Below are 144,179 nucleotides of genomic sequence, written 5' to 3' on the forward strand. Positions count from 1 at the left end.
GCTTCGTCGGGGTGTGTAGCTTCCTATCCCCTAGAAAGGCGATGGGAACGGGAGGGGAAAGATCCCCCGCTCCGCAAGGAGTGATAGAAATCCAGAGGAACGTTTTGCCCCTCCAGGTGCACTCAGGAAAATATAGCCAGTAGGTAACCTGAGACTCCAGCTACCGCTATTGCAACACATAAAGGCATGGATTTTCTGGAATTAAATTGTATCTCAGACATGGTCATACAATTCTGAAGTAACATTAGATTCTGCAGCTAGGGCAGCTACCAAGGACAAGATCTCCTGGGGAAGTTCTTCTCCGCATGGCCCATTGAAGTGAATGGCACCCGCGGAAGAGTATGCGTACTTTCTGACTGTTACCTGGCTGCAGACACAGAAATCATGTGGATTTAAACAAAAACAAAAACACGCCCAGTAATAATCCAGATACAGCTATGGAATCTGGTTCTGGAGATAGTCACTTGGATGGCCGGAGCTCTAACTAATTCTTCTCCCTCCCCACCCCTCCCCCGTGGTTACTGTAGATCAGAGGAAGAGCAGCTGGGCTCATACGTATCTATTTCCCCATCCACAACTCCAGGAGACACGCGTGGCTTTAGGTCAGCTCATTGACTTCAGAATCGCATCCTAAACTTCGTAGGGTCCAGGGACGCTGATCTCAGTGGAAATCATCCACTTGCAAGGAAAACAACAACCGAAAACACGAACACTGCCTGATCGCAGCCTTAACAGCTGCAGCCCTACTCCTGTGCTTATTCAGAATTAAATTCCACCTCGTCCCTTGAGACCTACTCTGTAGTAAGTGTACTTATGATTACTGTCTGAATCATACATTCCAGTGCTTTAATATATTGGGTTTGTGAATTGGACTGATAGGCCCTCCCTCCCCTTGGGGGGGGGGGGATATCTTTAACAGAGGCACGGGGCGGGCGGGACAAAGGCGCTTCCCGGGAGGTCAAGAGACCGAGGCAAAAAGACATCTCTGCTATGGGGCAAAGAGGACTGCCTGCTTTGATCCTTGCAGAAGAAACACGAAGACATTAACGCTGACAAGTCTAATGCAATTCTGCCGGATAAACACAGTGTCCAGCCTTCGAATCTCAGTTCTCCCCCCTCCCCATTCCGATGAGAGGCAGCCAGAAAACCAACTTGCACGTTCAGCTACGCGCTTTCCCCCCTTTTTCTTTTGTCAAACTTTGCCTCGGGCTCAGCCAGGGAAGGGCACCAAGTCCGGAGACCTAACATGTTGCTGACTTCGGCTGCAGTCCTATACACACTTCCCCGGGAGTAAGTCCTAGAGACATGCAGCATGGCGCACACACTTTCTTTGTAAAGCCCTTCGGAGCTCACAGTTGCTATTCAACCCAGAGTCTAGACCTCCTACAGCGCAGCCCTCTACGAGTCTACTCAGAAGTAAGCCCCATTGGGTTCAATGGGGTTTACTCCCAGGGAAGTGGGTATAGGTTTTCAGCCTCTCTCCCGGATCCCATTTGCCCCAAACTCCTCATTAGGAATCCGTTAGGACTGGATATGTAATTTAGCGCCTTCCGAATGGAAGCGACGCGATCCCGGTCAGAGGTCAGGACAGAGATGGAAGAGAGCTCAGGGGTAGGCCCATGCTGGCTGAGGCTGATAGTCCAAAACATCTGGAGGACACCAAGTTGGGGCAGAGGAGCGCTGGGGCATTTCTAGATCGCAGGTTTAACCTAGTTCGATCGGCCTTTTCCGCCCCTGGGAACTGTGGTTAGTTCTATCAGAAGGGCTTAAGGACATCGCCTGAACAGGGAATTCTCAGAACCTTTCTCAAGCTGAAGTTCCCAGGGATCTTTAGGGCATCCTTCCCTAAACTGGAGCCCTGCAGACAACTCCCAGTATCCTCCAGGCGAGCATGGGTGTAACACATGCCCTCCAGACATGTTGGACTACAAACCCCAGCATTCCCAGAACCAGCATGGGCATAGTCTAACACAAGCCCTCCAGATGTGTTGGACTACAACTCCCAGTATCCCCCACGGCTGGCTGAAGGACAGCAGATTGGGGAAGGCTGCTCTAGGGCAAGTCAAAAACGGTATAAAATACTCGGGATATAAGTGCGTAGCAGGTGCAGACGGGCCTTCTGAAGATGCTGGAAGTCTTTGCTCACGAAATTGGTTCTCCTAGAGAAGACTCGCGTAGGTGCATGACTAGAGAGGAGGAAGCCGTTCCAGACTTCGGGGAGGACGGAGGGCGCATATGAGAAGGCACAGACACCCGTCCCCACGAGCAAGAGGGCTTTGATAGAGAAGCGTGGTACGGGGGCGTCAGGAGCAGAGGAGGACCAATAGGTATATCGCCTACGCAACCCCTTTAAGGGCGCCATGTTTAGAAAGAACAAAGTTCTGCAACTCCCACCATTCCCCAGCCAGCTCATCTCTACAGAAACCTCACCCTTCCTTACAGCGGTCATGAAAGGTGAGTAGGTGTTATACCCGTGTGTGTGTTAAAGGTATCAAGCCTGGGAAATCGTGGTTAGCCTAAAGCAGTCTTTCCCCGACCAAGCCTCCTCCAGATGTGCTGGAATGCAACTCCCATCATCCGCAGCCAGCATGGGCCATCTGGAAGGCGCGAGGTTGGGAAAGCTGTCCTAAAGGCACAATTTGAAAGGGACACTTCCTCACAGCGGCTAGTGCAACCCTGTGCATGTCTACTCAGAAGTAAGTCCCGTTGAGTTGCAATGGCTTGTATCCAATGCTGATCCTACTTAGCATAGACCCATTGTAATGAATGGGAATTAAGTTAGACTAACATTGGATAGAATCCATTGGATACAACCCACAGGCTACAATCCTATATCGGCTTGCCTGGGAGTCGGCCCATTGAACTCAATAGGACTTACTTGTGAGTAGACATGCAGCGAAGGTGGCGCTGTTCATCTCTTCGGCACTGCAGCGTGTTTGCTAGCCAGTCTGAACGGCTAGTGCACTAGATTGCATTCCTATTGAAACCAAGGGGGACCAAAACCTGGAAGTCGGTTTGCTGTTGTAAAGAGAACTTGAGCAGACCCGGGGGGTGGGTTGGAGCTTCCCATTTGATCAAGGATGGTACATACATACAACCCCCCACCCGCCTCGCCCCTGCTCAGTGTGTCCACCTCTTGATTACTCTTTATATACTACCAGTCCAATAAACGAAGCCACCGCTGGGTTTACCCCGCATTGTTCTCCCCAGGACTTCAGCATAGCCAGACAAGGCTATACTGGTTACTCAATGATAGTCATCATTTCTACTGCCGAGCAGGGCGGCGATCTGCTTGTTTGTATACTGTGGGTCGAGGCCACGATAGGGTTGAAAGCGATTAAGGAACCACGCAGGACAGTGTCAGTTAGGCCAGGCAGGTCAAAGGTCTCCTCCTTGCGACGCAGGGCAGTTGGGTAGAACAACAGCGAGAAGAATGAAGGGAATGGTTGAGGGAGCAAATAGACATAGGCTGTAATCTCATACAAGTCCCATTGAACTCAATGAAGCTTACTTCTGAATAGACATGTATAGGATTGTACTGGTAATGGCTGTTTATTTTTGTTTGTTTATTGTTACATTTATAGCCCGCCTTTTTTCCTCTTGCAAGGAACCCAAGGCAGCTTACGGGGTCCTCCTCTTTTCCATTTTATCCTTACAACAACCCTGTGAGGGAGGTTAGGCTGACAGCCAGTAACTGCTTCAAAGTCACCCCGTTGAGCGTCATGTCCAAATGGGAACTTGAACCCCATGTCCCCGGTCACAGTCCAACATTCGAGCCACTACACCGTAATGGTTCTCACTGGTGGTGGTTGTTTCATTCAAGGCAGGACACGGAGGGAGCAGAAAGCGAGCATTTACGCGAGAAAAATACAGTTGTTTACACCACCCTTTCAGACACCCTTTCATTACATTACACTTGGAAGTAATGCTCAGTGATTTCGATGGAACTCTTATGCACTCCGTGTTTAGGAGTGACTCTCAAAAGAGTGACACGAATTTTCAATCCTATCTACAGTCAAATTAAAGCACATTTGGATTTAACTCGCTTTAATTCCATTGAGATTCCATGGACCATACCTCATTCCCTGAACATTAAAAAAACAACAACAACACACACTTGGAAGGGAGTATATTGGAGTTGAATGGGATTTCAACAAGTAAGGTTGTCAGGACTGCAATCTAAAAATGCAGTCCCACTTCTTTCAGTGTAAATCCAATAGAACTCAGTGCTATTTGCTCCTGGGTAAACGTAGGAGCGGACTGCAGAGTTGACAACCTGTGTTCACTTGCTTGGGATTAAGGTTGCAGCCCTAAACAAACTTATTAGGGGGTAAATCCCACTGGACATAATGGAACTTACTTCTGAGTAAGCATGTGTAGGGTTGCCTTGTATGCCTATATTGGAAGTGGTATAGTTCTTGCAAGTAAACAAGGATTGCCTTCCACCTGGAAACCTATGTCCTCACTGTGGGAGGCTGTGTGGATCCAAAATTGGCCTTTACAGCCACCTGCAGACCCACTGCTAAGACTCTACCCCTGGAAGACAATCTTACTCCTACTTGGTTAGGAGTGATCGCCATGATCTGATCTGAGTTCTGGGCTGCAAGGTTGTTAACCTAAACACACAGGTCCCACTTGTAACCCTGGTTACTCTTTTATTACCAACTCCTTTATTACGGAGTAAGTCCCTCCGTATCACTGGGACTTACCTCCAGGTATGGATCCTTCCTTACTTCGAAACCAATTCAAATGAAAACAATAGATTTATTGTCAAGTACATGAGTTGGGGGACTAGGGGTGTGTAGCATTGCCCGGACAATGTCACTAAGTGTCTTGTCACTAAGTGCAAATTTGATAGAAAAAATGACATGTGGATTGGGATTGGGCAGTGATTATAATTGCACTATTCACCACTCTGGCCTACGAGTTGAAATCTGCTACTGTAGTTAATTTTCAGGGAAGGGGGTTGTAATTGATTAGATATTGCCGATTCATAGCTCATTTAAATATGAGGACTTGGCTTTAAACCGACTGAAGTATGGTGATCCAATTGGCATCTCTAGGAGCTAAACCGTTTCAGTCCAAGTACATCAATTTAATTGGGTTTGTGGTGGATCCCACTTGGTGGCAGTTGTGTGAAATGTATCTTAGGCAAAGCGGGATAATCCGATTGTGTCCATCGACTCAGAATCAAGTCTAGGTGAGTTCAAGGGGAGATATTACGTAGGCTTTCCACCTAAAATTCCGATCAGAGAATAGTTAACCCTGGTTTAAGCCCATTTTGTCTTTTTGACTTTAACGAGTGTCAGATCGGTTTAATCCAAGTATGTTTCCTGTTTTTAATTGTTCTCTAAAGGTGAATGATGAGGCTGTTTAACCTGTGTGTGTGTGTGGGGGGGGGGGGGTTCTTACTAACGCCATTGATGGGGGTGGTGGAGCAAAGTGAGGTTTAGCGATCAGTTCGAAGGCTGTAAATTCGTCCTAGTTCATGGATTTTCCACGGTTTCAGTCCACCAGGATGGAATATTGAAATCTAGGTCTGTATATCTCCGTACCAAAAGAGGCATTTAGCAAGGTAAATATTATGCCCTTAGAATACTTAGGAATTACTGAGTTTTAAAAGTCAGTTTGCACGCTTGTGAATTTAAATTGGATTGTTAAAGACTGGACACATGTTTCTCTTGAATGTCTAGTTTTTTGCGGGGGGGGGGGAAGTCTCTGATTAGATCTGTCTTTCTAGGAATATAGAAAGACTATGCGCAATGTACACACAGTTCCCGTGAAAGTACCAATGTAATCAAACGTTCACATAAATTATATCCATATTGTTCTATGACAATTACTAGCCATAAATACAATACAATTCAGAGCACGTGGTCTTCCCTTGTCCATGCCCGAAGTTTGGAATTCTTGTACATAACACCAACAGTTTTTGCCATGGTAAAACTCCAGCACGTGTATAATGTGTTTCAGCAAACATGCAGTTTTACATGCTGTAAATTTAATATCAAATGAAAAGATCTCCCTCTATTTGTGTATGGAATTCCTTAGTCGTGTGCACTTAGGTCTTGTCACTATCTAGCTAAATTCCTTGGCATTCACTGAGTTTGCTCTTGTTTACTTTTTAAAAATCCATAACCATGTAAAGGTTGTTTATTACAGTTCAAGTTCAGCCAAAGTTATATTCTTTACCAATATACCTTCCATTAAGCTCAGAATGTTAAATTGTAGAAGACCTGAAATCGTCCATTTGTCTGTAGAAATAACAACGGCAACAGTGAGAAATCCTACAAGCAGAAATGTAACCATAACAGACAATTGGGGCTGGGAAAGGCAAAGGAAATATAATATTGGCTTCACCTTGTGTTTCTGATGCCTGACGCGGGACACGATCCTAACAGTGCAATCCGACCCATGTGTACTCAAAAGTAAGTCTCCTTGTTTTTCATGGAGCTTACCCCTAGATAAATATGTTTAGGATTGCAGCCTACGTGTACTTACTCGGAAAGAAGTCCCACTGAATTCAATGAGATTTACCTCCCAAGTAACTGTGCATGGGATCGGAGACATGCACCGATTTGGGCTGGATGTCATGGCTGCATTAAACAAAAATAATCTTGCTTTCGGCGGGAGAGAGACGGTGTCCGTGCTGGAGGGGAATGGAAGTCCTCCCTCGGTCATCGCGTGTTGCCTCCGCCGCTGCAGAACCCTCCAGAAGCCCCCCAGACCTTTGGCATCTCCTCCCTTTCCTTCCAGCTTTTAATCCCCTCCCCGGCCAGCGAGTGGGCGTGCTCCGGAGTTCAGATGAACTGCGCTTCGGAAGTCAATCAATAGCCAGCCTACGGCCATGCAAACGTTCCACGCCTCGGCTCTCCTTCCAGGAGCGCGGCTAGCGCTTGGGAGCCGCACGCGCACGCGCACGGCGACGCGCCGCCCGCCGAGGCCTCCCTCTGGCCCCTTAAAGGGGAAAGCACCCGGCCCGAGAGAGCCAGCGGGGGCAGGCGGCGGCCCAGGGGAGCGCGTAGCGTGGGACTCTGCCTGGAGCGACGCCGGGGAGGGGAGTCGGGCCGCCTGGATTCCTTTGTGGATTGCGACGTGGATTCCCAGCCAGACGCGCCTTGCCTGTTCTCGCACGCCTTGCCTGAGCGCTCGGATTTTGCTGGCGCGCATGAGTAGGCTCCTCAGGAGGGCAGCCGCAGGACCGCCGGGCGCGTCGCGGGTGGCCTTTTGGTTCGGGCCTGGAGCGTTGAAAGCAGAGGTTTCCGTCGCCGGGAGCCCGCTCTCTCTAGCCCCCTGCCGCACCCGGCACCCGCGGGCTTTCCTTTCCTTTCCTTTCCTTTCCTTTCCTTTCCCCTCTCCAAAGCGCGACCTGCTCCCAGCGTCGATCGACGAAGAAGCGACGCCAGCGCGCGCACCCACACGCACACCCCGACCGCGAAAGACCCACATGGGATGTATTACGAACTCAAAACATCGTGCCGGTCATATCTATTCACACACACAAATGTGCCCGGAAAAGATGCGGCCCCTCCTCGCTTCCCCACGGGCTCCATTATCTTAGACGGGACAGACGGAAAGGGGGAAGAAATTCCGCTCCCTTTTGGGGAGGGGTTGAATTTAGAAACTCTCCGGGAAAGGCATGGGGGCGGGGGCTCCCCCCTCCCCGCGCTTATTCTGCCGGAGCTGAGGGATCAAGGAACGCCAGAGACTCCTGGGAGCTGTCTCCTGGGGTGATTGTGAGGAGAGAATGCATTGCTGTGTCGAAGCATGGATGTTTCATGAAGTGCGACATGGGGGGGGGGGGATCTCAGGGAAATTGTGGCTCCTGCGATTCTGTACCTACTTACCTGGGAGTAAGCCCCATTGAACTCAATGGGACTTCCTTCTGTGATGTATAGGATCGCTCTTGAAGGCTGCAGCCCTATGAACACTTAATTAGGAGTTAGCCCCAGTTATTTATAAGTAATTTACTTCCAAGTAAGGCTGCTTGTAAACTCCAGAGGGGACAAGATCAACGTCTTAGGGATGGGTGGAGAAGGACAGAAATGTCAATAATGAAATAAATTTGGATGAATAGAACAGAACGCGCTAAAAGGGAAAATCCCCCCCCCCCCAAGTTGTCTTTGTTTTCTTTTTTAAGTGCTGGCTTTGGTTGAGAACAATTGGATTAATTATTACCAATAATTTAAACACACGCACGCACAAGAATAACCCTCATAAATACCGTTCCAGGGTCCTCACTCCCTGGTCTAACGTGTTGACATGAGGGAGACAATCGATAGAAAAACCTGGCGATGGGCAGGGTGGAATGCCAGACCTCCCCCCCCCCCATCCCTGCCACATCTCGAGCAAAGAAAGCTGAAAGCAGCGACCGCCTCTTTTCCCCAGGGGCGCCAGGCAAGGTTGGAACAGGGACGAAAGGAGAATTCCATTTAGGAAATTCTCTATTTTCCGGGACTCATCGGTGTTTCCTCTTTCACCATCCCTCCCACTTCCCAATAAGCCATGAGATCAATCTGAATCAAGCATAGAATTCAGGACGGATCCAGCCTGTGTTGAGGTCTCCGTATTTAACCTTTTCCTTTTATTAGGTTAGCAGAAAACAACATAAATATTTACAGTGCAATCCCGTGCATGTTTACTCAGAAGTAAATTCCGTTTTCTTAAATGTTGATTACTCCCAAGTAAATGTGTTTAGGATTGCTCCTTAAAATCCAGTTTTCTTTTCGGAAATTATTTGAATCCAAAGAGTATATGGTATAGTCTGCGGATGAGATCATGTGCATGGGTTGTTGGGTCTGCGTATTTTTCTAGATCCTTCTTTGTGCTTGTAGCACCTTATCCTAATCTGGATTATGGTATATTAATGGGGGGGGGGCATACATCCTCTGTAAGGGCCTACCACCTTCTCGAGGGTTAGAATTCTACCCCTGCTCTGTATCTATTTCCCACCGAATTGGAGGGGCGGGGGGTGCCTTACTAGTATGCCAGTCCAAATGAGAGCGGCTGAAGGATGACAGATTTTCTTGGAACATAACACCTACGTATTCTTAGAATCGCCGTTTATTTATCAGGTGCCCAAGCCCTTCCGGTCCTTCTGCTGAATCCCCCCTCTTCCCCCCTTCCGTCTCCATCGAGGTAAAGGGATGTATGTGCTTAGTGGATCTAGTCAGCTGCTGGTCCAAAAGAGAAAAGAAAAGAAAAAAAAGGGGGGGGGAGTGGAGAGAGAGAAAAGTTAACGTGCAGGCCTGGCCCTCATAAACAGGATGCATTATCTGAGATCTCCTTTTTAAGGAGCAGTGATGCAGGGTAGAACAAAGGCAAGGTTGTGTGCTCTGCCTATTAGCAAAGTTACAACAGATAAACACACACACCCAAACCTGGGGGTCGGGCGGGAGAGAGGGGGAGGGAGAAAAAGAAAGACGGATGGGGACTTTCCAGTTTTAGCTCTTCAGCACTTTACCTATTCCTGGTGTACACCTAGCCTTCCCCCTTTTCTTTCCTTCCTCGTTTTTTAAAACAGTCTTTAAAAACCAATCTCTCTCTCTCTCTCCAGGTTATCCGATGCCAGCTGCTGGGAGGGCGGGAGGTGTAATTCATCTTGATTTACTTCATCCTCCCGCAGACATGCAAACTTTAATCCGGCATGATTTCGTGAACAAGCAGCTTGAGAATGAATGGGTCAATATCTCTGCGCGCCAAACACAGAGAGCGCGACCTTTCCACTCCGCTACAGATTGCAGGACAAGCCTTCCGAAAGGAGAGGCTCAATACCCCCCTCCCCCCGCGCTCGACAGGGGTTAGAGGTGCTTTTGGAAACGGCCCGCTGTTGTTTCTTGGTCTCTGCAGAGTCTGATCTGAAGAAAAGAGTGAGATTTATCTCAGTTTAATGGAAGAATCCCTGGTTTAAAAAAGAAAAAGGGCGAGGGAGAGAGAAAAGACAGTGCGGAGAGATTGTATGAGATAAGCAATTGGACAATTTATTGATTCAGTTAAGATTATGATTATTAGGCACAGTCTAGCCAAAATTCAATACACAAAAGTCCCAACGTTTCAGAGTAAAACAGGCATGCAAGCCTTACTCCCAGCTAAGGGTTTATACTAAGGATTGCAGTCTTACAGTGCAATCCTATGCACAACTACTCAGAAGTAAGCCCCACAGAATTCAACGAGACTTATTCCTACCTTAGTGTGTCTAGGCCTGCAGTCGTAAGCATTTGTTTAAATCTCTCCGGGAGAAGTCAGGGGGACTGTACAGTGCTGAATTAGATGGATCGTGCCCATTATGAGGTTTATTAGTGCAGTCACTGACACCAGAAGTCGCACCTCACTCCTTCAGGAGGGGAATGTCTATCGGTGGCCTTTCTTCTTTTCTTTCTTTCTTTCTTTCTTTCTCTCTCTCTCTCTCTCTCTCTTTCTTTCTCTTTTGTGCTTGTTTCTATGGCTGCACCATTGACATATTTAGAATAAAACTTTAGGGCATCGGATTTGACTTTTCTACTTGCAAGTGACTTTTGTTGCTGTACAGATTTTTCCCAAAGAGCGGGCCTTGGGTATCATCTTTCAGTCAAACAGTAGGGATATTCCCTGGTGCAATTAAACTCATTAAAAAAAAAATACAGACCAAACTGTATGCAGTATATTTTACTCCCATGAAAGAAAACACATTTTTTTCCAATGCTGTCTGAAAAGGAAAAACACTAATATTATACGAAATGTTATACACAGGGTATGTTTTACATTGCAGTTTCAGAGTCACCATTGCATCCACCAGAGGTACTATTCTAAAACTGATATTCACACAATGGGACCTTTTCTTTTAATAATAATATTAATAATAATATGTTAGAAACATACAGTGTCGCATTTAGTATATACATTCCCTTGCTCGCAAGCGGAAGAAAAGAAAAGAAATCCCTAATCTCTTGTGTAACATGCTTTATTTTAAAGCCTAACTTTTAAAAACACTGTGGAGATATTACTAACAACTGCTTTTATAAAATTAATTTGACATTTCGATATATATATACATCCTTTCCTGTCATTTTTTTCTTTTAATGTTAACAATGCTAAACATAAAAAATAACAAGCTTATAGGAACATTAAAATGTCATACCATATCCAGTCAAATGTTTGTCCGTATTTTTATATATATATATTTATAATATATGTCCTTGTACTGTTGGAAATACTTTTTTTTTTAAGTGAAAGGTAACAGGAGCCGAGAAGATCCTTTGAAAACAAGGGAACTCAGTAATTTCAGTGGTTTCCCTTGTCCCCCCCCCCCGTCCCCTTCCCTCTCTTGTTTATACTTTGACTTAATTCCGTTGTCTAGTTGCTGTTTGTTTGTTTTTCTCCCCTCCCGCCCCCCAATAGTGCCCAATTACTTTGGATTCGAACGTTCAAGTCCTTGGATTGCGGAAGCGAGGTTTCCCTCGTCCATTCAGAAATTTGCCTGCCCCCCCCCCTATTTTTTATTTCTGAATGGGACAACAACAAGAACGACGACAAGAACAACGACAGGAGGAGCGACAGGCAGGGGACGCCCTCCCCTCTCACACGGGCCTGTCCACGGCATATTGGCAGGCGCTCAGGTTGGAGGCCGGGTTCTGCACGCTGGCGTAGCCGAAGCTGGAGTGCTGCTTGGCTTTGAGTCTCAGGCTGGCCAGGCTAGAGTTACACGTGTCCCGGTAAACGTAAGGAGGGGTCGGCGGCGCGTACGGGCAGGCGGGCGTGGGCACGGCCGAGTTGAGGGAGGGGTTGCTCAGGTTGTTCAAGTTGTTCAGGCCGTTGAGGCCCGAGCCCGGCACGCCGGTGACCGCCGACGGCACCATGCTGGAAGACATGCTCATGGACGAGATGGAGTTGGGCGGCGAGAACATGCTCTGCGAGGACAGCGGGTTGACGTTCATGGAGTTGAAGAAGGGGAAGCTCTTGGTGGAGAGCGACGCCGACGTGAGGCCCTTGGCCGCCCAGTTGTTGTACGAGTAGCCCGGGTACATGTCGTCGTAGGGCTGCATCAGCCCGTTGAACTGCGGCCCGAAGCCGTTCTTGCACAGCTCGGCCTGCTGGTTCCGCTCCCGCTTCCGCCACTTGGCCCGGCGGTTCTTGAACCAAACCTTCGAAGGGGATGAAGGGGGGGGGGGGAGAGAACAAAACAAGGAGAAGCCGGTCACTGGGGCGGGAGGCCCAAGGAAAAGCCAAGCAGAGCGCCCCCGCCCCCGCCCCCACCGCGAGGCGACCCGGCAAGGACCTGGAGCTGCCCGGAGTCCAGTCCCCGACAGGCGAATCGGGGGGCGGGGGGAGAAGCGGGGACCAAGCGCCCCCGAAGACAAGTAGCTTGTTGTCCTCCCCCACCACCTCCTCCACTATTCGACCTGGGGTGACTTGACTCGGGGTGACTTTTTGCAGGCGATTAGAGCTGGGTCGTAAACGGGACATTGTCAGTAAAGCCCCCCAAGCCGCCTTATTTGAAAGTTAACGCCACCAAAAAAAAAAAAAAAAATCAGTTACGGTTTCTTCGGAGAAAATAGGTTTAGGATGGGAGCGTCCATGCTGAAATATACCGTTATTTGCTTAACAGGTGAGGCAAAACTCTCCCCCACCCCCTGAAATGCTCTTTGCTCGCTCGCTCTCTTTCCCTCCCTCCCCCAGAGATATTTCTGGTGCCGCCACTGCAAATCCTTACGAGTCTGAGTCTTCCTTACTCTTACTTGGGAGGGACTTCAGTTGAGCTCACTGGGATTGACTTGCAAGTAAACATCCATAGAAGGGGGTCTCGCGGCTATACGCCTCCCTGTCTTTACTCGGAAGTAAGCTTCACTGAACGCAGTGGAACATCAGATCGCGCTCCCGGCTGGAATTCTAAACACCGATCTAAGGCCTAAACCTCATTGAACTGACTGGGACTTCGACCCACGAAACGGGCACAGGATCCGGCTGAACGCATGTTTGCTTGATTTCCTACTTAAGTCAGCGGGACTGACTTCTAAGTAAATCTGTTTCGGCTGGAGTACAGCAAACTTCACACATGCTAAACTATGGTGCGCTCAGACTATTGTCTCTCCGACTGTATTAACATATTTATAGCCAGGTAAACAAGCCGGTTTACGCTTGGATTTACATTGGGATAATAAAACACATTTTGATCTCACTTCCCCTGCATGCAAGGAATAGGTTTCTCGATGGAGTGTGCCAACCTCGTTCACCTCAAAGTGACAAAAATGCCTAACGGAGTTGTGGACGAGACTGATTTGGCCTTATCTACCTATATAGGCCCAAATAGCTCTAATAGTCCAAGTGTTCGGATAATTCATAGCAAGCTTTGTCACATCGCCAAGAAAACATCCTATATATCTACCCTTGGTTTCCACCCTGATTTGGTGCTACCCCTTTCATTTTCTTCGCACTCCATTCATTTTGTTGTTAGTAGAGATCGTGAACAAAAGGGACAGGCTACTTCCCCCCTCCCTCCACCGCAAGGCTCCCCGCCTCAAAAATAAAATAAAATAAAATCCCAAGAGGCACTAATGTACAAAAGAGAACCCATCTTTATCCACTTAGTCTTCTCTCCCATTTTCTAAAGAGTCAGTATTTTTTAATCGTCCCCCAACCCCACTAGGAATAGATTGCAATTAAAACCCAGCAGTATTTTCTTCCCACAAACAAGAACACGAAATAATAATAATAATAATAATAATAATAATAATAGGTGGGGAACCCCTAATAAATCTTTACCTCAACAGCTTGTTAAAGGGGCTAGTTTCTTTCATGTGCTAATCATCAGTAAAAGCCAAACACGTCCACCCCAACTTGTCCTCCTGCGCTTTTGGCAAAGTTTGTCCTTTCGCGACGTGCTAAGAACGAGAGCCGCCTCCGCCGACCAGACAATGGCGAAGGCGTGTGTCCCTCTCCAATCCACATCCCGCCGTCTGATTTGCCCGCCGGCCGCCTGCAAAGTTATTATGTGGATTCGCACCGTCGTGGGACTCCGCTTTTGTTTACCCAGCCCGTGCTTTACGTTTCAAATCTCTCTTTTTAACTGGACCCTCCGTCCCTTACGCCCGCCATGCTACATACACCTACAAAAACCAATATCCCAGCCGGCTCGCGAGGATTAATTTCCATATATATTCACCAAACACATATATGGCCGCTTCGGATTTCAAACGAGGGGAAAAGAAACCTGAAAATTAGGGCCTGCACAATCCAGAGTTGAAGACAAACTGTTTGAGGCTTGAGACAAACACACGACTAGCTTCTTAAGGAAATGGAGTCAGCCTTTTAAACACAAACCGGCAACCTCATTTTCAGCTGAACTCTTCCAGTTCATTGCTTCAGTCTGAACTAAGTCTGATTCACGAACTCATTAAGTCGACGTGCCTGGATTTTAGGCATTCGGGGCTGTTATCCCACGCATCTTACTTGGGACTAAACCTCATTGAATTCAGCCTGACTTACTTTTGAGTAAAAAACCCAAACAAACAAACCATGAGCAGACAACTGCAAATCCCACTAACTCCAATTGCATTCCTCTCTTAGTTTCCAATACACTTAGTATATTTTAAACGTGTGTGTGTACCCCCCACCCACACACACACTGAAGGTAGCTCTGTTGGTCCATTTAAAAACAACAACCAAGCCACAGAAGGCAATACCTTTTAAGACCAACCAAAATGTCATAAAATCCTGAGTAAGCTTCCTTACTTACAAGTAAGGTACATACAGAAGTTCATGACAGAATTAATTAGTTAGTCTTTACAGTACCACAAAAATCTTTGTTGTTGCTGTTTGTTGTCTAAACATTTCATTATTTTCACTGGGAATTGCAATCTATTCCTCTGTATTTAGGACTGTAACCTAAGAATGCAGACCTATGTACACTTACACAGGAGTAAGTCCCACTGACAACAGCAGGACTTGCTTCTGAGTAACCCTGCACCGGATCGTGCTGCAGATCAGCTCAAATCCAAGCTTTTCGGTTTAAATGAGTTGTGGAACAGGCAGTCAGTGTGAATTGAGTCAACAGCTAATATGACCAGGTTCCTCTGTGTGTCTTTAGATTTTTTTTTTAATTACTCATTGTTTATTTCCACTAAACAGCTGAGCCCAAGCCCCCATATTTTTAATTAAAATCCTTGGGATCTGTTTACTTCCAGATCACTGTAGCAAACCTGATTCCTCAAAACAAAGGCAACATATGCATTTCACACTGATTTAATCCAATGAACTCTTTGCACTGCAATTTCAATATTGTTAAGGCATTTTTCTTTCTTGCTATATATTTTCCACTTGTATGCCTAAGTCCTAAAAGCACTTGCTTGGAAGTAAGAAACACAGATTTGAGTGGAACCTTCATCCAAGTGCTTATCTACTGAGGTTTTAATTATGCTAGGATCCCATTCACACTTCTTGGGGAGTGAATCTCATTGCTTTGCACAACATTTGTCTGGGGGTTCTCCCTCACTTTCTTCCAAACATCCTCATGGCTTAAAATTGAAGAAGAAGAAGAAGGAGGAGGAGGAGGAGGCAGAGCATCAGCAGCATGTCTCTTCTCTTCTGTTTTTCTTTTTTAAAACACACACAAAGAAACAGACACTCTGATCACCATTCCCCCATGTCACTGATTTCACTGAAGTGTCTTCCAAGTAAGTGCTTAGAATTGCAGCCCAAGGCCTCAGTTCTCCCAGCTTCCTGACTTCGGACTAATTAAGTACATAGCATTTCTTTCTAGAGAAGGGATAGGCAACTTGGGCCTTCCAGATATTTTGAGCAGTTCCCATAATCCCTGACAATCGGATGTGCAGGTTGGGGCTTATGGGAGTTGTAGTCTAAAAGGTCTGGAAGGGGTACCAGGTTTCCTACCCCTGCTCTAGAGTAACAAAGCCATGAATTGCAGCCTAACGCCCCATCCTAAAGATATTTGGTAGTCCGATTTTTAAACCACGTGCCTCTGAAAGTTTAAGGCCCCCGGCCTTCTGTGGTAGGGACAGGGTTTAGAACAGCAGCCCTCCTGAAAAGTGAGCTCCATTCATTTTCATAGGACTTCCTTGTTGGGGATCTGCACGCCCTCGTTTTCCGAGAGGGGTTTGCACGATCCTGCAGCATTTTAGCACTTGGAGGGAGCCATAAATCTAAGGTGAGAAGGGGGTGGGCGGTGGCAAGGAAGCCACCGTAGTTGTGAAAGCCGGGGGGGGGGGGCGAAGAATGCAGGGCAGAGCACGTCCTGGGTGCTTGGGACGGAGTTAGAGGCCTCGTGCACTGTGCATCTGCGGCTGAGCGCACGTCGGAGCTTGCCCTGCGCTCGCCTTCTTGGCGACTCTCCCCTCTGCTCGTTCGCATCTCGTTCAGAACACGCTGCACAGCCGAGGCCATCCATCATATCCCGAGGAGCTGGCAATCTGCCTCTGCCTGACAGCGAGGCGCTGCGCCGGGGCCAAGGCCCGCCTCGCAGGAGGCGAAACCGAAAGCGGCCGCAGTGCGCCAGCCAAGCGAGGTCCTCGCTCCTCCTCGCCTGCCCGCCCGCCGCTGCCACTGCAGTTTACCTCCCGAACTCCCTTCCCGCCCAGGCGGCGGCCCCCAAAAGCACGTCTCTCGGGGCTTACCCTGACTCTGGCCTCCGTGAGGTTGGTCCAGACGGCGATCTCCTCCCGCGTCGACATGTCCGGGTAGCGGTTCCTTTGGAAAGTGGCCTCCAGCTCCTGCAGCTGCTGGCTGGTGAAATGAGTCCGCTGCCGCCGCTGCCGCTTCTTCTTGGACGGATCCTCGGGGCCCGTGTCCTCATTCTTGCTCGGCTGGCTTTTGTCTTTTTCTGCAAAGGAAAGGAGGCTCCGATCAACAGCCTGTCGCGGGTGGGGTGGGGTGGGGTGGGGTGGGGTGGGAGGGCAACAGAAAAGGAGAGTGATCCAAACCGCTTGGCCTCCTCGCTTCACGAGTCAAGTGCCCGTGTCCGCGCCATTCGCAACTATGTTGAGCCGCAGGGGATGCGAGGCGAGCCAATGGAAACAGCCGCCATGCTAAGGTTCCCTTACTTCGAAGTCATCCCGTTCCATCGAAATCAAGAGAAATCACTTTTGAAAAAAGACGGAAAGTATACAAGCCCCGTCCAGAGGCTGCGATCCTAAACAGGCGAGGGAAGAAATTCCTTGGAAATACCGAGTGGGGGCGTGGGGGGGAGGGCTGCGTCAAAATCAACGCGTTTTGGATTCGCATGAAACAAACAAACTCAATAGGAAATCCTATTGATATCAGCTGACAAGTAAACGTCCTTCGGACTCGAGAATCGAGGTTGTGTCCCAAAGCGCTATTGAAATCAATGGCACGTAGTTCCCAGTAGATGTAGACGACATTGAGAATGTACATCAGTTTCAATCCAGAGTGCTTCCTTTTAACGTTGTCCACTCTTCTTCCTTTTAATAGTGTGTATGTACCAATAGGAGACGAATACCACAAATCTTAAAGCAGCTTCCTCAAGTATGTGGACGTTCCCTTACTTTCGGGAAAGTTTTTTTTGAGAAGAATGGGCTTAAATCAGAGAAATAGAATCAGCTCTTTTTATGTTGCTCCCCCAAAAGTGCTTAAGATATATAATTTTTTATTTCATATGTTAGTATGACTGTGACATGGATTCAAGATTGCAATGAAAATATAGCGGGGGGGGGGCAATTAAACATTTACATCCAAATAGTACATAAGTTGTTATTCCTGACAGATACAACTCTGTACTGACAGAACTTCTGTAATGTGGGATATACGGTATAGGATACACTATCTAGCCACAGACTTTGCAACAGGAATGATCTATACTGCATTTGTATGGTATAGCTATGCCTACATGCAAACCTTTAAAACCTCCCACAGCTCTGCATTCATTGAGAAGATCATCAGAAGTGCATATCAAGATTTCAACGAGAATGGTAATTATACCGCACACTCTTGCATATCTAGACACGTCCGCCTTTGTGCTGATACAGGGATAGGGCATCCAGAAGTTACCTAAATACTATATACTAAACTGGTGGGTTGGTCTTCCTTCCACTAGCACTGGTACAATCCCATTGAAGTTAATACGTGCCTGAATGGCCTGGTAAAATCTCTTCGGATGCAGAGTACATTCTCAGAAGTTGAGATGTCACACCTTAATTGCAATGGACATTCTACCTCACACAGCACATGCATTCTAGCTCTAGTAGATAGATCTATAGGCCCCTTTAGCACATAAAGACAGCAATTCCTGAGCATATTTACTTAAAAGCAAATGTAATTTATTTAAATCAGGCCTATCTACTTCCGACTAGGATTGGACTGAATGAGAAATTGTCCTTCCTATCACATGCCAGATGTAGTGAAAGCCTATCCATGTCTACTTAGAAGTAAGCCCACTGGACTTATTCCCAGCCTTAAGCCCAAATACTTCGGTTGAAGCCGATATGCTGCTGACTGTAGACATGTTTCCTGGGAAGTAAGCCCGATGCTACCTATGCAACTCAGAAGAAATTCCCGCTGTGTTCAGTGGGGTTTATTGGAAGGAAACTGAGCATAGGATTAGTGTCTTGGAAACCTAGGAGGTTCAACCGGTTTAAATCCCATAGATTCCGTGCAGCAAGAGCCTGTTTGTTCTTAAACAGATTTCTGAGTAAGGAGTCCGTTTACGCCGCTGTTTCTACCGAGACGGTCAGGCTAAATCCCTGTAGCAATTGTCACCCTGGCTGCCTTTCACGAACGCCCCCGCCCCCGCCTTCGCTTCCAGGCGGCAGTCTCTCTGTGGCAAACACTCGCATCGTCCCTGGAGGTAGGACACGGGGTCTGCGCTCTCTTTCTCTCTCGATATCAAAGGCGCAATCAAATGCCTCCCAGAATCTGGCTCGAAAGCGGTGCCATCTGTAACCACTGGTGGGGGTGGGGTGGGGTGGGGAGCTGATACATGTTCTGGCTTCCCTTCCCACGCCAGCACAGGATCGGGGCCCTAGCCCACTCTCCCAGTTGCTGCCTTCAGAAGAATCACGCGGGGAAAGGGACACCCGGGGTGATAGCTGGCGCACGGGCAGAAGCGGTGTAGCCGGCAGAGAGTCTTACCTGCGGCCTCCGGGCTGGAGGTGTCGGAGATGGTATGTACCTCCAGCCGGTGTTTGGCAGACTCCAAGGCCGATCGCGGTTGCCCGGGGGTCAGGGCTGAAGCCATGATCAGAGCCGGCTGCTGGTGGTGGTGGTGGTGGTGGTGGTGGCAAGAGGAGGAGGAGGAAGAGGAGGCGGAAGAGGGGGAGGTGGAGCACAGTTTATTCCCGGCTCCCAGTCGCTCCAAGCTCAGCGGCTCTTTCAGGCAGTTCATCGGGCGACGAGAGCCAGCCCGAACTGCCGGGCGCTGCACGCTGGCGGAGAACCCAGGGGCTGCGGGTGGGAGTGCGTTTGGGTGTGCGCGGGTGGGGTGGGGGGTGGTACGGAGGAGACAGCCGCAGTCCGTGGCAGAGGGGTCGCCGAAGCGGCAGCCGGAGAAGGTCGCTGGTCAGTTTCACCTGGTCAGTTTCACCTGGTCAGTTTCACCGCGCGCGCGGCCGCCAGTCCGGTCCGAGGGATCAGGGCAACAGCGCCCCCCGCCCGCCCCCCGCCAAGTCCCCCGACGGGCTGCCCTGCATGAGCCCCCGCGAGCGAAAAGAGCGGCCGACGAAGAAAACCGGAGGGACCCTCCGTGATATACTCCCAAGGCGGTCTCCTCCGACCATGAATAACCCCCAGGCTGTCCAAGGAGTCGCGGGCTGGGCCAGAATGACAGGCGCAGGTAGACCGGATTAGATCCAAGGCGGCGGCGGCGGCAGCAAGACCAAAAGCCAGACCCCAGTCAGCGGCGCATCCCGACGCAAGCCCCTCTCTCGGCGGCTCTCCGTCTCCTCCTGCCCAGATCTGCGCCCAGGCGAGCGGTAGACCCGAGCAGCGCCTCTCCAGCTTCCCCGTTTGCCTAGGATCTTAAACCCAGAGGCGGCCTTCCCCGGGCAGTGATATCACCCGGCCCCCGGCTCTCCCCTCCCTCCTGCCTCCGCCGCGTTCTAGACTCGCCGCCGAGGCCAAGAGTGACGCGGCTCGTGGCCAATCAGGAAGCGCTACGCCCGAGCGAAGGCTATAATAAGACCAACCTATCAGTAATGCAGGGCAGGGCTAAATTAAACGGCCCTCCCTCTCCCCCCCCACCCCCGGCAGTCGGGTCCTCTTATCGTAAAATGCAGGCTTTGCAAGGGAGCCAAGAAAAAAATTTCGAAAACAGGGGTAGGAGAAAGACAACCAAGGCCGAAACAAGTTTCTTGTTGCTCTTATTCTTATCTAACTTTCAACCTGCACAGCGCTTCAAAATGCCTTTATTTAGAAAGTATCTACATGTGTCCTCCAAAAACCTATGGCAGCCCCTGCATATCCCAATAGAAGGTTCCCAGATCACTCCCCCTGAGTGACGATTTTCGACTACATTAAAAGGTGGGAGGTATACTTAAAGAGAAGAAATACAGCCAAGAGAATCTCTCGCCGCCATCTCAGAAACCTTATTTAAATGACTCAGAAGAGACAACTTACTTTAAGGAGACAAAGTAAAAAACCCAAACCAACGGCAAGCCTTAAAAGGAGATTACCATTTGAAGGAGTGAGAAAACCTTGCCTCTTAAGACCACAAATGTTTAAACGGCTCTTAATCACGAGGTGGTTGTTTGTTTGCTTTTTCATTTTAAAACTGCTTTAAAAGTATACCAGATTGACAACACGCAAGCATGATAATTTAAAATGGCCTTTTTAGAAAATTCGACTTTCTACTTGTTGAAAATACGTTATATTGACAGACGACCATAATATAAATGTAAAAATGTTTTTATGTACCCAGTCTTTTTCTGTTTTTAAACAGACAAACTTTTAAACTATCTATTTATTTCATATTTCTCCTGTTTGTTTGTTTGTTTGTTTTTTTATAGTTTAGGGTTTGACATCCCAATCCTAAATATATTCATTTGTGAAGTTAGAGTGTGGGGCATTAGAAGGAACAGTGCAATCCTATACATGTCTATTCAAAAGTAAATGGGTATATGATTTCAGCCTAGGGCCCAATACACTGGAAAGATTTACTTCCAAATAAACATGTATAACATCTGGCTGTCAGTCCCATAATTTTTCATTATTAATTAAAGCCAAAAATTAACATCCCATCCACCTAAACTGAAAGTCCAATGTGTATCTCTTAAGTTTTTTTTTAATCTCCAAAAGGTATTTGTCAGAAATATTTACAACTATGTAATTTATCTGCACAATCCTACTCAGTCTGTTCAGAAGTAAGTGTCTCCTTGGCTTACTCCCAGGTAAGTGTATCTAGGATTGTAGCCTATATTAAGTAAAATCAGAACAAGATAAATGGAAAATCCATAGAAATAGACAAAATGATCAAGATGGTATGTTTAACTTGATACTTGTTTAATTTGATACTTACAACCAGATCAGTGTTATTTAAATCAATAGCACTCACATATCCAAATAAATGGTTCTAGAATTTATTATTTACTGAGCCATCTGCTAAGGAAAACTTTAGTTCCATTTTTTCCTCTTGGAATTATCCCTAGCCCACCCCAAGTCACAATTTTGATATGAGGACAATAAGACTTATCTTTTTATACCATAAGAATTTGAGCTACACATGCACACAGTTATTCGATTAATACACTTCAGTCCAACCAATGCTGCTGTTACTTAATATTTCTATCAGGCTCTGCATACGTGATTTGTTAAGGTTCTTTGGTGTTCATTTTTAACATGTGGTATTCTATTACAAACTTTAGGGTAATGAAAATAGAATCCTTTGCAGAATTTTTCCAGCAAGTGTTCTACCCTGTTTAGGGATCATTTGCCTGACCAGAATGTCCCTTCAGAGTCCCCAACGAGAGGAAGTGGCTCCTCTATCGATGGAGGATTAAAATAAGAGCCCCTCATGTCTCCCCTAAACCAAATGGATAGAAAATACATCAGATCCAATGGATTCCATAGGATCCCATAATGTTGAACGTTCACACTGGCGAGATCCAGTCTAGACAGCGGAAGGACCATATACATGAGATCGTAGTCATGTATTCTCAAGTTAGTTAATTCGGAATAACCACCTCTCCTATCCATATAGACAATTATCAAGTAATTATGAAGTCTAATTACTTCCGAGCAGAAGCATCTCCTGGCCATGATGTCACCATCCTGACTACCACAGTGAAGCTGAAGATTCGTTAAGACATAACTAACACGTGTTAATTTACCTTTGGAATGCATTTATATCTAGGCTTAGTTGATCCAAATGATCACCTTGATTACAATTTATGGGGAAATCATTCAGCATGTCTGAGGGTACTCCTCTTAAACCAAAGCCCAATTCCCACCACCCTCTTTCTGAGTGGGGACGGTCCCTCGCTAGGTTGTTCTGTCTGTACCTTTTCTCTCCCAATCTCACTTACTTATCGCTAAACTCTACATATTATTTTAGCCGTCTGTTGGTAAAGAAGGTCAAATTAATTTACATTCTGCTCATTATCCGGTGTTTAAATGACGTGGTTTATCCCTGAGATTTGGCAAAGACTCTGTCTCCGCGTGCACGCACACACACACACACACACGCGCGCGCGCGCGCACACCCACACACACACACACACACACTCCACTCCTTAGACCCCACAGCGTTTGGATGGAGACAATACGGTTACATTTGTAGTGGATTTTAATCTGATAAGACTCTAATTTGCTTAAGTCTTTTAAATAGGGGTTTTTAAACGATTCTAGCAGTTTTCTTATTGAATTTCCTCTAATTCCCCCAAGATCATAAAGTATATGTGTAAAGTAAATAGTTTCTCCCTCAGCACCAGCAGCAGATGACCTATAAGTAAGTCAATAAGAATCCAGCGCCTTTCTGCACAATTTGTTTACTGATCATATCCCAGTTTCTTCTTAACCTCCCGGGGCTACTAAGGGGGTTCACACTCCATGTAAATCCCCCGAAGTCCTTCTTAATCAATGGCCGCCGTTAAAGGAAGAAACCAGCCAACCAGCCACTCCAAGCCCAGCGAAGGGACGGGGGGATCCAAGACTCCCCCGCATTCCCAAGTTCTAAGGTGGAGGTTTTCTCCACTTTCAACAAAGCAACCTTAGAAAGAAGAGGGGGAAAGCTGGAGAGATAGAATTCTCTATTGCCAGATAAACAAGCTCTTTGAACCCGCATTATGTAATCCGCAATAACTACTCTCCCCTCTTCGGTCACTAATGAGGATGAAAACCTTTCAACCCATAAAGATGCATTTCAACTCCTTTTTAATACTGAGCATATTATAAAGCGGCTACAACGTGTTGAGGGGTAACTAATCTGCCTTTTAAGTAAGCCTAAATATGACCTATCCCTTTACTACAAAAATCATAAGGAGGTAAAAGATATGAGGGAGACAGATTGGCTAATGACCTCAGTAGTCACAAGAAGGCGATTATAATATTCTTAAACAGTCAGGGGGAGGGAGAGGGAAGGATTAAGGAATCATTTTATCTGTTGCATTTGGGTACCACCCTAGACACCTTTACCTAGCAGGGAGACCAACCTCCACGTAAGTGCCATGCTATATACTCCTATACATGTCTACTCTGAAGTAAGGCAAGGGGGCATATTCCCATGTAAGTGTGTATAGGATTGTGAGCTCAAAGGTAAGACAAAGAGAAGCGCATGTACACATTTTTGTGTAAAGTAGGAGAAAATGATAATTTTCTTTTGTTTGAAGTAAAAACCAAACCAAAACAAAACATTTTCCCTGCCCTTAAGTAGGATTGTTGGGAAGCAAATCCCGTTGATTTCTATGCAACTGGCTTCCAAGAACTTTCAAGTGAAATCAATGAAATCTTCCAAGTGAAATGGGTCAAAGCTGGATTAACTGTTCAGCTAAGTAAGCTACGAAAAAAAGGCCTAGTCAGACTGGAGGGTCCAGGTGGAGTGATGTGATTATCTGGGCGTTTGCCTATATGGAAACCGTGGTGGTTAGTGGTTTCGTCTTCTCTGGACATTGGGCGATGCACCGCCTCTCATCTTGGAGATCCTCCCATCTCATCATTTCATTCCTAAATCGGTTGAAAGGCCGGAGTAGGGGTTGCACAAACCCCAGGCAAGATATATCGGAGGCATAAACTGACCAGGACCTCAAAACAACAAGAACAAAAATGTTAAAGTACAAACGTAATAAAAATGTGTTAATAATATCTGTATTATTTACAAGCCCTCTCAAAGTTGGGTCACCAGCTCCGAACGTATGCCAGTCTTAGTAACGGAAGAAGTTGCCTGGTCCATCTTGCCCAGTCTTGTCTGCCCAGACTGGCGGTGCCTTGCCTTTCCAAGGTTTCGGGCGGAGGCCTTTCGCATCGCATCACAGGCACCTGCTGATGGCCCCTGGAGGCGTCCTCCTGCAGGCGAAGGATGCGGGCCACTCCTCCTGAGCTATGGTCCGTTCCGCTAGCCCCCAGAGCGGGCGCTAGGTCTGAAGTTCCCTGCAGTTCCCTCGGGATGAAATGGCTAGGCTAGGCTCTCCAGAGCGGGCTCAGACAGGAGTTTTGTTCCCATCTTTGGCCCAAGAATCGGCAGATGCCAGAAGGGGACATTCTGCCTGGACTGTCGCTGATCGTGAAAGGAGGCTCAGGAGCGAGAAAAGTGTGGCTTGCGGACTAAAGGTGTGTATATGCGGCGCTGGAAAACAGTTTCACGGAAGCCCCCATTTTCTTCTGTCCAGAACTAGATCCGGGACTGTGGGTCGACTGAGCTTTGCTGTTCGGATTGGCCGGAGCCACCCTCTGGTTTGGAAGGCGAAAGGCGGTCATTATCGCGCTCTGTGGGCTCCTCTGTAAGAGGCCGTTGTCCTGATTTCTTAACTTGATCATCTATCACCCCAGGTCTATGCTCTCCCATAGGCTTCCTCGCCCCGCTCTGATTTGTTCGTGATCTATCCCCCACGCAGTGCGATCCTCTGTTCACTGGCACTTACTCAATGGAGAGTGTGCACAGAATGGCAGACGAAGGTAGGAACCAGAGGGAAGTTCTCTTGCGCAAACCCCTGGTTACGAATGGGACGCCATTCCTGTTGTTGAGGTTTACGCAGGGTAGGTTCCTGCTAGATCCTGTCTTACGCTGCAGTCCTGTACACACTCACCATTTCATTTACGAGGGCTTACTTTTGAGTAAATTTATATAAAATGGCGACGCACGCTTTCTTTCGAGAGAGAACTTACTGTGCCTTGAGATGGGTTTAGCCACTCTCCCCACACACCCCTTCCTTACTTTGCAGCAGCCAGGGTCTACACTAAGCCAACGGTCATTCCAGTTCAAGACGACTTCCCAAACGCCACGCTTGTTGCTTTCAACCCGCCTTCTCTAAGCCTGGAACGCTGATGATCGATTAACCGAATGAATGAATCCTTGATTCGATACTCTTCCACTCAAAGGGAAATAACAAAGCGATCACCTCTTGCTAACTACGACGCTGGCGTCACTTAAGGGTCGAGAGAACCAACCAGGCGTTCATTGCTCCCTGGCTAATAAAGACCCCCATCCAGCCATCTTTCAAACCGGGGTTTCCAACATGGCGCAAGAAATATGAGACTCTTCAGATCTCACCTTAATCTTGGGACAATTTCTGTAATATGAAAGTTTAAAAACAACAGTAACCGAGAAGACACCCCCCATGGATTGATTAATGGACCTGTTTTACACCCTTTTACAAACACACCTATGTTTTGGCATTCGCGTTATTCTTGGGAATATTAATTATTTTTCTGATATTTCTATGATACGTGTATTATGTGGTATTTAGAACCTCAGAAATGCAGCCCAGTGACACTCAGTGACAGCTGCAGCTGATACTCCTAAACGAATCCATAAAAAGCCAACACAGACAACATTACTCATTATTATTATTATTATTATTATTATTTTAAAAAAACGGACTAGCGTTGCAATGGGATCCAATTCACGTAAGGTAAGAATTAACATATAAAGGGATGTACAGCTCGAACTTCAGACTAGTTAAACTGAAGTGGTGGGATTTAAACCAGATTAGTTCCATTGATTCGGATTAAAGCATAATATTTCGTCTTAACTGGTTTAACAGAACAGACTGAGTTCTGTGATAAGTACAGACCAGAGAGAATTCCTCCCTTTACACTATTAGGAAATTTCTCCAGAAATCAGTAAACAATGGACAAACTATCAGAATTTTGATGTAATAATAATAATAATAATAACAACAACAATAACAACAACGTATTATTATTGAAAGGCATACTATCTAAGGCTGCAAGTCTATGCACACTTACCTCAGAATAAGCATAGGGTTGTGTTGTTAAATAAATAAAATAATTATCTAAACATGGTATTTATTTTCCCACCCTTCCTCCAAGAGGGTCAGAATGGCATCCATTTCCCCCGATTTTATCCACACAACACACCTGTAGATTAGGTCCAACATTACCCAGTAAGCTTCTTGACTTGACCCTGCATCTCCACGGTGTGGCTTCAAAATTTGAACTCCTATGTTATCCTAGCCATGGAATATGGGAGTGAGTGTGTGTGTGTGTGTGGGGGGGGGGGGCCGCTGGTCTCCTGCTTACCTCCCGCCACAGTCCTCTCATGAGGTAGACTAACAGGCCGCCCCTCCCCGCGTCAGGATGCCAAAGAACCAGCTTTCTGAAAAGTTATGCATGGCTCTCCCTAACCGTGCGCTGCGGTGGCTTCACACTGGAATGTGCGCATGGGTGGGTGGAATGGGACTTCGGCGCCACTCCCAGCCACAGCGCCTGGACGTGAGAATTCTCTCTAGAATTCTGGAGTATGGGGGAGAGGGTGTCCTTCATCCAAGGAAAACTTCAATGTGCATAAAGAAAGCTAAGATGCAAGCAACGCCTGTGATCTTTCGAAATTCCTGTTCGTTTCAGTTGGGGCTTGCGCAGGAGACCTTCCCAGAGGATTGGAGCCGTCCTTAGGGCTCAGTTGGGAGTTGATCTCTAATAGGTTTCAATAAAAACAGGATGGGGGGAGGTAGTACCACAGCGTTGCAAGGGATGGAGCCAACGGGTCCAAGAAATCCTGCCTCCAATATTGCCATACCTGACCAGGCAATCCAGAAGGCAATGTGCCACAAAGAGCGAGCATGCACATTATGAGTTGGATCCAGACTCAGCCATACTTAGAGTAGACCCACTGAACCAGGTGGGAGTGGGACTAAAGTTAGTGATACTTCAGACCCATTGATTTCAATGGTTTTATTCTAAGTATGAGTAAGTCTGGATCCAGCCCTGTGGGAGCGATGCACCAGATCCGGGATGGCCAACTTATTTTCACCAGCCTTGTGTCCAGCTCAAAGTGTGCCTTACCCTGAAGCCAGTTTTGAGGAGGGGCAGCACAGCCCAGAAACACATATGAGCATTACATGCAAGGACATCCAAATTGTGTTATATTAAAGTGGGGAGGTCTGAGTCCAATTCCCATCAGCCCTAGCCAGCCTGGCCAATCTTGAGGGATGATTCAAAGCCCCAAAGAGCATGGGGCCAGGTTACCTGAAGGATTGTCTTCTCTCATGTATACCTACCCAGACCCTAGGATCATCTTCAGAGGACCTCCTCCAGGTGTCCCTGACAAACGATGTGAGGCAGGTGGGTACTAAGGACAGGGTCTTTTCTGCTGTAGCACCTCGGTTGTGGAATGAGCTTCCCAGACAGGATCTCCTGACACTTACCTTGTGGTCTTTTCGGTGCTAGGCAAAGACCTTCTTCTTTTCCCGGACATTTTAGTCTTTCAGTTTCTGTTGTTTTTAAGTCTGTTTTATTTTTTATTTTTAAATCTTTACACCGCTGATAGTTTTTGCTTTGGTTTGATACTGTAGCTTAAAACTCTTAAAGTTTTATATTATGTTTTGTTGTGCTGTATTTTATGGTTCTAACTGTTGTAAATAGCCCAGTGAGCTTCACCTATTGGGGTGTATAGAAATGTAATAAATAAATAAAAGAAGTAGCAGTTCACCAACATCTGGAGGATCACAGCTTGTGGAACCCTATATTCAAGAGTGGGCTGTTTGTAACACAAATTGAATGCTGCCCCAATCTCCCGCCCCCCTTATGAGAACTGGCCAACACTTTTGCCTTTGGTAGCGTCTGCAGAGGCCAGAAAAGTCGTTTGGGACCAGTGGTAAAAGTTGCCCTTCTTGATCCAACGGCAATACTCCAACTGTGGAGCCAGCAGAAAGTGAAATGAACCTCTTGCAATATTGATTCAACCAGGCAAATTTTCTGTCCCTTTTCACCAATAGAGTTCCAGTTGGATGCAACACACATACACACAGGCACTATCTCTGTCATTCTTAGGTAAAACCTGTTTTGTCAAGATCTAGATCCCGTGTTAACAACATTCACACCTTCCAGACCAAAAAGGCTTCTTACCATCCCTTGTCAAAGCGGTCCTTCGTGGGTGTTCCTGGAAATCACTTTCCGGGGTCACTAATTAATCTGGGATAAATAGGCTCTCCTCTTTCTGTTTTCACAGTCGTCACTACGGGATGGAAGAACCTATTTTCTCTTAAATGTTCTCTGGGCAAGTGAGAAACAAACAAACAGACCTACCCTTTTACCCGCAGTTGGGAATCGAAGGAAAAGAGAAAGGAAAAATAGAAGGCTCTTCTTTTCCGTCAGCGTGGTCGTGTTTTCCAGCCCTACTATTTATTCCTCCACTTTCCCGTCGATCTCCCCAAACCTCCCGCTCCTGCGCGCCCCTCTTTCTGCTAAATTACTCCGTTGGCGCTTCTTCGGAGTCTCTGGCTAGACCAGTTGTCTTTTTACCTTTGGCTTGTTGTCTTTCGCCTGTCTCGGATGACCGGTTATTCGCCTAGATGAAGAGCCATTAATTACCCATTCAGTCAATATTAGGAAGGCGACAAAGCTTTTTACGTGAGATTAAGGAGACATCGGATTCTTCCACTAGTATATTCCTGCTCACGACTGCAGCTTTCGTTCTACATCCCCCCTCCCCTTCCCCCGGCGCCGATCTAGCAACGGCTGCATATATTAGGGTCCAGTGATCACGAAGAAGAGGAGAGAGTGTGAGAGAGAGAGCGGCGGGGAGGGAGAGAGGAACCATAGGTGATGTGTTATTTCCATTTGAAATATTACTGGAAGGCAACGTCGTTGGATTCGACGGTGGCACAGCTGGTCCTGCGAGTCGGAGATGGGATCAGACTGTGGGGGCCGGAAATGTAGGCAAGTCTCATTATTTAGCACAGTGGCCTTGTTCGGCGTCGGAAATAGGACCCCCCCTCTTTCCTCTGCTTCTTCCACCATTCTTCCTGCCTCCACTCTCTCGCTCCTCTCTAAATCCTTCAGCAGCTCCGTCCTGGAGATCCCTCTCAAGCCTTCAATAAAATGAAATAAAGCTACGCTCAACCCTTCTTAACTTCCGGAGTGTCTCTTTCCCTTCCCTACACAACGTCCTGCGAATAATTCCGAAGACATTAGATTGAATCCAATAAAACTATTTCACCACCATCGTCACCATTACCCAAAGCACTTTCATCTGTGCAAAGTACTTTCTCATGTAAATTTTCACGACAGTGAAGACCCTTAGGTCAAAAAAAGAGAGAGTGAGAGAGAGAGAGAAAGAAAAAAAGGGGGGGGGGAAGCCAGTGTGGTGGAAACTCCATGTTCAGAGGCAGTATAGCTCTGATAACCAGGTGCTGGAGGAAAAGTAACAGGAGATGGCTTCATACATGTCCGGCTTGCCTGTGAACTTTTAAGAGGCATCTGGTTGACCATGGCCAGAAGTAGACAATGTTGGACTTGACAGATCTTCATCTAACCACTGGTAGACAACCTGGTGCTCTCTAAGTTTTTGAACTACAGCTCCCATCAGCCCCACCTAGAATGGGCAATGGTCAGGGATTATGGGGATTGTAGTCCAAAACATATGGACTTGAGCATGCTCCGGGAGAGAGCGCAGGACAGGAAGGCCTGGCGTGCTATGGTCCATGGGGTCACGAAGAGTCGGACATGACTGAACGACTGAACAACGAAGTCCAAAACATCTGGAGAGCACCAGGTCAAACGATGAAAGCAATTCTTGCCTACCTTCCAACCAATGAACTAACGATGGAGTAAGAATTTGAACTCCGGCCCCAGTCGAAAATCAGCACTCCATCAGCTGTACTTGCTTTAAGCTGTTATTTCACTCATTTCTCAGCGTGGTCTGTCTATGGACTTCAATATACTTTCACGGATTACAAATCCTACATTGATATTACTCCCAAACCCCACTTCTGCTCATATACTGGTTTGGCCTAGCACATATATCCGGGTACCCATGGGCCTAGTACTAGGCAGATCAAAATCACTAGTAGTAGGATCATTAGCACATTCTCCCTGCCAGGACCAGATGGAGACAGCCCGTGGCCTAGGGTATTATCAAATTTTCTTTCCAGCAATTCCACCCGTAGCTCTGGTACTCCTGGAATAACATATGGAATCAGGAGCCAGCAACTTGCCTTGGCTGATGAAACAAACTCGCAAAGCGCTATAGAGTCAGTTTTCAACCTGCTTTTTCTTGTTTTCTTTTAAACAAATCGTACAGCTAAACTATCCAACATTTAGAACCAGACACAGATTATATCGAAAACGGCGGCGGGGGCACCCGTTTTTGCGCCAAGAGAAAAGATAATCTACTACTAGATTATGTCTACCTGTTTCTCCTCTGTTTATTAAAAAGCACAGAATGAAGCTAGAATGATGAGCTGCAAGTATTCCTTTCACTCACGCACAGTTACTGTACCTTGCAATTGTAAACCGCTTTGGAAAATAGCCTTCCCTGAAAGCGAGGTACAACTATCAGAATCAAAGGGATTTCACTTTGGTTAGATCCCTACTCTTTAAATCCAAATCCTTTCACAGAGTGGCTCGATCCTATGTGTATTTACTCAGGAGTAAGTTCCCTTGAGTTCAAAGGGGTTTATTCCTAACAGTGAAAACCTGAACGTATTTCCTTAGAAGTAAGTCCTGTTGAACTCAATTGGGCTTACTCCCTAGTAAGCATGTTTGGGAATGCAGTACTCCAAGTTTTCTGAAGGAAGATGCGTTAACAGCTCAAAGTTTGCATGGAAACCTGAAGACCAAGGCTCCTAATATCAGAGGCATACGTAGTCCGACCGTGGCTACTCCCAGGAAAAGGGACTCTGCACAAACTGAAAAGTACTTGCTTATTTATTATTACTTCACATGACCTTCAGGGATAAAACTTGCCTTGAAAATAGGTTCCATCTGCAGTTTAAATTATGCGGAATGCCATTGGGATGGCTTCTTGGCTGTCAGTGCAATCCTAAACATGATTATACAGGAGCAAGTCCCACTGAGTATTATGCAACTTACTCCCCTAATAAGAATCGTGTTTAGGATTGTAAGTGGCCTTCCTGCAGTGGAGGGGATCCAGACAAAATTTAGCATTTCGAAAGCTGCTTTCACTTTACATTTACAATACACTCCTACACTTGCCTACTGCGAGGTAACCACCATTGAATTCAATGGGACTCCCAGGTAAGTGTGTATAGGATTACATCCTTAAACATTGTGCAGCTGGATTAGAGACTTGATTGCCCCAGTGTTCAATAGGGAAACAAGTCCTGCTTAACACCGTAGGGCTCACGTCCGAGTAGACACACAGAGGTTCTGGCTACAGATTCTATTAATTTCAGTGGGAGATATGTTAAAGATATGATCAACTCTCCTATTGACCTTAATGGGATTTAAATGTGTTTTATTTTGCCCCATTTAAAAAATTATTTAAAATAAAACAGGTATTACTCAGTTAAATACATTCTAGTGATCTGTTGTACATTTTGGCTGAGTAATCAGATCCCGCATGTGTCTGAACTGCATACATTTGCAAACTACCAGACGATGTAGTGATGTATTGGACATCAACTTGGACAGCTTTAAAAAGGGATTAGGCAAATTCATGGAGGATGAGCCTCCTAATGGCTAATAGTTAGGATGGCTATATATAGCTCCAGTATCAGATGCTCCATGTCTTGGTGTAACAGTTTGCTGGGGATCCACAGTTGGAGGTTACTATTGCATTCATGTCCTGCTTGTGGGCTTTTCATGGGCATGATCTGGCTGGTCACTGTGAGAACAGAATAGACTTGATAGGCCTTTGGTATAATCCAGCAGGCTCTTCCCATGTTCCTAAGAGTTTTATATTCAAAAAGCATACTTTGTTTTTAGATGATGGATTGGCATGGTAGGTAGCAGTACCCTCTTAGGACATGCATTCCTTTCCCCCTCTTCTCTGCCACAGACAGAATGCCTCTTCTAGGTGGTGTTCCCCATCTTGGGTTGTATCCAATGGATTGCATCCAATGTCAGTCTAACAGACGCTAACTTAAGCCCCATTCATTTTAATGGATCCACTCTAAGTAAGGCTAACACTGGATACAATGCTTTGTAACTACTTGTATTAAAGGAACAACAAAACCCTTAATTGAGGGGCAGTTTTTAGTAGATCAATACTGTTAAAATCGATTAATCTGATGGCTAAATTACCTAACCATTGCAGAGCAATTTCTAAAACAAACAAACCGCCCTAACCTCTTGTTTGAATTAAACTTCCAAATGGGTCTCCTTCTCCTCGGCCTGCTTGGATGTTAAGCGTGGGTTGAGATTTCTGGCGGCTTATATTTAAGGGCGATGTAGGCCGTCCTAAACCTGTTCGGCCCTCTGAGCTCAATGCAATCTCCTTCCTAGCAGGCAAGTTTAGGAAATGTCACGCGCGGAGTCTTAGAGGAACCCAATTGTGTGGAGGGTTTCTCCCCTTCACTAGGAAAAATAGTCCCACTGAATTCAGGAGAGCTCATCCACCCCACCCCGACAAAGCGCAGGTTGGAGTACAGCCTCATACGGCTGGAACGGAATATTCACTGAAATGGATCTTGCTTGGGATCGAAGAGAGATGTTTTGACATCTCGACAACAGAAACCCGGTAGTTTCATAGGATCGTACACAGAGATATTCAACAGCCCGCCCGCCCCGTCAGCAACACATCAATATATACAAATAATTATCAAATCAGTCATTTCCGCTTGCATTCTTTTGAAGCTTACAGCCGAATCCTATGGATGTCTACTCAAAAATAAACCGCATTGAGGTCAATGTCTATAGGACTGCCGCATTCATTTAGGCGTTCAACCAGTGGCCATTTTTCCCTCCCTCCCTACACTTTGTATTCCTTTTGGGCAGCCAAGATATCAACCTGGTATTTTCCTGATTACGGGAAACTGCCCCAAACTTTGGCAACAAGTTAATGGAGCCATTTTCGTTGCCTTTTAAAACAAGAAACAAACAAGTAAACCAAACCAAACCAAACCTCCTCCTGCCCTGCCTCAACAATGAGGATTTACGGATTAAAATGCAAAGAAACAAAATGCACTTTTAGAGTTGTTTTTGATCAAAACAACCTCGCAGAGATGGAAGAGACGGACCATTTAGTTTAATTCAATTTATCAGTGATAAACTGAAAAATCTGACATAATCTCCATTCATTTCAATGGGGCTCACTTCCAAAGTCAAGTGGGTCTGGTAGGTTCGGTTCGGTTTTTAATTTAAAAAAATCTGTAATGTTATTTTTTTTATTGCATTTTAATGTATTGTTTTAACCATTTTTAACTGGTTGTGTAATCTGCCCCGAGTGTCATTTTTTGGTAGAAAGGCGGGGTACAAATGAACTGAATAATACATACATGGGCGCAAGCCTTCGGCAAGACGATGCCGGTCAATGGAGGTCCGCAAGAACACGAAGCACAAATCCCATCGCAGTAGGTAGCTACCCTGGACCAGCTCCTATTCATTTCAGTGGGGGAAAATGCTTTCGAACGTGTATTCCGAGTCCCTATTGTTGGGCGCACTATAGCTGCCAAGGGCAACAATTCTTTCCAGAGTTACTTGGCTGTAAGGGGGACTACTGAATTCAGCGGGACTTATTTCACAGTAAAGTGCTGGCTAAAGGCAACCCGTGGGATTTTTCTCCCTTAAATTCGGTAACGGCAAAAGGAAACACTTTTCAGTCCCATGTGTTTCGAGACCAATCAGGGTTAATCGTTTCCCTAAAGCTCTCTCATGAAACATGGGAATTTGGAAGAGATGGACCTTGCCCTCTATTCGTGCACATCTCTTGAAGTCAGTCAAGGCATTCCCTAAGACTTCCATTTCCCAAGGTATAAAGGCGAGGTTTAGGGCGTGATGATCCAGGCAAAACGAAGCACTGTCAACATCCCATTCTTTTCGGGGCGGGGGAGGATTAGGGGGGTCCCTTCATTCTCCCAGCGAACTCCGTAAGGCGCCTTCGCCAACATGGCGCCCTCAAGATGTTTTGCGCTATATCGCCCTTCATCCCTGACCATTGACCATGCTGGCTGGGATAATGGGGGGTGCAGCCCAGAACACCTGGAGAGAACCCGGTTGGAGGAACGTTGTAGTACAATGTCAAGGTTCTTAAGTTTGTCTGGATCACAGCCCTCAAGGATGTGACGGCTCAGTTTAGGGAAGGCTCGCTTATAGTCACGTACTTGATCCAGCGGCCCCTTGCCGTTCAAGGCGGTCGCCCTATAGCATCCATTCTACCAAAGCCGAGCATTATAGCCATATTACCTTGAACGCCAATGTAATTCAGTGATCGCCTTCCCTTCCCAACACCATGCATATAGCCTGATCCGTGGTCCAGCCACAATACCTGGTTTGGAGCCGATTTTGTTCCATCCTCCTCCATGGCAATAAATCGGCTTAGACCCCAATATAGATATATCAATGGTCTTTAAATGTTTACACAGCAATTTCCCTTCTGATTCAAGGGGGTGAAAACAACAACAACCAGCCCTATGGATCGTGCGCAAGGCAGGTAATGTAACGTGCTGGTACAAAACCCCAGGATCTTAGTGAATGGTTAGAAAAATAGCCATTTGTTGCTCAGCAAGGAGAGCGAAGAAAGGTCACGCAGCATGGGAAGACCTTTCCGTATTCTAAACCCTTTCTCGGTTTAGAAGTCCGAGCCCTCGCTGCTAAGTGTCAGTGGCTGCCAGGCGAGCATCCTGGAATTGCTAAAGGGTGCAATCCTATGCATGTTTAGACAGAAAAAAGTTCTACAACTCCCAGCATTCCCCAGCCAGCAGAGTTGCTCCTTAACATGCTCCAGTTGGGTTGAATAGCACAGAAAAGGTCCACCCCCTTCCACTGGGAGCAGATTTCTACCTCTAATGGGAGATGCTGTCCCCAGTTGGGAAATGCGACCACTGAATGAGGAGCTGGTTATCCCATATCAATAGCTCTGCAGTAATAGCTTGTAGTTTAGGGGGCAGAAACACACCTGTTGAGGACCACGGCTGGAAACCCTAATTGTGAATGTATTAAACTGAATCATTCTTTGCCTTTAATGGAATTTCCTTCCTTCTTTGAAAAGTGCTTCCAGACGAGAGGCTTTAATTGTGCAATCGCCTTGTCTCCTTCCTGGAATTTTAGGGATGTCTTCAATTGGTAGCCCTTCAGTGTTTTTCCACCGCTTCTTCTTCCATCTTTTTAAGAATTTATGTGTTTTCTTAACACACACAAAAATCCATTCAGGAAGAAAAGAGGGAGCAGCTGCACAATCTCTTTTGACTGGTCATGCTAAGAACCCTCCATCTGGAAGCGGGTCCTTCTAAAAGAATGTTAGCCCATTCCTCAGCATTTCCCCAATTCTCTGTGGCAATAGAGGAGCTCATTTTAAAAACATACTCACATAGTCATACTTGTACATAAAGGAGAGGGACCCCCAAATCCATAGTTGGGCGATACCTTTATTAGGAGTGGGTTCCCTCTACCACAGGGGTGGGCAACTTGTGGCCCTCCAGGTATTTGGGTCTACAACTGTCATCAGCCCTAGCCAGCATAAGCAATGGTGAGGGATGAATGGAGTTGTAGGCCAAAACATCTGGAGGACCACAAGTTGTCTACTTCTGCTCCAGTACATCCTTGATGGGCTCTTCCTAATGCTTCTCTCAATGCTTCTCTTGGCTTCTCCAGGTTAGCTATCTTGGCCTCAAGGGGAAAATGCGTTCCTCAAGAGCCAGGAGTTCACAGTACCACACATCCGCATATTTCTGGCAGAAGTGACATCCAACCTTAACATTCCCATTTCCCTTAGTAGACATGGATATGATGCTTTCCTAATAAGAACACCTCTTGTATCAGGGACTCACCTTTCCCTCACTGATAGGCCTTTCACCAGGAAATAAATTCCACTTGCTCCATGTGAGAATGCTTTAGGAGGATGTCTGTTTTGTTGTTATCTTGGTGTCACTGTCAAAATCATGCATCCTCCCAGATTTACTTCCAGATAGGGCTCTGATGTACCAGCTGAACATCAGGAGAAACTTCCTGACTGTTAGAGCAATACAACAATGGAACCAATTACCTAAGGAGGTAGTGGGCTCTCCCACACTGGAGGCGTTCAAGACGAGCCTGGACAGCCATCTGTCAGGGATGCCCTGACTTGGATTCCTGCACTGAGCAGGGGGTTGGACTCAATGGTCTTGTAGGCCCCTTCCAACCCTACTATTCTATGATTCTATGATTCTATACCCTCACTGCATTAATGAGGTTCTCATTGCAGTAATGAGATTCAGTGTGCGTCTGTGGTATCAGCACATCTAGCTATACACCTTGCTTAATATATCATATACCCATTTGCAATCATATACCCTTTGTCTGGGACCATGCCCAATTGAATTCAATGGGATTGCCTCCTGAGAGTAGACATGTATAGGACTGGACTGTAACAGCCTGAGTTCAATAGGACATATTCCCAGGTAAGAGTACATAAGATTGCAGCCGAACAGCACAACCCAATCAACACTTAAGTAGGAATAAATCCCATAGAACTCAAAATGGCTTACTTCTGAGAACATATGTATAGGGTAGCACATACATTTTTTTTCAAAATTGTTCTTTTAGACTATAGATAAGATATATAGTTATTCTGGAATCTAACCCCCTTTCTTTTACTCTTTAGCTTTTGAAATCACACAGCTTTCAATTTTTTGTATTAAAAAGAACTATTATAGAGTTGCATCAACTAAATGCAACTGAACAATTGAGATAGGTGTGTGTGTGTGAGAGAGAGACCCATTTGCACTAGAATAGTCCAAGTAAAGTCAGTGGGATTACCTTGTATCAGAAGGTTGCAAACTAAGATCTAGTAATCAATTTATCTAAATACTGTGCATTTCTATACTTAAAGCAACTTGAGTGGCATTGCTGTGCTTGCTTACGAGGCAGTATGTCCCAATGAATTCAGTGGAACTTTTCCAGTCATAAAACACATGGATTACAATTCATGCCATTTTAATAAACAGCACACAACTGTACCAAAAATGCTTCCAAAATGTGATTGTCCTGTCCTTGGAATTGGAATGGTTAACATAACAACATTTCTGCTGAACGAAACAACTTCCTTCTTTAAATAAGAACGTTCAGACCCAGCTTATTGTTATACACATTGTTTCCCCCTTTACAGTAACTCAAATGCATAAAGTTCACTGCTCACCCTAATCTTGTCAATGGAATTTACTTCCAGTTACATATTTTTAGAAGCCAATGGGACAATGCTTCTAGGGGCACAACCCTATACATGCTACATCTCCCAGCAGTCCCTAGCCAGCATGGCTGGCTGGGGCATGCTGGGAATTGTAGGACTTATTTCTATCTAAACATGCATAGGATTGCGCCCTAAAATGCATTTTGGATTGGAATCTAGAGAGCAATTTAGACTGCAATCCTAACACGTTTCCTAGGGAGTAAGCCCCATTGAGCACAGTGGGTCTTACTTCTGAGCAAATATGGACAGGATAGTGCAGTTACGAAGGGTGTGACTTCGTTTCTGACGTTCCGTGCTGTTGTTCCTGACACGCTCCTTCCTTGAATTCAGTGAGAGTTTGTGTGTGAGTCTGTGTGTGTTGTGTGTGTGTTTTTAAATCGCCACCAGCTTTGGAGGGATTGCTTACCAATAACACCTGGGGGCAAAGATACAACTGTTTCCCCCTCACACACAAACCCCCGAACCAAATTAACTTTGGCAAACGAGTATTTTCGTCCGGTATTTCCCCCCCTCCCCTTTCCCATAAACCTGTGCAGCAGAGGGCGCTGTTGCACTGCATTTAGGCCAACGCGCGCGGGCGGCGCGGCGCAGCACATAGGAGAGGAAATGGGGGTGGCGGCACATAAACATCACCAGGTCCAGCCGCACAGAATTCAACAGCCGCTAAAGCAAGCTTTAAAAGGCAGGGAAGAAGCAATAGAAGCTCCCCCCACGCTTTACTGGCTCGCATAAATTCCCCCCCCCCCTTGTGGTTGTCTGTTGCGGCGGCCACTGGCATCCATTATAATCTGGGGGGGGGGGTCCGTTCTTGACCTCAGTGAAGTGAGATCGCATCTATCACCTTCCCAAGGCTCCGTTGGGGATATCAGAGGGTCGATCCCGGCGGGAGGCTGACCAGAAAAGGGTGGACGAACTCACCATTGGCGCTGGGGTGTTGCCTGCCGAAGAGTTTGCTGCTAGAAGCTTCTTTCCGGCTCTCTGGAGAATCATTGAATTCTCCTTTTTTAATATCAGAGTCTTTGGAGAAAAGACATTCAACAGCAGAAGGTTGCACCCCTGAGAGGGAAAGAGAAGGAGGGTCGTTGTTCGGGAGAATGAAAGGACAGATCGACAGACAAGGAGAGGGATACAGGGAAAGAGAGAGAAAGTACGATTAGAGAGAGAAGGGGGGAGAGAGAGAGAGAGAGAGAGAGAGAGACTGAAAGCAAGCAAGCTTTTGTCACATTTGTGGACATGGAACGCTTTTCTTTATCCCCCTCTGTAGTCTAGGATCTGCGCAATCTCTCTCTCCCCCCCTTTCATTAAGCAAAGCCAATGTTTGCGCTGAGCTTTTCAGATCTCTGTGGCAGAGACAAAACACCGGATCTAGGAGAACGTCTAAACAGGAGGTGCCATTCTAGAAACAAGTCTTCCTTGTCTTCAGTTGGAGCCACGACACAAGGCAGCTAAGCCGAAATGCTGAGACTGATGCTCAATTTAGTCCCGATCACTTCAATGGACCTCATCCCAAGAATCCTTCTGGAGAACTCACACCGACGGATCAAACACTTTGAGCCTCTGGTCCTTAACATTTTTTTTTCTAAATACCCCCCCCCCCCCGATACCAAGCTACGGTGATAATCAGGGTTTCGATTCACGTGAACAACAACAGCAGGTCCCCTTACTTAGATTTGGAATCGGGCTGAATGTCTCCCGGTGGGTGTAAGGGAGGTGAGTAGTTTTGCCATTGACTGGGCTCCCTGTACAAGCACAAGGCATTTATTGATATACCCGCGCGCCCAGTTTTCGAATGGGCTTTTGAAACACACACACACACACACACACACACACACACCACAAAACAATCATCCACATGATAACGATGCAAATTGTTCTTGTTCAGTGCAAAATCGATCGGAAATAGTTATCTTACCTAACTGAACGCAAGCAGATACGAGTTTACGACAGTTCGACTCCATAACCCGTTATCTGCAAAACAGGAGATACACTGATGTTAAGAAGACATACAAAATAAACATCACGAACACGAGAAATCTCCACTTCGTGAAGGGAGGACAAGAGCCCTTTAAAGCAAAAACCGTCGCAAATTACCAACCATCATTCTGGAATGGGCGTGCCAGAAGGTTAAAAGGTGGCAGAGCTGCTGGATTTGAGGGAGGTGGCTGCAATCCTAAACACACTCTTTGGCGTTTACTTCATCATCAGGATCGTATTGTGTGTCCTTTCCCTTCCTATATACACCTAAATGCAAAAGGTATGAGAGTTCCCTAGAAATTCATATTTCTGATTTTCAGTTCAAGGAAATCGAAGGATGTCTATAGACTTAAGGAAATCGCCTTCAGCCCAGTGGGTCGACTGAATTGGTTGGTGGTTTGGACTTTTTGGTTTTCAAGAAAATCCAGGTGATTTTGGCCATGCAGTTACTTGAATCTTAATTCAGGTACTGTTAAAGACTAAACACAGAAGATACAATACGGATGTGATAGAATACATATTAATTGTTACCGTTGATTTTTAATATTATTGTTTTTCATCACGGATGCAAACCTAATGTAAATTCATGTGCAGCATTTGACGCCTGGAATCTGACTAACGCCCATCGCCTCTAGGGAAATTTCTCACTTGACATGACCGTCTCAATTCACTAATACTTGAAAGAGTTATTATAGGGGTGGGGGGAGTGGACTTCCCTTAGTTTTTTCTCTTTTTTTAAGGTGGGGTCTGTAGTCAGACATGGGTAGAAAATAAGTCCTGCCTCCCACCTTGCGGGGAGACAGCGAGAGGGAACACCTTTGCTCACGGTGTTTAATTAAAATGCGTCAGAATTAAACTTATCCCCCCCCATCCAAAACCAGCTTCGTTCAGTCAGTTGCACAAACCAGCATGGAACTTAAACGAAACATGGCATGGCACATTGTTTTCTACTGTGCTTCCATGCGGGTATGTTGTAGAATCCTAACCCCTTTTGATCCGGTGTCCTAGAAGCAGGCTAAATTAAAAGCGATCCAATTTACTTCTGCTATTCCGATCCTAAAGAGTTCCTACACATCAGTGGAAAAATAAGTCTCACGGACTTGTAGTAGGGCGCATTTGTACCCACGGGATCTAGCCGTAAGGGTGTGCGCTTACCTGGGAACAAGTCCCTTTAGACGCGCAGCCCCATCCTAAAAGTTAGGCACTCCCAAAGCCATTGGGCTGCTGCTTTGAGTCGATTGAGCCTACAAAGCCATTCTTCTTTGTCTGACTTTAAAATTGCTATGATCTAAATAAGAGGGGGGGGGGAGAGAACAGGTTTGGAGGACTCTCACTGTCTCCGCTACTTAACCCTTACTACGGAACCGGTTGCCTGGTTGAAAATCTTGACTTAGACTGCCCAGGCGCGTCCTGTTTTCAGGAACATCGTTGTGTGTGTGTTGGTGGGTAGAGCAGAGTACGCCAAACGTAAAAATAAAATGAAATATAGACTGATGGGGTCCGGCAATTAAAGGGCTTTCACTTTGCAAGAGCAGGGCGGGGGCGGGGTTGGCTCTGATGCCCTGGAAGGTAAGAGAGCTTCTCTTGAAAGGAGGGATGAGCCGGCGCTGTGATCGGAGACCGAGTTTCTGCAGTCCGCACAGTTCGGCTGTTCGTAGCCAGGGTGAAATTGACAAGAGGCCCAACCGGAGAAGCCCGGTCACGCCTTCCAGGTAGATGTATACTGAGTGTCTCCGTAGTATTAAAGAATGAAGGACTTCGATGGGTTCCCCCCCGCCATCTTCAAGACAGTCTGCTGATGGCCCGAGTGTGTGTGTACTGGGGGCGGGGGGAGAGAAGGAAAGAGGGTCGCCCACCCTTGTTCTCTGCCTAAGTGTCCCCTTGTCTCGCTAGGCCGAGCGCAGGAGGGCGCCTTCGGACGCGCTCTGGGGTTCCACTCTCTGAAGCTCCGGCTAATTTTGGTAATTCTGAGGTTCCGAAAAAAGCGGGGGGGGGGGAGAGGAAAAATCACAGGATTAGTGCCTGATTGAGATGTCTGTTCGTGAGATATTACAAAAATCATTATCAGCGCTCTCTACTAACTCGATATGAAGTAACACAGATGGGATTTTATTAGTCCAGGCTTCAAATGTTTACTTATGATAATTTGGTCTGAAAATTTGCATGTCATCATCGTTTGGGTAATTCCCCTCCCCCAAAGTACCCCTTTCCTATTTTCTCGGGCGCTCGCTATTAGCCAGTCCTTATCCTGCTTAGAATTGTGGAGCTGATAAATACATCTATCTGTGATGCTGGCTAAGATCTGAGGAAAAAGAAACCGCCATTCCAGAAGCCAATAAATAAATGTCCCGAATACGAACCCGCTCCTTCGACACACACACACACACACACACACACATATATATATATAGAGAGAGAGAGAGAGAGAGAGAGTTCACCCATATCCTAAGTACATTGACTTGAGAATGCATCCCATGGATTGCAATGCGACTGATTTTCCCAGTTAAGGGTGCTATGCACGGATTCTTACTTAGGAGAGAAGTCTCACTGAATTCAGCGAGACTTACTTCCGTGCACGCGCTGCAGAAGTCTGGTCAGGATCGCAACCTGTTTTTGAAGCCGAGGCGACTTCTTGCCCACAAACAGCCCGCGCTCCCAAGTCAGTTTACACGGAAATAGGCCCAACTGAAATAAAGGAGAAACCGCTCCAGGTAAATGTGTACCGGAACTGCACATCTGAAAGGTCAGTGGGTGTTTATTTCTTGGGACAACTCTTAGAATTCTAATATGACAGGGCAATTTATATTCCAAGCCGCAGAGAGCAGAAAGAGGTGGGCCCTGGGAGGCCATGCAACGCCTTTCCAATAACGAGGCCTAGTATATGATCTGTGGCGAAATTGTTAGGGAAGGCAATTAAGAAACCCCTGATTCCTCTCTGATGGTCCTTAAACCGTTTCTGTCAAGGCAAGCCTGGCATGACAAATTCGGTCACCCGGACTCAACGCCTGTCTGGATGGCTAGTTTATCTAACAAATTGAGACGTAGAACTTCTTTTCTTTCTCTTTTTAAGACCCCCCCTCACATCCACCCGCTTCCTCCAAATTTCGGATATGAATGTATCCTGCTAATCAGACTTCTAAACATCTGCGAAGTTGAAAGTTCTGCTTATCCACTCATTTAACCTTCTGCCCCATTCATATAAGTATATTAGTATTTATTTGATTACCAGCTTTACAGGGCTCTTGAGAAATAAATATATGTGCAGCACAAACCTAATCAGGATTCTGTGGAAGGAACTTCCCACTGATTATAAGAAAGTAGTTTAGAAGGGGGGGGGGGCACAACCACAATTTTTGTCCTGTAAAGAAATAACCTAAATTGATTATGAAAGACCCAGCTTCTCTCATTCTCTCTCTCTCTCTCTCTCTCTCTCTCTCTCACACACACACACACACACACGTGAAAATACAAGGCCCCTTACATGGAATAAGTAAATAATTTTCACAAGAAATACCCCAGATTCTTTCCTCCATATTTATATTAGACACCGATGCTAAACTGATTTACATGGAAGTAATCCAAGTGATCAAATCATTTGGACTTATTACCAAATCAGTGTGTGTGAGTGTGTGTGTGTGTGTGTGTGTGTGACTGGGATAAGAATTAAATTCTTGCTCCTTTGCAAAGATGATTCTCAACACAACTTTACTTATCTCTCATTATATTTTATTGTATTGGTTTTAATTTAGGAGTGTGGCAAAATTCGAAGCCTTTCAAACATTTTACAAGCAACATGCAATTAAATAACAAATACTGGGAAAACAAAATATAAGTGATTACAGATTAGAAACCAGGGTTTGGAGATGATTTATAAACCAAATTGAATTGGTACTTGACAGAGGACCCAAACCAGCACTTTTTATACATCACTGTTTTATGGGAGGGTTATGCATCACTAACCCCTGCTTAAACCCATTGATTTTTGATGCAAACCCACACATTATTGTATAAATGCAAGGCTGGGCCAAAAAAAAGGGAGGGGATGACAAATGCCTATGCATAATACAGCCCTGTATTTTTTTCGATTACTTTAAGGATTTGAAAGGCCAAACTGCTCGGAAAAGACTTCTTAGCAAACTGCCACCCTCCCGCTCTCGTTTTGCCAGTCTAATCCCATCGTTAATTTATGCCTCTTTTAAGGATCCCTTTATAAAAGAAAAGAAAGAAAAACAATTATTCATACTGCCTTTAGAGAATTGTTAACCTTCACATTTTGGGGGAGGGGGGAGAGAAAAAAATTGGGATAAAGGTCTGCATGTTTGGATTAAATAACACACCAGAGAGAAGAATATATTCACACTAATATCATCAACTGCATCCAGTATACTGTTTGCGCTACATAATTAGTTGTAGTTATTGTGGAAATTGTAATAGGAGCAAATGTAGTACTCATAGTAATAATGATAGAAATTGCTATCATGTTTATTATTAATACTCCAATGATAGGACGAGGATAATTTATTACATTTTCTTGGCGATCAGCAGTGGCGACATCTTCCAAATCGAGATGGAGCCCAGCCCTTAACACCTACGGCTAGAAATTAATTGGGGAAAAATTGGGATTGGCGAAGGATACAATTTCAGAGGGGCCTGTAACAGGTCTTACTTCCAATCCCCCCCCCCCGCCCATTTTCTATTTTCCTTGAGTTGTGGCCTCGGTGGGAATATCAGCCCCGATGAAGGCCGGTCTCCCCAGATGTCTCAGCAAGAAGAGAGGGACTGGTTTAAACAGGGAGCACGCGACGGGGAAGGGTGGGTGGCCGGGGGGACTGAAATACAGATTTCGGGAAGCCCACGGCCGAGCCTCTCCCGAGACCTGGGAAAAGCGCCTCCAACCCCGCCCCCCGTTTATCCCCCAAAAAACCGCGCGGCGGGGGGAGGGAGCCCGGCCTGCAGTCGCGACGGCGCGGCCAAGCCGGAGCGCCGCAAATCACCGCTCGGGACGCGCTGCCCCGAGCGGAACCAATCGGCTGACTCGCATTATCTCACCGCGCGGCCGCGGCCGGCCCCCTCGCCCACCGTGCTCACCGGCTCGGCCGCCTCCTGTCCCGCCGGCTCGCCGCCGCCTTCTCCCGCTGCTCCGGCAGGGCGGCAGCCCGTCGCGGGTCCCGGGTGGAGGGCAGGCGGAGGTGGAGAGCTCGCGTCGCCCGTCGCCCGTCGCCCGTCGCCCGTCGCCCGCCCCCGCCAGGCCAGGCCAGCGCCGGAGGCGGAGCCGGGCCAGGGTCCCGCGCGGGAGCGAGGGGCCGCCTGCCGCCGCGCCGTCCGGGGGCCGGGGCGGGCGGGATCGCGGTGGGTCGCGCGGAGCTTCCCGGGTCCGGCCCTCCGCCTCGCCTCGCCTCGCCTCCGGCTCCTTCTCCGCTCCGCTCGCCTCGCTCTGCCTGGCCGGCGAGCCGCGTGACGTCAGCAGAGATTCCACCAAACTAAACTCCGCCGCAGCGCAGCGCAGCGCAGGGGGGAGGGGGGAGACCGGGGGGAGGGGGGAGACGGGGGGCGCCGAGCCGCTGCTGTTGGGAGAAGACCTGACACGGGGGGCGGGGGGGGGAGACGGACTGGACCCACGGACCGATGGATGGATGGAAGGGAGGAAGGAAGGAAGGACAGGGCAAAGACCGATAGACGAGACAGGAACGGACGAGCCAGATGAAGACAGACGGGATGGAAAGCTACACTCGCCCGTAGCCTGACAGGGGTTGAGGCTGCAAGACCACGCGCGCCGATTTCGGGGTAAACCACCGTGAAGTCAGTCTAAGGGCCCAGTCTTCGCCTAGTTACTTTCTGACTTGCAAGTTTCATTTTAACACAGTTGGACTTCCAAGGGGAGAGAGAGAGAGAGAGGAGGGAGGAGGACACCAGGCCTAAGTGACAATAGGAGATTAGGCAGACAGAGGAAAAGAGAAAAGCCAACGATTAAAGTATCAGTGCCAAAAAACAGCCAAGAAGAAAGGGAAAGTAGGAACCCGACAGCTGCATTTTTAAAAAAGAGAGGCGCTTTAGAGAAAAGAACAGGAGTGATAACGGGGAGAATAATGGACATTTATATATATATACACACACACACACACACACACACACAGAGAGACTCACTCACACACACTCACACACACCCTCGTCTATGTTAAACTAACAAAGATTTTTTTAAAACACCGAGTCAGAGAGGTAGCGAATAATAGGTGGAAGAAAGAGAAAGTGTGTGGCCGCCCTGAGCGAATGTTGGTAGTGAAAGGAACAAAAGAGGCCAAAGAGAAGGTAAAGACCGAGACCCGAAGGGGGGGGGGGAAGCAGTCGAGAAAGTCTGAAGCCAAGGCGCGGCTGAGTGCCGGAGCCCCGCGTGAAGCCTGGCCAGGTCACTCTGCCCACGAGGCTTCCCAGAGTTCAAAGTCAACTCGAACGAAGAGAGAGGGAGAGGAACAACATTTTCACGTTACAGTCTGCAGCTGGAAAAGTTGGGGTGGCGGAGGAGTGGGGGGGAAGAAGAGAAGAGTCTCTCCGGGCACTTCTAAGGAATTGATTGCGACGTACAAGCCCCCAGAAGAACATTTAAGCGTAGAATTTCCTTTGCTGCATATGCACCCATCAGGTTCACGTGGGGTCACTGATAACTCATTTTTTAAGTGACGAGGTTAAGGCGGGGGGAAGGCAGTGGGATGGGGAGAGGAAGACGCCTTCTTTCAATGCTGCGCAGCTCAACAGTCCTTGGAGCCGCTTCTTGGAGACGCGGTTTCGCAGGCCTGCGCAACTGCAAGACCCACTGAGGCTGCAATCGTCCTGTTCACACTGGCTCGGCCAAGTCAGCACGTTTTAGCTCAGTGGGATTTATGTCCGAGTCAACATGCCGAGAATCAGGCTGCAGGATTCTAGCTTCCTTCCTACTAAGAATAAAAAGACGTATTTCCCTAAAAGTTAATCCTGGTGATTTTAATACGTTAGTCATGCATATTTCACATATTGGACAGAAATACTGGATTAACCTATTAGGACAAAAAAAATCTTTAAAAGTTAAACAACAACAACAAACACTCTGGTGAATATCTTTTTTAAAAGTTAGAATGTATACATTCGATAGAAATGGTGCCAAAATGCGAGAGATTTTTTTTTAAAAAAACCCTCTTGTATTTATTACAGTTCAAGGTAAAAATCCAACCTTTCCATTGTAAAAGGAAAGGAAAGGGGGGAAAAGGAGCATTGTTTTCACATCGCAATCACTTTAAATTCGATTGTGTATTCTACATTTGGGGGGCGGGGGGAGGGACAGAAAACCTCCCGAGATCTACACGATAGAACCAAAATTGACTCCCCCAAACCAAACAAAACCAACAACAAAAAACCCCAAACAAAAAACAAAAACCAACCCCAAAGCGTTATTTTAGGTCGAGTGTTATTGACATTGTGACTACCGTTTCATTATTTGGGAGGTGGGGCATATATTAAAATTGCTCATGCAACTAATTGACCGCCATTTTGAACTCTTCTGCGATCCTAAATGCACGTGGTTTACTTTCTGAGTATAAGTAGTACGATTGGGCTGGAAGGTTTTATATGCAATTTCGCTCACTTTGTTGACATTCTCATAAGAAGGCTACAATACAGGGCATCCTTACCTGGGAGTTAATCTCACTGAAATCGGTAGGACGTATTCCGAAGTATATATGAGATCGCGTTGTAAATCCGGTTAAAATTTCTTGAGGGAAAAACGATCCTTTCGTCGATACTTAATTGTAATACCCCCAAGAGTTTATATGTCAAAGCAAAATATAAATACTACTGTTCAGAGACTACTCGAACCGCCATTCTCCTACGGTGGGACCATGTCCGGTTCAGGCGGTCTGTTTGGAGATGTGGTTATGTTCGCAACTTTCTACACACCCCAGTTTTATTATATCTGCAATATAAATGCGGTACACTGGACGTGCAGACAACACAGACGTTCTCCCACCCCCCACCCCCATATGCCTGTATAAAAACGGTCCTAGACCATCAGTATTTCCGTCCTTGTGAAAAGCGAAACAAGTTGCAGGAGGTCGGGTTATTGTATCTCAATAAAGCGACGGGTCGGGTTGGTGGGGGGAATCCAGCAGGGTTAACCCTAAACTCTCTTTCTGGAAACGTACGTACGTGTGTGTGTGTGTGTGTGTGTGTGTGTGTCTGGGGTGGAGAAATCCCTTTGTTTGGCTGTCGGCAACTTCCAGGCACTCATGCGCCCCCTGACATCAACTCATGCCTCGGTGTACCTAATTAATGTATGGACAGTACCGGGTAAAATAACAAAGGTAAACAGATCCGCTGTGTTGTGACTGCTTTTGCTCTGAATCCGTCTGAAGAATGCAAGGGAGACTCGTTCCTCCCCCCGCCTCCGCCCAGAGACGCATGTAACGCGCCTCGCCTGTTTGTCCACCACTTGCCTGTTCCAGAGACTTTAAATTAGGATCCGCCACACAGACCTCCCTCCCCCAAGCTCGCTCTCGCTCTGTCTGGGCTGTGTGGCCAGGCCCCCGACGGACAGTTGCTGCTGCTGTCCTTCCCGTCCTTCCCCAGTCCCCCCCCCCTTCTTCCTCTGTTGCCCCCTTCAATGCCGGGGCTTCAGCCTGGATCACGACGTGAGCTGCCTGGGCAGCAGCCTTTCCACGGCTCCTAGAAATTGGTGCAGCTGAAGTGAGCAGCTGGCGGGAAATGCAAATGGCTTGTAGAGAAACATAAGATACAGAGTGATTTTCATTCCCTCCTCGAGTGTGTGGAAGGAGCTGGACATACGTTTCACGCTCCTAATCCTTCTTTTACATTTTTAGTCATACTCCTATTAAACAACTAATTAATGCCCAGAACCACTGGGGAATACATTAGACATGCTGCCGCGGAACAGGGGTTCTAGGGTGTCTGAAAACTATGGAGCTGCTTTAATATACGGATTTCAATTTCTTTCTCTGTCTCTCTCCTGGCCTCCTCCCCACCCCCACCCCCACCCCCAGTGCACTTTCTTCCTTTCCCAGTAAATGAAATGGAATCCTGGGCTAGGTGAAGGCCCTCCCTGTTTAGATTCCAAATTTCTTTCCAGATAGCAACACCAGCAACTTTAAGCAGACAGGCAGACGTAAACAAAGTCTTTGGGCACGAGCTTGACTAGTTTTGACTACTTGGGTTACTCGAAGTTTCCGTGTAGAAATAGAAATGATGACAATAATCACAACAACAACAACAACAATGACAACAGTTATGTTTCTGCAGCAATGACCATACCGAAGATTGTTTTATTTTGCTTCTCTCCGCCTTCCCATCTCCAGGCAGAGAATTCTGAAAGCACGAGTGAATTAAGGATTCGATTAATCGAGAAAGGCATTCTGCAGTTCTTTAAAAGCATCGGCTGTGCTCCTGCCATCAGATATTAGGCAGCGGGCAAGGCCCTCTATTGCCTTACACAAATCTAGAAACGAGAAAGAGCAGGATTCTAGCTGTGGAGTTGAACGAGAGCTTCCTCCGCTGCGTCTTCCTTCACAGCTGATGAGAGCGGTGTAATCACTTGAGACGCATCTCTTGGTTTCCCATCAATACACTGTTTATCTGTCTTATTTAGTAAACAACAAGAAAAACCCCTAAATAAAACAAAAACAACCATCTTTTAAAACAAACAACCCCTTAAATATCACCTCCATCAAGGCACCAGACACCACGTTTTAATCGGCTGATTACGAATAAAAAATATAGTCGATTAAAGTCTTTAATCGATTTCGGCAGTTTTGAAAAGAGTTTCTCATTTCTCCAGAGGCTTTTGGCTTGTGTGAATCAAAAGACGCTAAATGCTAAACACAGGCGCGGTCCTCGCAAATCAGCTAGACTTCTTCACAAGTAAATTGTGTTTAGGATTGGAGTCTAGTCATTATTTCCTTAGTGGACAGACTTGAACTTGTTGAAGTCCGTAGGAAAACTCTCCTTGATCAAAATACACCTCTCTCCTGAGAGTCCAATATTTCACCTCTATCCATGTTTCCTGGGAAGCAGTTCCAACTGTTTTCAGTTGGACTGACTTCCAAGTAGGACCGGGATTACAGATTAAGAGTCCGGTTTTATGGACATTTGTTCCACAAAAAGTTCCACTAAATTGAATGGCGCTTATTCTCAAGCAAGTGTGCATAGGATTACATCCTAAGCCTCTTTCCTAGAAATGAATTCTGTTTGAAGTCAACTGCTTCCAAAGATATGTGTGTAGAATTCAGTTGGTAGTTTGACCAATGGCAATGGGTGTTGGAAATGTGTTGTGCTGTTTCAGCAGGAAGGAAAGTTTCTTCTTTCCAGTAAGAATGCATAAAATCCACCACAAGTTAGGCTAGCCTAAAACCCGTAGACAAGTTTACTATGACATAAGCCCCACTGTGAGCAACGGGGCTTAACTTCCAAGAAAGCGCATTTAGGACTGCAGCCTCAGTCTTGGAATGCTAAGCAGTTTCTGGGGCGTAAAAACCGTGTCCTCAGTGGGGCTTAGTTTTGAGTAAACGTTATTCTTAGGAGAGACCTACACGTTAACAATTTTCTAGCGTACCTTGCTGGATTGATGATGATAATAACAATGATTCGTCCAGTCACCTGACATAATGAGAGAGCAAAGGGGGTATTAACTGGAAGTCTGTTTGGTACCGTTTCCGTTTTGATTTCAAATCAGGATCGGGATATCTCAAGTAGGCAGAGATTTGGCGATTTGGGGCTGGTGGTTGACCAATACTGAGAAAATGTAGGGGAAGTATACAGTGTCCAGTATCCAGCTTCTCCACTGGTGAACTTGAAAACAGGTGAGCACCTAACCGATCCTCTTTATAGGGTATGCGAAGGAGCGATTACACGTTTCCTTGTTTTCAGTCCTGAATCCCGATTTTCAAACCTGGTACCTCTTCCCAGTAGCCGCGTGGAAGTTCCTATAGTTAACAGCTACCCCCACCCCAATACACCAAGACTGATTTGTTGGCTTCTCGATTTTTCCTCTCTCCTTTTTTTTTTTGGCTTGACTCAGATCTTGTTTCCACATTGCTCCAACGCTGCCATACAAAAGTGGTGAAATGGGGAGGAAGGGGTGCGGGAGCCTTTTCCTCTTTCTTCTCCTTCCTCTTCTTTCTCTTCTTCTCCAAACGGATCCATCGATTTGCATATAAATTAAAACCCACCCTACCACCTCGCATATTCCGGTGGTTCATCATCACTGCGAAACAACGAGCGCTTAACCACTTGAGCTAAAAGTATAAATGTCTGCATTGACTCAGTAATGAATGACCTCATTAAAACGTCCCGGGGATTGGATTCCCCCCCCTTTCCCCCTTTTTGGATGGGGGGAGAAGGAAGAGAGGGTAGGTTAGAGAGGGGAGAGAATGACGCGTTAGAAAGATTGTTTAGATCCGGATACATTAGGGCAAAGGGAAGCAATCCATGTGAACACAAAAGGGGTATAAGGAAAATCTTTCATTTATCCCCCCCCCCTTTGAACCTCTTGGGGAGGAAAAAAAAAATCAGGAAAAGAAGAAAAGGAAGGCCATTTCAACGTTGTCTGCTTTATTCTAGTCGTTGCGACAGCCAGATCTCTGGTATTGCGCTGGGCAAAGGCGAGCAGCAGCACCTCTTTAACCGATGCCCTCGATATCGGCGGCTTGTCTTCCCCCGCCCCATTCCCCCTCTCTCTTCCCAGGCAAGCAAACCCTGGCCAGAGATCGACATGGCCCTGCAAGGCAATAGAAATACTAAGGGAGCACTTACCTCCGTCTGGAGAATAGGGGCATAAAAGGGTAGAGTTTTTCTTAGAAGAGGCGAAGCAGAGCAAAGGAATGCTACAAGTTCAGGGGAAGAAGAAGACGACGGAGGAGGGAGGGAGGGAGGGAGGAAAAACGAAGAAGTCTGGCGGTGTGAAAATCTGTAGCCTCGGGGGCCAGGCAGCATCCCCCTTTCATTTCAAGCACTTATTGATTTGCTGTTGTCATCTTTGGCGACGCAGAAGGGCACTTGAAAGAATTTCTGATCTGAGAAACGAGGTGACCTGACCGGGGCTCTCACCAAATTCTTAATTACCACATCAACGGCTTGGGAGAGAGAGCAGAGGAAGAAAGAAAGAGACCTTTGACAGAGGCAGAGTTAGCTTATTCGCAACTTTTCCTAATTATTCAGAAACTCTTTTGTCTCGCGCGCGTTCCCATTCCCTTAGGGAAAGAATTCGGAGGGTGCGTCAGGCCTCCCGACCCGACCCGGGAGAACGGTGGTAGAATGACAGAACCAGAGAGAGAGAGAGAGAGGACAGACACCCTCCTCAGGGTTCAGCTCTTGAACTTGTTCTGAATGCCAGGAAAGGTGAGAGTGCCTCTGAGCGCATGCCTAGTACTTTTTGTTGTTGCCAGTGCCTATAGCTTCACTGAGGAGGGTCAAGGCTTAGACGTCAGAGTTTGTGTCATTTAGGGTGCAATTCTATGCATGTTTAGGCAGAGAGAAGTCCTACAACTCCCAGCATTTCCTAGCCAGCCATGCTGGGAGTTGTAGGACTTTTTTCTGTCTAAACATGCATAGGATTGTGTCTTTAGACTGCAATCCTGTATACACTTCTGTGGGAGTAAGCCCCATTGAGGCTTACTTATGACGAAGGCATGTGTAGGATTGCAGTGTTAGCCAGGTTTGTGTCTTGGCATATCTATCTATCTATCTATCTATCTATCATCTATCTATCGATCTATCATATATCTGTCATCTATCCCTATCTGTTTCTTGCTCTCTTTCTTATATAGTCCTGAGGCCCCTCTTATTTCCATAGAGGGAAGACAGGGGAACATGTTTCAAGTGAGTCTGCTCTTTAAAAGTTTTGGGAAGATGAGAGAAAGTGTCTGCTCCCCCACTCCCATCCCAGCTCAATGCATTCTTTGGCCATTGCCAGGAGGAGCCCTTTTTGAAACTTGAAGGAATAAGGGATTCGAACTCGCGCCTCCGTGGGGGACCAGCAAGCAGTGAGAAGTGTAGGCTTGAGGAGGGGAAATTGTCCAGGAAACAAACCCACGTGCCACTTGGTTGTGAGAAAGACCACAATGACATTAAGGTTTTGATGTAAAATAGCTTTCATAATCCAGAACTAGAATATAGGTAGGCTTGGGGTTAGGAGGCGAGAAGAAAAAATCATAATAAAGCCCCATCATGAGTCCTATCATTTAATTTCGAAGGCTGCAATCATTTCTGTCTATTAAGCTATCCCACTTTCATCCATTCCACACCCAGTTCTACCAAGGGCTTGGATGTAAACAGCAGATGTCCGGATCCCACATTCATACTTGAAAACAAGTCTCTCCGACCCAGGAGTTTTCTCCCAGGCAGACTTCGTTTCTTTTTCTTTTTACACCTAAGCAGTGAGTCATAAGGCTGTTTAATGGGGCTCTCTGGCTCAAATCCCAATACTTCAATCTATCTAGAAAGCAAGCAAAGCCGTTAACATTTCCCCTTTGGCTTTGAAGAGGGCAGCCTTTGTTTTGTCTTCCTGCTTACCAAACGGACAGGTGGCCCTGGAGGACCTGGAGAAACCTTCCAGACCTTCTCAGAAACATGACTGCCTGAACTAGTGGGGCATCCTTCCCTGGTCTTCAACTTAGGGCACCTATTGCTCTGTGAAGCCTATGTGTGGCATGTTTGCTCAGGTTATTTCCCCCCTCCCCCCCGCACCCTTTTGGTGGAGGTGCCCATCTTGTTCCCTTCTGAAACACCACCTTGGGCTGATGTGGCCGGCATAAACATGTAGCTGGGGCCAGACCCAAACTAGGCTGGAACCATATCAAAAGCAGGACCCAGGCATTTTACGTCCTGCCCCTTGGCAAAGGAAGGTACTGCTGGCCTTCTCACTGCATTGCTTCAGCTGGCCAGAGGTGTGCTGCAGCTACCAGTGGTGTTCTCCATCTAGTCATATCAAGTTGCTGAGTCTGGGCTGGTTGGTCAGGCTTGGCTGCTTTTGGACTGCTTGCTTCTGGACTGGACTGCTAGCTTGCCTCCAGGTCATCATCCAAGAGAGGTGAATATGGATGCTCTAAAACAGCCTTCCCCAGTGTGTAGGACTTAACTCCCATCATTCTCAGGATCCCCCAGGCCTGGCGGCAAAATCTACTCTTCTTGGGCTCCCAATCCAGCCCTCCAGGGTTCCTCAGGTGGCCATGGCCACTCCCCCTGACCCCACCCTCTTTTCCCCAACCACCAATCATTTGGTGAAGTAATGGGTATTTTCCCAGCTTTATGTAGTTATCCCCCTCCTCGAAATGGTTGAAATGCCTCTTCCAAGGCTTACTTATTAGCAGTAAGTGCTTCAAGTTAAAATATGCTGGGATTTTTGGTATTGTTGGCTCTGCCCCCTTTGCCTTTGGCCCCACCTACCACTGGAATGTGGCCCGCTGAGAGCTTCTCCAAAATGGAATTTGGCCCTTGGGCTGAAAGAGGTTCACCACCCCTGCTCTAATGCTTGCTCCAGAGGTGTTGGACTGCAACTCCCATCATTCTCAGGATCTTCCAGTGCTTGCTGAGAATAATGAGGTTTGCAGTCCAGCACATCTGGAGGAGACCAGATCAGGGAAGGCCTGATTGACACCTGGGAAACCTCCTGCGGTGCATGCTAGCAGTTGGCATGGCCAGAGCCCAAAGTGAGCATAGCCATCTCATATTCTCATACAACAGTCATACCAAGCCAGATCATTGGTCCATCAAGCCCAGTAATGTCTGCTCTGGCTGACAGCAAATCTCCAAGGTCTCAGGAGGAAGTTCCTTCTAGCCTGATTCCTTTTAGCAGGCCATGCCATGCCATGCCATGCCATGACAGGAGTTTAACTGGGGACCCTAAGCATTCAGAGTAGATGCTCTGCCATTGATTGAGCCATAGCTTTAGTATCCCCATATGATGTTCCTTGTCACTGGCAGAGCATACTGAAATAATTTCCAAGAAGTGCATTGGGGAATCTACAGCAGACAACAGATTTCTTTTTTCCAGGTTTAAAAAAAAAGGTGTCTAAATTTATACCACATTTTCCATCCCTATATGATTTCCAAACTTTTTTTTTTTTAAACAAAGAAGGTCTACCTTTTTGATGCTGGGTACAATCCAATGCTATTAAAATGATGGGATTTACATCAGTGGAATTTAGTTTTCCTCCACCTTGACTTCGTTGTCCAGGAAACTCATTTTGTTTTCAGGGATTTCAGAGAACTCCCTTTGGGGGACACAACTTCTTGCTGGTGCCTTCGCCCACTGTTGGGTCCTGACACTGGCATGAGTGATTCAGAAGTGGGGGGGGGGATGGATGGATGATGGTTGTATTAGGATTTCATAATGTGCTTTAGTTACTCCTTAAACAGTATAATAACTCTTCTATATTATACGGAATAGTTAAAAAGTGCCCTTTCAATGCATAAGTACAGTGCATTGACGGTGATACTAACCTGAAAGCAGTTGTAAGTTTGGAAGTAGGTAATGGTAATTACTCTAGTTTAACTAAGGTTCTCAAGATATGGTCTTGTGTTCATGCTGTGAAATGAGAGTTTGTATATATGATGCAGTGTTATACCGAGTCAGACCACCGATGCATCTAACCGAGGGGTCCCCAACATGATGTCAACGGGCACCTGAAAATATACATTTTTTATTTTTTGAGTTTACCCCATTTTAATATACATACATGGATTTGTATGAAATGCATACAACTTTCTAGGAATTATACATAGGCTTCAACAAAAGCAAACCAAATATCCAAATAAGTATCTATTTGAAGATGGTGTCTATATGCCACCTGTTCAAATATTGAAAGTGTTGTGAGGTCCTCAGTCCATTGCATTAGAGGAGATGAGTGTTTATCCTTATCCTGATATGCTGTAATTTCAGTCTTTTAGTTGTCGAAAAGGATGCAGGGAATTCTGAGCAGAGACCTTAACTAGACAGGCCCTGTTTTGAACCTGGGACTTACTGCATGCGAGCGATGCACTCTACGAATGGGCTATGGCTTCCCACTCTGATAGAAGTAAGACAAGATAAGCTTTGGTGTGACCTGTGATAGAAACAGTGGGTTGAAGTAGATGAGAGAATCCATTGTCTAGTTGATTGAAAAGCAACCCTAACTTAGTTATACTATTTCAAATAAACTCACTTGATTCACATCAGAAATTATTTAACTCTAATTGTGACACTAGGGCTGCAATCCTAAACACACTTACAAGGGAGTAAGTCCCGTTTAATGCAATGGGACTTACTTCTGAGTAAACATGTATACAAATAGAGTTGTTAGTGAAACTATACTAAGTAGAGAGAAAAGGTTTGTTTAAATTAAATGAAAATGAAGACTCTTTGACAAATTCAGGATAGGGAAATGAGCCAAAAGAAGAAGAGGAAGAAGAACAACCCCCACATCAGGATTGTATCCAGTTGTAATGGCAAAAAAGACCCATCCTGCTCAGGGGACTGATGGACAAAATTATATACAGAATCTGACTGTATTCAAGTTTAGTTGGAAGCTAAGTCCCACTGAGTTCAATGGGACTTACTTTGAGGTACGTATGCATGGGATTGTGGCTTGTCAGTTGATGACTTTAAGGGAACTACTTACTTGACCGAGGTGAGCAAGACTTGAATCAAACTCTATATACTGTTTTAAAACCTGACACTATTCCATGGAGACAGTGGTAGAAGAGAACTGTAATTCTCCCTTTCACTGTACATTGGAAAGGATAAAACATTAAGCGTCAATTGGGAAAAGCACTCTTTTAAGGGCAAATTCAGTGGCATGCAGTAGATTGCTTTTTGTCTGGGAGCTTTGCCAAGTTCTTTTACTCTCTATAATATACCATGTCAAAAAGCTGGCTCTTTATTATACAGTTTTTTTTTTTTTTTAAATGTGTTTCATCTGGAAGCAAAATGGTACATTTGCTTCTCCTGTGGAATACTCCTTTGCAAATCGCACTACGTTTCATTTGGCAGCAAAATAGTAAATTTACTCTGCTGGCTGAATGTGGCTTCCAAATCTTTTACTTTTATATGAATCAGTTCTGGCACCATCTGTCAAAACAATACACTTAAATGCTTTTAGAAAATATTTTTCTGATTAAATTTATTATGTGATGTCTTTGTATTTATGGTAGACTTAATGTGATAATATAGATAAAATAGCTCTCAATGACATGGTAGTTATCTGATGAGAGTGTGTGCTTTTGTGCTTACTTGGTCTTTGCTGTGGTGCATATTTGAAAATGGATTGTGGTGAAATAATGTGTCGCATCAAATGGAAAGAGAGGATCTAACACCTCCCCTCCAAACTTTTGATATGAAAGTTCTTTAAAATAGTTTTCATTCTCCTTAGACAAATATAGATCTGAGCCTTGATTCTGCAAAAACTTACTTGCACCAACTGCAGTAATTTTACCTTTTCTTTTCTTTTCTTTTCTTTTCTTACCCAGTCTTTCTTTTCCTTTTTTTTTAAATCAGGGTTGACCATAATTATAACACACCAGTCTTTGGTGGGAAAAAACACAGCAAAACAAGGATTGTTTGCCTTATGTAGGCAGTCATGAATGAGGTCTTTTGTAGCAGCAAGGGACATGGGATGATGCCTGCCTCCAAACCAAGAATGAACATTACCTTTGTCTGCAGTCCTATGCACTAGTGGTGTAGAACAGCTTTAGGTTGTGTGTGGGGGTGGGGTGGGGTGAGATTGTGGCTACTCTACTCAGCATGGGCCAAGTCAAGCCACCCTGCATCACCCTCTGATCTCAGATCAGAGATAGCAGTGGGAATATGGGGTGACTGGATGTGGCCATGCCAGGCTCTTCCCAGCAAGGTAGAGTACTGCTGCCCTGCATTCTCACTGTTATTTCCGATCTCAGATTAGAGATAACAGTGGAGATGCATAGTGATAGCCACCAATTTGGATGGCTTTAGAAGGGGATTAGACAAGTTCATGGAGGATAATCAGTGGCTATCAATGGCTACTAGTCCTGATGGCTCTATGCTACTTCCAGTATCAGAGGCAGTATGCCTAAGTACATTAGTTGCTGGTGAACATGGGCGGGAGGGTGCTGTTGCGCTCATGCCCTGCTTGTGAGTTCCTGGTTGACAGCTGATTGGCCACTGTGTGAACAGAATGCTGGACTAGATGGACCCTTGGTCTGATCCTGCATGGCTCTTATGTACTGCTGCTGATGCCCTCTAGCAGGGGAATCCCTGCTGTTTCCTCCAATTTGAGATAACAGTGGGGATGCCCTTTGAGGGGATTACTCCAGGGGGTGGGGCTTACAGCCTAATCCCCACACCCTGGAAGAACCCCAAGAGACTCTGTGGGCCAGATTGGGGTACCTCATGGGCTGTATTAGGCCCATGGGCTGGAGTCCCTGGTATACACACTTACCTACTGAGCTCAATAGGACTTATATCTGGGTAGAAATGTATAAGTTTGTACCGTTTGTGTGGGTACTTATGAAATTGGCCTAGTTTTTGAAATCAGATATCTTCCTCATTGCTACTGGAACCTCTTCTCTCAAAAAATGGTTTTTAATGTGTTCTGGGAAATTCAAATATCTCACCCAGATTGTCACATCTGGCTCATGTTGGAGGTTGGGGTTACTCTAGCTCCTCACTGCCACTACAAATCTCTGGCCTCCCAATCTGAGGTTAGCTTAAATGTTTCAATGGGAAGTTTCCGCTGAATTCACATAGTGAGATTCAGTCATTTTAGTAACTGTCTTGGCCTGGATTAATGCCAAATCTCAGCTTTCTATCTATGGGGAAATATCTTAAGAATTTTTGATACCTCCATGAGTAAGCAAGATTTGCAAGATGAAAAATACTTACATTTAAAGGAGGAGAGGGCAATATGTGGTCCACCCATGGACAACATTTTATTATTTATTTATTTATTAAATTTATTAATCGCCCATCTGGCTGGTCACCCAGACACTCTGGGCGATGTACATCATACAATAACACAGTTTAAAACAATAAAATTCTACAATAAAACATTTTCTAAAATACTCTAACCCACCCCAAATGCCTGCCTGAACAACCACGTTTTTAATGCACGACGGAAGCTCATTAAAGAGGGGGCATGACGGAGTTCCCTAGGGAGGGAGTTCCACAGAGTGGGGGCCACCACAGAAAAGGCCTTCTCCCTCGTCCCCACCAGTCTAGCTGTCCTGGCTGATGGGACAGAGAGAAGGCCATCCGAGGCTGATCTTGTTAAGCGGCCTGTCTGGTGCTGCTGGAGGTGCTCCTTAAGATAGGCTGGGCCGGAACCATATAGGGTTTTAAAGGTCAAAACCAACACCTTGAATTTGGCCTGGAAAACAACTGGTAACCAGTGCAACTCCTTCAGCACTGGAGGGATATGATCTCGCCGGCGGCTGCCTTTAATCAGGCGAGCCGCCACATTCTGTACCAGCTGCAGCTTCCGAACCATCTTCAAGGGTAACTCCACATAGAGCACATTACAGTAGTCTAAACGAGAAGAAACCAGGACATGTACTACCGATGGGAGCAGATGGTTGGGAAGGAAGGGGCGCAGCCGCCGTATCAGATGGAGTTGATGCAGCGCTGTCCGGCTCACAGCTGACACCTGAACCTCCATGGACAGCTGGGAGTCCAAAATGACCCCCAGGCTGCGGACCTGGTCTTTCAAGGGTAGCTGTACCCCATTCAACACCAGGTCAACATCCCCCAGCCTCCTCTTGTCTCCCACCAAAAGTACCTCGGTCTTGTCAGGGTTCAGCTTCAGCTTATTCCTCCCCATCCAGCCACTCACAGTCTCCAGACATTTGGACAGGGATTCTACGGCCAACCTTGGTGGAGATTTGAACAAGAGGTAGAGCTGCGTGTCATCCACATACTGATGACACCACACCCCAAACCTCCTGATGATAGCCCCCAGTGGCTTCACATAGATATTAAATAGCATCGGGGAGAGGATGGAACCCTGTGGCACCCCACAAGTGAGTGGCCACGGGTCCAAAACCTCCTGTCCCAGTGCTACCCTCTGGTACCTGCTGGAGAGGAAGGACCGGAACCACCGCAATACAGTGTCTCCAATACCCAACCCCTCCAGGCGGTCCAGGAGGATACCGTGGTCAACGGTATCAAAAGCCACTGAGAGGTCGAGGAGAACAAGGAAGGAGCATTCACCCCTATCCAGAGCCCTCCTCATATCATCTACCAAGGCCGTTTCTGTCCTATGCCCAAGCCTGAAGCCTGACTGAAATGGGTCTAGATAATCAGTTTCTTCCAAGTGTGCCTTCTACTGCATCGCCACCACCCGCTCAATCACCTTGCCCCCAAATGGCAGATTTGAGACTGGGCGAAAGTTGTTCAGAACTTGAGGATCCAAGGAGGGCTTCTTTTAAGAGCGGTCTTATCACTGCCTCCTTGAGGGCTGATGGCATCACTCCCTCCTCAAGGGAGGTGTTCACCACCATCCTGATCCCCTCACCCAGTCTCTCTCTGCAGCCCATAATGAGCCAAGCTGGGCAAGGATCAAGTAAGCAGGTGGTCAGCCTTACAGATGAAAGCACCTTGTCCACTTCATCAGGAGGAAGAAGCTAGAACCGATCCCACAAAACCGGTTTGCCACAGGCCACCTCTTGCTCACTAACTGTATCCACAGCGTGCAGCGTAACACATCTAATCTGATCAATTTTATCTGCAAAGTGCCTTGCCAAGGCCTCACAGGAGGCCTTAGAATGCTCCAGCAGTTCCAGAGCAACTGGACCGACCAGGCTCCGGACCACTTGGAACAGCCTCCTGGGACAGCACTCTGCAGATGCAATAGAGGCAGCATAATATTCCTTTTTTGCTGCCTTCACCGCCACGTGATAGGCTGAACAGCTCTAGCCTGTGTCTGATTGTCTTTGGAGCGAGACGTCCGCCACCGGCGCTCTACCCGCCTCACCTCCTGTTTCAGAGCTCGTAACCGCGGATTGAACCGTGATGCAGTCCAAGCCCTGTTCAGGGGGAGAGGGCGTTTCGGAGCCACCTGATCTAATGCCCCAGTGATTGTGGCATTCCAGCCACCCACCAGGGTCTTGACCGAGTGGCCGTTGGCGTGCCCCAGAGAATCCCCAAGCACATTCAGGAATCCATTTGGATCCATAAGACGCCTGGGGCGGGCCATTTTAATGGGTCCTCCACCCCTGCGGAGGGGTTGTGGAACCGAGAAGTGCAACGTCACCAGATAGTGATCTGACCATGACAAGGGGGTGGCGGCAGGGGAAAATTAGGCAGTGGTGGGGTATGTGTGTGTGAAGCCCCCAGTGGGTTCCAGGGGGCAATGCAGCCCCCTGGCGCCTGGAAGTTGCCCACCCTTGATCTAGAGTATCATATGTGGTTGGTCCTACATGCATGTACTTTTGTCATGAGAAGACACAGCTTTCATGTATACATGTAATTAGGGATGTCAGAGAATTTCACCACGAATCTCAGGGAGGCCAAATGCCAGCGCATTCAGCCCCCCGAAATTGGTGGCGAAATGGTCTGCACCCCCCGCCCCCTCCAGGACGGGACTTACCTTGGGTGAATCTCCCTGGCGGCGGCGGCTCCGGCGACGGTTCGGCGGCGGCGGCTGTGGTGGCCGGTCTTCCGACCGGCTGCTGCTGCCGCCATTTCCAAGTTTTTTAAAAAAACAAAAAATGTGATAGGCTACGTAAAGATTTACGTAGCCTATCACGGCTAGATTTTTAAAAAATACCGTGATAGGCTACGTAAATGTTTACGTAGCCTATCACGGCTGAGGAAAAAAACCCAAACCGCGCGTACGCAAATGGCGGCGCCCATGGGTGCCGCCATTTGTGTTCCTTATTTTGGCACGTCTAGTCTATGTAAACATTTATGTAGACTACGGTGAAAATAAGGGGAACGCAAATAGCGTAGCGTGAGAAAGTTTTTTTCTATCCAATGAAGTAAAAGGCTCACCAATCATAGAAGAGAATGCAAAATAAGGTGACAACATCTGGCAGTGTGACCTGCAATCTACACTTGGCTGTGTGATATAATCTACACTTGGCTGTGTGTTATAATTTTCTCATAGGAAATGGACAGTGAATGCACACACGGAGACTGTTTTTAGCCTGGGAGGCGGTGTTGGCGTTGGTGAGGACTAAGAAAAATGACACTTGTCTGACAAGCCTTAAAATCAGCTTGAGTGACAAGCATGCCCAGAGAAAACTTCTCTAAAATATGCAACAGAAAGCATCACCAACCTGTTCTTCAAGTTAAAACTAAAACAACTGTAGTTTTAAAAAGACTATGATGCCCTTGTAATAAGTTGGTGTTAATTCTCACCGTGTTTTCTACTAGGGAGAATTATAGAAGATCACAGTGCATTTTAAAAGACAGGACAAGTCCACTCTCTATACTCAGTTTATAAAAATATCCTATGCTATTCAATGACAATGTCAGTTCAAATTTGATGAGGGACCCTGAACTATAATATGCTTAGTCTTATTGTTAATCTTGCCCTGGGCAGGTAGATTTAGTAGTAACTGCCACCATCTTGTACAGGTTATGTAAGCAAAACCCAAATCACAAAGAACTATGATAAAGGCCTTTGTTGTTGTTTAGTCGTTAAGTTGTGTCTGACTCTTCGTGACCCCATGGACCATAGCACGCCAGGCCTTCCTGTCCTCCGCTCTCTCCTGGAGTGTGCTCAAGTTCATAGTCATTGCATCGGTGATGCTATCTAGCCATCTCATCCTCTTCCGTCCCCATCTCTTTTTGCCTTCAATCTTTCCCAGCATCAGGGTCTTTTCCAGTGACTTTTCTCTTTGCATTAGGTGGCCAAAATATTTGAGCTTCAGTTGCAGTATCTGTCCTTCCAATGAACGCTCAGGGTTGATTTCCTTTAGGATGGACTGATTTGAGTCCAGGGGACTTGTCTTCTCCAGCACCACAGTTCGAAAGCATCAATTCGTCAGCGCTCAGCCTTCCTTATAGTCCAGCTCTCACAGCCATACATTACTACTGGGAAAACCATAGCTTTGATTAGACAGACCTTTGTCGGCAAGGTGATGTCTCTGCTTCTTACTATGCTGTCTAGGTTTGCCATAGCTTTCCTCCCAAGGAGCAAGCGTCTTTTGATTTCATGGCTACAGTCACTGTCTGCGGTGATCTTGGAGCCCAAGAAAGTAAAATCTGTCACTGCTTCCATTTCTTCCCCTTCTATATGCCAGGAAGTGATGGGGCCAGATGCCATGATCTTAGTTTTTTTAATGTTGAGTTTCAAACCAGCTTTTGCACTCTCTGATTTCACCCTCAACAAGAGGCTTTTTAGATCCTCTTCGCTTTCTGCCATTAGGGTGGTATCGTCTGCGTATCTGAGGTTGTTGATAATTCTCCTGGCAATCTTAATTCTGACCTGTGATTCATCCACCCTGGCGTTTCTCATGATGTACTCTGCATATAAGTTAAATAAGCAGGGTGCAGCCTTGTCGTACTCCTTTCCCCATTTTGAACCAATCAGTTGTTCCATGTCTGGTTCTTACTGTTGCTTCTTGACCCTCGTGCAGGTTTCTCAGGAGACAGGTAAGGTGGTCTGGTACTCCCATCTCTTTAAGAATTTGCCACAGTTTGTTGTCATCCACACAATCAAAGGCTTTAGCGTAGTCAATGAAGCAGAAATAGACGTTTTTCTGGAATTCTCTTGCTTTCTCCATGATCCAGCGAATGTTGGCGATTTGATCTCTAGTACCTCTGCCTCTTTGGAACCCAGCTTGTACTTCCAGTAGTTCTCGGTTCACATACTGCTGAAGCCTAGCTTGTAGGATTTTGAGCATAACCTTGCTGGCATGTGAAATGAGAGCAATTGTGCGGTAGTTTGAACACTCTTTGGCATTGCCCTTCTTTGGAATTGGAATGTAAACTGACCTTTTCCAGTCTTGTGGCCACTGCTGAGTGTTCCAAATTTGTTGGCATACTGAGTGCAGCACTTCAACAGCATCATCTTTTAGGATTTTAAATAGCTCACCTGGAATACTGTCATCTCCGCTAGCTTTGTTGTTAGTAACGCTTCCTAAGGCCCACTTGACTTCACTCTCTAGGATGTCCGGCTCAAGTTCAGTGACCGCACTATCATGGCTATCAGGGACATTCAGATCTTTCCTGTATAGTTCTTCTGTGTATTCTTTCCACCTCTTCTTAATCTCATCTGCTTCTCTTAGGTCCCTGCCTTCTTTGTCCTTCATCATGCCCGATAAAGGACAACATGTTTGCACAAAATGTTCCCTTGAGATCTCCGATTTTCTTGAAAAGATCTTTCTTTCCCATTCTATTGTTTTCCTCAATTTCTTTGCATTGTTCATTTAAGAAGGACTTCTGGTCTCTCCTTGCTATTCTTTGGAACTCTGCGTTCAATTGGATATATCTTCCCCTTTCTCCTTTGCTTTTCGCTTCCCTTCTTTCCTCAGCTACTAGTAAAGTCTCATCAGACAGCCACTTTGCTTTCTTGCATTTCTTTTTCTTTGGGATGGATTGAGTTGCTGCCTCCTGAACAATGTTATAGACCTTCATCCATAGTTCCTCAGGCACTCTGTCTATCAGATCTAATCCCTTAAATCTATTCCTCACCTCCACTGTATATTCATAAGGGATATGATTTAAGTCATACCTGAATTGTTTCGTGGTTTTCCCTATGTTCTTCAATTTAAGCCAAAATTTTGCAACAAGAAGCTCATGATCTGAGCCACAATCAGCTCCAGGTCTTGTTTTGACTGACTGTATAGAGCTTCTCCATCTTTGGCTGCAAAGGACATAATCCATCTGATTTCGATATGACTATCTGGTGATGTCCATGTGTAGAGTCGCCTCTTGTGCTGTTGGAAAAAAGTGTTTGCTATGATCAGCGTGTTCTCTTGACAAAACTCTATTAGCCTTTGTCCTGCTTCATTTTGTACACCAAGGCCATGCTTGCCCGTTATCCTGGTTATTTCTGGACTTCCTACTTTAGCATTCCAATCCCCTATGATGAAGAGGACGTCTTTTTTTGGTGTTAGTTCTAGAAGGTGTTGTAGGTCTTCACAGAACCGATCAACCTCAGCTTCTTCGGCATCAGTGGTTGGGGCATAGACTTGAATTACTGTGATGTTGAATGGTTTGCCCTGGATTCGTACTGAGATCATTCTGTCGTTTTTGAGATTGTACCCCAGTACTGCTTTTCCCACCCTTTTATTGACTATGAGTGCTACTCCATTTCTTCTAAGGGATTCTTGCCCACAGGAGTAGATATAATGGTCACCTGAATTAAATTTGCCCATGCTTGTCCATTTTAGTTTGCTGATTCCCAAGATGTCGATGTTCAATCTTGCCATCTCATGTTTGACCACCTCCAGCTTACCTTGATTCATTGATCTTACATTCCAGGTTCCTAAACAATATTGTTCTTTACAGCACTGGATTTTCTTTTCACCACCAGACATATCCACAGCTGAGTGTCCTTTTGACTTTGGCCCAGCCGCTTCACTCTTTCTGGTGCTACTTGGAAATTCCCTCTGCTCTTCCACAGTAGTATACTGGACACCTTCCGACCTGAGGGGCTCATCTTCTGGCGTCATATCTTTTAGCCTTGTGATATGTTCCATGGGGTTTTCTTGGCAAGAATACTGGAGTGGGTTGCCATTTTCTTCTCCACATTTTGTCAGAACTCTCTGCCATGACCTGTCCATCTCGGGTGGCTCTGCATGGCATAGCTTATGGCTTCACTGAGTTACACAAGCCCCTTCGCCACAACAAGGCAGTGATCCATGAAGGGGATGATAAAGGCCTACAAAGGAAGAAATCATCAGTAGAAACATATGTGGGTGGGCGGGGGGTGGGGGACTGAGCCTGCTTTGACAAATTGGGTGGTGGCCATTTATTTTTCCATGAAACTCAATGGTGATGATCTCCCAAGCATTACCGCTGTTCATTTTCCATCTATTTCAGAACAGGAATTCCCCACATGTCCCATTATAAGGAAGAGAGTTTGCTTAACAGCAGTGCTGGGTAGATTGCACCAAATGGGTCAGCTGGTTTGCAGCTGGAGACCTCTGGTAACTCTAACCTCATCCTTTGCATTCTTGCAATGGATTGATATCTCAAATGTCTCATCCCCCTTTGTTTCTATCTAATACTTCTATCATCAAGGCTAAACCATTGTCGCTTTGTTCAGTAACGTGAGGAAATACTGCTTCTGTTCAATGTAAATCTCAATTTTAGTCTATCATTGAGTTTTAAGGTAACATAAGACTCAAATAGCATTCAGATTTGAAGAAAGATCTTTCCTTAAGCTTAGAGTTTTAAGTCATTGATCTGTTGTATTTATTAGAGGTATTATATAGTTGAATCAATTTTAAGTATTTGACAAATGTTTTTTTGAGACTAAAGCATGTCTGCATATCCTTGCTGGAATAAAAGAAAAGGATTGTGATAATTCGTCACATACTGTTTGAAAAACCCTTTTAGAGGAGGCATGGGTTAGAATATAAATTCTTTGCCTGTAAGATGCCACAGCTTGGACAGAGATTTGTTTAAATTACCCGAGATGAAGATGTGAACATTTCTCCTCTGTCCCCCATAACATGCTGCATGCCCTCCCAGAGATGAAGTAGGTCCCCATCTTTCCCTGAAATAAGATTTAAAACAATGAAAAAGACAATGAATATTGAATCAGTAAAAATATAATGAAACATGACAAACAAAAAGTCAAATTAGCCGAACAGGACAATACATTGTTAGCCAGCTAATAATGACTAATAATGTAACAACAGAGTCTTTAAGTGGTATTTAAATGCCATTAAGGAGGAACCCAAGTTGATTTCCTTAGCAACAGGGACCCTCCCTAGGGTGGCCCTGTGTCCTATTTTACAGAGGACAATCCTCTAGTTGAAGGGCTGTCTGACAATACTTGTGTGTTTTGAATGTGTTCTCTACTTGAAGGACTGTTTAATACAAGTCCAGTTTAAAGATAACGAACCCCAAGAAGCGTGAACAGGGGCCTTGAAGTTACCCATCAGCATTTAACACCTGGACAGCAGGCTGAGCAAGCACACAGTTTACCTGGTCACATTCTTCCCCACTATGGTGTGAGATGTATTGTATTTCTATTCAAATTGTAGTCATTATTTCTACATTTGCATCTTTCTATAGAAATTAGCACATGCACATTTTATGCAAATGCCCTCTTTTGTCATCTTTGGGGGGGGTGATACGTAAGTGGCCAGCTTACTCTCATGTGTTCCATCCAGTCGCAGGTCTGACAGTGGCAGGATGCATAGAGAAGGAACTCCCCCAACAATCTGAACAGATGGGTAGGTTCCTGTGAGAAGAGACAGTCCTTCCAGTACCCTGGGCCCAAGCCATTTAAGCTTTAACAATAATCACAAACTCTTTGAATTTAGCCCACAAATGGGTCAGAATATAGTCAATGTTCCCCTTCAGCAAAGGACCTTCCTCTTCCACTGATATTTCCCCCCATCTCACACCCTTCCATTGCCCCCCTTTTAAAACACCCCATCTAAGGTTCTGGCATAATGTAAAGGTATATTCAGATGAACATGTGGAGGGAAGACATTCTGAGGTAATTGCTTTGCTATTATGGTGTCAAACAATGAAACTGCTAGCTTCAGAGTGCAACCATATATGAACTGCCCCCAGAGAGCTTCAGCTGTTGGGTGCTACGGAAAAGTAATAAGTAAGTAAGTAAAAGTTGGATGTAAGCCCCTCTGTGTAGGAGTGGGGCTTACTCCTAGATCTGTGTGCATAGGATTTCTACCTAAGTGAGGGTGGAATCACATGTTCACGTACCACAGCCAAGCCGAATCCCCAGCACCTCCTCTATCCTCATTACACTTGCAGACACACATGCAGGAGGGTCATTTCTGGTAACCTGCATAGAGGTAACCGGATCATCACCCAAATGCACCCCTGCAGCAACCAGTTGAGTTACTAAACTAGCTAGAAATGATGATCCTGGAACATACATATTCCTAGAGGAATAGGTATGTCATTCCTCTTGGGGAAAAATACTGAACTCAGTCCTTCGGCTGTGTTACAGGCATTATAAGCCACACTGAGCTCTGAAGTTAAATGAGACTTGGTTTTCTATAGCCCTGAGACAATAATGGCTTTTGATGGTTGAAAATTCAGGTTCATCACTTGATAGTTCATCACTTAATAACTGGACTGTGCTAACTTCCATATATGAATGAGGTATCACAGGCATATTTCTAGGATGGGAATCTGAAGAACTGAGGCAAACAGTAGGAGATTCAGGACAGATAAAAGGAAGTACTTCTTCACACAGCACATAGTTAAACTACGGAACTCATGCAAGATGTGGTGATGGCCACCAACCTGGATGACTTTGAAAGGAGATTAGACAAATTCATGGAGGATTAGGACATCAGTGGCTACTAGTCCTGATGGCTATATGTTAGGGCTATGCACCACTTCAGTCTGAATCCCAAAGCGGATCATGGTGATTTGGGCCAAAGTGGTCTGATTGGACCACTCCTGAAGTGCTTCAGGTCACTTCGGCCTGGGCAGCCAGCCGTGCGAGCCCCCTGCTCTTTACCTAGAATCGTGGGGAGCCCCCGCAGCCGTTACCATCTTGGAGGGAGTTGCCATGGTGACTCTTCTTCTGGTAAGTAAATGGTATGTAGATTGCAGCCTTAAAGGGGGCGAGGGGGGGGGAAACTTTGGCTGTCCAGATCGTGCTTTGGATCTGGAGGCCAAAGCAGGTTGGCACAGCTCCAGATTAGCCCAAAGATGGTTGGGGCCAATTCCGAAGCTTTGAATCAGTCTCTGGAGCAAGTTTCGGAGTGTGTGTGTGTGTGTGTGTGTGTGTATCCCTGCACAGCCCTACTATATATTACCTCCAGTGTCAGTATAAGAACATAAGAAGAGCTATGCTGGATCAGACCAAGGGTCCATCTAGTCTAGCATTCTGTTCACACAGTGGCCAACCAGGAACCCACAAGCAGGACACGAGTGCAACAGCACCCTCCCACCCATGTTCCCCAGCAACTGGTGTACATAGGTTCACTGCCTCTGGTACTGGAGGTAGCTCATAGCCATCAAGACCAGTAGCCTTTGATAACCTTTTCGTCCAATAATTTGTCTAACCCCCTTTTAAAGCTATCCAGATTGGTGGCCATCACTACATCCTGTGCAAATTCCATAGTTTATGCATGGTGTGAAGTACTTCTTTTTATCTGTCCTGAATCTGTCTCTGTATGTCACCTGCTGGGGAACTTGAATGGGAGGGTGTTGTTGCATCCATGACCTGATTGTGGGATTCCCATGGGCATCTTGTTGGCTGCTTGAGAACAAAATGCTAGTCTAGATTAGGGATGTACAAAAGTGATTTACCTGTTTGTGGATTATGTTTATGGTGTGTGTGGGGGAGGCGTTCCGTCCCTCCCCCCGGAATCCTTGACAGGGGGGGAGGCGCTCCGTTCCTCCCCCCTGGAATCCTCTAATGGCTGGCTGTGCTCCGCGGCAGCTCTGCGGAGCAGCCGGCCAGGCCCAGCCAGGCCAGAGCCGTCTGCAGCCAGATTTCCGGTCACGGAGGGCTCTGGGTAAAACAAAACAAAACAAAAAACCACGTACGCAAATGGCGGTGGCCGTAGAGTTCCTTCTTTTTGGCCATCTTAATCTACGTAAATATTTACGTGGACTATGATGGCGAAAATAAAGGGGAACGCAAATAGCGTAGCGGGCGCTATTTGTATCCCTTTTTGATTCACCGTTTTAGCCTACGTAAATCTTTATGTAGGCTAAAACGGCGAATCAAAAGGGGACGCAAATAGCGCCTGCTACGCTATTTGCGTTCCCCTTTATTTTTGCTGTCATAGTCTACATAAATATTTACGTAGACTAAGATGGCCAAAAAGAAGGAACGCAAATGGCAGCGGCCGTAGCCGCCACCATTTGCGGACGCGGGTGTTTTTTTTTTTTAAACCCACACAGCCATGATAGGCTACGTAAAGATGTACGTAGCCTATCACATCTTTTTTTTTTTTTTAAACCCACCCAGCCATGATAGGCTACGTAAATCTTTACGTAGCCTATCACGTCTTTTTTTTTTTTTTTACCAAGACTGGAAATGGCGGTGGCGGCAGCCGGTCAGAAGACCAGCCGCCGCCGCAGCTGCTGCCGCCCAGTAGATCCGCCCCAGGTAAGTCTCGTCCTGGGGGGGATCCACGGGGGTGTGTGTGTGGCAGGCCGGTCTGACACAGATTTCGGGGGGCCGAATGCACTGTCATTCAGCCTCACTGAGATCCGTGGCAGAATTCTCTGCCATCCCTAGTCTAGATAGGTCTTTGATCTGATCGAGCATGGCTCTTATGTTCTTGCAGATAGAACTTTCATATCACTCAAGCAATACTTTTGTATGGAGTTGGTTCACACATTCAGACAGCAAGTCATTAGGTGATAAGAAATCATGTGATGAACAATCTGTGTATGAACTAATCTTTGCTTCTTGGCAAACACAAAACATTGCCCTTTTTGCATTAGTAACTTTCTCTTCTCGCACAAGGTAGGCCAGTTTGAGTCTGAGATTAATTTTTTTCCTGTGACATTTGGGATGAATGGCTCAGCAGAACAAATTATTCAGTATGTTTTAGTTTCAAGCTTCTAAAGAGGAATTCACGTTTTGACATCAGGATCCAATTAAATGATAGTTGGATCTGACTGCAAAAATTAATGGTCCAGAAGAGAAACTGTAGTATTTGTTGACGATATTTTTGTGTGTTCTTATTTAGAGCTCTCCTGTTTTAAATATAAATCTGGACATTGCTCAGCAAACCGTGTATTCCATTCAACAGCTGAACACATGGTCACACCCCAAGCCTGACTGCTTTATTTAACAATTGGTTGTTTGCTCTGGGCTGTGTTGAGGTGCTTGCCAGCATCTATGAACTTGGCTGCAACTTTCATGGCAGGGTAATGCTGTGAAAGATTCTTCTGCTACTGATCTGTTGTCCTTTGGAAGGAATGAGATTTGTGCCTTTCTAAATAATAACTGTTCTGTAAATTTATTGTGCACCATAACTATTCATTACAGCCAACCTCTGTTTGCATACTATTCAGTTAATATTGATTCCACACCCCACCCCATTTGTATCAAACAGATAGACATATAACAAGTATGTCTAACTAGCATGTTTACAATAGCCTAACATGACTGATAATAGTAGTTAAGAAAACAATAATACAGAGGACTCGGTTGAGACTGGACAAATTGTTGAGAGTCCATTTGGTCTAACATAAGTGGTGGATAGTATGAGCTATATAAGCCAGGGAAAGAAATTAATTCATTTTATATTTTAATATGACATACCAAATTTTGCACTTTTGAACCAATATGCAAACTGAAACTCATTCAGCCTTTGAAATTTGCACTTATCTGAATTTTGCAATAGAATTCCCCAATCCAAAATATGTATTAAAATGTGTATATTATGGGAAGGTGCACAACAATGCATATATTTGTGAAAATAATTAGTGAAAATAATGCTTGCAAAAATGTGTGTATTAGGCAAAACTGCATGCAAAAGTGCATGGATTCGGAGAAATGTGTACAAAAATGTGTACAAATTTTCATGCAAACTTTTTTTCTTGGTTCAGGATGAACCAAATTTAAGGTTGGAAAAATGAGAAATGGCGAGATACTGACAATGACAGATTTATCCATCCCTTGTTTATCCCCCCCTGCCCACTGCACAAGCAAACAGCTCAACCCTCCTCCCCCAACCCCGTAATATACTATTGACATACAGTTGCGAAGACTGAAATGAAACAATATTCATCTTTATCTTCTCTTTTTAGGTTTCCTCTTTTTTCTCATATCTTTCTTTTAAAGAAACAACCTCATCTCTTATTAAAGTCCATAAACCCAATGGCACAAAAGCTTATTTTCCATTGCACAATTTCCAGTCTTCTCCATTGCAAAAATGGTGTCCAGCTGCAGGTTAGAATAAATTCTGGTATAGCTGTATAAACCCTAATTCTGTTAATCAGCTTTAGCTGCACAGGTAACCTATATTTTGCAAGAAAGTCAGAGCCAGATGGTTTTGCCTGGAAAACCCTCCATTAAGTCCCCAAGGGTTGCTTTGCACATCACATTTTAGGTGTGAACCTAAAAATGTGAAGTATAAATGTGCCAGACAGATGTTCAAAAACACATGTATTATATAGGTACTCTGTATGGACAGGGAACTGGGGTGTAGCTCCCTATCATACACTGAAGAGTCAACCTGGATCTGTTGCCATGTAATGTATAGAACAGCTATTGCTTTGAATATGGCTCATGGTTCCACCACCTTCTGTAACTCTAAGGAACTCAACAATTCCCATGGGGGCCTAAATATCTCAACCAGTTCCCTTGTCCCAAGTCACACAGGTTTGTACCACCATATGGGACGAACATATTTTAGTTTTTAGGGGATTATTACTTTAGAATTGGCCCTAGAGTCTGGCCCCAATACCAGTGCAAGGTCAGCAGCTGTAGCCTTGCCTCAATACTGGTACCCAGTTGTCAAATCCTGTGGGCTTATGTGCTTGCACAACAGCTCATAAGATAAAAATCCCTTAGGCATTGCTATCAAAGGAGAATGGTTACCAGGGTTTTGTTCGGCATAAACAGCTGTTCATAGTAAGTACATAAAATCTATGTGGGGTGCATTGTATAATAAATATTGACATACCATATCATAGTAACTTTTACAATAAGATTGGAAGGTACATTCTTGTGCACATATCACAGGGGGACAGAGGCTGAGAGAAAGTGGTTGCCTATGGGCATGAAGGATACAGTCCTATACCCACATACCTTGGAGTAAGTTCTATTGAACTCAGTGGGACAAATTTTGAGTAGAAATGTATGGGATTGCAATGTTAATTTTATTTTTATTTTATTTATTTATTATTAAATTTATTAATCGCCCATCTGGCTGGTCACCCAGCCACTCTGGGCGATGTACAACACACCATAAAACAATTTAAAACAATAAAATTCTACCATAAATTTTTTTTTAAAATACCCTAACCCACCCCAAATGCCTGCCTGAACAACCACGTTTTTAATGCACGACGGAAGCTCATTAAAGAGGGGACATGACGGAGTTCCCTAGGGAGGGAGTTCCACAGAGTGGGGGCCACCACAGAAAAGGCCCTCTCCCTCGTCCCCACCAGTCTAGCTGTCCTGGCTGATGGGACAGAGAGAAGGCCATCCGAGGCTGATCTTGTTAAGCGGCCTGTCTGGTGCTGCTGGAGGTGCTCCTTAAGATAGGCTGGGCCGGAACCATATAGGGTTTTAAAGGTCAAAACCAACACCTTGAATTTGGCCCAGAAAACAACTGGTAACCAGTGCAACTCCTTCAGCACTGGAGTGATGTGATCTCGCCGGCGGCTGCCTTTAATCAGGTGAGCCGCTGCGTTCTGTACCAGCTGCAGCTTCCGAACCATCTTCAAGGGTAACCCCACATAGAGCGCATTACAGTAGTCTAAACGAGAAGAGACCAGGGCATGTACTACCGATGGGAGCAGATGGTCGGGAAGGAAGGGGCGCAGCCACCGTATCAGATGGAGTTGATACAGCACTGTCCGGCTCACAGCTGACACCTGAGGCTCCATGGACAGCTGGGAGCCCAAAATGACCCCCAGGCTGCGGACCTGGTCTTTCAAGGGTAGCTGTACCCCATTCAACACCAGGTCAACATCCCCCAGCCTCCTCTTGTCTCCCACCAAAAGTACCTCGGTCTTGTCAGGGTTCAGCTTCAGCTTATTCCTCCCCATCCAGCCACTCACAGTCTCCAGACATTTGGACAGGGATTCTACGGCCAACCTTGGTGGAGATTTGAACGAGAGGTAGAGCTGTGTGTCAGCCGCATATTGATGACACTGCACCCCAAACCTCCTGATGATAGCCTCCAGCGGCTTCACATAGATGTTAAATAGCATCGGGGAGAGGATGGAACCCTGTGGCACCCCACAAGTAAGTGGCCACAGGTCCGAAACCTCCTTTCCCAGTACTACCCTCTGGTACCTGCCGGAGAGGAAGGACCGGAACCACCGCAATACAGTGTCTCCAATGCCCAACCCCTCCAGGCGGTCCAGGAGGATACCGTGGTCAACGGTATCAAAAGCCGCTGAGAGGTCGAGGAGAACAAGGAAGGAGCATTCACCCCTATCCAGAGCCCTCCTCATATCATCCACCAAGGCGACCAAGGCCGTTTCTGTCCCATGAGCAGGCCTGAAGCCCGACTGAAATGGGTCTAGATAATCAGTTTCTTCCAAGTGTGCCTTCAACTGCACCGCCACCACCCGCTCAATCACCTTGCCCAAAAATGGCAGATTTGAGACTGGGCGAAAGTTGTTCAGAACTTGAGGATCCAAGGAGGGCTTCTTTAAGAGCGGTCTTATCACTGCCTCCTTGAGGGCTGATGGCATCACTCCCTCCTCAAGGGAGGTGTTCACCACCGCCTTGATCCCCTCACCCAGTCTCTCTCTGCAGCTCATAATGAGGCAAGATGGGCAAGGATCAAGTAGGTCGGCCTTACAGATGAAAGCACCTTGTCCACTTCATCAGGAGGAAGAAGCTGGAACCGATCCCACAAAACCGGTTTGCCACAGGCCACCTCTTGCTCACTAACTGTATCCACAGTGTGCAGAGTAACACACCTAATCTGATCAATTTTATCTGCAAAGTGCCTTGCCAAAAGCCTCACAGGAGGCCTTAGAATGCTCCAGTGGTTCCGGAGCCACAGGACCGACCAGGCTCCGGACCACTTGGAACAGCCTCCTGGGACAGCACTCTGCAGACGCGATGGAGGCAGCATAATATTCCTTTTTTGCTGCCTTCACCGCCACATGATAGGCTGAAGATACAGCTCTAGCCCGTGTCTGATCGTCTTTGGAGCGAGACTTCCGCCACTGGCGCTCTACCCGCCTCACCTCCTGTTTCAGAGCTCGTAACCGCGGATTGAACCATGGTGCAGTCTAAGCCCTATTCAGGGGGAGAGGGTGTTTCGGAGCCACCCGATCTAATGCCCCAGTGATTGCAGCATTCCAGCCACCCACCAGGGTCTCAACCGAGTGGCCGTTGGCATGCCCCAGAGAATCCTCAAGCGCATTCAGGAATCCATTTGGATCCATAAGACGCCTGGGGCGGACCATTTTAATGGGTCCTCCACCCCTGCGGAGGGGCTGTGGAACTGAGAAGTCCAACGTCACCAGATAGTGATCTGACCATGACAAGGGGGTGGTGGATATACCCCCGACTTCCAGATCACTCCCCGCTTCTCCAGAAACAAACACAAGGTCTAGTGCATGACCGGCTACATGGGTGGGCCCAGTTAGAATATGGTGCAGCTCCCATGAGGCCATGGTCTCCATGAAGTCCCGAGGTGCTCCTGTGAGGATGGCCTCCAAATGTACATTGAAGTCCCCCAACACCAGTAAGTTAGGGGACTGTACACGCACATCAGAGACCACCTCAAGCACCTCGGCCAGGGAGTCAGTCGTGCAGCGGGGTGGACGGTACACGAGCAGAATCCCCAGACTGCCCTTCGGGCCCAACCTCCAGTACATGCACTCAGCAACCTTGGTCTCCCGGAGAGGGGGTCTGGTGAAGACCAAGGACTCTCGGTAGATAACAGCCACTCCCCCTCCCCGATCCCCAGCCCTCGGCTGCTGTGCATACGAAAATCCAGCTGGACATACGGCTGCAAGGGTTGGAGCAGCAGCCTCGGCCAGCCAGGTCTCCGTAATACATGCCAGGTCTGCACCCTCATCCAGGATCATGTCATGGATGAGGGAGGTTTTCTGGGTAACAGACCTGGCATTGCAGAGCAGCAAACGAAGGCCAGAAGATGGGGTCACGCCTCCCCCAGCCATCCTTTGGCTCTGGACAGGCCCGGAGCAGGGGACAGATACTACACATCTCTCCCTTGTTCCCCTTACCTGGCATGGCCTGCCCCTAGCGCTCCGCCAGTGCCTGCCACCCAGCCTCGGTATGTTCTGGCCCCCAACACTCCCCCCACTGCCTCCATCAGGTGGACACATGCCCCCTCACTCCCGCCTATCAGGAAGGCTACCCACCCCTAAAAACACAACAAAATCCCCCCCAACAAAATAAAACAAACAAAACAATTAAAATCCCCTTAAAAATGCCAGGCAGGAGTCCACAGGGAAGGCCTGGTGGTGATGGTGGCGGTGGCGGCAGCAGCGGCGGCGGCGGCGGCGGCGGCAGCGGCAGCGGCAGCGGCAGCAGCAGCAGCAGCAGCAGCAGCAGGCCCAGCAGCAGCAGGCACGCCTCTTCCCCAGTGGTGGTGGTGGTGGTGGCTTCTCCTGCAGGCTCTGGCTCTCCCAGGCCACCTCAGCCAGCCAGCTTATGTAGCCCCTCCAGGGAGGGGCAGGTGGAGCAGCACAGCTGGCTCGGTACCTGGGGGCCTGGTCCTGCAGGGACTGGCGGTCTGCCAGGCAGAAGTCCACAGGGAAGGCCTGGTGGTGGTGGTGGCGGCGGCGGCGGCGGCGGCAGCAGCAGCAGGCCCGGCGGCGGCGGCAGCAGGCCCAGTGGCGGCAAGCACGCTTCTTCCCCAGTGGTGGTGGTGGTGGCTCCTCCTGCAGGCCCTGGCTCTCCCAGGCCACCTCAGCCAGCCAGCTTATGTAGCCCCTCCAGGGAGGGGCAGGTGGAGCAGCACAGCTGGCTCGGTACCTGGGGGCCTGGTCCTGCAGGGACTGGCGGTCTGCCAGGCAGAAGTCCACAGGGAAGGCCTTGTGGTGGTGGCAGCGGTGGCGGCAGCAGCAGGCCCAGCGGCAGCAGCAGCAGTCCAGCGGCAGCAAGCACGCCTCTTCCCCAGTGGTGGTGGTGGTGGCTTCTCCTGCAGGCCCTGGCTCTGCAGGCCTTAATGAGTCTATTTTGAAAATTTAAATGTGGGAGTTCCCAGCTCATGTTTCGAATCTCTATGCCAATATTCCCCAACCTGGTGCCCTCCAGATGTCTTGGACTACATCTGGTCAGATGCCTTGGACTACATCTTGGACTACATCTTGGTCCCTTCAGCCCAGCCAGTGCTCAGGAATGATGGGAGTTTTAGTCCAAAACATCTGGAGGGCACTAGGTTGGGGAAGGCTTTACTATATGAGCCATAGCAGCTCATATAAAGGCACTCTTTGGAGTGGTCTCCGAAACATGAATACTCAGAAAATTGGATAGATATGAATGTCCTTCATGTGGGATTACAGTGTCAAGAAGACACATGGCCTACAAACGTGGAACTTCTAGGAGAGCTGTACAGTTGATTCCCACTGAAACTTGCCTTTTGCACCAAAAGACAGTGAAGGTTATCCTTTCAAGCTGGTCACAAGTCAAGTACATCAGTAATTAATTTGCTTGCTACATTTAATCAGACAGTGTTTTAGCCAATAGTGATTTCATGGCTAGCAATTGAAGCCACATATTGTAATTTAATTACTTTATCTTTACCAGGAAATCTTTTTACGTTTGCAAAGGATAAAATTTTTCTTAACTCCAAAATTATTTACTGCAATAAATAGAATTTGTTTGGGCTATATCAGCCTTCCCCAACCTGGTGCCCTCCAGATGATTTGGATGACAACTCCCAGATCCTGACCATTGTCCATGCTTGCTAAGGCTCATGGGAGCTGAAGTCCAAAACACCTCAAGGGCATCAGGTTGGGAAGGCTGGCCTATAGTTTGACATTATTGTTTTAATGAATTTATCTAATCCTTTCAATAGAAAATAGGCAATGTTCAAATCATCCAAAATTCAATTTTAGTTTTTACACTTGTATCCTCTCATCCCACGTAAGTTTACCTGAATTTGTATTGAAAAATGTTGTTTAAATGTCATCTTATGCCCCAAACTAGTCAAAACATGGCAAGAAGGCTATAGCTTCATATCTAAAAGTGATCCATGCCTAGGATTAACCCGTAGTTCTATTCTGTGAGCAATGTTTAGACTGACAAACTAATATGTCTGCCCTTATGTGCAGACAACTCCTATCAAAGTCAGCTGGATTGTTGTAATACCCAAGATTGCCTAGCAGGTCAAAATCTTTGTACATCTGGGTTAAAGACAAAGACAATGCCTCTGTATTTTCCAAACTAAAATAGTGTGAACAATGTTTAATAATAACTTAGTAGTAAATCTGCAAGCGAATGTAATTCAGAACAACCACATTTGATTGTAAAATTTCTCCTCAGCTTCGTTACTTACTCAATTTATTATTATTAAGGAAAATGCTATGGTATTACATATAATGAAACTTCATATCAAAGGGTCAGCAGGCAGGGCCAACTAAATTAGCTCCTCCCCTGACTTCCATGACAATGAAGGAACAGAGGGAGGCCTCGTCACTTTTTTCCTTATGCATATCTACAAATACGTCAACTTCGTATTCTGCCTCTGTGCAGTTCTACCATGGAAATATAGAAAGCTAGGCAATCTTTGAAAAGAGGACTAAAGCGTACTTGACATATGGTGTAGTGTTGTGGCGAACAGTGAACTGGGAGGCTTCCAGATGAAATTTCCCTCTGTCAGGTACTCTCTAGGTGACTGAGCCCTGTGCAGCTGTCACACGTGAGCCTGGAGCTAGGAAACAGGAGCCAGAAATTGAACCAGGGAGTCAGGACTGAGGGATGCAAGGAAACATACAAGAGCCAGGAAGACGCTGCTTAGGGCTCCATCACACGGACACAGAATTCCACATCAATGCTGGTTCTTTCCCCATCTGGAATCATTCCAAGACTGGGTCGTTCTCTTTAGATGGCTGTCCCCATTGCATTATTTTCCATTCCTTTCCTTCTCATGGGGGTGGTGATGCCACTCAGAGGCATTGCCACCTTTCTGCGAAGAAGCATTACACGTGCTCAGGGTGTAGCGATAATTCATCCCTGGTTCCTGCCCCTTTCCCTCGCCTTGCACATTACTGGTGGATGGGGACTGACACACAAGGAGCCCCCCACACACACCGATCTTCCCAGGCCACCTGCCTCCCCGTTCAGTGTTTTTGACAATCTCTGCCATTTCCTTGCTGAGAATGCACTGCAGGGGGGTGTCTTGGAAGGCCAGCACACCACTCTGCCGACCTGCCGCTCTGCTCACCTACCGCTTTGTTCAGAATGCTGCAGGCCGAAAATGGTGAGGACCCAAAGTGGTGCAGATATGGGAAGACAACATGCCCCACAGCTCGTCACCGCCTTCGCCATCATTACCGCACCCCCAACAACCCAAAACAACCACCCACAACTGCCAACACACAGCGGTTCATTCGCTAGGGGAGAAATACACAGGGAGGTCATGGTGCTCCATTTGTGCATATTTAGAAAAATACCACATTTTTTCTGTATGAGGAAAACACGGGATAGATGGGAGGAAGTGGTGGGATAATGACTGGATGATGAAAACGTCATGTAATGGACCTGCACAATTGAGTGAGTGGGCAATTATGAACATGCAATAAACTGGAGGTGTAGAGACACCCTTAGCCAAGGGCCCATCCTAAACAGGAAGCATGTCTAGGAGGGTCCAATGCTCAGCCTGGGTGGACGGGGTCAATCCAGAGCAGCCTTCCCCAACCAGATGTGTTGGCCTACAACTCTCATCATCCCAAGCCAGCATGCCTAGGGGTGATGAAAGTTGTAGGCCAACACATCTGGAGGGCACCAGGTTGGGGAGGCTTGGTCCAGGGTCCTAGAATATTTCACTTCCAGGAAGTGAAGAACTGTTCCAAGTTGCAGTTCTGGCAGCTCATCACAGGAAGGCTGCACACAGAACAAAGGTGCCCAGTTCTAGCCCCAGCAGTTCCTGAGACAAGGTAGGTTTAGGCAAGCCACTTATCTAGAATATTCTTCACTATCCATATATAGGCAAAGCTGCAGCCTGTTCACTCAACTACTTTAGCATGTTGGGGCTTGGTGAAGTGGGTTGAATTTTGTATCCTTCATCAGTTGCAATTCACACCACCAGTCTTCCGTACATGGTATCCAAAGAATCAGCCTTTCTTATTTGCTTCATTGATCTATGCCTGTCAGAAGGATTATGGGTTGGCATTTCCCATGCTATCCCAGAATGCATGCTAGCATCATGGGGTGCTAATAGGGCATGAAAGCGATGCTGAAAGGAACACTCTAGTCCTTACGCTTAGCCTACAATCCTCATCGAAACACTTTTGACATTTCATGTGACTAAATCTGTACTTTGGAAACTAGTTGAGCTTTGCATATTATTGATCAGCCCAGGCTTCAGGCACATTATGATGCTGTAGGGATGAGTAGATGTCTCTTGTTGCATTATTGTTCCTTTAGTTGGCTCTGCCTCATGTTACACTCCACCTGCCTTCTAGTTTAACTTGGAGAATGTCTAAAATTCATTTTGGAAGTGGTGCATGAACCATATGCTGCCACTTTCAGTTTGCATATCCCCCTGCCCCCCTTGTAGGCTGATGATATTTCACAGGACCACATATGCACATTGATCAAAAAGGAATCTTGATTTGCACTAGGGATCGAAATGAATGAAGTCCAGAAACCACAAACAGAAGAATGCACTGGCATTCGGCCTCCCCGAGATCCATGGAGGAATTCTCTGACATCCCTACTTTCATGCTTACTGAGTTAGTCACCACACATTAGAAGTAGTCATGTGAATAGATACTCTTTGGCATGATGTATTGCTTGCTTCTCTCGTGGTGGTTCCCTTGCCCCTCTACCACTATGCCTTTTTTGTTGGAGGAAGGGGCTTCCCTAATTCATTAATTTATCAATCTCCAGAAGAAAGCACAAATGTACAGGGGAGCAAGGAAACACAAAGATACGGAAAGGATTGAGGGATAGCCAAAGCCACGGCCACTTTTAGTGAAACATCACCTAGGGTGCAATTCTATGTATGGTTAGACAGAAAAAGTCCTACAGTTCCTAGCATTCCCAGGATGCTGGGAGTTGTAGGACTTTTTTCTGTCTAAACATACATAGGATTGCACCCTTCAATAAGATTTGAGATCAGCTAGGAATAGTACATTTTGTGTTATGGCTGCACATTACATTCAGAAGAGAATGAGAACACTTCTGGATACTGTGCTCATGTCTGTTAACAGACTTCAGTGATGTTACCTATTCCTGCTTATAATGATGATAGGAACAGCAATAGTGTGTCAAAAGGACATGCTCTCCTGCAGCACATGTTACTTTCCACAGTTCCTTCGTGTCAGGCTTGCCCTTGCCTTGGTGAAACATGAGAACAGGAAGGGGAGAGGTAAGGGGTTTGGGCCATACAAGGGCAGACCAAAGATAGCTTTGTTCCATAGCTGGCAGCAGACATAAACGGGAAGGAGGTGTCAGTCTCCATCTTCCCCACTGCATGCATGCACCATCCACAGCGATCCATTTCATTCATCAGCTTCTGCTTCCCATAGCGGACTCTTAAAAGTATCCACTCCACTCCTCATTTTAAGGCTCACACAGAAGACCCCCCCCAAATCACCACACTGCAACTCACCACACTGCTACTGCTCTAATAAAAACTGCTCTAATAAAAGATGTCAATCAAAATTCTTTCCTCTAATCCTCATCACAGATCTCTGCTGCATATTTTATATTTGTTCCATGTGTGGAACATTCACCAACATCAATAAACCTGTGTGCTCAGAATAAGCACTGAATCAGAATGGAGAATTTAGCCCTATGAGAGGATACATTAGATTGCTATGACAAACTGCGTCAATATGTAGCTCTGCATAGAGAGGATATGTGCAGAGAAGCTTTGTGGAATCTGTGTTATTTTCCTATGGAAGATTCCTTGCCATCTTTTGCATAACAGCAAGCAAAAGGCAACTGCAGAATTCTAAAATGCATTTCATATTTGGCAGTTACTCTGATTTTTTAAAAAATTGTTTTAACTTTTTGTAAGCTGCCCTGGGAACACGTTGGAAAGTGGGGTATAAAATAAATACATAAACTAAGGCTGCAGTCCTATACACACTTATCTGGGAGTAAGCCTCATTGATGTCATTGGGTTTTTCATCTGAGTAGAGGTGCATAGGATAGTGCTGTGATGAAATATTGGAATATAGTAACAGCAATAATAATAATAATAATAATAATAATAATAATAATAATAATAATAACGTCCCTGTGTAATTTAAACTCAAGATTTTGTGCATGTTTATAGGATCTCAGAGGCAGGGGCTGCTGGTTATTATTTGCTTGTTACTTTGAAGCATACATGGGTGGTACTTAGTGTTATTAATCATGATCATATTGTTTTGGACTTAGGGAATCGCTGTACTGCTTGAACACTCACATTGGCAGGTAATTGAATGTGCTCCATTACGGTCTAGTTGTGAAATGCGCAGGGAGACCCATTAGCAGACTTACTGCAGCACTACTGGTAGTGATCCAATGTGTTAGATTCCACTGTAGCCACTTGTGCTGGTGAAGTGGCTACCCACTTTCAGTTTAAATTTAGCTTGACTCTTCAGCAGTGCAACTGGTTACAGCAGAACTTGGCATACCATAATCTTCCCGGACCGTTGGTCCACATTGGCTTATTTGTTTAAGTTAATATTTACAATTTACACTGAAAAGTGGTTGGTGTCTTCAGCAGCTGCAGTGGGAAATCTCAGTGGAAACTTCACAGATGAGGGCATAGCTTCCCATGAAGCACAGAATTCAAGCTGCCTTCCATGTGGAGGCTGTAATGCAACAAAGTGTGGATACCTGCGAAGAACTAACAAACCAGGAAAATGCTCCAACAAAAGTTAAGAATTGCCAAGCAAAGCAGGCAATTCTTACTCAGATACAAGATTCTGCTCTTGAGCAGGGAATTCTGAATGTAGATCAAACACAAGCAGCCATTTATATGCATTTGAGGACTTCATATAGACCGCCAAAGTATCTCAGGGTAGGCTGGTTGTCTGAACCATCTTGCCAAATGGTAAGGAGGATTTTATCACACATCCGGTGCCTCTGTGTGGCAAAATGGCCACAATCTGTATCCACCGTATTGTTATGTTGTTAAAAAATGGATGCAACCTCATCTTCATCACTGTTTTTGTTTAAAAACAAACAAAAAATGACAACCATCTTATTGAGTACTGAAACCAAAATAGAAACTAATCAAAATTGTTCTGTTCTATGTGATGCTATAAACTAATCACCAGATTAAATAGGAAGTCGTGGGCTTAGGAGCATCAAAACCAAACATCAGATAACCCATAGGTTCTCTATGGTTATGATTTGGATCCCATTCTAAAGACTACAGCTCAGTTTCTAGAAACAGATTTCAATTTCCTTGCTAAACAGAAGATGTGTGTCTGATGAAATGCCTCTTAACAAAGCAAGGGACCAAATGTCAAATCAGAGTGATAGGGAGCCTGTAAATTTTATTAAAATGCCTTTAGAACAAGTAACAAGCAGGACAGGAGCCATCTGGCTGGTTCCCCAGTACACCCCAGCATATGGAAATTTCTCAGGAAGGCACAACTTGGTGGGAAGGGGAAGGTTAACATCACATCTGATTGCGTGAGGAGTAAAAATTACAGACTGAGGACAGGGGGGAAAACCAATGGAGAAAAATATATGAGGGACAAGCTACATGTTACGCATAATTAACATCTTCTGATTTCCTTTAATTAACTATAGACATGGGGGCAATTTGAGGGGGTGGAGCACATAGCCAGGGGATGTTTCCCCCCTCCCCCTCAGCCAAGGCCCCACATGGCTAGGGACATTAGGGGAAAAATCTGCTTGGCACTAATGGGAACATTTTTACTGATGTTCCTAGCCACACCAGAGGGTGTGTGAGAGAGATTTTGGGTGGAGGAAGGGAAGGGATAAAACTCCACTTTCTGTGCACTGTGACCCTCCCCCAGCCACCCTGTACCTGTAATTACTTAAAGAAAATCCTCCCCCCTGTAATATCTAGCTGGTGTGTGAAACTGCTGGCCAGTACTGGTATTAGTTCAGTTGGGTGGACTTTTTTTGGTGGGTTTCAAAAGAGGCTTGTAATGTTTCTAGGACTGGAGAAAATTGGGGCCACTATAGATGTAATGATGGACAAAGGGTGTTATAGCAGTGGGAGGTGACAACACTGGTTGAGGGGAAGGAGATTGAGACATGTGTGTGATTTATCCCCTTGTGGTCCAACTCCCAACCTCAGTAATTTTGGTGGCTTGCCTGCAGTCCCCTCTAGCCTGGAGGTGCTGTTGATCAATGTGAGGTTGGTTAATGGGAAAAGCTGTATTATCTCTAGGGATGTACGAAAGGCACTTACCTTTCGTGGATAATGTTGATGGGGGGGGAGGCGCTCCGTCCCTCCCCCCGGAATCCTGGACGGGGGGGAGGCGCTCCGTTCCCCCCCCCAGAATCCTGGCCGGCCAGCTGTGCTCCGCAGGCATTCTGCAGAGCCGCCGGCTGGCTAGCAGGGACGCAAAGGGCGGTGGCCGTAGCCGCCACCATTTGCGTCCCTGCAGTCAGCTGTGATAGGCTACGTAAATGTTTACGTAGCCTATCACGTCTGACTTAAAACAACAACAACAACAACGCGTGTACGCAAATGGCGGTGGCCACGGCTGCTGCCATTTGCATTCCTTATTTTGGCACATCTTAGTCTATGTCGAGATTTACGTAGACTAAGACGGCGAAAATAAGGAGAACGCAAATAGCGTAGCGGTGTCAAAGTCAGCCGTACAAAGTCTAGCGTAGCTTAAGTCAGCCCGTGATAGGCTACATAAATATTTACGTAGCCTATCACGACTTTTTTTTTTAAAAAAACCTGGAAATGGCGGCGGTGGCAGCCGGTCGAAAGACCGGCCGCCGCCAAATCGCCATCGCCGCCGCCGCCAGTGGCGGCGCTGCCACTGCCAGGAAGATCCGCCCCAGGTAAGTCTCGTCCTGGGGGGGGTGGCAGACGTTTCCACCACCGATTTCGGGGGGCCGAATGCGCTGGCATTCGGCCTCCCTGAGATCCATGGTGGAATTCTCTGACATCCCTAATTATCTCTGACCTGATAGCTGAAGAAGATGCCAATCTGGCCCGTGTCAGTGAAACCTGGTTGAATGAAAGGGGAGGGGTTAACCTCTCCCAAATGTGTCCACCAGGGTTTCTTGTGCAGCACCAAGGTCAACTGGAGGGGTGGGGAGTGGAGGTAGCTTTGGTCTATAGGGATTCCATCTCCCTGCTCAGATACGCCATCCAATAGTCAGCCAGTTTTGAATGTCTGTACCTAGTGTTGGGCACCTGAGACAGGATTGGGATTCTGTTGGTGTGCCACCCATCTTGCTGCTCAACAGTCTCCCTGTCTGACCTGACTGAGGTGATCTCAAGTGTAGTATTGAGGACCCTAAGACTTGTGGTCTTGTGGTACTTTAATATTCATGTTGAGGCTACCATGTCAGGATTTAATGGCTGCCATGTCAACCATGGGTGTGACTCAGATAACATCTGGCCCAACACTTGTGGCAGGACACACCGTGAACCTGGTTTTCTGTGCTGGATTGGGAGGAAATGATCAGTGGGTGGGGGAGCCAGGCATGGACAGATAATTATCTGATCAGTTTTGACCTTCAGGCTACCCATAACCTCTGCAAAGGTGGGGGACCAAGTGTAATGTTTCACCCCTGGAGGCTAATGAATATGGATAGATTTCTGAAGTCTCTTGGGGATTTTCCTACAGGCTTAGCTGGCAGTCCTGCCAACGTCCTGGGGCGTGTTTCCACCAGCGATTTACTCCGAACCGGCTGCATGTGGAGGTAGTTAGGGATACATGATGTTGTGGCCATCCAGCAGCTTCCCTGGAGTTTATTACGGAAAAACCGGTTCTTCTGAGACTGGTTATGGTCTGACTTTTCCTCTTTAGTTTGGCTTGGTTACGGGTCCTGTTCGGGTGTGTTCCATCACCCGCACTTGCATCAGTATCATAGTTCTGCCCATGGGGGCATTTAGACCTGCCCATGGGGGTGTGATGCTCACCTGCCCATGACCTCACTGACCCAACCCTTTCCCTCTCTGTGTTCTGGAATTTTCACTGCCATTTTGAAGCAAGATGCCAAGGGACCAACTTTTTAAAAGACATTGAAAATAAGTGCTAAATCACTAGTTCGTATAAGCCTGCTATCGTGGGCAAGCAAGTACTCCCACTACAGCCTGAAAATCAGGTTTATCTGAGGTCACTTCCCCAGAACTACACATTGAGCTAATATTTCTTTGTGTCCTTTGGACCCGGGAAACAATGCCACAAGCATCATAGTCCAGTTGTTGGACATCATAGTCCACACTAAGGCACTATCTCATTGTTACACTCTTGCGCAGATTTTCCAACAATACGCATACCCTCTATGTCAGTATCTCGCTATCAGTCTATCACTCTATCACACAATTGTGAAATGGCACTAACATGCATTTGCGCTATTGCGTGATAGCGCATTAGTTCAGGGGTTCCTGCTAACTCCTGCTGTAGTCAATGAGGCTTGTTCCGAAAATGCACTATCATGCGTTTGCGCTATCGCATGATAGCACATTTATTCAGGGGTGCCTGCTAATTTGGAAGCCTGGTATTTAGAGGGAAAGGGAAAAAAACGTGGGTGGAATCAGGCACAGGTTGGGGAAGTCTACTCAGAAGTAACTCCAATTGTGGTCAATTAGGCTTGTTCCCGAGATTGCCATTAAGTAGAGCCTGGAGGGGTGAGCCTCTCTTATTGGTTGAGCAGCCCTTGCCAGTCTGATGATGTTCACTTCCAATCCCCCCACCCCACCCAGAAGTATGTTTCTGTCAGCAACTTATAATGGTATGGTGCAGTCCTTCAAGGAGCCCTGCGTGGAGCCATGCTGATTCCATGAAAAATCTGGTATTCCTTTGTTTGCTTCACCCTTCCATTGTCATGGAAACATGGCCCTGGTCACTGCTTGGAATGAGGGAATGACTCGGGCTGTCAACAGGATTGCTCCCAAACATCCTTGACCTAGTCATAGAACCGTGTCAACTCCTAGGCATTCTGAGTGCAATGAAATGACTGTGTCAATGATTAGAGCTCAAATGGAGGAAGACTCTTAAGAAATATGATTGGTAAGAATCCATTTGCGATCTTACTCTGTGATGGTGATGCTGGTGTTTCTGTTTTTTAGAATGTTTATTATTTTTATTATCACATTGGGTTTTTTAATGTAAATTTTACTGTTGTATGCTACCCTGGGAGGGCTCCTGCCCTGAAAGGCAGCCAAGAAATATTTTAAATAAATAATACACATGTAGCTTGGGCCTGACTTGTAATTAGGGCCAGCCATATAATTAGGCAGAGTGAGGTAGCTGTCTCAGGTGGCAGATGATGGGAGCGTGGTGCAGTGGCAAGGTGTTGGAAGGAAGATTTAGATGTGCTGCAAAGCCTAGGCTATCCTGCTATTCTCAGATGTAGTGAAGGACACTGTTCCACAGCCAGAGTTGTACTAAGATTTATGTTCCATTCCAGTAGGCTTTTGTACTTGGAACTGAAGAGGGTGCCATCTCATCCTTCACCTCAGGCAGCAAAATGTCTTGGGTCAGCCCCATGTGTAATAATTTTCATTTGGTTCAAATGCTATTCAGGAATACCTTCTTTTTCTTCCCTCCATACAAACTAAGGCCTGGTCTTATGGAACAGAGGCAATAGAGTTCTGAGGTTGTAAGATTGATTGTACCACTCAGTGCTGTGTCTACCATCTGCACTAGGTGGGGCTGCCATATTTTCAGGTGGGCCTTCAAAGAAATGAACTGAAAATTAATGATTTCCCTTATGACCAACAGAACTTTCTATTTTTATTTATTTAGTTATTTGAAAGATTTATAAGCCACCTTTTAGGGTAAACTTAAAATTCTCTTGCCAAGCTAAGTGTCTCTGTGTATTTAAATGCATATGAATTGTTAGTGTAAAAAATGTATCAACTGGTGGAATGTTTTAGCATTTATGATTGGAGAACTCCATTGCAAAATTTGGAGAAGTGCAAATTTCAAATGATAAGTCTGTTTTGGTTCAGGTATTGGTTCAAAATTTAAGTAAAATTAGGTAAGTTCATATTAAAATGAAAACTGAACAAATTTCTCCTCCATCCCTACCTCCAAGACGCTATTTCCTGAATTGTTGATTGGTGGATTTTGTGTGTGCATTTTTTGCAATTTTGCTCTGGGCATACGGCCCCAGATGCATGATCATAGGAGGATACCACATGTGCACAACCCATTTGTACTTCTCCATTCAGCTGGGGATAAGTATGCGGAACCCAACATCCATGCACAAGCGCTCCTCATTGGCTCTGGTGAAGAGTGATGCAGTAAGCACATCTGCATATATTTGCTCTATCTGTATTATTTATTCTGCCTCTCCTAGTTATGAGAAAGGGCAATTGAAGTGTCACCATTTGACTTACAGGAAATAGGTATTAAAATTGTTGGTGTATTGAAGGTTCTGCAGTCCCAATATCTTCAGCAGGATTGCTCTGGAGTAAGTGGTTTGAGAGTAAATGGAACCTTTGAGTAGGGGCTACAAACATTTCTGTGATTCACAAAGAATCCAAGACTGATTCCCCCTGAAAATATATCTTCAATTGCATGTTTCTGCTTGAGAGTTTATATGTCTATATTAGGTTGTTGCCTCAATATGCCCTATCTTAATTTTTTTATGACTGAGTTGTAAGACCCAGAAAAATGGTCTTTTAATGGAAAGAGGGAAAGACCTTCACATTTAGGACAAGGCAAAGCTATAATTTTACAGGCATTAAGCATCTAAAATAACTTTGTATAAAGATTACACAGGGATTTGTCTTCAGTTTTGCAGAAAATACTTAACGTTGAACTATATTTTATGCACACAGAAAGACTTACTTTATAAGACAAGTTGATCAGGGATTTACTTTCCAATATTCAACAATACTATTACCAAAGTGCTTTTTTGACTCTCATAATAGAGCTGTCATAAGCTATATATTTTTAAAACATCTCATAAACTACATTTATGTAAAAAGTGGTATGTGGAATAACAATTTTAAGCAGTTAAGATGGAAAGTATGCAAGTCATATTTTTGAGACTACTTAAAACTGAATCTTTGGACAAAGGCTGTAAGACTTTTTACTGCTCTTTAAACACACACATATATAATTAATAGGCAATCAGTTATCTTTATTTTTATTTTTCTGCCTGAATAGTTGTGTATACAGTGGCTGGCAGGCATCCAAAGAAATGTGGAAAGTATGGGTTTACTTTAGGATTGGAAGGAAGGATACTTCACTTGAATTTACTGAAGGCCATATTTTGTGGTGAGACTTCATGACTTGTAAGTAGTAGTTGGTTTGTTGTATGAACAGCTATGGAGGAAGGGACAGAGTATTTTGGTTGTGAACAGAGGGAACATCTCAAGATTTTGCAACACATGTCCTATGACATTAGGCAGCAGGTGCAAAAACTGGTGAAGTTGGAATCTGCAGTTCATATAACCTTGACATCCATTGTAAATGGTGCAGATTTTGAAACAGTTTTGAAACAGATATGCAAGTGGGGCTCCCTAATACAATGTGGGACTATTACTATCCATTACTAACAGAAATACTCCTGTTTATGACTTTTGAGATGTACCTGGGCAGCAGCATGTCCATGCCCACTTGAAAATGTAGCAGCAAAGACACTGCCTTTGGTGTTAAACATGAAGTCAGAAGTTCCCTCTCCAGACAATGAGATGAGTTAGTCTAGTTTAAAAAATAAAATAAAAATCTATGCCCCTGAGCATTCATTGAGGTCCTAGAAACTCACTACTCCCTGGAAACTTATGGGCTACTTTTTGTTTGTTTTCTAAAAACTATTTTGTGGCAGTCCTGTTTCATTGCCCTGGAAGCTCACAGATCCTTGTAGGGCCATTTGGTGTGTTTTTCCCCAGTTTATCTTAAAAAAAATATTATAATCTTACGTACTTCTGCATATCTACCAAGTACCTCACGTATGTAGAAATGGTGAGTACTTTATTTCTGGGTGGCCCCATTTTGTTCCAGACTGATAGGTACTTGACCTATCACTATTAGAAGGAACAAGTGGGATTGAAACAAAATGTTGCAGTGTAGAGTGTTCCTGTTCAGAATGCCAGCCAACCAGCCATGTTCTTTTCCAGGATACACCATTTCATTTCCATTTCTACCACCCAATAGACAGTTAGCATTCTATGGCCACCGAGCATGCTCATTTCTCATTGGACTGTCCTAAAAGTTTTTTGACACCACACTCTTGTGCATGGATGGCTACATATGGATCCACAATTGGAGAATAGTTTGCTATTAGTACATTGTGTGTGTGTGTGTGTGTGTGTGTTAGTGTTACACACACACTTCTATTCCACTCTTCCATATAGCACCTTGGGGCATCTGGTGGCCTGCAATCCAGGCACTGTTCATATCAATGCTATATCATCAGGTACTCCAAGTATAGAAAAGTAGGCTGCTTTCCACTATATTGTTTCCTTTAAAAAAAAAAATAGCTGGGAGGTTATAACAGGGAAAGAATTCATCTCCACCAAGTGAAAGCTGAATTATATGCAAATCTAGCCCTAGAATGTTCTGTTGTGACATTTTTTGTAATTTAAGCAGTGTAACGGTATCTTAAAATTTTAGGGGTGTGTGTGTGGAATTAAAACAAAGCAGGAATATAATGGTGATACCAGTGGAGAATAGACATGTAACATAGTGCAAGGAACAGTGGAGAAAGTTAAACCAGGAACACTATTTAAATTGTGTGTTCGGGGAGAGCTTATGGTTGCCTAGCAACCACAAAGCACTCATACCCCGTCAGTGATAGTTCTGGCAGCTACAGAGGCAACTAGGCTGAGAAAGAGAGAGCGAAAGGGTGAAGGCAGTTGGAGAAGAACAAGGAGAGAGGGAGAACTGGAGAGTACATAACATGGTGGAAGTATAGGAACATGAGTACAGTACAAGGACTAGATGTTTAGTTTGTTTATCTAAATAGTCATACCCACCCATGTCATGCTGAAACCCCTTGTGACAGCTGATGACTGAATACAAATATTAAAATTGCAAATGAATCAGACAACAAGAAAACAGAAACAGCAAACAAATCCAGGTCTACAATGGAAAAGCCAACTTGAACACCAACGAGACCAAATGAGCTCTGAAATAAAACAATTTTTACTTAGCTGTTAGGGGGTAGATCATCCTTCCCCTGGGAGGGAGTTCCAAAGCTTTGATGTGGGAAAGGCCAGCTGAAGTTTCTGGACCATTTTCAAAGGCAGTCCTATGTATAACGCATTGCAGTAATCCAGACGAGAAGTGATAAGAGCATGGATACCTGTAGCTAGGCTATCTCTGTCCAAATAAGGGTGTAGTTGGTATACCAGCCTAAGCTGATAAAAAGTGCTCTATGCCACTGAGTTCACCTGTGCCTCAAGTGACAGTTCTGGATCCAGGAGCCCAAACTATGAACATGATCCTTTAGGGGGAGTGCAACCCCCTTCAGAACAGGTTGAATATCACCTAGCCGGGCAGACGAACCACCTGCTAACAGTACCTCCATCTTGTCTGGATTGAGTTTCAGCTTATTGGCCCTTATCCAGTCCATTACCATGCCCAGGCACTGATTCAGAACAGCCGCTGCCTCACCTGGGTTTGATGAGAAAGAGAGGTAGAGCTGGGTGTCATCCGCATATTGATGGCACCTCAGCCCACACCTCTGGATAACCTCCCCCAGTGGTTTCATGTAGATGTTAAACAGCATGGGGGATAAAATAGAGCCCTGTGGAACCCCACAGCATAATTGCCTTGGCTCAGAGCAGTAATCACCCAGCACCACCTTCTGGAGTCAGCCATCCAAGTAGAAGCAGAACCACTGCAGTGCAGTGCCTCCAACTCCCAACCCAGACAACCTATCCAGAAGGATACCATGGTTGATGGTATCGAAAGCTGCTGAGAGGTCCAGGAGAATCAACAGGGTCGCACTCCCCCTGTTCCTCTCCTGGCAAAGATCACCCCACAGGGTGACCAAGGCAGTTTCTGTTTCAAAACCAGGCCTGAAGCCTGATTGAAATGGATCTAGATAATCCATTTCATTCAAGAGTGCCTGGAGCTGTCCTGCAACCATCCGTTCAAGCACCTTGCCCAGGAAGGGGATGTTGGCCACTGGCCTATAATTGTTAATATCCTCCGGGTCCAGGTTAGGCTTTTTCAGGAGTGGTCTGATTACTGCCTCTTTTAAAGAGGCTGGCACCACTCCCTTTCTCAAGGAGGAATTTACAACCTCCTGGACCCAGCTGAACATCCCCTCCTTATTTGATTTAATAAGCCATGAAGGGCAAGGGTCAAGCACACAAGTGGTCGATCGGACTTGGCCAAGCACCTTGTCTGCATCCTCAGGCCTCAATAACTGAAACTCATCCAATAGAACTGGACCAGACGGTGCTCTGAATGCCTCTACCAATGGAACTGCATTAATCGTGATGTCCAATTCATGATGAATCTGAGCAACTTTATCTTCAAAGTGCCACGCAAACTCATCACAGCATGCAACCGAGGGTTCCACAGTTTCTCTCCCTGGCCCAGAATGTAACAAGCCATGAACCACTCGGAAAAGCTCCACTGGATGACACTGAGAAGATGCAATGCTGGTGGAAAAGAACTGTCTCTTTGCCACCCTCACCTCCACAGAGTAGGCTTGATAGTGAGCTCTTACCTGTGTTTGGTCAGACTCAGCATGAGTTTTCCTCCACCTGCGTTCTAGCCGTCTCCCCACTTGCTTCATTGCCCTCAGCTCAGGTGTATGCCAAAGAGGTGGCTGGGCTCTGCTCAGAGGAGGAGGGCGCTTGGGCACGATCGTGTCAATGACCCGAGTCATCTGTGCATTCCACAGAGCGACCTGGGCTTCAACAGCAGCACCAGCCACACCAGCAGGAAAATCCCCCAGAGCCCTCTGGAATCCATCAGAATCCATTAGCCTCCAGAGGCGGACCATTTTAATAGGTCCCCCACGCTTGCAGAGGGGGAATGCTGCCAAGAGCCTAAACCTCAACAGGAAGTGATCTGACCATGACAACAGGACAGATGTTAATTTCTCCACTTTCAGATCACCATCCTTCTGCCCAGTCGAGAAAACCAGATCAAGCATGTGTCCTTTTACATGCGTTGGGCCGATGACATGTTGGGACAGCCCCATGGCTGTCATAGAGGCCATGAAGTCCTGTGCCACCCTGGATACAGTGGCCTCGGCATGGAAGTTGAGATCCCCCAGGACCATGATCCTAGGGGTCCTCAACACCAAGTCCGAGACCACCTCTGTCAGCTCAGGCAGGGAGTCTGATGGGCAGTGGGGTGGGCGGTACACCAACAGAATCCCTAATCTGTCCCGGGTACCCAACACAAGGTACAAACACTCAAGATCTGCACTCGAATGAGCAGGAAGCCTAGAGAGGGGGATTGAATTCCTATACACCATGGCAACCCCCCCCTCCCCAACCCTCGAGTCGATGCTGGTGCTGCACTGAGTACCCAGGAGGGCACAGCTGGGAGACAATGACCCCTCCCAGTTCTCCCACCCAGGTCTCAGTAATACATACCAGGTCAGCCCCCTCATCCACAATCAAATCATGGATGAGGAAGATTTTATTTTGGGCCGACCTGGCATTCAACAGCAGCACCACCAGACCCGAGGGCAAGCCTGTAAGGCTGCCAGGAACCATCAGGTTGGGGGAAGAACCAGAAGAAGGGACAGCTGTAAGGTGTCTAGCCCTTCTTCTCCTCAGCTGGCCTGTTAATCCCCCAATGCCATACCTCCCCCTGCCCGTGACCACAGTTATGGTGGCACCTCCCCGACCCCCTGAGTTGTGTGAAGGATTTCCCAGGCACATATTAAAATATTAAGATGTAAAATATAAAATAGTATAAAAAATATAAAAGAGAGCAGCAGGTAAAAAGGAGCAAAAAAAGCCTGTGCAAATAAAAAGGATTTAATCTGGTGTCGCAGTGTTGGTGTCTACTGCACCTCTTTAAAAGAAGGATTGGGATTGGGCTGTCAGTTATCCGTAACCACCAGAGTTATTATAGGAAAGCAAAGGAAGAGATGTGTCCTACAGAAGAGAAATAGTTAAAATGACACAATGTCAAAACATCTTTTCCTTGTTGTCATTATCTTTTCAGTTTACTTTACTGTAGCTGTGATTACTCTCTCATGGAGCTGTTTCAGGAAGCCAAATGCTTCCTTTGCTTTGATGAAGGGAATCATTTCAGAGTACCCTAATGAGAGACAAACTACTCAATAGCCCTATTCAGGTATTCACCTCAATGTGTGAGGGCTTAAAGTGGCCTCCTATGTCTCCTGGTGTGTGGGTCCTCCCCCCGCTCCCCCAGTTCAGAGCTTGCTGTGTTGAATTGGCAAGATATGAAAGGGAGGTCTACTCACATTTATGTGTTTGCGAGTAGAACTCTCAGGACAATTGTGATAAGGCAGGGTCCGCAATCACATGGGAAGTTATACTCACATTCAAGTGAACGTGAGTAGAGCTCTTTCAACACAGCAAGGTCTGAACTCAGGGGGCAGGACCCACATGCTGGGAGATGTAGAGGGTGGGACTACCATGCATCGCCCATCACTCTACCCACTTTAAGCCCTCACACATTCAGGCAAATGCCTGAACAAGGCTAATGTGTCATTACATTTGAGCTTATTGTGTGGAATGTTCAGCTGGAGTTGTCACAGGAAAGTACAGAATGCCACTTATGGCATTTCCCCAGTTTGGGACCACACCAGCAAATCTGATGTGTTTGTGTTTATGTTACATAGGCTACTGATGTTTTAAAGTTCCTGGCAAAATGGTTGCTGCATTGTTGACACCATTTTGCTTCCTGAGGTAAAGAGCAAAATGGTGCCTCCCTCATTGTATATTAACAGGAGCTACTGGACCAGTATGCAACTCCCCCCTGCGGTGAACAATTGAATTGCAGGTGTCAGCTTCTCAGTCAAGAACCTTCCAGCCTGACTCCACCCACCCAGGCTAACCATTGGATCCTTCTGGGCAGGATGGACAATAAAGGTCTTCCTGTTCCAACTGTTCCTTGCTTGAGTAACAAGGTTTTCCTGAGTTCTGGTATATTCTTTGGTCCTGACTTCTGGCTTGCTCATTAATCAGGCCTCCTGGTTTGAGCTTCAGTCCTGACTTGCTCTTCATTTCTGAACTCTGACATGCTCCTTGTTCCTGTGTCTTAGTTTGAACTTTGGACTTGAGTAGTTCTTTGGCTCTGACTACTGGCTCGTTCCATGGCAACCCAGCCTTGATACATATACAGAAGCCAGTTGGACTGGCAGTTGAATCTCACTTCATCACTGGCAACGGGACAGCACAACTGATGGTAGCAGGCTTACTTAGGGGATGCAAAGCAGGCTGCATTGAAGTCACAGCTGTCTCTCCTCCACATGTGCCACCTGAGACAGCCCTCTCACACTGCCTGTGAGTTGCACACTGCCTGATAGTTGTCATATGATGAATTAGCTGCCACCACATTTTGGCCTGTGGGGAAAATTTTAAAAAGTGTCCAATTCCGGGAACAAACCTTATACACAGAATCATAGAATAGTAGAGTTGGAAGGGGCCTATAAGACCATCAAGTCCAACATATGTAATGTTACTACATAACATAATGGTTAATCCATTTCTGGCTTAATCCCCCATATGAGGGGATTGGGCCTGCCAAATTTAAGAGAAATAGGTACATTTTTTATGCTATGCACTTTAAATTTTTATTTTTATTTTTTAAAAAGGGAACTGCTGATAACTTTTTTATTTCTTGGCAGAATTGGATGAAATTTGTAGGGATAGTTTCCACTTCTGAGTGGATCAAGCATGCCATGATTAATATGAATAGGTACAGAGAGTTTTGTTCAAGAGCAGTCTTTACTGTTTGAGGGTTTCCAAAAAAGGATGTGCTTATCTCCCAAGGTCTTTTTTTGGTGGGCAATTGTTATGAAAATGACATACAGCATAGAGGTTGCTCTAGTTAAGAATTCTACACAATTCCAGAAGGAAAGGTGCAGGGGCTAGGTAGTTGTAATGAATGAAAAACAGTTTAAGACATTTTTGTTTTCTGCTCAATTGGCACCAAAGTCACAGAAAATGCAACAGGAGAGGGGTGGCTAAGCCATGTGCAGCATACAGTGGCAGAGCCAGAAGAGCGTGAACATCCAGCATTTTCCTAGCAAGCACCCAATGCTACACCCTTTCAGGTCCCACAAACTCTACAAAAATGCTTTTAACATTCCTGCTCTTGGGAGTGAGAACTAGCAAAGACCACTGAACACTGGATCAGTTTTGCAATATGTTATTTCAACATCCTGAGAGCCAGTGTGGTGTAGTGGCTAGAGTGTTGCACTGGAAGCCGGGAGATCTGGGTTCTAGTCCCCACTTGGCCATGAAGCTCACTGGGTATCTCTGGGCCAGTCACAGGCTCTTAGCCCAACCTACCTCACAGGGTTGTTGTTGTGAGGATAAATTGGAGGGGAGGAGGATTATGTACGCCGCCTTGGTTTCCTTAAGGAGGAAAAAGGCAGGATATAAATGTAATAAAATAAATAAACATATCCTTCTCCCAAAGCACTGGGATTAGAAAGCCCTGGCAAAACCATTCACTGTGAGTAGATGCTAGAGCTGCCAGTCACAAAACTACACTCTGTCTTCCCCCTTCACCTCTCCCCAACCTGGTGTTTTCCATAAATGAGAGCTTGGGGTGAAACATATCAGTTTTTGGAGACACATTGTCTCTGCATCCCTCTGAATCCAAGTTGCTAACGAATCTTCAGGAGTGTTCAGATTCAGTTTTGGTCCGGTTTGGAGGAGCCCTTCTTAGATTTGAACATCTCCTGAATTTGTCCAAATAAGCCGAGTTCAGTTCTGGATTAGCCAAATCTGAAGCACACACCTAAGACAGATCCTGTCCAACAACAACAATAATAAAGCAAGTCAGCCATGTGGGAGCAGCAACTGTGAGCAAGAAGGACGAAAGTCTGTGAATGGTAGTAGATGCAGGGAGTGAAGGAGAGAAGCCAGCTGAAGGAGACAAGCAAGGGGAGATTGCACAGGGGAGAAATCTCCCAATGGAGGTGTGAGGAGAGATAAATGGTAGCAGAGCATGGGCAGTGTGTGTGTGTATCTGTATGTGTGTAGGGTGAAGGGGTCTCATTAGTTCTCATGACTTTGCTTTCAGTGAGAGGAAGGAGAAACTATCAGGTAAATTGGGTTTGTTGGGTTGCAACCCTTCCCAAAGGATAAAAAAGTATTGCTAATTTGTAAACATAACTTTTTCATATTCCTGCATGTCTGTACTTAGAGGATTAACACTGAATAAGAGGTAAGGCAAAAAGACCAGGCTGGTTTAAAACCAGCCAAATAGCAACTCTGTGGGGTCTGTATGAGGCAAGGACTAGTGGGGAATTTTGTGATCGCTCCACAACCAAACTCATCCTACTTTCTTCTTATGCCTTTATAAAAGAACTGCCAAGTTGAGAGCCAGTTGTTCAACTGGTTTGGGGAAGCTAGTACAGTCAGTGTAGTATTTGGAAAAGAGGAGGAACTCTCATTAGCTGAATACTTAAGTGAAACATCAATTTAGCCATCCATAAATCTGGCAGCAGAGAATGTATAAAATACTGAAGCGATAACACAGTCTTCTGCATGGCTGCATTGGCCCTCATTCATATACTAGCAGTTAATTATTTTTTTTCAAATAAGGAACACAAGGAAGCAGGGGTAATTAGATCATTACTTTTAAGGGCAGAGCAGCTATCTGTGAGAACAAGTAATCTTTCCTTTCGTGAAAAGGTTAGTTAGGGAGGAGAAGGAAGAAAGGGAAGTGAATTTTAATAGACTGAAGAACATCTTCCTCTCTGGCTGGTAGAGATGGGGGTGGGGAGTAAATGCGTCTTTCTTTCAGTAGACAAAAGTAGATTTCTGGATTTGATTCTGCTCTTTTAAAATGGTGGGCTTGAAACATTGTGCTAACTTATGGTTAGAAAAAACGCTTTTTCTTTTAGGGATCCCCTCACTTTTCACTTTGCAGTGGTTTCACTGTCCCCCACCCCACCCCACTCTGTGCTGAAAGTAAAATAATCAACACTGTCCTGCAAAGACTGGAAGCATGTGGGTGAATATAGAGATGTACGAAAGTCACTTACCTTCCCGCGGATTATGTTGATGGTGGTGGGGGGAGGCGTTCTGTCCCTCTCCCCGGAATCCTCGACGGGGGGGGGGGAGGCGATCCGTTCCTCCCCCACGGAATCCTCCATGGCTGGCTGTGCTCTGCGGCAGCTCCGCGGAGCAGCCGGCCAGGCCCAGCCAGGCCAGAGCCGTCTGCAGCCAGATTTCTGGCTGCGGAGGGCTCTGGGAAAAAACCAGACAGACGCGTATGCAAATGGCGGTGGTTACGGCCGCCCCCATTTGCGTTCCTTATTTTTCGCCATCTTAATCTACATAAATATTTATGTAGACTAAAACGGCGAATCAAAAAGGGATGCAAATAGCGCCCGCTATGCTATTTGCGTTCCCCTTTATTTTCGCCATCATAATCTACATAAATATTTACATAGACTAAGATGGCCAAAAAGAAGGAACGCAAATGGCGGCGGCCGTAGCTGCCACCATTTGCGTATGCGGTTTTCTTTTTTTTAAATGCCGCCATGATAGGCTACGTAAATCTTTACGTAGCCTATCACGTCTTTTTTTTTTTTTTTAAACCCAGCCATGATAGGCTACGTAAATCTTTACGTAGCCTATCATGTTGTTTTTTTTTTACAAGACTGCAAATGGCGGCAGCGGCAGCCGGTCGGAAGACCAGCTGCCGCTGCCGCCGAAGCCGCCGCCGAAGCCGCTGCCACCCGGAAGATCCGCCCCAGGTAAGTCTCGTCCCGGGGGGGATCTGCGGGGGGTGGCAGGCCGTTCCGCCATGGAGTTTGGGGGGCTGAATGCACTCGCATTCAGCCTCACTGAGATCCGTGGTGGAATTCTCTGCCATCCCTAGGTGAATATAAACATATTTATGGATAGAAAAGGGGTCTGAATGGTTTAAATGGGCGTAATCATTCTCCAGTGTGCTGGTTTGGCTTTCTGAATTTCTCAGAGCTGTGTACAAACCAGAGGTACAATAACGTGCCCCAGGTCCAAAGTAAAAGTGGAAAAGGAAAGGAGTGGGGGTGGGGGGAGGCAGGAAGAAGAGCAAGAATACACAAAAACAATGGGCTGTAGTAATTTTTCTTGCTCCTTTCCACATGGTATCTGGCTTCAAATTTGGACAAGAAGTATGCAAGGGAACCATTGTAGTTTGTTTCCTTTCTCCACTAGGTTAGGGGTGGAAAATTGGTGCCATAGCCCAAAAGACTGGGATGAGTAAACATCAGGCTGATTGAATTTTTACTTCCAAGATTATTAGCTTTCAGTTTTTTAAAGTAAAAGTCAGGTTTCTTGCCCTCATGAATGTGGAAAAATATTTGGAAAGGCCCATTATGTTGCTGAAAACAGAAACCAGGAGCAACTGGACACATGTACAATAATCTATTGGGTCTTCAGAGACCTTTACAATTTCATGGCATTCATTCCATGCTCCTCAGTCTGGAATCTCCACAGTTTCCTTTACGTCTTGTCCTCAATCTTTAGCAAATAAAAAGAAATGTAAAAAGAAGCAATTCTCTGAAGGCACATACAAACCAAGTTCACCATGCTTATTTATTAGTGCTGTGACAAAAATTTCTCCCACATGTTTTTTGACCATTCTCATTCAATCTGATAGAAAAGAAATTGCTTTTGAAAAGAAATTCAAAGGAGAAGAAATTTCAGAGAAATTCTCATGGGTTGGGCTTGGGGTTCTTGACCTTACTTTACTTATGAGGTGGCTGGGGAGTGTGTGTGATTGTCCTGTGTGTCATTGTACAGTAATCTCTGTGGCAGCCTGTAGCCCCCTCAGCTTCCTACACTTCAGTTAAAATTATCATGAGGAAGACAACATGAGGCAATTCCTCCCATGGGGCTTTTTCAGTTCAGGAATGGCAGGTGGCCTGGGGGTCTGCAGAGCAAAGCAAAGGTGTCGATAGAGGGAGAGAAAACACACACAGTACCCTCAGCCTCCTCGCAGTGATTTGGTAAGTTCAAAAACCAAAAGAAATTCAAAATTCTGCCTCAGAAAAGTGGAAGCTTCAACATAGTTTGTGCTGTTGTCACTTGCAGGAGTAGTGTAATAAACAAAAAACCCTTAGGGAAAAAGAAAAAACCTACGCTACAACCCCTGCCAGTAGTGAGCCCTATCTGTGAGGGACTGTTGGAGAATTTCTCATCCCCTAGGAGAAATTCAGTGAAATTATCCCCCTGCCCCCCGTTTCTCTGCCCACAAACAGGCTGGAAAATTTTGAGAGGCCATTTGGGCACGCTCTAATATTTATCATTAGGTGACCTCAACAGCAAGTGATAACTCATAGGTATGAGTGAATCATCAAAGATCTAACACCACATATAGCACTTTCATATGACCTTAAATATAATGCTTTCAATAGAGTCAGTTCACCTATTCAAGTCCAGCCACCTGGAGTCACAATCCAGCCCTCCGGGGTTCCCAAGTTGGCCACACCCTTTCCCTTGGCCCCACCCCTTTCTCCACACTGCCAATTGTTGAGTGGTTTCTTGGCTTTTGCACATTTTCCCCCATTCTAAAAGGTTGAAATACCACCCCTAAAGCTTAGTTACTTGCATTAAGAGCTTTAAACTAAAATAGGTTGGTATTCTGAGTATTTTTGGAATTTCATCCCCACCCCCTTTTGCCTTTGGTTCCACCCACCACTGGCCTGCAACCCCTGAGAGCTTCTCTGAAATTGGATTTGTCCCTCAGGCTAAAAGAGGTTCAAAGCTTGTGCATTACACAACTCAGGTTCCTGGGCAGTGTATAACAATCTTTTTCTTTCTTTCTCTCTCTCTAATTGTACACTGCCCTGGAATCTGAGTATATAATTATTTGTACAGTAAAATAATAATAATAGTAATAATAAGGATGATGATGATGCAGGCTAAGGTTGAGACAGTATTTAAATGCCTGGATAAAGACAAATATTTTATGCTAGCACTGGAGGGATTGCAATATGGGTGCCAGGCAAGCTTGTTTTAGGGAGGGCATGCCAGAGCTGGGATGTCACTTCTGGCATGTCTCCTTCCTTGTGGTTGAATAATGTACTTCCAATAGATAAAGCAATGGAGAAGGGCTTTAGTTAAGACACAGACAAACTGGTATGGTATGGGAACTGATGTACATACATGTCTGTACCAGCTGTTAATGGCAAAGTGTAGCATGCATGAGCTGCTTCCATTGGAAAGCTTTGTGTCTGAAGTGGTATACATTTCCCATTTGTGGTATATGAACTGTGATGGTTCTTGTCCTGAAGAACCATCACACATGCAAGCCATCACTTGATATTGTGGTCTTCTAGTGATGAACATGCATGTGTGAACATGGCTGTAAAACAGGATGAATTGTGCTAAATAAAGACATCTGTGTAAAGCTGCTTAGTATTCCTAATTTATTCTGAACTCAGATTTCAGAATTTTGGAATGTTTTGTTCAGAGTTCAGATATTCAGTCTTATTATTGGTTAATCTAAGTTTGCCTATTGATACATAATGTGGTTTCCACCCCAAATGGAATTGTATTGTTACGTGATTCCAAAAATATGATACCTAAGTTTTTATCAACATAAAATCATATTCTAAACCAACAAACAAAACTATGCATACTCTAAAAAATAAAGCACACCAAAAATCTGATTCCTTTCCCCTGACTATTCAACATTTCAGCAGTATCCATTATTATATGAATGTATGCACTGAAATAAGCATTCTGAAGATCAACTCCCCTTTTAAGTCTATGTAAAGCCAGTCTTCTTAATGCATGTAAAGACACATAAATAAATACCTGGATTTTGACAACTTTAAGCACCTAATGACTCCTACTGATGTTAAATCTGAGTATCACTCAATATATTATGATTATATGATAGGATTCATCCTTGTTCAGTCTTTGTTCAGTCCAGAAGGATTGCTGAGCATCTAACAAGCAAGCAAATCCCTGCATGCCAACAGGGATGGAGGAGCAATCAGTAATCTTCCCTTGCACCTGTCAATTGCGTCCAGCTGGTAAAAGCTCCGCTTGGGAAGAGCCTGTGACACACCTGTGTCAGGCATCATCAGATTGTCCTCCTGCTGAATATGATTGGCTCTGTGTCGTCAACAAAATCAGATTTAGATTTACACAGGTTCATAGCTGGTTCACCATGGTTAGAGTCACATGGGCTGTTTGAGAGAATAAAGCTGTGCAAATCACATGTGGCAGTTTACACATTTATTTCAGACAAGGGGCCACATCTGCTATGCTTGGTAAATGCTGCCTCATTTCTAAATCACATACAGTTGCCACAGAGTCTCTGTTACATGGTTTGTAACCGTCAGTACTCTGCATCCCAACAGAAGCCATTATCTGAGACAGTGATATGGAGTGAGATCCTTAGATATTCCATAGTGCTCCTGCACACTCCCACCATACTCTCTCTCTCTGGTTGTGTATATGCAGGCTAATTCCATAAGAATTTTGTGATTCTATGTGAGCACAGATGTTCTTCCTGTCTGTGTCTTCTCCAGTACAAGTCTCCCCACCCTTTGAGACTTCTATAGAGGCTCTTCTCCACAACCCACCATTATCTGAATTACATTTGGTTGGGAGGCCTGAGAGATGCCATTGAGCATGTTCATTTCTCATTGGACTGTTCTTGGACTTTCTTCTCCCCTTAGGGCTTTACCCCTACAGATTTTTCTCTACTTCTGCAAACCTTGGGGTTCCTCCAAGCCTGCTGATGTCTCCTTTTGGTGAGTGGATGGTGCTGTTTTGACTAAATAAGCAACAACTGTCACATTCTGAACACAGGAAATAGAGGGAGTGATTGTGGGGTGGCCACTTACACATTGTCCAAAAAGAGGAAATGCATCACCCCAAAAGAGGACAAAGGAAGATAGAGACCTGCATAAAATTTGCATATGCTAATTTAGGTGTATTGATGCACATTTAGAAATAATTACTGTAACTCAAATAGAAATACAATCCATCTCATCACAGTGGGGAAGACTGTGACTAGAAGATCTATGTATATTGCTAACAGTTGATGGACAACTTCAAGGTCCCTGTACTTCTGGTTCTTTCCCTTGGAAATGGACTTGAACTGGACAGCCCTTCAAACAGAGAACACCTTCAAATAAAGGACTGTCCTTTACAATCCTTCAAATGTAGGACACGCATGTCGCCACTATAAATTGTTGTTGTCTTAGGGCGCAATCCTATGGCTGCTAGTCAGCAGCAAGATGGCCATAGGATAGGTCAGTTCCCTGAGAACCTACTTCCACCCCGTCCCATGCTGCCTATGAGGCAGTGCAGATCAGCCCCAAACTCTGAGCTTGTAAGAGGAGCACAGAGCAGTGAAAATGGAGCATTCCTGGGGGCGAGGTGGGGCAGGGCAGGCGGAAGTGCCATTCTGATGCTTCTTATGCATCATCCGGCATCCATCCCCCCCCCGCTCCAACTTTGCGTGGCTAGACAGCCGAAATCAGCTGTCTAGCCCAGAATGCAGGGTGGCTGAAGCACAGCGGGGACGATCCTCTCTGCGCTTCTCCTGCCCTGAATTGGATAGGCAGTCGCCTCCGAGTTCGGAGGCGGCCACCTATCTTGATAGGATTGTGCCCTTAATATGTTGATTAGATTATAAGCTACCTTGAGAAATTTTTTTAAGGGAAAGGCTGGATAAAAACACTTGTAATCAACAAAGAACCAAAATAGAGCCCTACTTGCTATGAAGGCAGGGGAAAGGGCGAGAGACAGGACTATTGTCCCAGTAGGGTAAAGTGTCACTGCTCCATAATTCCTCACTGCCTCGAAGTTCTTAAATTGTCAAGCAGAACGTCTAGGTTAGGATTCCAACAAATGAGAATACTAGCATAGGTCTGCATGCATTTAATATAGTTGGCTGTCAAAGCTTATGCCAAAATAATAAATCAAACACATTTTTGCAAGCAATTTTCCTTAATATAATGCACTTTGTATGTTATTATTACGAATATATGAATTTTTGATTGCTGCATTACAGCCTGAATCACAATCCAGTTAAACCAACGTACCTGGATTTAAGCCACTTTACTTCTAGTCATTTTAATGCAACAGCATTAAAAACATGTTTTAAAAAATGCCCACATGAATATTCATATGCATTTTCATGCACATATCTCCTAATATATGAATTTGTGTGTGACGATTTCTCCGACATACATACTTCTGCAAGCACTTTCCCTTAATATAATGCATCTTGTATGTTATTTTCATGAATGTATGGATTTTTGTGTGCAATTCCCCCCTAATAGATACATTTTTAAAAATTGGAGAACAGCGTTGCAAAATTTGGAGAGATGTGAATACCAAACTGCATTTTGGTTTGCGAAGTACAAATTTGCTGAATTTCTCCCCCTCCCAAGATGTGAATACCCGATCTCCAGCCTTTTGTAGCCACAGGTATATTGCCTCTGTATAAATAGGTTCAGTTCTTAGTCAATAATACTACTCTTACCTACCATTAATCTTTCTAATCCTTGTAAATGTTATTGATACTGGTGAACATAACCACTTCTTGTGATTATTAATTCCTTGTGTAAAGATGCTTATCTTGATCATACTGCCATTTAACTTTATTAGATGACCCCAAGTTTTAATGAGAAACATCCTCAACCCACACTGTCCATGATTTTGTAAATGTCAATAATGTTTAATGAAATAATATATGTGAAGTACTTTGAACACTCTAAACCAGGAATAGGCAATGTGTGGTCCTCCAGATGTTTTGGACTACAACTCCCATCAGTCCTAGCCTGTATAACCAATATTGAGTAGAGCTGTGCACAAATGGCCTCTCAAAATTCTCCAGCCTATTTGTGGGCAGAGGAATTGGGGGGACAATTTCACAGAATTTCTCCTAGGGGAGGAGAAATTCTCCAACAGATAGGGCTCACTATTGGCAGGTGTTGTAGCACAGCTTCTTTCTTTTTTGCTAAGGATTTTTGGTTTATTGCACTGCTTCTGTAGGTGGCAACAGCATCAACTGTGTTGAGGCTTCCACTTTTTTGAGGCAGAGTTTTGCATTTGTTTTGGTGGTATTTTTGAGTTTACCTAATCTTGGCGAGGTGGCCAAGGGTGCTGTGTGTATTTTCACTCTCTATTGCACTTCCTTCCATTGCTCTGCAGACTCCCAGGCCCCCTGCACTTTCTGAACTGAAAAAGCCCCATGGGAGGAATTGCCTCATGATGTCTTCCTTGTGATGGCTTTAACTGAAGTGTGTGAAGCTGAGGAGGCTACAGGCTGCCACAGAGATTACTGCACAATGACAGACAGGACGATCACACACACTCCTCAGCCACCTCATAAGTAAGGTAAGCACGGGAAATCCAAACCCAGCCCATGAGAATTTTTCTGAAATTTCTCCTCCTTTGAATTTCTTTTTGAAAGCAATTTCTTTCTATCAGATTGAATGAGAAAAACATGTGGGAGAAATTTTTGGCACAGAACTATTATTGAGGGATCATGGGAGAAGCAGGCCAAAACATCTGGAGGGCCAAAAGTTTTCTGCCCCTGCTTTAAACTGTTAAAGAAATACTGCTGCTTTTTCCTCCTCCTCCTCCTCCTCCTCTCATCCAGGTTACTATTTTTCTAAAGTAAAAAACACAAAATAAGTCTGTCTTTATACAGAAACCTATCAGATATTCATGTTGCACCTCCCTGTCCCTTATACTACCTTTGTGTTTACTTTCTCCTTCTCCATCTCTACTAGATAAATGTGGCTGCCAGGGGCAGCTGGTGCCTCCAAAGACTGGGGGATGCTACATGTCCCACCCACCCTGAAAAGCTATTCCCATGACTCCTTCCTTTTGCTGCAGCACTCACCTAAAGCTCCTCCTACCCCCATCCCAGTTTCGTCTCACCTTACCCATGCCTGTGAGGTCTCCTTCAAAGCAGCCTGATCCTGTGATACTATCAGGTTGATCCCCTGTTCCCTTGCATCTGGCTTAAAGAGGCAAGGATCATAGAGAAAAGAAGGCATGACAATTAAAGAGGGCAACTGCTCTTGAATCAGCAGCAAGCTGAGCTGAAGGGCTAGCCAGCCCAGCTTGTCTCTCCTACACTACCTCTCTGGGCCCCTAGCAGCCATGCAGGCACCTGTATGATACTCCAGCTTCCACAACAGAGTCAGGCAGGGGAACGAACTCAGAGAAACCTTTTTGTATTCCTGCACCAGCATGCTGATTGCCAACACTGGAACCCTAGAGCCTTAGGAACATGGGGACATAGGAATCTGGCTTCTACTGTTTCAGATCATTGGTCCATCTAGCCCTGTATTGTTGACACTGACTGGCAGTAGCTCTCCAGAGTTTTAAGCAGGGTTTTTTTCAGCCCTACCTAGAGAAGTGGGGATTGAACCTGAAACCTTCTGTATGTAAAGCATGTGCTCTTACACTGATCTACAGCCTTCTCTCTTAACACAGCCTTAAAAAAGAAATCTTAAGGTGGGAGAAAAGAAATGTTTCACTTTGGATGTCAGTTCAGCATCCTGTGTGCACTCTATAGTGAAGCACAGATGGACATTGCATCATGCATGTATACAGTGGCATTTCTGACATTTGCTACTTTCTTTTGTAGTCAGTTTCCTAATAACTCCTAGCAGCAAATTTGCCCTTTCACATTGAAATGATGATTACAGTGAACTTCCCAGTATGAACTATTGCCATAGAAGAGCTCGGAAACCCTGTGAAAGCATTGCCTGTGGTGCTTAGAAATGGTGAAAATGCTGGCAGATTTGTTTTATTCTGTGATATTAGGGGTCTTCATATTGACCTGAGACCACAATCCTGAACTGGGTGTATTCTTCAGCATTTGTGGTTTCAGGTCTGCTGCTGCTCTCTAGGTGCTGTTATTATCAGGGAAGGTATCTTCCCTGCTATTCTAATGACACATACATGAGTTATTTTATTGAAGCTGCTCATCAAACCCTGTTTTCATAAGAGATGCTTACATTGGTTTTTGAGGCTGCACCATGACATCACACCAGCCTGCATTATGAATGTTCAGATGTTAAGATTTTCATGCTCTCAGAAACATTGTGCCAAAGTGCAGGAGAAGTCCTGGAGGAGATGCTCTATTTGTATGGGACAGTGTTGGTTATGAGCTACCATATTTGTGCCCCTTGAGAGTTTATTGGTTCAAAGAAAGAGGAAAACATGTACACACACCCTTTGCATTTCTCCAAACAATACTTCCAATTAAAATGTTTGTGACTTGTATTACAGACTGCATTCACCAATTAAGGTAAATTTGAGTGAAAAACACACTCAGTGTAAGGTGTGAAAACAGCTTGATTATTTCAGGCATCTAGAATGATAATCTGTTTCTGCTGTGTGTCTACTCCCAATCAAATTAGATACTTTTGTCAAATATTGAATACACTCTCCACTTGAGAAAAGGGTAACCATCTTCCTTTGCATACTGTTACAAAGCAACAAAGGCTTGGTCAACCCACTGAAGTCTGTTGATGCCTTTACAGTGAATTGGATTACACACTAAATATCCAATGATGAGCTCCCCATCTCATGTTGGCAATAAATGTGAAGAGCTACTCAGCTTGGCATAAACCTCTTGTCCAGGAAAATTAAACCAAGCAGCCAAAGGGAAAGATCACGAGCTTAGAAAGCCAGGAACTGGCAAAGAGGTCTAGCAAAGAATAGCAGGCCAAACACTTCTAAGAATTCTCAGTTGCTTTTACAGGCAAGACAGGGAACCATTAATTTCTTATGTTCTGTAGCACTTTGAGTAAAAATGCAGGCTTATATATTGCTCCATTAACTTTTACTAAAAGCACAAAAACAAGAATGGCTTTTGTTAAAACACTCAGACCCAGAGATGGGAATTGGATCAGTTTTACCTATACTAGCCTGACAATCTATTATTGGAAGCAAGTTCAATAGGCAAAAACAGAGGGATGCCAGCTTTTATATGCAAATCTACACAGGGTTTTTCTCCAGCTCTGGCAAAAAGGTTTTGCACAATATTAATTAAAATTTACAGTACATTACAAAAATTCTTTTCAAATGTCCAGTGCACTGGATTGAAATTCCATTGTGAGAGTATCCTGACTTCAACATTTTACACCTAAAATACATTAAATCCTATTAAAATGGCCATTTTAATGCTGTTGGAGCAGCGTACATTTTAGCACTGGGAATTGCTACTCACTCCAATATGTTTTACATTTAATTGCTGAAGGATACAATGCACTTGTGTTATTACACTGGTTTCATTCTTGGATGATTTCCCCTTTGGCAGACGAGTGACACTTTTTCATTGGTTATTCATTCACATTATTGATTAACACATACTGGATCAATTTATTAGTCCCTCTGAATCCATTTTGAGTACCCAGGTTTTTAAATAGAGAAATGTCTTTCACTGAATGCTAACACCATGCTTTATGTACTTGTAAAACATACTCACATGTTGTTAGTTTAAGGTAAAAAATGAGAGGGCTTATCGAACAACATAATTTAAATTACAATATTACCTGTCACATAAAGAAACATAGTTTTGCTCTTTTATCCTACTTTCAGGGTGTCTCAATGTTATTTATTTATTTCATTTCATTTCATTTCATTTCTATACCACCCAATCGCCGAAGCTCTCTGGGAAGTTCACAAAAATTAAAACCAAACGGCACACAATAAAACAATATAAAATATATAGAACATTAAAACCACAATATGACCACAATAATAAAACCACAATGTTACAAGAAAGTAATCCACCTAACTTTCATTCCTCTGTGAACTGAGCAAAGGCAGTCTTTGTCCTCTTTCAAAATTCACATTTAGTCCATTAAAACTGGAGGAAGACAAAATTGGGTTAGGGTCAAAGTATATAATAAGTAGTGATGGGCAAACTTACCCTGAGTGAATTCATTATTTACTTGAAAAGTAACGAATTCATCTGCATGAGCTCAGACAAGAGTTCTCCTTTAATACAAAATCTTGTTCCATGTGTATGAGTTTTTGTGCATGTGCAATATGAAGTTGCATCTTGGGAGTGTGAAAAGGCTATAGGTGTCTTGGTCAACCACATGAGGCACTGGTAAACAACAACAACAAATGCAATCTTAGGTTGCATTAAAAGAAGCATAGTGTCCAAATCAGCAAAATTGCTGTCCAAATCAGCAGAAGCAAGAGTTCCACTCTATTCTGCCCTGCTCAGGCCTCATCTGGAGTACTGTATCCCATTCTGGGCACTACATTTTAAGATGAACATTAGGGCTACCCAGGCATTTGCCTCCAGCGTGGTTACAGTCAAGCTGGGGATGGGATGTGCAGGAGCACACATGCCATGCCCCCAGGCTTTTCCATGCATCTAGGTACCTCATAGACCTTCGTGCACTGAACATGACAGTCTACATAGAGGCTGGTAAGCACATTCAGTTGAATGCACTTAAACAGCTCCTGCAGTCATGAACCCTGTCATTTCAGTGTCCTTGGTTGTGGGAGCTATGTGAGCACATTTGACTGAATATGCTTGCAAGCCCCTGTGCCAGGGGTGTTGAACCATTTTCAGCCTAAGGGCCAAATTCCATTTCAGGGAAGCTCTCAGGGGCTGCATTCCAATGGCCATTGGGACTGAAGGCAAAAGAGTCAGGGCCAAAAATTCCAGCACGTTTTAGCTCAAAGCTCTTACTGTCAGTGACTAAACCTTAGGAGAGCCATGTCAACCTTTTACAGTGGGAAAAACACTGCCCCAAAGCCAAATGATCAGAGGTTGTGGGAAAGGGGGTGTGGCCAGGGGAAGTGGGTGTGGCCATCTGGGGCCCGCAGAGAGCTGGATGGTGGCTCCAGGAGGGCGAGATTCCCCCCGCCCCACCCTGGGCCTGAGGTTCTACACCACTGCCCTATGAAGACTTCCATGCTCAGTGGCAACAGGATCTGAGGTAGCCAGGCACATGGATATGCTTGGGAGTGGAGCATGCATGCTCAAACTCATCCCGTCCCCACTATAGCCCTTTGCATGAGACAGGAGAACACCAGCATTGGGCTATCAACAAAATGGAATATGTCCAGAGTAGGGTGATCAGAATAGTGAGGAAACAGAATAGTGTTTCCAAGCAATAATAGATTATTGCTTGGAAACAGAGTTCCATGAGGAATGGTTAAAGAGCGGGTTTTGTTTAGCCTGAAGAAGAGTAGCTTAAGGGGACACATGCTAGCTGTCTTCAAATATATGAAGGCTGTTGGATGTTGTTTGACAGTGGGCCAGGCTTCCTCAGGAGGTGCTGGGCTCTCCTTCACTGGAGGTATTTAAGAAGAAGCTAGATGGCCCTCTGTCAGGAAGCTGTAGTTGCATCCTGCATTGCAGATCCAGCACTGAGCAAGGAGATGGACGAAGTGACCTCTAGTCTTATTCCAACTATATGAGTCAATGGACAGGCTCTATAGTATGCACTGAGTTAGATTGATTGCCTCATTTGGGAGTAGCAAATTATTTGACAGTAGTGGATACCACCAATTTTATTTCTTTCAATTGTCTTCCATTCACTTACTCTGATGGTGGCAGAATGGGGACCTGCAGCTGAAGAAGTTTCTGACAGTGCTAGAAAATTCCAGATGACATCCCAGAATATACAGTGTAAATGTGTGTAAACTACAGAGAAGAGACTCTTTGCATACCTTTCAGCTTCTCCATGGTCACTTGGGAGTTGTTGAAAGTAATGAACAAGCCAATTTTATTTATTTATTTATTTATTGCATTTATATCCCACCTTTTTTCCTCTTGCAAGGAACCCAAGGCGGCTTACATTATCCTCCTCCTCTCCATTTTATCCTCACAACAACAACCCTGTGAGGTAGGTTGGGCTGAGAGTTTGTGACTGGCCCAAAGTCACCCAGTGAGCTTCCGTGGCCGAGTAGGGACTAGAACCCAGATCTCCCGGCTCCCAGTCCAATGCTCTCACCACTACACCACACTGGCCAATGACTTGGTTTGCACATCACAATAAGCCACCATAGGTTAATTAACCCATGGGGCTCCAAGAGGTGTGCCAGCCGCCATTTTGAATATGCAAGGTTGTTCTAGGGTTATCCAGGGTTGTTTACCCCTGAAATAACCGACGATGCCTAGGTGTGCATAACATGATAAGCTGCAGCGTGCCCCCCCTCCCGCTTGCATATTCAGAATGGTGGCCAGTGTGCATCTTGGAGCCCTATGTGTTAATTAGCCCTTAGCATCTGCATCATTCCCTGAATAAAGCCAGCTGGTGGAAGAAAAAGAGGAGATGAACTACCTGTGTACTTCTAAGGCACAATTACACCGGCTTCTGGTGAGCCCTTGAATCTTCACAATTCATCATTACTATGTTTAAACACAAACATCTAGCTAGGGAAGTGAAGAGTTTTCCTATACCAATGTTAGCTCCTTCCAACATTTCCACAGTGAAATTGCCCTCTTTGATTTCTGCAGATGTATTTAATAAAATGACAGGCTTGTCAACAGCCAGTGTTTAACATATGTGCACCAGAAATTACTAGCTGCTAATTGCTAAATTATTGAAGGCCTGAAGAGATCACAAAAGATTTTAAATTCCCACAACCTCATTGGGCTGGGATCTGAGAGCTCAGGATGCTTGAAGATTTGAGGATAGAAAAAAGCCAAATAACACTGTGTTACTCTACAAATGTGAGTCCCCATTCAGTGGGAGTCTCCAAAGAAATAACCACGTGGTTTCACACTGTGTGTGTGTGTGTGTGTGTGTGTGCACACACACACACAATGTTATTGCTAGTGGAATCACAATGGTGGGAAATTTTGGGCTGGAGAAGAGTGGTGTATTTAGTATTTAGAAAGTAAACAAGAAAGAAAGTAGGGGAGGGAGCTAAGGAAGCCACTTCCTTTTTCTTCCTTTTCATCTCATTCATTCCTCATGTTTCAGTGGGATGGTTGAGTCTTTGGACAAAAAGGGATAGAAAAGAAATATAATGAGCCCCCAAAAGGGGTGTGGGGAGGAAAAGCCTCAAAATATTGCTTAAAGGAAAAATAACATTATGGGCCGATCTACACTGCACCTGCCATCGCAATGAATTCGGTGTCCCGTCGGGTTAAACGCTCTCGCATTAAAACGTGATTATTCACACTCACCCATTTCCCCCGTTGCAGTGCTTCATCAAACTCGAGCACTGTGCTGTTTTCCTGCGTGCACTTATCTGATCTCAGAAGCTAAGCGGGGTTGGCCTTGGTCAGTAGTTGGATCATGGGCAACCACCTGGGAATCAGGCTTCCTGCACTGAGCAGGGGGTTGTTCTATCCCTCCAAATGAGATTAAGTTTTACCCCTCCTATCCCCCGCTCCAGATGTTTGTTTTTTTAAAATTAAGGCGTTATCCTCGCAGAATCGGGGCTTCCCTGTGATTTTTTTTTCTCTAATTCAGGCATGATCTTCGAAGATTTGAAGTTGTGAAGCTTCAAAGCTTCATATTTGAAGCTTCACAACTTTGAATCTTCAAAGATCATGCCTGAATTAGAAAAAATAAACATCATGGAGAAGCCCCGATTCTGCGAGGATAACACCTTAATTTTTAAAAAAACATCCAGAGCGGGGGATAGGAGGGGGTAAAACTTAGTCCCATTTAAAGGGATAGAACAACCCCCTGCTCAGTGCAGGAAGCCTGATTCCCAGGTGGTCGCCCATCCAACTACTGACTGGGGCCATCCCTGCTTAGCTTCTGAGATCAGACAAGCGCGCGCACATCCAGCCCTTTGCTTGTTGCTGAGGAAACGGGGGCTGCTGAGGAAGCTATGCGATCAGTAGCTGGAAGAAGACATGGGGCTGTCAAGAGCTGTGATTGGACAGGAGGGAAATACAAACACTGCCTTATATGGACAGGCGGGGGACCTGACCGGATATGGTAGTGAAGGCGGAAAATCAGAGCACATTAAGGGGAAATACTGGGATAGTAGGGTATTGAAAGCGGGAGCACGGAAGTGGGAAATTCTGGTTCCAATTCGAGGTGGATACTGCGTAGTGTGAAAGGCGGGTGGTGAAACCTCATTGGAAGTGGGAAAAGGCGGTAAGTGTAGATCCAGCCAGAGTCTGTATTTCGGTGTGTTGCCTTCTTGAAGGGCAAGATGCAGGAGTTCATTTCAAGCAGGGGTGCAGAATCCCAGGGGCCGAATCCAGCCCTCCAGGGTTTCCCACATGGCCACACCCCTTCCCCTGGCCACATCCTCATAACCTGGCCACATCCCCAGCCACCAATCATTGGTTTCCCAGCTTTTCTGCAGTTCCCCCCATCCCATTCTAAAAGGTAGAAATGCCTCTCCGAAGACTTAGTTACCAGCAGTAAGTGTGTTAAGCTAAAATATGCTGTTATTTTTGGTCCCACCAACCCCTGGAATGTGGCCCCTGAGAGTTGCTCCAAAATTGAGTTTGGCCCTTGGGCTGAAAGAGGTTCAGCACCTCTCCTATAGGAGCTTGTTCAGTTTTTTTCTGCTGCAATTCAAGCTCTACTTCGCCCACCTTCCCTTCCCTAGTGACACTCATACCTTGTTTGAACACAGACCTAGTTTGAGCAGTCCCCATGCTTCAGACAAGTTAATTCTCCCCCCCCCCAAATCCTGGCATGTTTCTCTGGTTAAACACTTATTTGGTACTTCAAAACAACAGCAACACAACCAGCTGGGGTTTAATTTGAAAAATTGCCCATGGTGGAGGGTGGGGAAGGATGGAAGCAGTTTCCAGCTGGCCCCCAAGGCTAGTCAAGCACCACTCTGCAAAACCAGCTTCTGCTAGAAATAGGAAAAACTGGTCAGACCGCCCAGGAAGGTTGAAGCCTGGCTAGAAGGGATGACCAGAAGAGACAGGAAAAAAACAGCACAGGAGGCTCATCACCACATTCTTGAAATGGGCCAATTGCCCAGTCTTAAAGGATGGACTTTCTACAGTCTCATGCACAATTTATGCTGGGGAAGACGATTTCAGGGTCATATTCCTGGCTGGAGAAAGGAGAAAGACAGGAGGGAGAGCACTGTTTGACTGGGGGAAAGCACTGTGTGAGCAACACCGAAAACAGCTTCAAATGTATCCACTTTAATTTAGTAAATATATGTGTAAAAAGAGATGGAACAGATGGCCCAGTTTATGTATGCCTTCCTTTTGTTTGCTGTGCCATTGTCTGCTATACCAAGAGCCAATTGCTCCATTACCAATTAGCATCTGCATTCCTTTCCGCAAGGAGCAGCTAGGGGCCAATGGTGTGAATGGAGGTGGTGGGGAATCTCTTGCAGGAACTGTTGATCTTCTTTCTTTCTTTAACCACACCCACTTATCAATCCCATCTGTGTTTCTTCTTAAAGGAGAAAGACATAAAGTAGGGCTGCGCACCGCTTCAGATCTGGATCCAAATTCCCAGCCGAAGATGGGCGATTTGGACTGAATAGGTCCGGATCTGAAGTGGGTCAGGATCAGCCCAAAGCAGTCCGGAGTGGGTTAGATTGATCCAAATTGCTTTGGATCACTTCAGACCGATCCAGATGATCCTGAAGCCCTACTTGCACCCCTCCCCTGGATGCACCCAACGAGTGCATGAGCCCCCTGCTCCTTATCTGGACCCATTGGAGCACCTGCAGCCATCAGCCTCTTCAAGGGAGTCACCAGTTTCTTTTAAAATGGTGACTCTTCTATTTCTGGAAATCAAATCCTGTGCAAATGGTGGCTGTAAGGCAGTCATTTACACAACATTACAGGCTTAGATGGCCCAAGAGGGGGCTCACTTGGCTTGGCAGGCACAATTTGGATGATCGAATCTTGCTTGAGACCCAAAGTTCGAAGCGGGTCAGACTGGGTCAAAATCAGGCTGAGGCAGATCGGGGCCGATTCAGAAGCTCTGAATAGGTCACTGAAGCAGGTTGGAGGTCCGTGCATAGCCCTTATATAAAGGATCCTCTGAGCATTAGAAAGTATCTTTTCTTTACCACTGTGTGAGTGCAGCTTGTTCCCAATTGCTTAGGAACCAGGGCATCCTTACCTGGCAAATGGTAGGATTCCCATTAGGGCTTGAGCCCAAGAAAAGATATTTTCCCAAAAAGTAAGCACTGCCATCACTTGACAGCTTTATAAAAACAACAACCCATTGAAAAAAAAATCCCTTTAAAATTTGTTTATGTTGGTGTTGTTCAGTCGTTAAGTTGTGTCCAACTCTTCGTGACCCCATGGACCATAGCACGCCAGGCCTTCCTGTCCTCCGTTCCTGTATAATCACTGAATTTTGCGGTGGTACCTGACAGTTCCTGCTGACTTTTACCACTGCTGGTAGTAGTAATACATGGAATGGAGGGAGGTGCCATCTTGTACTTTGCCTCAGGCAGCAACATGTCTTTGGCCAGCTCTTCCTCCCATCTTTCAGGAGGATCCTAAGCACCAAATCTTTGTTGAAGATATGAAGGAACCTCATAAGATTTAGAAAACAACATAGTAGTGTGGGTCATTTGTTCCTAATCAAAATCTACTAATAGTGAACCAGGATAATAAACAACTTTAAACTCCAGTCACCCTGAGGCCAATCCATATTTTGTTGGTAAAACACACACACACACACACACACACACACACACGTTTTTGCTAGCTCCTATTTACTTTAGTAAGCAAACACTTGTTCCATACTGGCACAGGATCAGCCCCCAATGAAGGACATAAGAACAGCCATGCTAGATCAGACCAAAGTCCTACCTAGCCCAGAATCCTGTCTCTCACAGTGGCCAGCCAGATGTCTATGTAAAGCCCACAAGTAGGACGTCAGGGCAATAGCTCTCTCTTGCTGCTGTTGTTCTCAGCAACTGATATTCAGAAGCAGGTAGGGATGGACGAAAGGGACTTACCTGGTCCCGCAGCTTGCTTTGCGGTGGGGGGGAGGCGCTTCAGTTCTCCCCCCGAAGTTCAGGCGAGGGGGGGGAGGCGCCCCGCCTCGCCCGGCCGAAATTCAGGCCGGGGGGGAGGCGGCCCATCCCTCGCTGCCGAAATTCAGGCCGGGGAGGAGCGCCCCCTCTACCCGGCCGCGAAAAAAAAAAGTAAAGAAAAAAACCCCCACACCCGTGATAGGCTACGTAACGATTTACGTAGCCTATCACGGCTAGATTTCCAAAGTCAGCCGTGATAGGCTATGTAAATCGCCACATAGCCTATCACTGGTGACTTTGAAAAAAAAAAGCACGTACGCAAATGGCGGCGCCCATGGGGCGCCGCCATTTGCGTTCCTTACTTTGGCACGTCTAGTCTACGTAAAGATTTACGTAGACTACAGCGAAAATAAGGGAACGCTATTTGTGTTGCCCTTATTTTCGCTGTAGTCTACGTAAATCTTTATGTAGACTAGACGTGCCAAACTAAGGAACGGAAATGGTGGCGCCCCATGGGCACCGCCATTTGCATACGCGCTTTTTTTTTTTTTCAAAGTCACCCGTGATAGGCTACGTGACGATTTACATAGCCTATCATGGCTGACTTTGGAAATCTAGCCATGATAGGCTGTGTAAATCGTTACGTAGCCTATCACGGGTGTGTGTGTGTGTGTTTTTTACTTTCCTTTTTTATTTTGCAATGGCGGCGGCGGCAGCTGGTCAGAAGACCGGCCGCCGCTGCCGCCCCTGCCGAACTGCCGCCGAACCGCCGCCGAGAGGGACATTCACACGAGGTAAGTCCCATCCCGGGGGGGGGGGCGGGGGGCCGGCGGAGAATTTCACCACCAATTTTGGGGGGCCGAATGCGTTGGCATTCGGCCTCCTGGAGATTTGTGGAGAAATTCTCTGCCATCCCTAGAAGCAGGTTGTCTCCAGTCCTGGAGGCAGCATATAACCCTCATGACTAGTCACTATCAGTAGCTTTATCTTCCATGCAGGCCCAGCCCAAGACATTTTTCTGCATGAGGCAAAAGACAAGATGATGCCCCCTCTCATTCCATGTACAGTAGCTGACTGGGCTGGCAGTTGGATCATTCTTCAACACTGGCAATATGACAGCATTCTCATCACACCTGAAGGCAGCAGGCTAGCTTAGACAGGGGTGCAGGGCAGGCTGCAAGGCCCACAGCACTCTCTCCTCCCTCACTTTGCTGCCACCTCCCAGTATCTGCCACCTGAAGTCTGTCTCACTCTGCCTAAGGATAGGGCTGGCCTGCTTCTAAGAATATGTTTAATCCTCCTGTAAAGGCATCCAAATTGGTGGCCATCATTGCATCTTGTGATAGCAAATTCCATAATTTAACTATGCACTGTGTGAAGAAGTATTTCCTTTTGTCTGTCCTGAATCTCCACCATTTAGCTTCATAGTTTGAAGACGTACCCAGCTGCCTCCAAGGCCAAGCTGCAATGTTTCTCCTTCATTATTGCTGCCATCAGCCCTCTTTTCATTACTAGAACTTGAGTGAGGGGAACTCAAAGTTCTGCAGGTTTTTCAGGTGGGAGTGGGCAGCTACCAGCTAACTCCCACATCAAGTCAGAGGTGTTGTGGCCATCAGAATTCAAATGTTTTGAAATCTATGATCTAACCTAAGCCATATTCATGCATTCCTCATGGGCATTTCTATGTCAAAACTGGGGATGACAGAGAAATCCATTTGGGGGCTGGAGTTTGATGTGTTTTCCTAGGTTTGGTCCCCTGGACTTTGTTTTGGTTCCCACTGCAGCTCCCAACTCAGTCTGCAGCAAGTTGGGCCATTTCGTGGATTTTCTGAGCATTTTGCTCATTTTTTGCAGGTTCTGCAATTTGCACAAATTTCTGAGCAATTTGTGCAAATCCCAGCTGAATTTGCACAAATTTGGATGTAATTTATGCAAATTGCTCAGGAATTTGCGCACATTACAGAACCTGCAGATAAAATGTACAAAAGAAGTTCCCGGAGTTTGGAGAAAACCTACATTTTGGCTTGCAAATGCAAATCGAGTCATACATCGAGTCAAACTCTGCAAATCGAGTCGAACTCAGTCGAGTCAAAAAAGAACTGGATTTCCCAGCAACTGACATCCCTAGTTAAAACAGGAGCATGGTGGGGCTTTTAGCCCCGACCCTGACATCGTTTCTCCTTCCTCTGACATCTGTGCATTGAGCACAGTTTTCTGCAAAGGGACCCCAAGATGTGAGCAGCTCCTTGCATGGAGGGCCTCTGCACGACCAGCAGACCCGGTTGCACAGATGTCCTAATGTGGATCTCCTACACACAAGGGGCTGCTCAAACATTGGGGTTCCTTTGCGGATTATCATGCTCAACGTTTAGATGTTGGGGAAGGAGATGCTGAATCAGTGGTAGGTCTAAAAGCATGGCCCTTTTCCCTTTTTCAACATGTAAGTCCTTTACATGTGAGTAACACATGAATAGTGCATCTCTCTATCATCTAGCTTGCTAGCTAATCATCTTGTACAGTTCCTTACCCCAAAGATAATTTAAGACTAATATTAAATAAATGGCTTTTCTGTGGGGAAGAAGGTTCTGGTCTCCTTTCATTTATTTTTATTTTATTTTAATGTGTAGGTCGTGTTCATAATATAGAAGTGTGGCTTCCCTTTGCCTAGCACTAAAAGCCAACTAATCCCTGTGTAAGAAATCAGTAAGTATGGCCTGCTTAATCTAGTCCCAATGTGAAACTGTTGACATTTGTTCTTTTTTTTCTTCTTTCTTCCCCTGTCATTATGTGACTGGGCCTGTTTTGTGCTGGATTAGGCACAAATCTCCCATACAGCACATTTGGCATGTTACTAGTAGTTTAACTTCATTAATAATGTATGAAGAAAATGTAATCCACGACAAGGGAAGGAAAATAAAGTTTCTTGTTTTTTGTTTTTTTTTAACAAGCAAGCCACCAATTCCTTCGGCATAGGTAATTATTCGACACTGGTTTTTTGATGTTGTTGTCTCTACAACTGAGCTTTTCTCATATATGTAGTAGTAGTAGTTCTGTATTTGTGTGTGTGTATAAAAATATGTAAAATTCTCTAACTCAATCATAACTTGCTTCATACCATTTCAGTTCCAGGTGCTGCACATCAGGAGAAAAATGAATCTTTTTTGCAATCATTTTGCAGGTGAGCATCTTTTTTTCCCCTTCTCTTTTTAAAAGTATGATTACAAATTAAGGGTGCAATCCTATGCATGTTTAGACAGAAAAAAGTGCTACAATTCCCACCATTCCCAAGCCAGCATGAGAATTGTAGGACTCCTTTCTGTCTAAACATGCATAGGATTGTACCCTAAATGAATTACAGCACAGAAGGGGCGGGGGAACACATTTTGGTTTACACAGCCAGAAGCTTTGTTTCACTCTAGTATGCAATAAACAAAATTTAGTTTTGAACTGATTTGTTGTCTGGCTGTCTTCCTTCTCTTAACACATAGAATGGGTTAGTCATATAGGCATACCAAACAGTATGATAGCTATCCAGGACGGATTATGTAGCTTGCAGAGCTGATCTTTATCCTTTCAGTAGTAGGGAATCAACATTTCTACTGCTGTTAGTAAGCTCAACATCAATTCTATATACAAGTAGCTAAGAAGAACTGATACATGATCTATTTAGACAACCCTTTAATATATTCAGTTACATATACTGTATGTGTGTGTGTGTGTGTATTGCCCAGTAAGGTCTAATGTTGGCACAGAACCAAAATTATATAACCCCTCCCACCCGTTGCTTTCCCCCGGTTTAATATCCAGCAGTTGTCATTCTTGAGGTTATATATTCTTCTTAATGTCTTATTATAGGAAAGATCACCCCTGTACATTCAGTCCTTCTTGCTTTCCTTTGTCTGCTCATAAAAGTTAAAAAGCAGACCACATTATCTGACACATTCTTCTGTGTAACTCCCATCCAAATGAATTCCTTTTGATCAGGCTTGCACAGGACAGTTTGGCTGTGGATTGTGCCTATAGCTAGTAAACAATATTGGTGCACATACATACACACACACACACACGTGTGTGCGCGTTTAACTGTAGACATTTCTGGTTAAACAACTGAAAATCTTGTTTTTAGCAAGAAGACCCACTACCAAAGGTGATGATAACGCTTTTGTATTTTCTAGGCAACTAATTGCTATTCACTGGAGAAACAGGGCAACAGTAAACATATTCCTTCATCTCTTGAACTTATTCAACGTTGATCTTCGTGGTAACTGGAAAGTTGCAAAGCAGCCCAGGGAACAGACGCCAGGCCCCAAAGCAGTGGTCACTTAGAAGTACTTTTGCGCTCCGCACTCCTGTCACATTTGTGCTATCAGAGCAACAGCTGGGGAGACTTTTTCAACAAAGATGAGTGTCAGATAATCCTGATGAGATTCCACATCCAGCATCTTTTGTAATTATGTCACATTCGGCTGTAATGGAATAATTCAAGCTGAAAGGACAAGCTTTGATCCTTTCTTAAACCTTTCCCTGAGGACTGGCTATCTGAAAGATTCAAAGATATTTCTGTTACAAGATCTAGCGTTTCCTCGGGGAAGTCATGCTTCTGAAGCAGTGGGATCTTGCAAAAAAGCAGTATCAAGTTTGCCAAGAAGATATCAGGGAAAGAGAGAGAGAGAGAATATGAAAGTATATATGGAGATGTCAATAAAAATATCCTTCCATTTTATTAATGGAGCAGCAACTTTCATTTGTAATGTTCTATAATTCAGCCAGGCAGAGAGAAAATAGTTCTAAGAAAGAAAGGAACAGTATTAGGGAAAGGATATGCACACTTAGGAACATGTATATTCCAAAGGCATTGTTTAGAATGTGCATTTACTCAATTGCATTTTCACAAATGTCAATGGAATAGAACCAATTAAAACCTCCAGAAACAGCACATGGTACAGTCTTTATTGGACTGTATTGCTTCATACTGCAGGTGGGGGATTGTATAACCAGGTTGGGAGGGAGGAGGACCAGGTGGATGGAGGAAACAAGGAGATAGGAGCTCAGAGGCCAGCTGATCCCCCTGAAAGATCAATTCTTGCTGTTTGCTGCTGCCACTGCCACTGCCACCGCCACCACCGTACATCCTTGCCTTTGACCTCAAAATACTTGCTACTGGTGCTCCATTAGCCAAGTGACTTGGGGACATCTTGGACTGTCAGTGGCAGAAACCACAATGTGCACAACCTCCACTGCTACTACAATATGGCCTGGAATGTTCCAGACTGACTGGTGATAGAGGCAGGCCACTATTGGGTTTCTTTGCTTGTCACCTCTGTGGAAACCTTCAGCATGCGATGAGATGCACTGCTGCTAGAGAGGGGAGCATAGGAAGAGGGGAAGGGCAAAGGTAGGGACATCTTTTCGTGTGCTTTGCTTCTGCACTCCACCCGTGCAGGACACGGAATAATGGGCTCAAGTTACAGGAAGCCAGATTCCGGCTGAACATCAGGAAAAACTTCCTGAGTGTCAGAGCAATACGGCAATGGAACCAATTACCTGGGGAGGTGGTGGGCTCTCCCACACTGGAGGCCTTTAAGACGAGGCTGGACAGCCATTTGTCAGGGATGCTCTGACTTGGATTCCTGCTATTAGCAGGGGGTTGGACTCGATGGCCTTGTAGGCCCCTTCCAACCCTACTATTCTATGATTCTATGATTCTTACCTCCTATGCTATGGAGAAGAGTGATGGAAGGAAGGTAAATGTTGGCCCTGCCCCATAGGAATATAAGGAGTATGGGATAAAAGAAGAGATTCTTATCCCCCCCCCACACACACACATATGCACCTCACCTGTTGAAAGGTAACGGGAACAGGCAATATTTTTCAGGGGCTGCTAGGTATCCATATTACCATAAATTGCAGTACGCTGAAGGTGGGAACAGTGGATGAATGTCACTGGGTCCCAGTTAGGCATCCTTGGCCCCATCTACAGAGGGCATTTACTCTGGCCCTACTGCACCCCCAAGATGATCATGGCACATGATGTATGCCCATCTCTTTAGCAAGCACAGTTTTTCAAGTTGTAAAGCATGGGTTGTTTGCAAACTGGTTTTCTGTTTTGACAGATTTTCCCATCGCGGCAGCTTCAGCGGGGTTTCGAAGTCTGTGTGATCTGAACTGCCTTTGGTCAGTTTGGTGTGGGCTGTGGGGAGCAGTGCTGATTGTCAGAAGGGAAAGTAGTGTCATGAAAGGGTGGAACTGAGGAGAGGAGTGGGCAAAACATGTCTACTTGGAAGTAACTCATTCTCTCAAGCAGAGGGAGGGGTCAGGAGAATCCATTTTTGAAATGTCCAGAGCAGCAAATGTGTGCATTAGTTTAATGAGTTTAACAGATAATTGCCCCCCGAAGAAGCTTTCTTCCTGCCAAGAAAGAGCGAACACATGAGGGGCTGTTAGCTAAACATGTCTACTCGGAAGTAACTCCTTTGCCATTGCACTTCATTGAGCACAGGAGAGAGGAGAGGGGCAGGGAGCAAGCCTCTGCTCATTCGCTGCCCCACACCTACACAGCTGATGACGTTCAGTTCTACTCATGGGGCTTTGCCCACCCAACCCCAAACTAATATGGTTTCAGGTGCTGTTTACCCCATACAAGTAATTTTTATTTATTTATTTTTTTTTAAAGTATACACCACTTTACTGGCTACCATTTGCCCTGGGAGGAGCAAACCTGATTTCATAAAAATCTGGATTTAAATGGAATAAAGAAGGCATCCTTGTGTAGGTGGGGCCCTTGCTGCAGATTTTTGTGATGTTTTGTGATGTTTCATAATCCATGCGTTTATTTTATTTGGACAACAAGATGTTCTGTGTTACTTCTCCATGTGTCCTCTCTCTCTCCCTCTCCCCCTCTCTCTCTTGTCTGGCACTGTATATTATGTGAACTGTAAAACCTGTTTCTATGAACTTCTTGTCCTGTGATACCTTTAACGTTGTACCAGTTGTTCTTGTTTCTTTGCCAACCTGAGCTTCAATTCTCTGATTTGAAATGTAGTTACAAAACAGCTCATGACAATTCCAAGTACTGTCTCCAAGGGCTCTTTCAAGACATTCGCTTTCCAGAGCAAACTGGAGCATTACTATGGCTGACCATCATGTTGATTTGGTGTGATAAACCCCCACAATCCAACTTTCCAGTCATAGCTATCTCCATGTTGTTCACTGCTAATCTATACATACCACAAGATCATCACAGGGGAAATAGAAATGGCCATTTTCCCCAGTGGCCACTCCAAATTCCACAACAGCGGATACCTCTTTTGGTATTTCCAGACATTATTCCAAGCAGTGACATTTGTATCCAAGCAGGAAGCACTACTGGAATTCGGTTGTGAAGGAAGGATTAGAGCGATCTTCTCAACTTTAACATTCTGATCATCTGTCTGGTGTACCAGTGATTGCATTAGCAAATTGATTGCATGTGTGCACATGCCCACAGGAGGCTGCCACTGGTTCATCTAGCCCAGTATTGTCTACACCAGGGGTGCAGAACCTCAGTCAAGTCCAGCTCTCCTGGGGTCCCAATCTGGATAGCCACGCCCTCTTCCCCTGGCTCCATCCCCTTTCCCCCCAACCACATTTTTAAAAAACAAAACAAAACACTGGACAACAAAAAGGGATGACATATTCCTCTGGTTTTATGGTACAGATTTTTATGTTCCTGTAATTGATGACATGACCAACGGCTTATGCATTTATCAACAATCTGATCTGAGAGGAACTGGATCCCATCGAAGTTTTCTGATGCTTAGACTTAATAGTTATATCTGATGGTTAGATATCATGGTGTGCCTAATTGCGTCTCCTCACTTTTCGATGAGTGACAGAGATTCCTTTTTGGCATGTCTGAATGAAAATTAGTTTTCCTTTTCCCCAAAGTGCTTGATGTCCTGCCAGGATGAAAGATGCTACAAAGAGCCAATTTATGCAAGAGGGAACAGGGCAACCAGAGGTTGCAACGAGTACTGTTTGGCAGTGCCATGTTGGAGGCTGATGAATTACTGTTCAAGTGATGCCAAACACAAGATATTTTTTTTTTAAATGAGACTAAAATGAAACAGCTGGAAGATACCAGGATAGTACTAAAATTCTGAGAAACTTGTGGAAATATGAACACTTAAATAAAAGAATGGACATAGGAATGTGTTGATTGATAGCACTGGCTTTGCCCATTCATAGTATGGGGGCTGGGTTTATGGTCTTGTGCATTTATGGATTCGTGTTCTCTAGAATATTATGGATTATATTTTTAATTAGAGCTGGAACAAATTTACTCCCCAAAATTCCCTTCATGATTCACCTCTCTGAATTTGAATGTTGAATATTCTCTGAGTATTCCAATATTCACCAATAGTGCATGTCCTGAAATCCTATCATATCAGTATTTGATATTTGATAGTAGTTCATAGTTGCCATGCATTTTTAGTATATGTCAGTATTTGATAGTTGTTATGCAATGGTATTTCAAAATCTAACCATATCTACCAAAATTTGATGTTGACATGTAATGGTGTTGGCATCTGATAGCATTAGGTAGATGACACAAAATGTCATCTACCTAATGATGACATTTTGTGTCATCTACCTAATGCTATCACAGATACCTAATACTGTATTTTACAGTATTTGACTGGTGTGAAGGATCAGGTTCAAAGTTAAGGTGATGCTGTGGTGATGGGACCCACAACACTTTATAAAACTTATTTTAACAGTTGCCACCACCTCATTCATTTGAATTTGCTCTATATGCCCAAATAAAAAAGACAAAAAGAACCCAAAGAAACCCCAATAATTGTGTGGTACTCTAAACTCCCAGTAGTTTATGCAAGCAAGCAGGTATAGAAAGGCAAGTGTGAATGAACTCCAGGCCCAGAATTATAATAAACAATAGTAAAAATAGATTGTCTTTGAGGAAATCAATTTGCATGATATTTTAAAAGTAGAGAAGAAGAAAAGGTCCAAAAGAAGATAATACAAGCTTCTTACATCTGGCTCATGGTGTTATTTGACCAGGAGATTCCTATGTCTTTGGTTCCAGAAAAATGATCTTTTTGTTTAACCCAGCCTAAAGATTCAGTAATACATGTCTCTTTTAGAATAAAGAGGTGTGATGGGGCAGGCTATCATCTCATGTTGGTATGCACACATTCCTCCTGCTGGGCTTTCCAAGAAGTTCAGGGCCCAACATGTTGTTTGTGTGTGATGGTGGTGTAGGAATGGCACAGGGGATATGCAGGAGGATATGCTCATCCATGCTCTCCCTGTAGCTCTGGTACCTCCAGTGTGGTTCCTGTGGGCACCAATGTGTCCATGGTCACCTCCCTTGGTGCCCACCAGGCTCTCTGCTCCTCCTGATTCTTATTTCTTAAGATTTTGTTATTATTATTATTATTATTATTATTATTATTATTATTATTATTATTTTTAACTGGGAGGCTAGCTTGCTATGAAGTGAAGTGCCACCATCCAGTTCCATCTTTATTTGGGCTCAAAAGAGTGGTTTTGTGTTTTGGACCTTAGGGCCCACCTCTGCCTTGTGCTTAATCTTGATCAAGTTACTTTTCTTTTTGTCTCACCAGTTTGGCTTCTGGGACATGAATGTTCTGTGACTGGCTATGCCTACCATAGCAGCCATTTTATAAATGGGCAAGGTGCCCCATGGCAACCTTTCTGTGAGAGTACCTATGACTGTGACACAGTCAAAATTCCAAATGTGCCCACCAACCCAAAAAGGTTTGGGGTCCCAGTGCAATGGTAATAGTGTGTGTTGTGGGGTGGGGAAGAAGAATGACTGCAGGGCTTAAATGTATGTGTGTGCTAGCTGTTTCCTACTCCCAACATTTTATATATGTGAAAATGTTGCTCTATTTTACCTTCAAAAGAGGTTAGAGGTTATTGGGGGGGGGGCACTGTTCTTGTTTGATTACAGTTGGCCAGCTCTTCATATTTCTTGACTGTAGCAGAGACATCGGCTTTCATGTGTTTTGTCAATGTAATAACTTCAGCAATGCACTCCTTGATGTCTGGTTCTAAGGTCAACTTCTACATATGAGTTACTAAAGTAGTTTTACTTTTCAGCAAGAAGTGTTGGGCTTCTCATCGATTCAAGATATTGTAGCAGTAATTTAAATGTAGTCAAAGCGTATGCTTTGGCAGTTGTAGAGGTCAATATACTACCAATATTAAGTTTGTATTAAACAGCGGATCAAAAGGAAACCAGAAAAATACAGGAACCAGAGTTAAGAAATACCATGTTCGCATGCCAAGATAAAAATAAAATGTCAGTTCCGACTATCCCTCATTTTATTATTTGCAACCCATGCTGTAGGAAAAACTCCAGGCTAGGTTGAAGGAGGACTCCCATTTTTAATCCAAATTTTAGACTGAGGAGGTTCTTGTTGCAAACAGAGCTCAGCTGACATTTTTGCCTCCACTCTTTTTGACCATTCATGAAGGGTGAAGAGTGAAAAGAAATTACTTCGAAAAATGGGAAAGGCAGGATAAATCTCTGAGAAATTTTAACCTGGGGTATAGGGTTTACCTTACTTGTCAGGATGAGGTGACTGAGGGTTTTATTTATTTTTGTTCTTTAACAAAAATAATAATAGAAAGTATCACTGGCTGCTCCTCACAGCTGGGAAGACTCTCCCCACTGCAGCTTCCTACCTCAGATCAAGAAGAGGAACTAGAGGAATTCCTGTTCTCTATGGCAGCGGTCCCCAACCTTTTTGGGACCAGGGACCGGTCTGTGGAAGACAATTTTTCCATGGACCGGCGGGGGGGGATGGGACCGGGCTGCAGTAGGGGTGTGGGAACCCCCCTTATCTTGGGTCTGTGGGGGGGGATCTGTCCCTCCCCCGAATCTTCGCCAGCCCTGGCCGGCTCCGTGGCAAGTCTGCGGAGCTGCTGGCTGGCTCCAGCCGGGGGAGGACTTCCGGCCGCTGGGACACCATTTACATCCCTGTTCTTTTTAGTAATAGGCTATTACTGCAAAGAACAGGGCCGGAGCCAGCCGGCAGCTCCGCGGACTTGCTGCGAAGTGGAGCCGGCCAGGGCTGGCGAGGATTCTGGGGCGGGGGGGGGGAGGGACAGATCGCCCCCTCCCCATGGACCCAAGGTAAGGGGGGGGTTCCCACACCCCTACTGCGGCCCGGTTCCTAACAGGCCACGGACCAGTACTGGTCCGCGGCCCGGTGGTTGGAGATGCCTGCTCTATGGTGTTGTATGAGGGCCAAATTAAACCTTCTGCTTAATTACTTTCATGTAAGCTCATGTGCACCTGATTCAGGTTGGGACTGTGGTGATTGAGGAGGGGGGGAGGTTAAGCTTTTCCCCTCTTCTGTTTTTGTGCTGAAACCCCACCCCCCATGGTGGGGGGAATTAAAACAACAACAACAAAAAATCTCTATTGTAATCCATGGCCACATTTTTCTTTTCTCCCCCCCAATCATCACAGTCCCAACCTGAATCAGGTCCACATGTGCTTGCATGAAGGTAAGTAAGCAGAAGGTTTAATTTGGCCCTCATACCACAGAGAATTTCAGGAATGTCTCTATTCCTCTTCTTCATCTAAGGGAAGAGTCTCCCTGGCTGTGAGGAGAAGCCAACGAGGCTTTCTTTAAACAGTTAAAGAAAGAAAATAAATAAACCCTCAGCCACCTTGTCCTAATATATAAGGTAAGTCCACCCACCCCACCCCACTCCATTCCAGTCCATTTGAAAATTTCTCAGAAATTTCTCCTGCCCTCTTGAAAGCCATTGAAAATAACCTTTCTTTTTTCGCAAGCAGGCAAATGGACCCATGAAAATGTGGGTGGACTTCTGGCCCAGCACTCATTTCAAATATATCAGCTCAGCGATGAACTTGCTGTGTGACCTTTAGCAAGCTGTTATTTGGGCATCAGTACTCATACATCTCACCCGCAATAAGGGGATCTCTATCGGACTGCCTTCAGGGTCATTGCAAGGATTCCTGAGAGTGTGTATGTGGGACACACTCTAATAATATCAACTGTTAAAGGGCTGGCATCAGGGCTCAGCTGTGTCAGGCACTTGCCAAGGCCCATGGCCCAGGGTGCGGGGGCAGGGAGGACCACTCCAGGGCCTCCTGGCTCTGCTGCTTCTCTTCCCTGTTGCTGTCTGTTCACCTGCCCTCTCAGAGTGAGCAGTAAGGGAAGGAACAGTAATCTCCATAGACCTTGTCCTCTCCCTGTGAGAATTGGTGTGGATTGGGTCCAGAGGGAGGGGTGAGCTAATCGGCCCTGGAAACAGTGGCAAGGAAGAGAAGGTGGGCACATTTAGAGCAACTTTCCTAAGGGCCTCCCAAAACCTGGCACTGGCACCAAAGTATTATGAGGGCTTAAATTGTGGTCCCAATGCTGGCTTTCAACCCAGGACCACTTGGAGTATGAAAGCGCAGTGTATAGTGTATTTCTCTCACTAGTGAAAGAAAAAAAAAAGAGTCCGCACAAAATAAGGAGATAATGGGCAAGCTGGTTTTAGATGGTCAGTCCCTTGGAGCTGCTCAAGGGCTTGTCAAGATGTTTTTATTTCATCAAGCTTTTGGTTAGAGCTGATTGTTTTTTTATATCTGGTGCTGCTTGGAGGGTTTTATTCTTTTTCTTCATTTAACTGATAAATTATTATTGTTTGGTTACCTACTGTTAATGACAAGCAGAAGTATTTCCCATCATTGCAGCTCCATGCTAGGATAGCTTTCAATGGTTGCATTTCTTTTTTTACCTCTCATGAAGCTGATGAGGACTCAGAAGATTTGCCAGGAAAAAAATAGGTGGCAACTCTGTTTTGACTTTAAACTCCAAAATGTGCAGTTCTTGGTAGAATATGTCGAGATCATTTATTTAGCTTTCTAACAATGCAGCACTGTTAAAATTAGGCAGGGCATCTAAGTCCCTCTAAAATTAATGGAGCTTAAATATTTGGTAATGTTGTATAGTCACATTGATTTCAATGGAATGTAGACTACTCTAATAGAGTTTCTCTGACCAGCATCTTAAAATATACTGAGGAAAACATGAAATATTTACAAATGCAAAAAGTCTCTTTGCTATAATGCTAATGGTAGTTCACATTCCAGTTCCCTGCATCTTCCTTACAATTTGCTAGTGAAACATTTTAAAGTTGTAACCAGTCTTCTAATTCATAGTAAAATGTTAATTCTTTAACCCTTTCCTCTAACCAGGAATAATTTATTACAAGTTATTATATACACTTGCATGGCAGACTTTAAGCAGATAGAATTTATAGTAAAGCCTATCAAACCATTGAGTGACCTTTCATGATACACAAATCATACGGATGATACAGGAATGTTCCTCTGTTTTTCTAAGGGTACCTATTTGCATAATTACATATTATTCAGTGAAAGCCCTATCAGCTTAGTAGGAACAAAACAGCCCCTGCTTTGTACAGCTGAAGTATTTCATGGGTATCAAAAATAATGGTGGTAGTCATTACTTTTTTTTCCTGTGGATCATCTTAGATAAGAAACATAAATTACATTTGAGGTTATAAAAATGATGTGACAACAAAGTTTTAGATGATGATTATAGAATGTGCCCATAAAACGTGCAGTAATACAGTATGAATTGGCCTATTGATTTTCAAATGGTCCTAGGTTCCTTTTTAAATTTTCTATGCATTAGAATTTTTTAAAGGTAATGTACCAAAGAATTTAAAGGAGTAAATTGTTCTGTGTCCATTTCTAAAGGGAACTAATCTAGTATTACAGATGTTCAGACTTTGAGCTTTAATTTATAATTAGCTGATTAATCAATGGAAGCAATTTTAATCATTGAGGCTAGATCTTTATTGGTGGGACTAAGATTTAGTTTAGAAACTGTTTAGAATCTGGTTTTGTTACTGTATTACATAATTTTAAAAGGAGGTATTAACTATGGCTTTTCCTGCTAAAAATAACTTTTGTTAATTCAAGTACAAGTTCTCACACCCTTCCACATTCTAAAAAAAGGCGCTGATTTTGAAGGTTGGCAATATGACAATACAAGTGGGACCTGAAGAAAAATGTTGTAATGTGTGTTTACCTCTTAATACAAGTGTTCCTCTTCAGAGTTCAAGCCTGAAAAGAGCCAGTGGAGAAGGAGAACCATAGCTGTATAGTGGTTAGAACATTGGACCGGGGAGACCCAAGTTCAGGTTCCCACTCGGACATGAAGCTCACTGGGTGACTTTGGGCCAGTCGCTGACTCTCAGCCTAACCTACCTCACAGGGTTGTTGTAAGGACAAAATGGAGAGAAGGGGGGTCATGTGTGCTGCCTTGGGCTCCTTAGCGGGAAAAAAGGTGGGATATAAATGTAACAAACAAACAAGCCAGCCATGCTCTCCTCAAACAGGCTACTCCATCCTCCATTTTCTGCTTTTCTTTTCCAACAGACACACAACATTTTGTGGATACTCAGTCCTCATTGGACTGTTTTCTTTTTAGAGGAGTTGCCCCCAATTATTATTATTATTATTATTATTATCATCATTATTTCTTCCGGGTTCCTCTGAGCAAGATGATTTCTCTCTCTCTTGTTTTCCTTGGCCCTGTTCTGGCTCCATTCTGTCATCACCACCTGAGATCACTAATAGAGAGGGTGATATTTAAGGATAGTGAATCACTTGAATTGACTTCCAGATTTCACTCCATCTGGATGGAAAACAAAGAAGTTGCAGGCAGGAGAAGTTACAGGCAGGAGGTCCGTTACTATCAGTGGAAAAGCAAATGAATGAATGAGTGAACTAATGCAACTCCAGTGAATGGAAAATGGCATGAATTAAACTCCAAAATGGAAAATGAATGGAAAAATACCCCCCCCACACACACACACCAGTTGGGTTGCCTTTCTTCTTCTTCTTTATACTTGGGGATATTCCAATTGTTTCTTGACTTGTTGAGTTTCACTATCCCTAAGTTATATTGAGTATATATACTACATCTCAGAAATGAGAAACTGGACACATTCCTCTGTGGAGAATGCCAAACTCCAAATTGTTCAGACCGATGGATGGACTGCAGATGCAATGCCACAAGATACTTTTGTGGCATTGTAAGAGATAAAACATTTCATGTAGATCAAGAGTAAGTAAAATGTTTATTTGTGTGCCACCCTTCAATCACATTCCCAGGGTGTGTGTGTGTGTGTGTGTGAGAGAGAGAGAGAGAGAAGACTGATTAAGATATATCTCTTTATAGATTGTGTGTGTGTGTGTGTGTGTGAGAGAGAGAGAGAGAGAGAGAGAGAGAGATGACTGATTGAAATATATCTCTATATAGATATAGATATCAATGTCCAGTGACAGGTATCCAGAATCTATGAAATCACCCTTTCTGTCCCAGAGGTTATTTCACTAATTCCAAACATATAAGGAAAGATTATGGTGGTTTGCGTGGTGTGGAAAGACACTCTGCACATGATCAGAGGCACTCTCTTCTTTCTTATTACTTCACATGTCCTAGCAGTGAGCCTTGGCACTGAAAACAGATCAGAGCTAATCACTGGTGAGTTTTGGCTCAAATTAAGTTCAAGTGAGCAGCTTTAGAAAGCCTGGAATAGAAGGACAAAGGAGAATTCCCTCCTCCCTGCTCCAGTTTACCTCCAGTAATGGAAAAGCACTGGCTGCTCAAATGAATCAGCCTTTTCCAATAAAAATAAAGCAAATCAAACTTGGAGAAATTAATTCAAGTTAATTGCTTTTTTATTATATTAAAAGAGGCTTGATTTGGGTATAATGACGTTTGGAGAGGCTCTCCCTCTGCTGTTAATTTGAAAAAGGCACATTTTACAATGATCACGGAAAGTATTTAAAAACATAAAACTGTGCTGTCCCTCTGCCCTCCTGTACTAAGAAGCAAAATCCTACCCAGATGATCACATTGATTTTTTAAAAACAGAAACTGAACTCTAGGCCTCACTATTCTGACTGCACAATTCCATTATGAGCTTCATTTCTTTCATTTTTACACAGTTCAGAGAAATATTTTCAATAGAAAATCCAAAACGTTTTTGGCATTATAGATCAGTGGGGAGAAGAATATGAGAAATGTAGATGACTGAATCATTTTAATGCCTTCTTGTGAACCGAATAACAGAATTCACTGCATGAGTATGAAGGACCTGCTCCTATCAAATTTCAAATATACTGGAATGTAGGAAATCACCATTCTTTGTGCTTGTTATTAGGCAAAATATGGATGAAACCCCAACAAGGACATGCTAAAAGAGAATGGCAGCTTAAAGGACCACTGGAGCAGTGAAGTGAGAGGCACCACTACAACATTCTCAGCCAAGGTCAGGAAGTGTCTCTGGGTAAGTTAATTAACAACTTGGCAGCTAGCATTTTGAACCACCTATAGTTTTCCAACCACATAGTGTGCATCTCTCTTATCCAGTCTAGACATGGCTAGGGCATGAATGGCAGTGGCCAGATCTGATTCAAGAAAAAGGGGGCAGCTGATATATCAGCTGAACCTGATAAAGAGCACCCCTAGCCATCGCTGCTGCCTGGCCATCTAGAAAAAGACAATGACTGGGTTTGGAGTCATTGTCATTGACAATGACAATGACTCCATGGCCCATTGTGGGCTATTTAACCCATGAAGAGCCGTGGCACCCCCCCCCCCCCCAGGGTGCATCCCATGAAGCTGATTGGTGGGAGATTCAGGACAGATAAAAGGAAGGGCTTCTTCACACAGTGCCTGGTTAAACTATGGAATTTGGTACTACAAAATATAGTGATGGCCACCAATTTGGATGGCTTTAAAAGGGGGTTAGATAAATTCCAGATGATAAGGCTATCAGTGGCTACTAGTCCTGCTAGCTACATGCTTCCTCCAGTATCAGAGGCAATATGGCTATGTATGCCAGCTGCTGGGGAACTTGGGCAGGAGGGTGCTGTTGCACCTGTGTCCTGCTTGTGGGTTTCCTGTGGAAAGCTGGTTGGCCATTGTGTGAACAGAATGCTGGACTGGATGGACCCTTGCTCTGATCCAGCATGGCTCTTCCTATATTCTTATGCATATGCAACCCTTGCTCAGGGGTTGTCATGTCACACAAACCTGACAGACCATGGGTTATGCAAGTGCTGCATATAATTCATGCTCACTGGGTTTGCATGACACAACAACCCCCAAGCCAGGGTTGCATATTGAAAAGGGTGGCCACACGTACTCCGTATGCAGCACAGTCTCACTGTGGGTTGAATAACCCATGGTGGGCTGTCGTGTTGTGTCAACAGCCCCAATGTGGTGAATTAGAAGGCTGTTCTACTACCTGTACAAGTGTAGAAGAGATACAGCGCCTGTGCTTACAACATTGTTAGGTGAGGTGTCTGGGAGCTTTCCCAAATGAGCAGCTTCAAGTGTACTAGTTGGCTTTTTGCTAATGGCAAGAGATTTAACAAGAGACTGCATAAAAGTAAGATTTGAAGGGACTTTTTAGCAGACGTTAACCATGCCAAGCGGCTCATCACATCTCCAAAGAAAATGATCCCAAATTCCTTAATTACAGCAATCACATCTTGAGTTTATCCTAGCTTTTTCTACACAAAGAAAACTTGACCACAGCGATTGCAAGTATAAACACCATTAGACCTTCCTACCATTTCTGTTTGCTGGATTATCTTTTATTTTTGTTCAGTCCAGGTTCTCTGTACATAATTTAAAAAAAAAAAGAAAAAAAAATCATATTCTTTATCCACCAATTAAGAAGAATCAATTGCCTTATGTATTAAAATGATCTGAATCTGTTAATTTCATGAAGGAAATACTTTTTAACTTTCTTGGAATCAAGGATTATTAAGATAAGGTACTTAATGACATTAGAAGTACTTCTTACAAAGAAGGCACTGTGATCAGGTTCATAAAGTATTGCCAACCTTTTGAAAAAATTGCTTCTAATTTCATCACAAATCCCACCTTCCTGCTTTTCATCTAGTCACATTTGATCTGAAAGGGGAATAATTTCATAAGAATTTATAAATATAGATACAAATGCAGCTGAGAAAATGCTGACATAACTCCATGACACAAAATTGGGCAGGATAGCTAATACTTTGGAAGACAGAAACAAAATTCAAAGTGATCTTGATAGGCTGGAGCGCTGAGCAGAAAACAACAGAATGACATTTAATAGGGATAAATGCCAAGTTCTGCACCTAGGTAAAAGAAACCAAATGCACAGTTACAAGATGGGGGATACTTGGCTCAACAACACCACAAGCAAGAAGGATCTTGGAATTGTTGTTGATCACAAGCTGAATACGAGCCAACAATGTGATGTGGCTGCAAAAAAGGCAAATCCTATTTGGGGCTGCATTAATAGAAGCATAGTTTCCAAATCCTGAGAGGTACTAGGTCTCCTCTACTCAGCACTGTTTAGGCCTCATCTGGAGTACTGTGCGCAGTTCTGGGCACTGCACTTTAAGAAGGATGCAGACAAACTGGAGAGCGTTCAGAGGAAGGCAACAAAGATGATCAGGGGGCTGGAAACAAAGCCCTATGAAGAGAGACTGAAAGTACTGGGCATGTTTAGCCTTGAGAAGAGAATACTGAGGGGAGATATGACAGCGCTTTTCAAGTACTTGAAAGGTTGTCACAGAGAGGAAGGCCAGGATCTCTCCTCAATCATCCCAGAGTGCAGAACATGGAATAATGGGCTCAAGTTACAGGAAGCCAGATTCCAGCTGAACATCAGGAGAAACTTCCTGACTGTGAGAGCAATACGACAATGGAACCAATTACCTAGGGAGGTGATGGGCTCTGTCACACTGGAGGCATTCAAGACGAGGCTGGACAGCCATCTGTCAGGGCTGCTCTCACTTGGATTCCTGTATTGAGCAGTGGGTTGGACTTGATGGTCTTACAGGCCCCTTCCAACCTACCCTTCTATGTTTCTACTTTTTTAAAGAGAATATCCTTCATCTTTTGCTTGTGATAAAAAAAAGAAAGAATGGGGCCCGTAGAAATGAGTGTAGGAAACAAAGGTAAACAGATCTTAGCCAGTGGTGTGGCTCTCAGGGATGCAGTGCCAGCACCTTTCAATTAACAGGGATTTATTTATTTATTTAATTTCATTTCTATACTGCCCAATAGCTGAAGCTCTCTGGGCGGTTCACAAAAATTAAAACCAAACAGCACACAGTAAAACAATTAAAAATCTATAGAACATTAAAACCACAATATAACAATACAACCACAATAAAACCTAGCAGCAGTGCAGAAGTTTAAAATACAGATTTAAAACAGCAAAGCTAAAAGTCAAGAAAGCTAAAATGCTAAAATAAATGCCTGGGAAAATAAAAATGTCTTCACTTGGTGCCGAAAGGAATACAATGTACGTGCCAGGCTAACCTCGCTAGGGAGCTCACTAGGGAGGACTATTGAGCAACTCAGGGGGTCGAGGAGGTGCCACCATAACTGTGACAACGGGCAGGGGGAGGTATGGCATTGGGGGATTAACAGGCCAGCTGAGGAGAAGAGGGGCTAGACACCTTACAGCTGTCCCCTCTTCTGGTTCTTCCCCCAACCAGATGGTTCCTGGCTGCCTTACCAGTCTGCCCTCGGGCCTGGTGGTGCTGCTGCTGAATGCCAGGTCGGCCCAAAATAAAATCTCCCTCATCCATGATTTGATTATGGATCAGGGGATTGACCTGGTATGTATTACTGAGACCTGGGTGGGGGAACTGGGAGGGGTCACTTTCTCCCACCTGTGCCCTCCTGGGTACTCGGTGCAGCACCAACACCGACTTGAGGGTCGGGGAGGGGGGGTTGCCGTGGTGTATAGGAATTCAATCTCCCTCTCCAGGCTTCCTGCTCATTCGAGTGCAGACCTTGAGTGTTTGTACCTTGTGTTGGGTACCCGGGACAGATTAGGGATTCTGTTGGTGTACTGCCCACACCGCTGCCCATCAGACTCCCTGCCTGAGCTGACGGAGGTGGTCTCGGAATTGGTGTTGAGGACCCCTAGGATGATGGCCCTGGGGGATCTCAACTTCCATGCTGAGGCCACTGTATCCGGGGCGGCTCAGGACTTCATGGCCTCCATGACAACCATAGGGCTGTCCCAACATGTCATCGGCCCAATGCATGTAAAAGGACACATGCTTGATCTGGTTTTCTCGACTGGGCAGGAGGATGATGATCTGAAAGTGGAGGATTAACATCTGTCCTGTTGTCATGGTTAGATTACTTCCTGTTGAGGTTTAGACTCCTGGCAGCCTTCCCCCTCTGCAAGGGTGGGGGACCTATTAAAATGGTCCGCCCCTGGAGGCTAATGGATTCTGATGGATTCCAGAGGGCTCTGGGGGATTTTCCTGCTGGTGTGGCTGGTGCTGCTGTTGAAGCCCAGGTCGCTCTGTGGAATGCAGAGATGACTCGAGAAGTTGACATGATCGTGCCCAAGCGCCCTCCCCCTCTGAGCAGAGCTTGGCCAGCTCCTTGGTATACACCTGAGCTGAGGGCAATGAAGCAAGAGGGGAAGACGGCTAGAACGCAGGTGGAGGAAAACTCGTGCTGTGTCTGACCGAACACAGGTAACAGCCCACTATCAAGCCTACTCTGTGGCAGTGAGGGTGGCAAAGAGACAGTTATTTTCCACCAGCATTGCATCTTCTCAGTGTCATCCAGCAGAGCTTTTCCGAGTGGTTCGCCGCCTGTTACATTCTGGGCCAGGGAGAGAGATGGTGGAACCCTCGGTGGCACGCTGTGATAAGTTTGCAAGGCACTTTGAAGATAAAGTTGCTCAGATTCGTCATGACTTGGACATCATGATTAATTAGGGTTGGCAGAGAATTCCGCCACGGATTGCAGTGCAGCTGAATGCACTGGCATTCGGCCCCCCGAAATCCGTGGTGGAACGGCCTGCCCCCCGGCCCCCGCGGATCCCCCCCGGGATGAGACTTACCTGGAGCGGATGTTCCGGACAGCGGCGGCTTCAGCGGCGGCTTCGGCAGTGGCGGCTAGTCTTCCAACCGGGTGCCACCGCCGCCATTTGCAGTTTCGTCTTCCCCCCCCTTTTTTTTTTTACATAGACGTGATAGGCTACGTAAAGACTTTCGTAGCCTATCAAGTCTGGGTTAAAAAAAAAAACACGTATGCAAATGGAGGCGGCTACGGTGGCCGCCATTTGTGTTCCTTATTTTTCGTTGTCTTAGTCTACGTAAATATTTACGTAGACTATTACAGCGAAAATAAATGGGAACGCAAATAGTGTAGTGGATGCTATTTGCGTTCCTTTTTGATTCGCTGTTTTAGCCTATGTAAAGCTAAACGCCTTAGCCACCGCCATTTGCATACGCGTTTTTTTGTTTTTGTTTTAACCCAGATGTGATAGGCTACGTAAGTCTTTACATAGCCTATCACGGTTGAATACAGGGACGCAAACGGCGGCGGCTACGGCAGCCACCATTTGCATCCCTGCTACCCAGCGGCCGGATGTCCGGCTGCTGGCGGAGCTGGCCAGCGGCTCCGCGGAATTCCCGCGGAGCGGAGCTGGCTGGGCAGGACTCTGGGGGGAGGGACGGAGCACCTCCCCCCCGTTGAGGGTTCCAGGGGGAGGGACGGAGTGCCCCCCCCACCGCGAAGCGGATCCGCAAAACGTAACTTTCGTACATCCCTAGTATTACTGCGGTTCCATTGGTAGAGGTGTTCAGAACACCGTCTGGTCCAGTTTTATTGGATGAGTTTCAGTTACTGAGGCCTGAGGATGTGGACAAGGTGCTTGGCCAAGTCCGATTGACCACTTGTGCGCTTGAGCCTTGCCCTTCATGGCTTATTAAATCAAACAAGGAGGGGTTGTCCGGCTGGGTCCAGGAGGTTGTAAATTCCTCCTTGAGAGAGGGAGTGGTGCCTGCCGCTTTAAAAGAGGCAGTAATCAGACCACTCCTGAAAAAGCCTAACCTGGACCCGGAGGTAGGGGTGGACGAAAGGCACTTACCTTTCGTTGAAGCTTGTTCGCGGTGGCGGGGAGGCGCTTCGCAGCTCCCCCCGCGAAGTTCAGGCCGGGGGGGGGAGGCTTCCTGCCTCGCCCCGGCCGAAATTCAGGCCGGGGGGGAGGCTTCCCACCTCGCCCGGCTGCGAACTCCATTTTTTTTTTAAAAAAAAAACCGCCCCCGTGATAGGCTACGTGACGATTAACGTAGCCTATCACGGCTAGATCTGCAAAGTCAGCCGTGATAGGCTACATTAATCGTCACGTAGCCTATCACGGGTGACTCTAAAAAAAAAAAAAAAGCGCGTATGGATAATGGCGGCCCCATAGGGAGCCGCCATTCCCGTTCCTTATTTGGTCGCTGTAGTCTACGTAAAGATTTACATAGACTACGGCGAAAATAAGGGCAACGCTATTTGCGCTGGCCTTATTTTCGCCGTAGTCTACGTAAACATTTATGTAGACTGCAGCGACCAAATAAGGAACGGGTATGGCGGCCCCCTATGGGGGCCGCCATTAGCGTACGTGCTTTTTTTTTTTTTTTAAGTCACCCGTGATAGGCTACGTGATGATTAACGTAGCCTATCATGGCTGACTTTGCAAATCTAGCCGTGATAGGCTACGTTAATCGTCACGTAGCCTATCACGGGGGTGTTTTTTTTTTCTTTTATTGGAATGGCGGCAGCGGCAGCCGGTCGAAAGACCGGCTGCCGCTCCCGCCCCGCTCGAACACCCACCGAACCGCCGGCTGGACCCGCCGCCGGGAGGGACATTCGGCGAAGGTAAGTCCCGTCCTGGGGGGGGTGCGGGGTGCGGGGGGGGGGTGCGGAGGATTTCTCCCCGAAACTTGTTCAGGGGGCCGAACACGTTGGCGCTCGGCCCCCCGAAGTTTCGGGGAGAAATTCTCTGCCATCCCTACCCGGAGGATGTTAACAATTATAGGCCAGTGGCCAACATCCCCTTCCTGGGAAAGGTGCTTGAGCAGGTGGTTGTAGGACAGCTCCAGGCACTGTTGCATGAAATGGATTATCTAGATCCATTTCAATCGGGCTTCAGGCCTCGTTTTGGAATGGAAACTGCCTTGGTCGCTCTGTGGGATGACCTCTGCTGGGAGAGGGACAGGGGGAATGCGACCTGTTGATTCTCCTGGACCTCTCAGTGGCTTTCGATATCATCGACCATGGTATCCTTCTGAATAGGTTGTCTGGGTTGGGAGTTGGGGGCACTGCACTGCAGTGGTTCCGCTCCTACTTGGATGGCCGATTCCAGAAGGTGGTGCTGGGGGATTATTGCTCTGTGCCATGGCAATTGTGCCATCGGGTTCCATAGGGCTCTATTTTATACCCCATGCTGTTTAACTTCTACATGAAACCGCTGGGGGAGGTTATCCGGAGGTGTGGGCTGAGGTGCCATCAATATGCGGATGACACCCATCTCTACCTCTCTTTCTCATCAAAACCAGGTGAAGCAGTGGCTGTTCTGAATCAGTGCCTGGGCACGGTAATGGACTGGATGAGGGCCAATAAACTGAAACTCAATCCAGACAAGACGGAGGTACTGTTAGTGGGTGGTTCATCTGCCCGGCTAGGTGATATTCAACCTGTTCTGGAGGGAGTTGCACTGGAGGGGGATGCTGATGTCATCCCCCCCCCACCCGCTTAGAAGCTCCTCTTCCCTCTGAGCTTAGCTGCAATTCTCACAGTAGCACTGGGGTGGGGGAATGAATTTTTGCAGCAACAATATATTGTTCTCTTTTGTTAAGCTTAGCTTGGTCTTGAATGGGCAATTAAGACACATTAGCTTTACAAAAGACCTGCTCCTGGTGAAGATAATTGCTAGGACTATTTTTCTGTTTTTTATAATATGGATCCACACAGCTGCCTGAACTGTTGGGCTGTCCTAGGGGATGTAACTACGGGGACTCATATGATTAGCATTTGCGGTTCAAAATTTACCACTACACCATGAATCTCAACAGGTGCTGGGAAGCCACTGATCATTATGAAAATGCCATCTTGGTATAGGAGAAAGCAAAAAGCAACATGATCTGGTACAGAACTGAACAGATTGAGTTGTCCCCAGAAAAGGATTTTAGCCCCAAGCATTCTTGATTATAAACGTTTCTTATCACCTATTGAGGCTCTTATGAGAAAAATGGACTACTATTTTCTCATTGAATTGACTCTTCGTTAGGTATCCACCAACAACAGCAGAGGAGGAATTTAACCTTGCTGAAGCTACGCAGATCTGGGTCTGCTTGGTTCCTGGATGGGAGGATGGCAGCAACACGATGTGTGTTGCCCTGAGTTCCCATTATAAATGCAACAAAATAATAAATAGTTCATAGCGTGATTTCATTCATTTCAAAATACAAAGAGTTTTTGTATATCCTTCTTTAGCTTAGTAGTACAGGTTTCATTGTTGTTGTTGTTGTTCAGTCGTTCAGTCGTGTCCGACTCTTCGTGACCCCATGGACCATAGCACGCCAGGCCTTCCTGTCCTGCGCTCTCTCCTGGAGCGTGCTCAAGTTCATATTCATACAGGTTTCATTAGCCTGTTCTATAATGAAAATAATGTGGGTTTCATTCCATGAGCCTGGACGATCCTCCTGCTTCACACTGTCTTGTCACTACCTGAGTCCGGGGCAGTGCTTGGTGAGGCCAAGATCAGAGCTGGCCAAGAGTCTGATATGGGGACTTGCGTAAGGGCTAGGCAATTCTGGGAGTGCGAGGGTCTAGCCATGATAATTAGCCAGAAAGATGGCTCGAGGAACAAAGAGGTGAATACAGGTAGGCAGGATGATGTCAGAGTTAGGTCCAGGGAGATTGAGGTGGCCACTTGTGCATCACCAAAAAAGAGGAAATGCATCACCAAATAAGACAAAAGAGGACACAGATTTGCATAAAATTTACATGCTGATGTCTATGTATAGATACCAATTTAGAAATAATTACTATAATTTAAAGAGAAATACATCTTACCATAGCCTGGAAGGATATGACCACCTTGGATAGCTCCTTTAGAGTTCTGACTGGTTTTGACTGAAACCTGGAGCGGATATACTGTCCCACTGATATTGCCACCACCAGCCTCCACTGGGTGCAACAGCACAAATGGAAACTGTAATTGACTTTGCACCATGCCAGTGTTTCTAACAGCAGCCATTTAAAAAGTGGGATGAGGTTTTGTTTTTGACTGGAGAGTATGTCGCCCTGCTTTTGTTGGAGATTACGCAAATGTAAGGCCAACATGAAAGTTAACTGATTTCCTGTTTCTGTTCTGACAGTAGGTGTGATTCATTTTTGAAACATAGCCATCAATTTCCTGCTAAACTAAGAAAAATAGCTGAATTTTTCTCAAGACCCATGAACGTGTCATATAACTTCAAAATGCTACAGGTGTCTCCAACTATTTCAAACAGGAGTTCTTTAAATATTCTCAACCTGCATTTGAAAAGGAAACAATAGATGGTCTACGTTTATAACGCAAACTCCTCCACCTGCTTTTGGCGGTGGGACCTTTAGAAGATTTTTGGAATAATGACTTTTGTATGAAATAACATTAGAGCAATTATCAAATTATTTGCAGAAACTGTAGAGTTCTGTAAAGTTAAGGCAACGAATATATGCAGACAAAAAACTGCAAACATTTGTATTGTGCCCAGCAAATCCTTCCTTTGCAGTTGACAAAGTTTGAATGTGTAAAAATAAACTGCCAACCTTCAAAGAAGAGCTGTTTTTAGTTTTTGTATAAGGCAGCATAAATCATGGTATGAGGGAGATTAGAGAGAGAGGGTGGGGGGAAGGATTGGGTATGGAGCGGAGTAGAAGCATATAAAGATTTGATCCATTTTTGGAGCAGCTGGCAGAAAACTCTCTCTTGAAGAAGTGTCATGAATAAGTAATTAATCCAATGCTTAAAAGAACCCACAAATATTCTACAAACTGGTCTGCAAATGTAATGTGGGTCATTTTGCTCATAGCCAAAATAGCAAGCATTCCAACAGTTAACAGCAATAATATACAGAATCCACCTCCATGAAAGTTTTTATATGGGGTATGTGCTCTTTTCTTTAATGAGTTCCTCACATAGACCCCCCCCCATAATAATAGTTCTATATGTGGTTTGAATTCTGTGAATACTTCATGCATCCAGATTGTGACTTACCCACATGCCAGTGTGAAAAAGAGAGGGCAGCACCAAAACACAGCTGAACAAAAAGGAGGCTCAGGTACTCAACACAGTGGATCCGACCCTCCATGTAGAAAATCCCAGCTCACTCTTCACCTCAGATTTGGGATTGAAATATGCAACATAATGAGGTGACAGAATTCCAAGCTGGTAGAATGATGTGCTACTACTTTAGATGGCAGGAGTATCATTTCTAAATGATCCCATATATAAAAAAGGCTCCCTGAAAGGAGGAAAATGACCTAGAGAGGCTAGAACTTCTCTCCCTGCTATGCTAGTTTTCTTCTGACAGGGATCTTTTATTTAGGGGAGCATTTTAAACTATACCTGGCCTCTGGTCTCTAAAGTGGTACAGTCCACTCTGCCACTTCAGGACTTAACCATCACATTCTGCTGAATGTGTCAGCGGGGCAATCTAAATGACAACTTTAAACTGGTTTCAAACCTGTTTTTAGTGATTATGGCTACTGAATACAGGAATTCTGGGAATTGTAGCTCTAGGAAGAGGGGCTGCTTGGGCAGGGGACAGGGGTCTCTAGCAAAGAATTCTCAGTACCCTCATGAAACTGCAGGATCCCTTTAGATAAACCAGTTTGAAACCAGTTTAAAGTTGTATTGTAGATTGCCCCAGCCAGGCCTCAAACTCACTCCAAATTCTTCCTCTGCTCATCCCTCGAGCTCTGAAGTCCTGGCCACTCATTCACAAGGATCAAGATGGACATACATGCAGTAGTACTTTTTGGCAACATACAAGCTGCCCCAGAAATGAAAGATTATGCATCTCCTGGTGGAATTCCAAAACCAAAGTGATTCACACCCCCAGTGCTCTTACTGAGACAGTGACTTGTTTTTTTCCTATTACTTGCGCATGTGATCCAGACAGTCTCTGGCAGGAATATTAGTGTTGGCATTTAGACCACAAACAAATGATATGTATCTATTAGATTGGAGATTTCCATAACTCACACCAGAAGGTAGAAATATAAAATTTGGATTTTTGGTCAGGATGCTGAGGGTAATCATATATTCTTAAGAAAAGTATTATGCAAGCAGGATTGGAAAGTATGCCGGACATAGTTGCCAATGTTAATTAACTGATTTCTGGTCTCTTTGGCCAGGACCCAAAAAGCTACTTAGGCATATCCAAGGGCTTGGGCATCCCATAGGAACTTTGACTTCATTCTTTAATGCTTTCCATGAAATTATTTCCAAGGCACCTTACAACAGATTTAAAACAGTACAAAATCTATGCAGCACCCTTGTTCCTCTGCCTGGGAGCAGAGGCCAAAATGTCTTTCCCTTCCTTCTTTCTACCTGTTTCCAAGAAAAGTTGGCTGTGCAGACAGCTGATTGGATGGCTCTTGTAACAGTCATGAAGTCACCTCCATATTCATCTCTGCAGAGTGCTGACTGCTTGGCCCTTGTGGGAATCACAAGCCTCTCTCGCTTGCACAGAGCAATTATCCAGGTTAAAAACAAACAAGATTTGCTTTTTTAAAAAAATAAATAAATAAAGGTACTAAATACATTTTTAAATGGTGCCTCAAAAAAGAAAAAGAAAAAAAGAGCATAGTGACTGAAGCCTGGGACCAGAGTGGGAGGAGGGAGAGGAGGAGGTAAATCCATGCTGGAGCCACAGCTAGATATAGTTTTCAGAAGATGCATGAGGGTCGGTTCTCCTGGGTTAATTTGGTTTGGGCGTTTTAGGTTCTAACAACTATATAACAAATCAGTAGGCCATACACTAAAAATCATAATGACAGGCTTCATAAACCAGCAAATGCTGAGGCAAATAAAACATTTTCCATATGCGCCTAAACTTCAACAGAGTCAGCACATGTTTTATTTCTGGAAGGGTGGTATTGCAAACAGTGGGTGTCACCTCAGAAAAGGCCTTCTTCCTGTTACCAGTTGGACATCTGCAGGATGTGGCACAACCAGGAAGGCCTCTGAAGAGGATCGCAGCAGCCAGGAGGACTACAGGGGAGGTGGTGTTCTCTCAGGTGTCCCGCTCCCAAGTTGTTCACGGCCTTATAGATTAATACCAGAATATTAATTAATTAGTAGCAAACTGGCAGCCAGTGCAGTTCTTTCAGCAACAGGGTTGGTTATATGGCAGCGGCCAGGTCCACCACACAACAGCTTTGCTGCTGCTCAGTGGCAGAGCACCGGCTTTGCATGCAGAAGGTCCCAGATTCAATCCCCATCATCTCCAAGCAGGGTACAATACATTCCTGCCTGAAAGCCTCGAGAG

The 144,179-nt window shown here is 45.4% G+C and overlaps 1 protein-coding gene and 1 long non-coding RNA gene across 3 annotated transcripts; one reads left to right on the forward strand and one right to left on the reverse strand.

Moving 5' to 3' along the window:
- Positions 1 to 10,428: 10,428 nt before the first annotated feature.
- Positions 10,429 to 45,093, reverse strand: PITX2 (paired like homeodomain 2). 2 transcript variants are annotated; one of them, XM_084855866.1, is made up of 5 exons: positions 44,738 to 45,093; positions 39,588 to 39,643; positions 38,594 to 38,731; positions 16,605 to 16,810; positions 10,429 to 12,119 (listed from the first exon to the last, which is right to left on the reverse strand). In XM_084855866.1, exons 2-5 carry the CDS (start codon positions 39,631 to 39,633, stop codon positions 11,556 to 11,558), a joined length of 954 nt encoding a protein of 317 aa, XP_084711992.1. In that variant the 5' UTR covers positions 39,634 to 39,643; positions 44,738 to 45,093; the 3' UTR covers positions 10,429 to 11,555. The 2 variants fall into 2 exon arrangements, with proteins under 2 accessions (XP_084711992.1, XP_084711991.1); XM_084855865.1 differs by lacking the exons at positions 38,594 to 38,731; positions 39,588 to 39,643; positions 44,738 to 45,093 and adding an exon at positions 19,075 to 19,967.
- A 5,198-nt stretch (positions 45,094 to 50,291) lies between these two features.
- LOC146343813 (uncharacterized) lies at positions 50,292 to 120,460 on the forward strand. Its single transcript, XR_014792030.1, has 5 exons — positions 50,292 to 50,484; positions 105,011 to 105,196; positions 118,363 to 118,438; positions 118,859 to 118,913; positions 119,911 to 120,460. It is a non-coding gene; the product is annotated as an uncharacterized LOC146343813 (long non-coding RNA).
- Positions 120,461 to 144,179: the final 23,719 nt, after the last annotated feature.

This window comes from Heloderma suspectum, chromosome 5 (assembly GCF_057233095.1).
Source record: "Heloderma suspectum isolate Gila_16-S chromosome 5, 16-S_ref, whole genome shotgun sequence".
Lineage (NCBI taxonomy): Eukaryota > Metazoa > Chordata > Lepidosauria > Squamata > Helodermatidae > Heloderma > Heloderma suspectum.

Coding starts and splice junctions, on each gene's coding strand:
- PITX2 (XM_084855865.1), bottom strand. CDS start 19,327: ATGAACTGCCTGAAAGAGCCGCTGAGCTTGGAGCGACTGGGAGCCGGG. Junction 16,811..19,074: donor CTCCAGCCCGGAGGCCGCAG/GTAAGACTCTCT, acceptor TTTCCTTTGCAG/AAAAAGACAAAAGCCAGCCG. Junction 12,120..16,604: donor TCACGGAGGCCAGAGTCAGG/GTAAGCCCCGAG, acceptor TCCCCTTCGAAG/GTTTGGTTCAAGAACCGCCG.